The sequence below is a fragment of the Castor canadensis genome, chromosome 11, assembly GCF_047511655.1.
Source record: "Castor canadensis chromosome 11, mCasCan1.hap1v2, whole genome shotgun sequence".
NCBI lineage: Eukaryota > Metazoa > Chordata > Mammalia > Rodentia > Castoridae > Castor > Castor canadensis.
In genome coordinates, this window is record NC_133396.1 from 58,873,714 (window position 1) to 58,988,077 (window position 114,364).

General features: G+C 46.6%; 1 protein-coding gene across 7 annotated transcripts; it reads left to right on the top strand.

Annotated features, from left to right (window-relative positions):
• The first annotated feature begins 21,006 nt into the window (after positions 1–21,006).
• On the top strand, positions 21,007–100,125 carry Pik3r5 (phosphoinositide-3-kinase regulatory subunit 5). 7 transcript variants are annotated; one of them, XM_074046868.1, is made up of 20 exons: positions 21,008–21,165; positions 41,477–41,528; positions 66,211–66,326; positions 67,954–68,054; positions 68,984–69,052; positions 69,821–69,959; positions 80,256–80,325; positions 80,970–81,144; positions 81,668–81,821; positions 82,634–82,777; positions 83,005–83,725; positions 83,830–83,986; positions 84,085–84,210; positions 84,692–84,820; positions 84,948–85,041; positions 85,278–85,354; positions 85,586–85,679; positions 85,756–85,838; positions 86,476–86,588; positions 86,731–90,317. In XM_074046868.1, the coding sequence occupies exons 3-20, from the start codon at positions 66,224–66,226 to the stop codon at positions 86,870–86,872; spliced, it is 2,691 nt and encodes an 896-aa protein (XP_073902969.1). In that variant the 5' UTR covers positions 21,008–21,165; positions 41,477–41,528; positions 66,211–66,223; the 3' UTR covers positions 86,873–90,317. The 7 variants fall into 7 exon arrangements, with proteins under 7 accessions (XP_073902972.1, XP_020041753.2, XP_073902971.1 ...); XM_074046871.1 differs by lacking the exons at positions 41,477–41,528; positions 86,731–90,317 and adding an exon at positions 91,381–100,125 and having other exon boundaries at positions 21,007–21,165; XM_020186164.2 differs by lacking the exon at positions 41,477–41,528 and having other exon boundaries at positions 21,007–21,165.
• Positions 100,126–114,364: the final 14,239 nt, after the last annotated feature.

Consider the following 114,364-nt stretch of genomic DNA (forward strand, 5'->3'; position numbering starts at 1 on the left):
ATAAAGGATAAGCAGCAGGAGGCTCTGATCACAGTGCTCAGAGACTCCCCTGGGGCGAAGTCCAAACCTGAGTACATGCTTTCAATGTGTACAGACAGGCCATTTTAGGAGGGAGTGCCCCTGGAGAAAGCTACCTCTGGGACCCTGCCCCATTTGTCGGGGAAAACATTGGAAGGCACACAGTCCCCAGTTCTCAGGGGAATCGAGGTCAGAGCCTCCCACCCAATGACAGGTACCAGGGCCTCCCATACAGGCTTCTGTAACCACTGTAAAAGCAGAAGAGCCCCAAATTAAGCACAAGATCAGCCCCCTTATCAATACTGGAGCCAGCATCCCACCTAGGTAAGGGATTTTTCTAGGTGACTAATGGAGGCTTGTATCCTCTCTATATCCTCGTCTATGGCCGCACGCAGCGAGGACATCCCTTTATGTTGAGTAGCCAGGGAGGCTATGCCACTTCCTGCCCCAGCCACCCCTAGGCTAAGTAGGGTAGCAATGGTTAATGCAGAAATAGGCTCTCTCTTCTTTCTCTCACCTGTTCCTGTACTCCAGTATGAATATAGGCTCTCCTCAGAATGATAGATGATGCGGGGCAGCACAGCCACTAGGACACAGAATTCTTTAGAGCCATTAAACACATTAGTTGATAGGCAAGGGGTGAGCCTGGACTGTGAGCATATCCACCATCCATTGCCTTTTGGAATTACCCACTTAATACCATCGCCCCAGGTGGGGTTGTTATCTACAACAGCACATAGGTCCTGTTTTCCCACCGGCACCTTCCCTAAGCAGGTTCCTTGGCTGCTCGCTTGTTGTATGGTCAGACCTCTCTTAATGGTCTCCCCAGGAACATTGAGTGGAGTTTTCACTAGTTGAGATATCGTAGGTGACATTTAGCCCTATTGCCTCATAGAATGGGGGCCTCACATCATAGCACAGCCATCAGGAGGTAGTCATATTAGGGTTGGTGTGGTTCAATGTTAGGAATGCAGCATTTACCAAATTCCAGAGGGGGTCTGTGAACCCGGTCATGAGACTGGGCTTCACCAAGGGAGGGCCAGTGCCTAATGGTACTGGAGTTTTAATACTAGCCTTTGTGTGAGGCCTGGTAGGGACTGGGGTTGTGCAAGGTCGGAGAGGTAGCTCTACATAGGGCAGCTTGAGTACTCTGTTGGGGCCTACCATTTTGGACGGTGGCCCCATGGGCTCAACTTTTAATCTGATTACTACAGTTGAGCCAGAATGTCCACCATATTTATAAAACACAAGTCCCCACACCTTGCCTTGTATCCACCCGGGGGTGTCCTCTTTGCCACTGTCAGTGAAGGTGACCTTGATTCTATCTGTATCTGTGGGCCAATTCATGGGTGGGTGACGGAATTCTGCACCCCCAGGGTACCCCATTTACAAAGGCAAATTTGACTAGGTCCGGTTTTGATATCCCCCACTTCCATTCACCATCGTTGGATGTGACACATGTCTATGACTTACAGAAGGAGTATTGTAACCCCCCACAGTCCTTGTTCTTTTTGTGGCCGGGCCAAGCATAAAAACCATAACGTCAGGCTGACTCCGGGGCAGTAGACTTGCAGGCAGGATTGATGTCTCTGAAGCAGAATTGAAGCTCCAGCCACCAAGTTCCTATGGGGGCAGTGTGAGTAGTCTTGTTAAGGGTGGTATGAGTCTCCCCATCGGTGAGTATCTAGGTTTGCTTATAGGGCTGGTGAGGGTTGGTTTCTGCGAGGCTCCTGCTCTGGGCGTTGAGCAAGATGAGAGCAACCAGCCAACCCATCCATGGCTGCTCCTGAAGACTCTGCATGTTCCCAGGGTCGCAAAAGCTTCAGCTTCAATGGGTTATCTGGGTGCCGCCGCACAGTCCACTCTCTAGCCTCTTTCTGTTCCTGCTGATTGGCTTGACGCATGTGGGAGTGATGGACCCAAGGCCCGATGCTGTCAACCTTAAGAGCAGTGGGGGTAACCAGAATGACCAGGTAAGGGCCTTTCCATCTTTCTTCCAGAGTGCGGGCTCTGTGCCTCTTTACCCATACCCAATCCCCTGGGACGATGCCATGTTCTGGGTTCAATGTGTCCTTTGTCTCATACAAGGCGTGCACTATGGGCCAGATTTCACGGTGGACCTCCTGTAGGGCTTTTAAGCTGGCCAAGTAATTTGGGGCAGTACTGGGGTCTTGGTCCAGTAGGGTTCAGACAACAATGGGGGGCGGAGCCTTTATAGAATTTCAAAAGGTGTCAATCCATGTACATATGGTGAATTTCAAACCTGGAAGATGGCATAGGGTAGGAGGGCCACCCAGTCTCCGCCAGTCCCGATGGCTAATTTAGATAAGGTCTCCTTCAGGGTCCAATTCATTCTTTCTACCTGCCCTGAGCTCTGGGGGTTATATTCACAATGCAGTTTCCAATTAGTCCCCACTGCCTGGGCCAGCCCTTGTAGGACATTACTGATGAAAGCCGGACCGTCATCAGAGCCTAGAGTTTCGGGGATGCCATATCTGGGTATGATTTCCTCCAGCAAAACCTTAGCTACAACTTGAGCAGTCTCTCGTTTTGTAGGAAAGGCTTCCACCCAGCCTGAGAAGGTGTCTATCAGAACCAACAAATACTTATACCCATACCTTCCCAGCTTCACTTCTGTAAAATCCACTTCCCAGCTCCGTCCCGGTGCCCTCCCCCGTACCCGTGTACCTGTATGTAGGAGTCCCCTTTTGCTGGGTTTCATAGCCTGGCACCCAACACATTGGTGCACAATCTTTTGAATCTGGGCTGTTTGATGCAGGAACCAGAGGCGGGCCGACTCGAGGAGGGTGAGTAGTTTCTTCTTGCCTAAATGGTTGGCTCGATGTGAATTGGAGAGGAGAAACAGTCCTAACTTTTCAGGAAGGATCAGCCGCCCTTCGATATCACGATACCAGCCTTGCTGATTGGGCTCTGGGTATCGGTGATCTTGGATCCACTGTTTGTTTTCCAGGGTGTTCTCGGGTCGCGGTGGCAAGCGTGGAAGCTCGGGCACGGGTAAGGTCAGCACTAGGGTCGTGGAGGCCAAAGCAGCATTTCGGGCAGCTTTGTCCGCATGCCAGTTCCCCGTAGCTTCCGGAGTCTGGGCAGATTGGTGACCAGGAACATGTACTACCGCAACAGCTTGGGGCTTCTGCACCACAGTCAGTAGTCTCTGGATCTCTGGGAGGTTACGTAGCTCCTTTCCTTCCGCTGTAATGAAACCCCTTTCCCAGTAGATGGCACCATGTACATGGACGGTGCCGAAAGCATAACAGCTGTCGGTATAAACAGTCACTCGTTTTCCCTCAGCCCGCTCGAGTGCCTCTGCCAGCACAATCAGTTCAGCCTTCTGGGCTGAGGTTCCCGGGGGCAGCGGGGCACTCCAAATTATGTTCCCACCTTGGCCCACCACCGCTGTGCCCGCCTTACACACCCCATCCGAAACAAAGCTACTCCCATCTGTATACCATACCAGCTCACTGTTGGGTAGGGCTGAGTCCTGGAGATTGGGGCGCACTTGGGTGATTTCAGCTATAATCTCCTGACAGTCATGTAGAGGGGCTTCCAGGTCCGGATTTGGCAGCAAGGTGGCCGGATTTAGAGAAACTGGTTCGGAGAAGAGTATTCGGGGAGCATCCAGCAAGAGCCCTTGGTAATGAGTCAGTCGGACATTGGTCATCCATCTACCTGGAGGGTGCTTTAGGACCCCCTCTACTGCATGGGGCATTACCACCTTCAGATGTTGCCCAAAAGTGAGCTTATCTATGTCCTTTACCATTAGGGCAACTGCTGCTATGATCCGCAGGCATGGGGGCCAGCCCGCTGCAACTGGGTCTAACCTTTTGGATAGATAAGCAACTGGCTGCTTCCAGGGCCCTAGGTGCTGCATTAGTACCCCTTTTGCTATCCCCCTTCTTTCGTCTACAAAGAGGGTGAAGGGCTTTAGAGGGTCTGGCAGCGCCAGGCCAGGGCTCTCAGGAGGGCGGTCTTGAGCTCCTCAAAGGCCTTTTGTTGATCTGGCCCCCAGGCCCAAGGGGCCTTGTCCTTAGTTGCCTCGTATAAGGGTTTTGCCAGTTCAGCATACCCCAATATCCACAGCCAGCAGTAGCCCGCCATCCCCAGGAACTCACAGACTTCTCGAGCTGAGGTGTGGATGGGGAGTCTGAGAATAGTTTCTTTCATAGCATTCGTTAACCATCTGGTTCCCTCTTTTAGTTCATACCCCAGGTAGGTGACTGTTTGTCTACAAATTTGAGCCTTCTTTGCACTGGCCTGATAGCCTAACTTCCCCAGCTCCTGGAGGAGGTCTCCAGTGGCTTGCCAGCACTCAGCTGCAGATGCAGCTGCCAGAAGCAAGTCATCTACATACTGCAAAAGTGTGATGGAACTGTGGCTCCAGCGATATGAGTCCAGATCCTGATTAAGAGCCTCATTGAACAGAGTAGGGGAGTTTTTGAAACCTTGTGGAAGTCTAGTCCATGTTAGCTGTCCAGGGGTTCCCATATTTTCATCATGCCATTTGAAGGAAAAAATGTGTTGACTATTGGGTGCCAGGGCTATGCTAAAAAAAAGCATCTTTCAAGTCCAAAGTGGTATACTAAACATGGGAGGGGACAAATGGCTCAGCAAGGTATAGGGGTTGGGGACTGTGGGGTGGATGTCCTCGACCCTCTTGTTTACTTCCCTTAAATCTTGGACTGGCCTGTAGTCTTTTCCCCTGGGTTTCTTAACGGGGAGAAGTGGAGTGTTCCAAGCAGAACGGCAGGGCCATAATATTCCAGCCTCCAGGAGACGGTTAATGTGAGGGGCAATCCCCCTCCATGCCTCGGAAGACATGGGATACTGACAGACTTGGATGGGCTGAGCCAAAGCCTTGATCTCTACTATTACCGGGGCTCGATGTTCCGCCAGCCCCACACCTGCTATTTCTGCCCAAGCCTGGGGGTGGGTTTGAATCCAATAAGCCATTTCAGGGGACCACTCAATAGGTTTCGGGGGAGGGTCCCGCAAGGAGAACAAGCAATGTTCATCCTCGAGAGACATGGTCAAGACTTGGAGGGGCTGTCCTTGTCCATCTGTCACTTTGATACCATCCGGCTCAAAGTGAATGTGAGCCCCCACCTTAGTTAGCAGATCGCGTCCCAAAAGGGGGGCAGGGCACTCAGGAATGAACAGAAAGGAATGGTTCACCTAATGTCGGCCCAAATCCACCTGATGTTTGCTAGTCCATTGATATGCCTTGGATCCAGTGGCTGCCTGCACGAGGCTAATTTTCTGGGACAGTGGCTCAGTAGGTTTATTAAGGACTGAATATTGGGCCCCTGTGTCCACCATGCATCTCACGGGCTTCCCCTCCAAGACTCGGGTTACCCAAGACTCGGGGAAGGGGTCCGAGTCCCGTGCCCTCTAGTCACTGTCCATTCTGGCTAACAGGACCCGGGCATCATTATTGGGCCTGCTATTTGGTCCCGGGCGACCCTGGAGTTTGGGACATTCCTTCTTCCAGTGTCCATATTCCTTACAATAGGCACATTGTCTCTGGTCTAGCCTGGGTCGATCTCTTCAGGGACGTGTGGGGCCGGTCCATCCAGAACTCGGTCTGGCCAGACCCTGGACTCCTGCTAGCAATATCTTAGCCATCTCTTTTTGCTGTTTCTTGTTTTCCTTACTCTGGTGATCCCTGTCCTCCTTCCGAATCCTTTCTTGTAGTTCCCGATTCTCCTTCCTGATTCTATCCTCTTGTTCTTCTGGGGTTTCTCTAGTGTTAAAAACCCTTTCAGCTGCTTTCATCAGATCCTGGGTAGTCATCTCCCCAAGCCTTTCCTGCTTATATAGTTTCTTCCTAATATCAGGGGCAGCCTGATTTATGAAGGACATTATCACGGCTGACTGATTCACCTCAGCTAGTGGGTCTAGGGGGGTATACTGTCTGTATGCACTGTAAAGATGCTCAAGGAACATGGCCAGGCTTTCATTTTCCCCCTGCATTATTGCCTTTACCTTAGCCAAATTGGTAGGGCGGCAGGCTGCCGCCCGGAGGCCTGCCATAAGAGTCTGGCAATAGATCCGGAGATGCTCCCTACCTTCTGCTGCCCCATAGTCCCAGTTGGGTCTGTTTAAAGGAAAATGATCATCAATCAGGTTTGGCAGGGTGGTCGGTCGCCCATTGTCACCAGGGACATTCTTTCTGGCTTCAGTGAGAATCCGCTCCCATTCCTCGGTGGTGAATAGAGTCTCAAGGAGCTGCTGACAGTCATCCCATGTGGGTCTGTGAGTATGCAAAATAGACTCAAACAGATCAGTCAGGCCTCTAGGGTCCTCAGAAAAAGGAGGATTCTGGGCTTTCCAGTTGTACAGGTCACTACTTGAAAAAGGCCAATACTGATAGGTGCATCCCCCATCAGGAGCAGCACCACCCAGGGCCCGCACCGGGAGGATGGGGGGCCCGGTGGAAGTGGAGGAGGGCTCCTCCTCTGAATTGACTTCTTCTCACTGCCTACGGGGCCTGAGTCCCCTCGCCGGTCCGGAGACCAGGGCAGGGGGTGCATACAGGGAGGCTGATGAGTGGGGAGACTCAGGGGGGCCAGCTGCCTCTGGCTGGAGTGGTGCAGCAGTGGCATATGATGGGGGATTTACTTCACAATCTAAGTCTATCAAGGATGGATGGAGAGTTGGGGCTTCCTGCAGAATAGGCTTCTTAGGGGAATTAACAGGAGTGGGGGTGTTCCCCAACACGGCCAGTATTGTGGGCCGCTCTGTAGGTGCCCCATGGATAAATGGCCGCAGCCAGGAAGGGGGGTCTTCTACTAAAGTCTGCCACATAAGGACGTAGGGATATTGATCAGGGTGGCCATGAAGACCGGGTCTATTAATGACATCTCGGGCCTTCTTAATCATGTCCAAGGAGAAGGTACCTTGAGGAGGCCAGCCTACATTAAAGGTTGGCCATTCCGCTGAGCAAAGGGTGTCAAACTTACCTTTCTTAATTTTCACACCATAATTGTGTCCCTTAGCACGGATTTCTGAAAAATGACTCAGAAGAAGGGTCTTAGGAGTTACCTGAGCCTGTCCCATGATGATCAGGAGAGATGGACAGAGGAGACAGCAAAGAACAAGAGAGACAATTCCAGCAGACAAACAAATTCACACGGGACTCTCTAACATACACAAGTACCGGCCAGTCAACCAGACTACTCTCACAGGCGTAATTCCATTCACACCAGATTCAGGATCCTTACCCAAAGACCACCCAAAAGGTGTCCACTGAGGATGCCGGTGCGGTTCCTGACCATCGGGGATGTCTCCCACGACTTCCAATAGTGAAGCCTCCAGGGCTGTAACCCTTTCCTTCCACTCAATGAGAATTCTCAACCAAATTCAGATGGGGACTCTAAGTCCCTCCAAACGGAGTTGGCCAATCCTCCTTCCGAGGTCTTTCTCAACTAAACCTCATTATTGGAGGCCATTTGTTCCTCTCAGGGAGGGGCTGAGATCTCGCTGGGGCCTCCAGATGTTGGGGTCTGAAGTTGACCACCCCTCAGAGGAACAAAAGACACTCACAATAATGTAAGCCACAAAGCAAGGTTTATTTCCAGCCAGCTGGGGTCCAGGTATCCGCCCAACACAGCGGGTTTCAATGAGGACCCCGAATACAAAGTTCAGGCTGCTTTTATATTTTTTTAGACATTAGTCATGGTCACACAGCAATTTTTATGGTCCCTGGGGTCACATATTTCTGATATCACCTACATCCTGGTGGTGGGGCAAGATTACTTGAAGATTGTTTATCAGGAATTTGGTAAACACCAGGTGTCTTAACTCATTGACTCACATACCGTTCTAGCAAGATTAACCAGAAACAGTCCTTGTTCCCAGAAACCATGCCACCTCCCTTAGTTCCAGTAAGTGGTGGCTTGGGTCATGTTAGCCATGGCCGGTTTCAGGCTGAGTGGGCTGCAAGCCTCAAAGGTACCCTAACACAGCCCTTGCTGGAATCAGCTATGGGGTAATTGCCAATCATGTAACTGCAAAAAACCTAACCAAAGTGGTAGAGGACACCTCAGACCAGGTAGGCCTTGCCATTAAGGACATGCAAAGGTCTTTGTCGTCCCTTGCCTGTATGGTAATGGACCACCGCCTGGCCCTAGATTTTCTTTTGGCCAAGCAAGGGAGAGTAGGTGCCATTGCCAATACCTCCTGTTGCACATATATAAACACTTCAGGCATTGTAGAGGAACGTGCAGATTACATTCTCCAACAGGCTAAATGGCTCCGGGAGCAATCTCTTGAAACTCAGGTTTCTACTCAGGTATGGGAACAAATAAAATCCTGACTCCCCTCCAGGACTTGGTTCCTACACTTTCTGGGGCCTATAGTTGCCCTTATTCTCTTGCTTGTATTTGGGCCTTGCTTTTTAAACTTACTTGTCAAGTTTTGTTTCTTCTAGCCTAGAATCCATCAAACTACAAATGCCTCTGGTGGAGATGAAAACGACAACCCCTCTCGTGGTCAGTCCTGATGCTGCGGGCCCCTTCATTGTCCCCTGTCAGCAGGAAGCAGTTACTGAATAGACCTCCTTGTCCCTATCCCTAACAGCAGTTAGGGCTACCATTGTGAGGGGGGAATGAAGGACTGAAGGACCGACTACGGGAAGTCCCAAAAGGTGATAAGTGGTCAAGGAGACACTTCTCCTCCCTAGGAAATGCCTGTTTGCATCTGAAAGGCATCTCCTGCCATCAGGCAATGCAAGTAGGCTATAAACCCCACTCCCCAACCTGACCCAAGGAATCACCAGTTTCCAGGTCCCCCTGCATTCTCCAATATTCAGTCTTTATCTTCTCTTTTCTCCAACTAAATTCTCTACAAATAAAATCTTTCCGACCTCTGCTGTTAGAGTCTGTCTGTGCTTTCATTCTCAGAGCAGGCTCAAGAACCCTGAGCATCTGAAATTCCTGCGCGTGTCATCCGTGCATCATCTGTAATCACATCTCTAGAAAGTGTAGAAAAAATAAAAGAGGCCAAGAGGTCTATATGCTTCAAGAGAAACAGGGCAAGCATATTTCTTGGTGAATGTGAAGAATATTCCTGTAGGTTTAATATACAGATGCATGCTAAAAGAATCAGATGTAAGACACCACCAGAAAAGAATTCACAGGAGGAATATGGAAAAGCTGTACTAGGCAAGAAAATTTTACTGATGGGAAACAGGGTGTGAAGGACTGAAATTTCAATAAGACTTATTTCAGGAGACATTAGCATATAAGAAATGTCATAATGACCATGGGTTTGACTTGTCTGGACTATAGGGACATTTGAGTTTGTGATCTCTGCTCCACATACTCCTCAGTTATTTCTGTGGGCCCCCAGGGAAGTCTCACAGCCGTGACTGTGCTGGGGTCAGTCTCCCTGGGGACCTCAGGGTGCAAGGCTTTGCTATTTCAAAGCAATGCCTTGTCTCCTCTGCATTTATAAAGGACCAGAGTGGGCACGTTCCTCTCATCACTCAAGACCATTGCTCGGTGGTGCTGCCCAGCTCTGTGACCAGGACAGAAACAGATCTTTTTGATTTTCCTTGATGCTCTTTCCCCACAAGGTTGAGGTGCCAACCTGCGAGGCTCACCTGGGACACAGGTCATAGGTTGTACCACAATCAGAGACAACACCTGGGAACTAGATTGGGAGGGATGGAGATGCAGATTGGCCCCTCTACCCCACTCTATCACCCTCCCCCACCCCACTAAAGTCCATCTAAATATTAAAATGGTGATGATGCACAGATGACACGTGCAGGAATTTCAGATGCTCAGGGTTCTTGAGCCTGCTCTGAGAATGAAAGCACAGACAGACTCTAACAGCAGAGGTCAGAAAGATTTTATTTGTAGAGAATTTAGTTGGAGAAAAGAGAAGAGAAAGACTGTATATTGGAGAATGTAGGGGGACCCAGAAACTGGTGATCCCATGGGCCAGGTTGGGGAGTGGGGTTTTATAGCCTATTTGCATTGCCTGATGGCAGGAGATGCCTTTCAGATGCAAACAGGCATTTCCTAGGGAGGAGAAGTGTCTCCTTGACCACTTATCACCTTTTGGGACCTCCCACAGTTGGTCCTTCAGTCCTTCATTCCCCCCTCTCAATGGTAGCCCTAACTGCTGTTAGGGATAGGGACAAGGAGGTCTATTCAGTAACTGCTTTCTGCTGACAGGGGGCGATGAAGGAGCCCCGCAGCATCAGGGCTGACCACAAGAGGGGTTGTCAAGGGGACCACGGTAGTAGGTCGTTTTCATCTCCACCAGAGGCATTTGTAGTTAATGGATTCTAGGTGAGAAGAAACAAACTTGACAAGTTTAAAATGCAAGGCCCAAACCCAAGCAAGAGGATAAGGGCAACATAGGCCCAAGAAAGGGTAGGAACCAAGTCCTGGAGGAGAGTCAGGATTTTATTTGGTCCCATACCTGAGTAGAAACCTGAGTTTCAAGAGATTGCTCCCGGAGCCATTTAGCCTGTTGGAAAATGTAGTCTGCACGTTCCTCTACAATGCCTGAAGTGTTTATATATGTGCAACAGGAGGTATTGGCAATGGCACATACCCCCCCTTGCTTGGCCAAAAGAAAATCTAGGGCCAGGCGGTGGTCCGTTACCATACAGGCAAGGGATGACAAAGACCTTTGCATGTCCTTAATGGCAAGGCCTACCTGGTCTGAGGTGTCCTCTACCACTTTGGTTAGGTTTTTTGCAGTTACATGATTGGCAATTACCCCATAGCTGATTCCAGCAGGGGCTGCAACTAATGCTATTATCTCTAAAACTATTAAAGTAACTTCCCTTTTATCCCTATGGGAAGCTGTTCCTGTTGTAGTTAGCATTTCTCCTTTCTTCCAAATGGCTGGATGAGCATGCAGGATCAGGAAGGAAGGCATACTTAGATCTGTATAGATGTTGAGTCTGTTCTTTTGAATCTTAGGGCTTCTGTTAGGGCCACTAATTCTGCCAATTGAGCACTTGTATTAGGAGGAAGAGGACCTGATGTGAGGGTGCCAAATTCTGTCACAACTGTAAAGCCTGCATGTCTAACACCATTCTTGACAAAGGAACTGTCATCAGTGTATAATTTTAGATCTGGGTTTTTTAAGGGCCGATCAGTTAAGTCAGGTCGGGCAGCATAATTTTCCATAAGTACCTCCTCACATGACTGCTCAGGATTTCCCTCTGCCTCTGGTAAAAGGGATGCAGGATTTAGGCTCTGACAGGTCCTTAAAGTTATTTCTGACCCTCCCAGAAGCTGGGCCTGATATTTAAGTAGACAGCTATCAGATAGCCAAAGTTCTCCTTTTGACATTAAAATTCCCCCTAGGTCGTGTGGGGTATAAACCGTTAGGGGGTGGTTTAGGATAAGTTTTTGAGCTTTAAGCACTAGAAGGCTTACTGTGGCTATTGCTCTGAGGCATCCTGGCCATCCCTTGGCTACCTGATCTAACCCTTTGCTGTAGTAGCCTACTGGCTGTGTAGTGATGCCCTGGAGCTGAGTTACCATGTCCAAGGCCAGTCCTCCCTTTTCATAGACATATAATTGAAACTTGTCTTGTATTGGGAGACCCAGGGCAGGATCTGTCATAAGGGCCTTCTTTAACCTGTGGAATGCATTTTCTGACTTGTCATCCCACTCAATAAAGGGCTGGATATCCTTCTGTGCTTCCTTAAGGATTTGATATAAAGGCCTGGCTAGATCTGCATATCCCAGGATCCAGTATCCTGTGACAGTACAGTATCCTGTGACACCCAAAAAGGCGCTCAATTGCTTTAGAGTTTTAGGAAGAGCAAACGTCAGGATTGGATGGATTCTGTCTTCTCCTAGAGACCTCATTTCTTTCTCCAGGACAAGACCTAAATATGTAACCCTAGACTGACACAATCAGGCTTTTTCTTTAGAGATCTTATAACCTCTATCTGCTAAGAAGTTTAGTAAGGACTCAGTGGCTCATGAAATGACAGGCTCATTTGGTCCACAGAGCAGGAGGTCATCTACATATTGTAGCAGAGTAGCTTGTGGGTATTGCCATTCTGCCAAGTCTTGGGTTAGAACTAACCCAAAGAGGTGGGGGCTGTCTCTGAATCCCTAGGGGAGGACAGTCCAAGTGACCTGTCCAGACTTTCTTGTGGGGTCCTCAAAGGCAAGGATAGGTTGACTTTTAGGGTGTAAGGGAATGCAAAAGAAGGCATCTTTTAAATCCAGGACAGAGTAGTAAGTAGTACCCGGAGGTATTTGGGCTAAAAGCGTATAGGGATTTGGAACTACAGGGTGGAGAGGCACTACTGCTTTGTTGATCAGGCGGAGATCCTGGACTAGCCTCCTCCATTTGTTATGTCCCTTCCTGACACCAAGAATAGGAGTATTATATGGGCTGGAGCATTCTATTAGCAGTCCCTGTCTCTTTAAGTCTTTGATTATGGGAATTAGCCCCTCCCTAACTTTTGGCTTTAAAGGATATTGTTTTTGATGGGGAAACCAGGTGGGGTCCTTGAGATGAATTAGGACTGGGGCAGCTGTTCATGGCTGTCCCACAGTGTGTCCATCCAAACACACAATGGGGTCTACTTGTCTTCTATTAGGGGCAAGCAAAAGTACTCTCCTGGGGGTAAAGGTAGCTGTACCCCCAATTTGGATAGAAGGTCTCACCCTAGCAGAGGAATAGGGGTTTCTGGGACAATTAAAAAGGAGTGACAGAAATGGAAATCTCCCCAGGAGTAGGCTAAAGGCTGAGTGAAATAATATTCTAGAGGCTGGCCTGATATGCCTCGAACAGTAATTTTTTTAGAGGACCTGGGTGCAGGAGAGAAAGAAATAGCTGAGATGCTGGCTCCAGTATCGATAAGGGGGCTGACCTAGTGCTTAATTTGGGGCTCTTCTGCTTTTACAGTGGTTACAGAAGCCTGTATGGGAGGCCCTGGTACCTGTCATTGGGTGGGAGGCTCTGACCTCGATTCCCCTGAGAACTGGGGACTGTGTGCCTTCCAATGTTTTCCCCGACAAATGGGGCAGGGTCCCAGAGGCAGCTTTCTCTGGGGGCACTCCCTCCTAAAATGGCCTGTCTGTCCACATTGAAAGCGTGTCCTTGGGTTTGGACTTTGTCCAGGAGTAGCCTCTCTGAATGCTGTGATCAGAGCCTCCTGCTGCTTATCCTTTATCTTTTCCCTTTCCAGGTCCTTCCTTTCTTTTTCTAAGTCCCTGTTATACTATACAGACATGGCTACATGGACCAATTAATTGGTCCAGATCTCTGCTCCCTTCAGCCATCAATTTCTGAAGCTTTTTACGGATATCTGGTGTTGACTGTGTTAGGAATTTATCTTTTAGGACGATTTCCTCTTCCTGTGTCTCTGGTATAATGTTGGTATGCTTTTGTAAAGCATCCTTAAGTCTCTGTAGGAAAGCTACTGGAGTTTCTAAGGGTCCTTGCTGTACAGCTGTGACTTGGAGTAATTAAGAGATTTTACCTTGTCTCTCCTTAAGCCTTCAAGAATGCAGTGGCTGTAATGGTTCCGACTCCATTTATCCTTGTCATTTTCAGGGTCCCTCTTAGGGTCATACCTAGGCACTGCCTGATCTCCTGTTGGAATTGGGAATTGAGGCTCCCTACTAGGTATCCAGTGTCTTTGTCTTTCTTCTCCCTCCCCCTCCTCCTCCTGTGAGGGCCCAGTCTGAGACAGGCCTGTAGGGCCGCTTTTATCTAAGTAATAATTGTCTCCAGCTGTGACTGCCTGCTCTAGAACCCGCTGTTTCTCCAGAGAAGTGAGGGTCTGCAATAGCAATAGCATTACATCTTTCCAGCTCAGCTCAAAGCTCTGGCTGACTTCTCTAAATGCCTGGATGTACTGATCTGGATTTTCTGTGTAATTTCCTAAATCCTTTTTTATTTAGATGGGTTTTTTTGCTCAAGGGAGTTTGGGGGCTTTTTGCAAAGGGTTACCATGGTCTGGGTATCTAGCCTGCGTTTTTTAGCCTTTCTGGGTGGTCTCTTAGGAAAAAGAACAATTGAACGTACGAAACTTCGGTCCACTTTTCCTCCATTTTACAGAACACATCTAATTGAAGAGTGGTATTATAATTAATGCTCCCTCCTTCTGGCCATCTTTCCTCATCTCCCAGAGAATACTGTGGCCAAGCCTGGGTGCAGTAAAACTTGAGTTGCTTTTGCTGAAGACTTTCTGGATCAAGATCTTTTCAATGTTTTAATAAGCAGGCAAGCGGGGATCCTTCCTGGATCCTTGAGGCTTGATTTCCCATCTAAAAAGGGAAACAAGGGAAAATTGGTCACCTTAACAGAGGTTTCTCCTTTTATCTAAGCGTCCCCAGATAAGGAGAAACTCTAGTGGGAGAGGGCGTCCTGCTCTCCCTTGCTCCTTCCACTGCCTCTTGTGGGTAGAGTCGGGAGGATTTACAGATAGATATCTCAGTTGCACCCACCCCCCTGGGATGATCTTTGACCAATCTCTCATCTATTTTGACTTGCCTGTTTGCCCTGTGACCCAAGTAGACCTAGTTCTCCTCTATCAGCTGAATGCTTGTAATTAAAAAGTAACTCTATCAAAGTAACCAAGAGTTCTTGCATGGCCAGAAGGAGGACCCCTTTAGAGTCATGGATGGGGACTCTTGATGAAGTAGACTTTTGTTCCCCCTATATATCCTGTGAGGCATATATGCTTTCTATGAAAGGAGAGAGAGAGAGAGAGCATCTGGAGGCTTTTGCTCTGGTAAGGGGCAAAAAGGGAGACCTGAGGTTTTGGCCTTTTAACTGTTTTTTTTTCTTTTCCTGAGGGCAGGCTGTGGAACCTGTTTAACCAGTTAATCTGATGCTTGACAAAGACAGTTAAGCCTAAATTGGAGACTAGCACTTTTTGATGCCTGTAGGGGTTTTTCCCAAACTCCCTGAAGAAAGAAGCTCACTGCTATTTACAGCAAAGGCGGGGAGGGGGACACTCATCCTGAACTGCCTGGGAAAGGGGAAGGAGAGGCTGAGGGTTGAGGAAAAAGAGAGTTTCCAGGCTCAACGCATGAGGGATTATTGATCATCCCTGCTGTCCAGGCCAATCCTGCCCAAAGGCAGTACTGGAGCACTGGAAGCAAGAGGTGACTTCCACTCTTGGGCCACAGAAACCATGAAGAAAGCATGAGAGATCTGATTGTCTGTTTTCCGCGGACATGGCTGGAGAGCTCCAAGACTTAGCTGCCTTTGGGGCCTCAGGGCGGGTCAGGAAGTTGAGTCTCCAGCCTTTGGGTGACACCGAGGAGTGTCCCAGCCAGAACACCTTTTGTGGCTTGAAGACAAACTTTTCTTTCCACTGGCTGTTTTCGGACCTCCCCTTAAGCTGGTCAGATCTTGAAAGAGAGTGTTAGCATTTAAGGAGAGGAAAAAAGAAAAAGCCTTGGTGCACTGAAGTCAAGTTCCACCCACATAGCATTGGCAGTGCAGTACAAACCCCTGCCCAGCCTCTGAGTTTCCTCACATTGCCTGCCATACAGCTGTAGTGGGCTCAGACCTTTTCCTCAGTTTCCCAAGGAAGAACCCCTCCTTAACAAGACAGAGAGAGAGGGAGAAAAGGTCGACCTGAGAGTTCCACTGTAGCTAGGCTGTGGTGGGGGGGTCTCTCCTGGAAAACAGATTCCACCGGAGTGCCGGACGCTCACGGTCACATTCTTAGGCAGTCTTTCCCAGTTTGGCACAACCTATACCGACCTCAGGTGAAGGCTGGTCCCTTCGTGGTCACCAAATATGATGCATGGATGACACACACAGGAATTTCAGGTGCTCAGGGTTCTTGAGCCTGCTCTGAGAATGAAAGCACAGACAGACTCTAACAGCAGAGGTTGGAAAGATTTTATTTGTAGAGAATTTAGTTGGAGAAAAGAAAAGAGAAAGACGGCAAATTGGAGAATGTAGGGGGACCCAGAAACCAGTGATCCCTATCCCGTGGGCCAGGTTGGGGAGTGGGGTTTTATAGCCTATTTGCATTGCCTGATGGCAGGATATGCCTTTCAGATGCAAACAGGCACCTGCTAGGGAGAAGTGTCTCCTTGACCACTTATCACCTTTTGGGACCTCCCGCAGTCCGTCCTTCAGTCCTTCAGTGACCCATGGGTCATACCCTCATGTTGACATTCTGGAGCTTCCAGTGGAGGTCACTCTTCATCTCACCCCCACAGCCCTCCTCATGAGCCCGACTTCCAGCCAGATCAAGGCACCCAGCAGTTGCACTTGAGAAGTGGACTACATCTGCATCTCTTTAGCTTATCCTGGATGCTGACATTCCTTGCACAAGCTCTACTTTGTCACAGCATCTAACTACCATAATTAAAGGCTGGATACAACTTGCACCTATTTTATTTCAGATTTAAATCTATATCACAGAGAAGAATTCACCTGCAGGTTTTAAGTTTTTATATCAGGTTAAACCACAACAAGATTTTCAAAAGTTCGTAAAAAAGAGTTGTAACTTTTAATTTTTGCTTTTTTAAAGTTTATAATTTGAAATAATTTGGAGTTTACAAAAAATATTGCAGCCGGGCACAAGTGTCTCACAACTATAAACCTAGCTACTTAGGAGGCTGAGATTAGGAGGATTGCAGTTTGAGGCCAGCCCAGGCAAATAGTTTCCAAGATCCTCATCTCCAAAATAAACAGAGTAAAATGGACTGGAGCTGTGGTTCACATGGTACAGCGCCTGTTTTGCAAGTGTGAAGCCCTAAGTTGAAACTCTGAGTTGCAAACATAGTTTCCATTAATCATTTACCCAGCTTCCCCAAATATTAGCATCATCTGTAATATAGTGTGACTGCTGAAATTAGGTGGATATGATACTATGAACTAATCTACAGATGTAATCAAAATTTTGCCCATGGGCCCACTAAATGTCCTTATTCTGATCCAGGACTCAATGCAAAATCTCTCATTACACTTAAGCGTTGTGTTACATGTACGACAGTCCTTCAATCTTTGTGTCCCGACCATGACATTGTTGAAGACTCTGTAGAATGACCATCAGTTCAGGTTATGATGCACGGATGACACGCAGGAATTTCAGATGCTCAGGGTTCTTGAGCCTGCTCTGAGAATGAAAGCACAGGCAGACTCCAACAGCAGAGGTCCGAAAGATTTTATTTGCAGAGAATTTAGTTGGAGAAAAGAGAAGAGAAAGACTGCATGTTGGAGAATGCAGGGGGACCCGGAAACCGGTGATCCCCTTGGCCAGGGTGGGGAGTGGGTTTTATAGCCTAGTTTGCATTGCCTGAGGGTGGAGATGCCTTTCAAATGCAAACAGGCATTTCTTAGGGAGGAGAAGTGTCTCCTTGACCACTTATCGCCCTTTTGCGACTTCCCGCAGTCTGTCCTTCAGTCCTTCAGTTAACTGGTTTCTCTCAGGATTAGGTTGGGAAGCGACATTTTTGACAGGGACAGCACAGAACTGATGCTCCTTTCTCAGTGCCTGAGGTGAGTGATGCCCCGCCTCCTATGATGACGTTAACTTTTTCGCTTGACTGAAGCTGTCAGCTGCTTTCTCTGCTGCAAAGCTCATATTCCCTTTGTGATGAGGTGTCTTATGGGGAACAACTTGCCTAAGCAAATATCTCATTTATCTTAGTCTGTCTGGCTGCAATAGCAAAACTACATAAACTGAGTGGCGTATCAACAAGAAACATTTACTTCTCACGATTCCGGAGACTGGGAAGTCCAAGATCAAAACAGATTCAGTGTCTGGTGGTAGAGCCTTGTCCTCATATGGTGAGGGGTAACTGAGTTCCCTTGGGCCTCTTTTATATGATGGAGTCCTCATGGCTGAATCACATCTGCAAATGTCTCATCTCTTAATACCATCACCTTAACGGTTAGGTTTCAACATAGGAATCTTTGGAGGTGGACACAAAAATTGGGACCATAGCACCATTGACCATCATACTTAGCTCACTACATCTAGCATCTTTTTTTTTTAAGCCAATTTTTCATTGTCACTAGGACAGTGAAGACTTTGAGTAGAAAATGCAATTCTTTCTTCAGTTTGAGAAAGTTCCTTTTGCCACATGTTTTATCCCCTCCCCTCTTTGTGGAATTCCTATGCTACATATTCTAGCCATCACAACTCATCTTGTCTCTCATGGTTTTCATCCTTCATCTTTTCTCCTGAGTTCTAGGATAAATGATCAGGTTTGTGTCTTGACTCACACATTAAGCTCTCTTCACTTACCAGTCTTCTGTTTACTATTTCCCCAGCTTCAAATTTAGCAAGCCAAAGTGTTTCCTAATGTCTGCTCATAATTTCTTAATAATTTAATCTGTTACATGTATATATGCAATATCCTTCCAACTATAATTGAAAACATGAGTGAGAAATATATTTTTTGGTGGTACTGGGGTTTGAACTCAGGGTCTCACACTTGCTAGGCAGGTGTTCTATCACTTGAGTCACTCCACCAGTCCTCTTATTGATTGGGTGTTTTTCTAGATAGGGTCTCACAGACTATTTGCTGAGGCTGGCTTTGAACCACAATCCTCCTGAGTAGCTAAGATTACAGATATGAGCCACCAGCAGCCGGCATGAGTGAGAAATACTTTAAAAGTTGTTTTGTGGAAATGCAGTTTAAAAAGATACTAATTTTCTCCGATCATGTTCTTTCAAATCTTTCTGTTTTTTTATCTTCAGTTTCTCTGTCTGCCCATCTTTATCAGGAGGGAGTTTATATTTATCCAGGAATATCACCAGTTGAGGTGGTTTTTCCCGGCCATTCAATACACAGTAAATAATCCGTCAGGGAAACAAGCGGAGAGAGGCAGTGTAAGCAGAGGGGCTCGAGTGAGGAAGGCATGTAGATGTGACTGCCTAGTTTTCCCCAACTTTTATGCACTGCAATATAATTTACAAAGAGCAGAATGTACAACTTTTAAGTGCACATCTGCTATAGTCTGAATGTGGTTTGTCCCTCCAGAGTTCACCTGTTGGAAGCTTGGTCCCCAGTATGGTACATAGTAAGAGGTGGTGGGACCTTTAAGAGGCAGAGCCTAGTGGAAGAAACTGGGTCATAAGGTGTCTTTGGATTGATTACATAGGTACAGATGTGAAGTAGGTCCTTGAATTACAGATTTAGAGCTCAAGACAGACATCTGGGCTACAGATTTGAGAGGGATCAGTGTGAAGGGAATGGATGAAATTCCCCAGGGAGAAGAGAGGCAGCCATATAAAACCTCACTCATTCCAATGTTTAAGGCATGATGAGGAAAATGAAGTCAGACAAAGAAACCAGAAATCATGTTCAGGGGTAGACAAAACTCAGAAGCCAAGGGCGGGGGATGTTTTCTTGGAAAGGTGACACAAAATGCTGCAGTGAGGTAAGCAAGTGAGGACGTTTGGATTAGGCATTTGGGGTTTTCCTGGTGACCTCCTTTCAGAGCAGAGGAATAAAAGTCAGATGAGGAAGTGTAGACAGGGTAAACTCCTCTTTGAAAGCAACAAAACAGCTTTACAAAGTATCCACAAATCAGGTGCCTAACGAGTGACAGAGCACCCTTCAGCGTCTGTCCAGCTGTTTGGGAAGAGTTTCTGATGGTTGTTATTCTTGCCAGTAGATCCCAGGGTTCTTGAGACGTGCTTGGTGCACAGCCCTGCAAAGATGGGGAGACACAGGTGGAGCTCAGTGTTGGAGGGGGAATGACCTGGGTCACAGCAGTTGGTGGAAGAGTGGCCAATTGGCTTCGTGGGATGCTCAGCTTCCCAAGAGTCAGCTCTAGTGAGTAACTGTTTCAGCTTTCTTCCACCTTCAGTTTTAGGAAGATGGAACACAGGGAAGAAGTCACACCTGCATGACTTCTCTATCAGTTTCTTTACCTTTAAGAGTGCTGTCCTTTGCAGCACTCTTTTCTATCTGGCACACACTGTCACTGTCGCCTACTCCACTGGTGATTCCAGAGTAGTTCTACCCCTTCCTCCCTCCCTACCCTGCCTACCTCTGGGCTGTTTCTACCTTCCCTCCTACGCTTCCTCAAAAGCTCAGCATTTATTTTTTTTGTGGACAAAATAAGAAACAGAAGACTGGGTACCTTGCCCCTTCTTATCAACTTGTGTGGCCTTTGTGATGCCCTTCCACAGTCCCCAGCTGGGTTCTCTATTTGGAAAGGGGTGGTGTGTGGGGGTAGAGATGGTGATGAGGAGTAGAAGCACCTGGTGGGCACCCAGCGCATCTCTAACTACAGGCTGGAACCAGTCCTGTGTGATTGCCCAAGGGTACTTTCTGTTTCTGCCATGTGAGGAAGTTCCTTTTTCTTGGCATTCAGGGAGTCAGAAGAGTATTGGTGTTCACGTCTCTAAAAACCTCAGGTAGGACTGTGGCTTTTGACCAACAATAACGTAGGAACTTGTGGCTGGTTTTGGAGGCCTATCCCCTGCTCCGTGGAAGGTCAGCTGAAGTGACAGCCGACCTTAGCGATGTGGAGCGCAGGTGGGAAGACAGGCCAGAGGCTGGAGCAGCAGTGCTGAAAGTTCGGTTGGCTCCTTATGCTGGGCGATCGGGGGGTCAAAAAGCCCATCGGCACTGCGGGAGGGCAGGCATTTAAAAGGTTAAGAGCACCCAAAGAAAATAGAAGTAGTAGGAGGAAGTGGGGCGCTGGGTCGCAGTGAGAGAAGGAAGCAGTACATCGGAGCTTCCTCTTTCTCCTCCTTCCCCGAAGCCCCCACCTCAAGCCTCCCCTCGCCCCGCCCATCCCTCCCGCACGGCCCCGAACGCGCGTCGTCTCCTCCCCCTCCTCCCGGGCTAACCATCGCCTTACTCCCGGGGGCCGCGGTGCTCAGTGCTGATGTCCCTCCAGCCCTCGCCGCACATGGCTAGAGCTGGTCCTCACTAGGGCTGGCGGCCCCGGACCACGCCCGCACCTGGCTGACGCAGCCCGGCCACCAGGTGGCGGGAGAAGCCGGCCAGACGGCTAGCCCCGCCCCTCCCCGGCCCCGCCCCTCCCCGAATAAGCCCCGCCCCTAGCCCTCCGGAGTAGCGGAGGCTGGGCAGATGCCGCGACTCGCTGCCGGGCTCCAGCCACGGTGTGGCGGCCCGGTGGTCACCCGAGCTGCAAGGAGTCGCCGCTGGAGAGGGGCTCGGCGCCCGGCGGGGACTGCAGGTGTGTGGCTGGGCTGGTGCCAAGGGCACGCGTCGGAGCTCACGGCACAGCCCGAGCAGCTTGGGGACCCGTGGTTGGGGGCAGTGGGTTCTGAGAGCCACAGCTGCAGCAAATTGGCTGGACTGCCTGCCGTCTTCAAGTTCTAAGGTCCACCGCGGGGCACCCGGTCCGCAACCCCGCGTTGAGGATGATCCTAGAGACAGAAGAGGCATCCCGTCACGGTCCAGCATAACCTAGGAGCTAGTGTTGGGCGCCTCTGTGCGGCCGGGTGTGTCCGCAGCCTCCTGCCAAGGTCACAGGCCGCCGTGTGTCCTGGGGTCAAGGAGCCTGCTCCAGTCCGGCTGGGAACTGTCTGGATAGCGTTAGCATCAGGGGTCCTTTGCCATCAGGACCTAGGCATCGTGGAAGTGCGCGCCTAAGGTGCCCTATGTCGAGCTTCATGCTGCCCCTGCTGGTTACTACGAACCAAAAACAAGCGGCTGCTTTTCTAGAGAATTGCACGCTTTGCGCCGTCAGAGGATCGATGTTTACACACTGGTGACCCCGCGTGACTGTGTGCGTGTGCGTGTACAGATGTCTGCACGTGTGCGCGTGGTTGGGCGGGCGCGCTGGCCCAAATACGCGAGAAGTTCAGGACAGTAGGAGGAAAGAGATTGTTCAGAGGGAAAAGGAAGCCGAGATGAAAGCAGCAGGATGTGGTATAAAGTGAGTTAAGCCTCCTGCAGAGAAGAGGAGTGGGTTTAGGCAAAATTGAGGACTAAAAGTAGGCCAAGGGTGCCTCGAAGGTCTTTTCTGGATCGCCTTTCTCTTCCTCCCTCCCATGCGCTGCTTGGTCTTCTTATCCAAGCTTTCCTTTCTCCTGCTCCAGGGACCACCTGGTAAGCTTCCTAGAGCTGAGCTGTTCTGGAGGGTTTGTAGTAGCACAGATTCTCTGGGCCCCAGCCCTACAGCACAGCTTTCCAAGATAACATCTACTATCTGTATTTTTCCAAATTTTAACAAGCGACCCTTAAGTGATGATGCTGGAGCCATTGCTTGGGAACTGTGTGTGATGTGGAAAAGAGACCTAAGTTCCAACTAGGCCAAGCTGAGTGGCCTTCAGCATCCTACTACCCCCTCACAGCCTCCGACTCCTTATCAGTAAAATGGGCTCTGTTACCAAACCACAGGTCTGTTTGGAAAATGACAGCAGACAGGTGATGGGAATGGCCCCAGCAATGTTTGTAGAGCAAGAGTAGACATGAGAACTTCTTTGCTTCCTCAGCCTGGGCTTGGAGGTATGGGTCTGTATCTACAAGCCTAAAGAAGACAACTTGAATAACCAAGCTCTCTTTCTGTTTCACTATACCCTTCCCTGTCTTTTGAGTTATAATGAGGCAGCATTGAAGGGGCAGGAAGGCCTGGGGTCTTTGCATCCAGGGCCTCCTTGGGATTTTAAGGACCCCTCTCTCCCCATCTCCAACTTAGATGGGTATGATCCATTATCCCCATCCCCCTCCCCAAGCTGCAGTGAACATAAACCACCTCTGCCTCCCTCCTGCCCATTCCTGCTTCTGTGTACTGCTTTTTGTTTCTGTGGAGAATAGTGGGGGGAGGGTCTCACTAGTGGTGCTGGGCCTCAAGCACATACATGTGAGGCCCACTGTAGTTTGAGGAGGAAAGGCTGGAGGCAGTGGAGGAGACTGGCTACTGGAGGCTGCTCTGCCATGCTGGTCAGTCTTTGCTCAGGGACTTATTGCTGGCTGAGACATTGAGAAGAGCCTTTGGGCCTGGGCAGCAGAGGGTTTGGAAGCCCCAGTTGGGGTTCAGCTGAGTGATCAAGCTGGCTGACTTGATCTTCACTCAGAGGCTCACCCAAGGGACTGAGCTGGACGGACCCTCGTGACTCAAACCTTTTTGACTTCAGCTGGGGTGCTGAAATTCTGAATCAATTTATAAAGAGAGGAAACTTCTAGAGTGATGTGATAGAGTGATCATCAGCAGGTCAAGGGAGAGTTATTTGATTTCCCTCATCCCCCGTGGGGCTGGAATCAAACCCAGGACTCTGCATGTGAGAGCAAGCACTTTACACTGAGCTTTTATATCCCTACCACACACATTATAGGTATATAACTCAGTGGCAGAGCACTGATTTGTTTACTTATTTTTTTTTTTTTGGCAAGACTGTGGTTTGAGCTCAGGGCTAGATAAGCACTCTACAACTTGAGCAAACCTAAGCCCTTTTTGCTTTAAGTATTTTTCCAGTAGGTCTCACATCATGCCTGGGCCAGTCTGAATCAAGATCCTGCTATTTATGCTTCCTGCAGAGCAGGAATGAAGGACTTGCACCACCATGCCTAGCTTTTTATTGGCTGAGATGTGGTCTCTTTTGCCTGGGCTGGCCTCACTGTGATCCTCCTGACCTCCACCTGCTGATTAGCTAGGATTACAGGCATGAGCCACCACGCCTGGTTCATTTTTTATTTTTTTGAGCCTCTTACATAGATGAAAGAGACAGAGGAAAGACTCCACCTGGCTTCTTCCCAAAGGGAAGACCTACACTCCTCTAGGAAATATATATTACATATTAGGATACCTGCTCAATTTGAACATGTGCATGTTTTCACATTTTAGCGCATTATAATGTGCAGTGACATTTCTTCCCTAGTGGCACACAAAATAACTGTGCATCTCGCAAGTGATAGGATTTTAGAGTTTGCTCAATACTGTGTGTGTTTAACAGGTTTGGGGGATCCCTTAGAGGTACACATTAATCTTTGCAGTAGCCCTACCTCCTAAACATCCAAATTTTCACTGCATCTAGTTTCAAAGGACATCTCTGTAAAAGGCATTGCTTGCCTTTATGGTGCTTGCACATTGGGTCTGATTTAATAATTTCTTGAGAATTTTATCAGATAGTTCTAACCAGCCATTCTCTTTTGTACCCTGGGTCTGCTCAGGACATGTTTTCTGCCCTTTCTCTTTACTCTTTCTTTGTACCTTTTTCCCTTTGGCTAAAAGTTCATGGCAAGAACTTCATGTCCTTCAATCTTCACAGCCCCACCGTGAGATACCTGCAGCCATTGCCCCCATTTTACAGATGAGAAAACTGAGAGCTGAGATCATTCATCCAGAAACTGACAGAGTTAGGCTGACTCTGGAATGAGCTTGTGGCCAGGGATGAGCAAGTTTGAGTGGTAGCCTGTGGGTGTGAAGGGCATGACTTGTACTTCTGGGGCATTGTTTGCTTCTAGGTTAAGCAAGGCATGGCTGTAACAAGGTATGGGGGTGGGGATGGTAAATTGGGGAAAAGTAGGTGACCTTCATGACACAAAACAGATATTGGGTCCTTCATGCATCTCCTACGCCCACCAGTTGAGTGCCAGACTGGGCAGTAGAGCATAGCCTCAGTGGGCCTCCTGCCCCAGCTGCTCTCTTGCTCTGTGGTGATGGTAGACAGCAAATGTGAGTGAGCTGAAAGCCCTGCAGAGCAGCCCTCAGCCTACATGGAGGGCCGTGCCCATCAGCTTGAGTACCCTGGCTTCCTGCTTCCTCTTGGGAAGCTTGGGCCCACTTTTGTTTCTTTGCCTGCCTGCACTGTTGCTTCTTTCCAGGTGGCTCTGCCCCTTCCCTCCTGCCTGACCAGCTGCAGAGAACTACTTGCATGCCCAGCTCATGCTTTACCTTCTGAAGTCTTCCCAACCCCGCTTCCATCCCCTAGCACTAAGCTTCTGTCCTTCCATGGCCTTCTGTGGCCTCCCATCCTAGCACTGAGGTCTTGGCAAGCTGTGACCTGCTCACCAGAGCTACCTGATGCTCAGTATGGCACTAAGCTGTCACTGTGAGTCTCCCCGGGATCTCACAGGCAAGAAGTCCATCCACACACACCTTTGGCGGGAGCTGCTGGATACAGGATGGTGTGGTAGCAGTGGGTGAGGTCACCGGGGAGTGGTGTGCTTTTCGTTTTCATGTCCTCCAGAGTCTTCTTGCTGTTGTTGACCTAGGCAAATGAGCTTGTGTGGGTTTCTCCTGGGGGGCAGGGTGGGGTGTGACAGCTAAAGGTGGCTTCCAGGTTCTGCCTCCCATGAAGCCAGGGACCCTCCTTTTACCTGGCTCCTCTGTCCTAGCCATGCATCTTTGGCTTTGCCCACGTACCTTTCTGGGTGTCAGTTTCCTCATCTAAGTAATGGAAGTGTGGCACTCGTCGCTGCCTGCAGCCCTGCTTCTCCTCCCACATTCAACTCGTGTGCACTTTAGTATGGAGCACCTCCTGTACAGACAGGCCAGGCTCCAATGGAAAGGCAGATATTGTTCCTGCCCTCAGGGGGATGAAGGTTAGTGGTCAAGTCACTCGACAAAGGAATCATTTCATTATAATCATGAAAGTTACAGGATGCCGTGAGGTTGTGCAAAAGGAATCTTATACAGTCTGGGGCTAAGGAAAAGCTTCCCTGAAGAATCATATTTGAATCAAGACTTAAGAGATATGCCATAAAGGAAAATAATACCCATAACTGTAATGGCTAACTTCTAGCAGTACTTGCTTGAGGCTCTGCAGGTGCATTCTTTTGCGCACTCTTTTCAACAATTCTGGGGGGAGGGTGGGTGTGAGCTTCCTCTCCTATGAGAATTAGATAACACAGCTACTTGCAGTTACCTAGTTCCATGACTGGTGTGGGTCAGGGACTCATTCCCATGTCCCTTCCCCTCCTATACCAAGGGCTGTCTGATGGACAGTAAGGTCCTAAATACCATCATGGGGGCTTCCTGTCCTTTTTACTGTTCATCACCAGAGAGCACATGATCCTCAGGATCGCAGCACAGAGAGTCTCCATCCACTCCATTGCTGGCCACACCTTCATCCTGCCCCTCTTGGGAGCCACTCTTCTCGCTGGGCTGAGAAACCAGCTGTTGATTTCTTATATCATCTAGGAAGGCACCTGGTCAGCCGTCTTCTCCATCCATAGCTATCCTTCCAGAACCATGAAGTCTGTGCAGATGTGTTGCTAGGTGCTTGGTCTGAGTGTTTGTTCCTGTGTGGCTCAGCGGTTTGGGTTTTTGTCAGGCAAATCTTCATACAACCACTTCCACCCAACCTGGCCGAGGTGGCCAACCTCCTCCTTGGGTTTTTGCATGAGTTAGATTGCATCTACACCTACAGATCTTCCAGAAGACTCTTGAACTCTCTCTAGATAGTGGGCCTTTTGAAAAACTGATAGAAGTGATAGGTCAATAAGCATACATCTCTCTCTCTCTCTCTCTCTCTCTCTCTCTCTCTGTTTTGCATAAAATTCCAAGGCTTTCTCAGACCTCTGCACTCCACCAAGGAACCCAGCTTCATAAGCCATGTTCTAGGCAGGATTTTTTTTTCTACTGATTTCTTTGTCTAACACCCAGTGCAGGTCCACAGGAGAGACAGCTGTTGTCAGAGCAAGCTGGTGTGATGATGGATAGTGAAAACCATGTAATAACATTCCCCAGTGAGTCACTGGCGAGAATTCAAGGTGGTATGCTAGAGTCACACACCAAACCACCACTGCTTATAGTTTCTGGATTTCTTATCAAGTTTTTAATTCAACCCATATCCATGATGATGGATGAGCAGAGCCCTTGCCCTTCTGCTCTGAGCCACAACCAGGGAGCTGGGTTTATGGCTAGGACTGAGAGAGAAAATGTTGACTGTGGCTATTTGCATGAATGGAAACCATACAGAGATCAGAGAGGCAGCTGCTGCTGTTTCTTTGCCAACATGTGGACAGCCTTTGGTGTTCCTGGAGACTGGCGTGACTTGAGACTTTGTTTCTCTGATATGGTTGCGGTTCGTTAGAACTAAAGGACTGGGTGTGAAGGAAATTTTCTTCAATTCCTCATAAATGAGGAACTTTAAAAGCATGAATGGATGTTAAGCTTGTCAAATACACTTTTAAACATCTACTCAGAAATGCCGTATTGATCACCTTATGATGAATTTATGTCACACATCGTATCATTAACTTCCTCATCTTGCACCTTCCTTGAATTTCCAGCATGGACTCAGTTCGGTTAAGATGTTTTATTCTTTTAATGCAGTGTTACAGTTGATTTGCTGGGATCCATGTAGAAATTTCCACCACTTAAAATAAAGAAAAAAGATTTATTTGGCTCCCAGTTTTTGAGGTTTCCTGTGGTTTGTTGGCCTCGTTACTTTTGGCCTGTGGTGAGGGAGCACATTATGGTGGAAGCATTTGGAAGAGCAAAACTGCTCACCTCATGGCTGGGAAGTAAAGGAATGAGAGGAGGGTTCTGGGATTCCACAGTCCCCTATTTGGACACACCCTCAATAACCTGAAGACCTCCCATCAGACCCCACCTCTTAAGGGTTCCGTTAACTCCCAATATTATTAAATATCCCCCAAAGGTGCCTTTAACATATGCACCTTTGGGGGATATTTAAGATCCAAATGATCACAATTCATAAGTGAGTTTGGCTCCGTTTTCGTTTTCTGTGCTGCCCTGGCTTGTTTTCAATATGCTGATATTGCAAAATGATTTCAGATGTCGTTCACCTTCTGCACCCAGGAAAGCATACAAAATGGCACTTTCTGTCCCTTAAGAGTTGAGAGAATGGCACTAGTGTTTTGGTCCCACTCCTCAAGCTCTCTTCTCTTCTCTCTTTGTTCTTCTGGACACATGCCTTTAAACTGTAGTGCTCTCTAGCTGATATCTAAGAGTTATCTTTGATTCTTGGCCCAGAAGTCAGCCACTGAATTCCTGAGTCCTTACTTAAAACCCTTCAGCTAGAGCTAATGGGGTGGCTCAAGTGGTAGAGCACCTGCCTAGCAAGCACAAAGCCCTAAGTTCAAACCTCAGTACCACCAAAAAGTAAATAAATAAAAAGAAAATCCTTCATCTACGGGAAGGCCCGTTTCCATGGAGCTGGACAGGTCCATCTGAGTGCAGCTCAACCCTAGTGTCACCCTCAGTGATGATGTGGATCATACCTTTATACCCAGAGGAAGGTGACCAAGGGGGTGATTTCATGAGATGTAATGATTCTTTAAGAGGAGGAGACAGAGAGAAGCCACACCTGTCTTCAGATGTTTGAAGAGCAGTGTCCTTTGGAAAAGGTGAAGGTCATTCTCCAGGATGGAAAAGGATCAATGAGGGAAAATGAAAGGAAAAAGACCTCAGCTTGATACAAGGCAAAGCTTAGAGGAATTCAAAACAGATTGCCTTGTGACATCTAGTTCTCCATTGGTAGAAGTATGCAGGGCAAACATGTGTCCGATGTTGTGGAAACACAGCTGTGAGAACAGGGCTCACAGTGACCGGCTGGGTAAAAATTGATTGTTCTGAAAACTTAATTTCAATGTAAGAAGTTCAGTGGCTTTGAATTAACAAATTGTAAAGCCGAGTTGCTTTACAACTCCCTTCAAAATGCTCCCTTCAAAATGGAGCAAGCCTGCTGTATAGCATGCTCCCTGGAGCAGGAACATTTTGGCTGCTAGAAACCCATGGGCATCTGTGGTGAGGGACCCTGGACTTCTCCACTGGATGCTTGGATGCTTTCCCACATCCTAGGCTGGGAGCATGGGTTTTTCTCAGGGTCTCTTCTTCTGGGCTCCTTCTGATACCTTGTGAAGTAAACTAATTGAGCCCTACTTAGAGTCACCTTCCTCTGTGGGTAACCCAGATCAGTGCTCATGGCCAAGCCACCTAATCTCCAGTTTGAGCTGGGAATGAATGACCTGTTGTGTGGGGGGTTTTCAGCCAGTGTTTCATAAGCCTTTGGATTTCGCATTCACTCCTGTACTGACATATTGGAAGTTTCATTTTGAGAAAACCAGAAGCTCTGAGCTCTCCTTAGCCCCTTATTGTGGTTGAGAAAAAAGCAGGGGGCTGTGGTGTGACATTCAGGCTGCAGGATGGAAATAGGAGACGTGGTCTCTAATCCTGATTCCCTTATTACCTCCTCATCTCTCTGGACACCAGGATTCTGACCTGGAAGTGTCAAAAGCCTGCTCTTTGTGAGTGGCCTGATAGGAGTGATACAGAGAGGGGACCTGCTCCTACCCTCTTGCCCCTCTTATGGCAGGACTCCCCCTGCTTCAGACCACAGGGAGGCAGTCCCTCCCTTCATCCCATGCTGCTGGATTGGATGGTTCCCTCTAAGGTCACTGATGACTTTGTGCTGGCAAGTTCTACCGGCCTCTTCCCAACCTGCATCTTTCTTGGAAGTTTCTATGACATATGATGCCCACCACTCTCATGTGGGGCTTTTTTCTTACCACTCACAGCTGCTGGCTTCTCTCCCTCACCCAGCCTTTGTCTCCCACTGCTTGTTTTCACTTGATGCCGTTTCCACCCAATCATGCAACTGGAGCCTCCATGGACTTCCCCATTTCCGTTTGCTGCAGCCTGAAGGCTTGGTGTCGACTCCAGGTCCACTCTGCACCCTCCTTTTTCTCCACACTCTGGCCAGTTGCAATAGCGCCCATATTCTTAGGTTTCTCACTTCCTCATTGCTCCCTCTGGCACCCAATTCAGCTTTCTTCCTGCGCCTCCTGCCACAGGCTCTTCCTTGCTCCACCAAGAGTCTTCTTAGGAAAATTCTCTCACTATATAGCATCCTGCTGCACAGGGAAAGTTGAGCCCTTGGTCTTCTGTTCAGGGTTCAAAGCCATGTCCCACTCTGTTCATGAATCCTCCTCAGCTACTCGACTGACAGCCTGACTCATTTCCCCCAATGCCTAACAAGTGTTCTTGCCTCTCACTCCTCCCAATCTCACCCACCCCTCAGTGCCAGGGCCAGCACTTGACTGGGATCCTCCAGTGTTTGCTGAGTGAGTAATGGCCTGGTGGAGCAGCCAGCACAGGGACAGCCTGGGCCTCAGCCTGGGATAGCTGATGATTGGCAGGCTGTGCTGCCCCCCATCTGAAATCCCTGTGGGGTTCACCACCATCCCTTCAGGGGCTGCCCTCCTGTGGGCATCTGAAGGGGCTTCAGACACCTGTGTTATTGCCTTCCAATGACAGGACGAGGCAGATGTCCTCCTGGGGCTGCTTCAGACCATAAGAGGAGCAATGCTCTGAGTCTGAGAGCGGGGAAAGCCCTGGAACCTCCCCAGGCAGGCCACTCCCAGTCTGTTGACAGCTTGTGCAGAACAGACTGGGGAAGTGTCTGCTGCAAGACAGTGCTCAACAGGCAAGCAGTTTCCTGTCCCGCCTGCGTGTCAGGCTGTGGGGCAATCAGGAGCATGTTGGGGGGTGGGGAGGGACCGTGAAGCAAAGACATGAGGGGGGTGCTCTGGGGATTCTTCAGACATCCCTGGAGCACCAAAGAACATCTGTAGAACACAAATGCTAAACTTGAGCAAAAAAAAAAAAAAAACCTCAAAAGAGTATTACTAATAATTATGATTATTTTGCACAATGCCCTTTATAGAAAGCTTGCAAAAACACAAGACCTTTTTCACAGATGTGGCCCCATAGTCTAATGGGGAATGTGTCCAAAAAAAAATAGACTTCCTTCTTTCACGCCAAGCAGGGCCATGGGTCAAAGTAAACAAGGCAAAATTCTCTTTATCCTTTTCCTTTTCCTGTTCTTTCCTTCCTTTCTTCCTTCCTTCCTTCCTTCTTTCCTCCTTTTTTCCCTCCCTCCCTCCTTTTCTTTGTTCCTTCTTTCCTCCCTTTCCCCCTTCTTTCATTCTGTTGAAAATGTTCTGCTATAGAGAGTAAGGAGGGCTTTCTAGGGGAGGAGTGAGCAGTGGAAGGAGCTCCTCGGGAGACTGAATCATTCTATTCTGATTTGGAGCTCACCCCTCTCTGTGCACATCTGACACCGAGGGGAAGAAACCAACATTGGCTTCCCTGCTTCCTCAAAGGGTGTGGCTACTCTGGGGCATGTACCCATCAGCCTGGAGCCATGGCTGTGTCACCCACAAAAGCATGAGCTTGTGTCCACATCCTCTGTTGTCTCTGATCCCAGTACATATGTCTGAAAGATCTTGGAAGGTGTCCCAGGCTCTCTTAACCTATGGGACAGGAGTATTCTCCATGGATACAAGAGTGGGTAATTGAAAGATAAGGTCCACCCACACTGCTCACTTCTGAAGATCCGGGGCTGATTTCTAGGGTTCATCTTTTCTCTGAACCCACTAAACAAGGGATAGAGTGTGTGAGCTGCCCACCCCACAAGGCTGGGGTGTGACAGCAACACACTGGGCTGTGGGTCATGATGTGAAAATTTGCTATGAAGTGTAAAGGAAGAAAAAAACAGTGGTGGGATATGGTCCTTTAAAGCACTTGGTAATAAAAATTGACTTTGCCACCAAACATGGTGCCTATGGTCCTAATACTCAGGGAGACTAAGCCAGGAGGATCGTGAGTTGGAGGCCAGCTTGGGCTACTTAGCGAGACCCTGTCTCAACAACTAAACAAATAAATGAACAAAGAGTCTTCCTACTTGAGAAAAACAGAGGTTGCCCTGAGGGGCTGGTGAAGGAGGGAGATGAGAGGTGGAGTTGAGCCTGCAGGTGTCAAGAAAACAGTTCTGAACTTATTACACTAAGGAACTCAGGTTCTAGGCATGTGAGATATTTGGGATGGGGTCAAGAGGTTGTTCTAGAAGGTTCCTGAGTCATCAGAATGAGGTGGGGGGGGGAACTTGGGGAGCTAACAGTAGCAAGCCCTGAAGATGGGACAATATGTTGACATTGGTATGCTAGAAATGAAAGGGGGGCCATCAATTTTCCACTTGTCTCATCCAGCCCCTGGCCCAGGCCACCATGTATCATGACATGCCTAGGGTACTCTGTAGTATGGCCGAAATTTCCCTCTGCAATGACTGAGGCTGGTAGAGTTTCATCAGAGGCCCAAGCTCAACTCTTCTGGCTTCCCAGCAGGGCAGCTCTCTAGGAAACGTTGAAGGGCTTGGGTTGGGGTGTGAGCCTCATGTGACAATAGCCACGACTCCACATTGAGTCCAGAGCTCAGTCCCCTTGGAGACTCCCACTTCCCTCCTCCCCTCACCCATCCAGTGGGAAGTTACCTGCTCAGAAGATGAGGATGGGAACACTACTTTCACTAAAGCCTTCAGCGTTGTTTAAGGAGGGCAAGTTTTATAATGGCCATAACTCTTACAGTAGCTTCTTATTGGCCAGTAAGAGATTAACTCCAATTCGTTTACTAAAGCAGTAATTCACCTTTAGCTTTAGTAGCTGGTAGGTCTGTGTGATGCCAAGAGTGCCTGGCCTTTGAATAACAGAGCCCTTGCTGCTGCTCCCTCTAGAGGAGGACACACAGAGGCAAGCAATCCATGGGGAAAATTTGTGCTGCCTCTCTGAAAGATGCCTTCAGCTTTGATGAGGAATCTCTTCCAAGGGAATTTGGGGTATACCATGGTCTGTCCTTAAAGTCAGACATAAAATACTTTACAAATCTACCAGGTATATCTAAATGACTCTGTAACAAATAAAAACATAATCTCACTAGATAACTCAGCATTGATGGAAATATTAGTTAGTATATTGGTTTGTCTGGTGAGAGACAGATATTCATGGCTTAAACAAGAGAGGGGTTTATTCATCTCTTATATTACTGTCTAAGGATAAGCGACCGGCCTTTCCACGACAGCCTCACAGGTCAAGAGCTGAGGTTCCTCCTATTTTGTTGGTCTGCCTTCTTCGACATGTAGTTTCCATCTCACAGTCCATGATGGACCAAGTTTTGCACTTGCTGTCACTAGTACTCCAGTTAGCTAGAGGAAGAAAAGAAGAGAGGCATGCCTCTTCCCTTTAAAAGCATGATTTGGAAATTACACTAACCAATATACATTCACATTCTAGTGACCACACTCTCTCACACAAGAGAGTCAGGGAAATGCAATTCAAAATTTCTAAAAGCTATTACTATAGGAGAAAGGAGAATGGATGGCTGGGCATGGAGGCTTATGCCTGTCCTCCCAGCTATTTGGGAGGCAGAGACTGGGAGCATCGTGATCTGAGGCCAGTCCAGGCAAAAAGTTTGTGAGAGTCCATGTCAACCAATAAATTGGGCATGGTAGCACATGCCTATCCTCCCAGCTGTGCGGGAGGTGTAAATAGGAAGATCGTGGTCCAGGCTGACCCAGGCAAAAACACAGGCCCATCTGAAAAATAACTAAAGCAAAAACAGGCCTGGGGGCCTGGCTCCAGTGGCAGAGTACCTGCCTGACAAGTGCACAGCCATAAATTCAAACCTCTGTATGCCAAAAAAAAAGGAAAGGAAAGAGGGAAAGTGGATATAGGATAATTAAGAGTCTCATCCACATTTGACAGCTACTATTTGAGATCTTTCTGAGTTTTTGCTCTCACGTAAATATTCTTTATCCTTTCTGCTGTGGAGCAAGTGTATCTAAATACCATGTTCTACCAAAAGGTGAAATCAATGATGGACGAATGGATAAACAAAAAGAGTATATCCATACAATAGAATATTCTTCAGCCTTAAAAAGGAATGAAGTACTGACATGTGAGTGAGCCTTGAAGACATTGCACTCAGTGAAATAAGCCACACAGTCGGTCGCTGCCTGAGTCCGTGTATGCAAGGTAGCCACAGTATCGAACTCACAGGAATGGAAAATAGCTCAGGGATTACCAGGGGCTGGGGGAGGGGAGTTTGTGTTTATAGGGTAGAGTTTGAGTTTGAGTTTGGGAAGATGAAAACTCCGTGGCTGGATGGAGGGGATGCTCCAATCACAACAGTGTGAGTGTGCTTAACACCACTGAACTGCATATTAAAAAATGGTTAAAATAGTATATATATATATATATATATATATATATATATATATATACATACATACATATATATGTTTAGATAATGTACATATTATGTATGTATATATAATTATATATATGCATAGTATATATATATAATTGTTTACAGTACTGGGGTTTGAATTCAGGGCCTCATGCTTGCTAGTCAGGCACTTTACCATTTGAGCTACTCCACAAGCCCTAAAATGGTAAATTTTATATTGTGTACATGTTAACACAATTTTTAATGACATCATATAAGGGTCCAACAGCAGAGTTCTCCGCATTTTAGCAGCGATGTCCCTGTGGATAAAACTACTCAGTGCCTTCTGGGTGAGCTATTAAGCCAGTGATGAAGCCAGCTCTCTGTGGTGCCATTCAGGTTACATTCAGTTTTAACCTTGTCATGAGAATATAGTAAGACTCGTTAAAATTCAGACATGCTATTTTTGTGGCATTTTCTTTTTTTTTTTTTAATTAGGATATATTCGTTTTACAGGGGGGATTCATTGTGACAATTCCAAATAGGCTTATATTATATATTGGTTAGATCTTTTGTGACAGTTTCTTTTATTACCTGTTTAGTTTTGAGCCTGTGGGTCCCTTGTAGCCAGGGGCAGTCCCTGGATGCGTTCCTCAGTGCTCACAATCTGCTTATAAATGATGTGTGGAGAACACTGCAGGGCTGGTGGCCTCGGAGGTGCAGTTTACAGATTCTGCTCTTGGCTGGTTCTCTGTTCTCCACATGGGGACAGGCTTTTCCAATCCGTCTGTGTCTCTCTCTGTCTCTGTCTTTCTCTTACACATCTTCAATTTTCTCCAATTTTACAGAGTATTGGTACCAGTTCCCTTTCACAACCCCAGTTTTCTTTATGACTCTGAGACACATTTGTCCTCATCTATAATCTAGAGCTCATTTAAGCAGCAGGAGTTAGGCTTGTGGCTCAGTAGTAGAGTGCTTGCCTAGCATGTGCAAGGTTCGATCACCAGCATAGGAGATAATAGAAAAGAGCAGCAAGACTGTATTTGACTTCAGACCCTCTCCCCCAATCTGCCTCTTACCCAACAGCTGGTGGGATCATCTAAATCCCCAAGGCAAGGTGTCACTCTTTGGCGTGTTCATCACACAGTCCCTGAGTAAGCCATCACACAGTTACCTTGGCATATGAGGCCATTCATGGTTGGTAGACCACCTGAGTCAGTACAGCTTCATTCCCCAGCATGCCCCTTGTCACACGTTATTTTCCAGTAGGGCTGAGTGGCTAGTGATTCCCTGAAGGAACCATGCTATCTCATGCCTCTTCCTTTCTGTCCGTTTTCCACCATCATGCTTGGATCTCACCCAGGGCGGCTCTTCCTTCCTCAAGACTTTCTAGGAGTCACCCTCTGGAGAATCTTGGCCAGGCAACACTGTCCTTTCCTCCAAGTTCCCATTGCACCTGTCTATAGTAACCTTACTGAGATGCATAACCTGTTGGGTCTTTCTAGCTTGAAGACTGTTTTGGAGCAGCTGTTGTGCACTTTGGGATAAATACCTCTGAGGGGAATTACTGAGGCATGGGACCAGGCAGGGTGGTCTCCAGCAGGCCTGCTGAACAGTTTTCCATGTGGAAAGTGGTCCTACGCCTATGTTCCCATCAGCAGTTGAGTGTTCTCAAGGTTTCACATCCTCACAAACACTTTATGTTTTCCATCTTCTTCATGTTAGCCATTCTAGTTGGGTGTGTAATGATAGCACATTGTGGTTTTAATTTGCATTTTCTTTGTGACTAATGAAATCAAACACCTCTTCATATGTTTCGTGGCCATTTGGACACCCTCTTTTTGCAAAGTGTCTGTTTGAGTTTTTTGCCCGTGTTTCTCTAGGGTTATGCTTTGTACTGTTGTTGCTGCTCCTATGAACAATGTTGTGTGATAATTACTCCGGCCTGTCTCCCCTCTGACCATGAACTCCATGGGATTTCTGGACCCCACAGTGCCTAGTAAAGTCCCTCAAAGTCATAGACCCTCAATATATATCTTCCGTTAACTGAATAGACCATACTTTGAGCAGGGAAACCCTTCTCCTTGAGGGAAATGAAGGCAGACCAGTGTGGGGCCCTGCTTTCTCACAGGCATCCATGACTGTTCCAGGCTCACCCCTCCTGGCTGGCTATGAAAATCACTTTTTTGGCCCTTTTTGATGTCTTTAGAGCTTCCCCGAGCCCCACTTTGTCACAGTTCCATGCTTACTTTTTTGTGTTCATTCTTATTTGGGGGCCTCACTTCCATCTCTATGTAGGCCAAAGAAGTCACTTTGGCCTCTTTACATTCCTTGCTTCCCTCCCCTGTGTCACTCTGTGACTGCACCGTCAGTTTTAATTTTCAGTTTTCTTTCCCAATAAAGCCATCCACTCTGATTCCCAACCTCTTGAAAATCTGCTTCCTCAAAATCTGTGACTCGTGCCTGACTATGTCTACTGTTTCCTTACACCATGTCCCCAGATTGTGACGTGGAGTGGCCATTTTCTCCCCATTTTCCTCTCACTTCTGTTTTATAACCTTTGTGTTGTTATTGGTGAGAATTTAAGAGAGAAGAGTAGTTTTCTGTGAGCCTTCCAAGAGATGAGAGGATCAGGGGGCAAGGATTAGTGTAAGGGCCTGGTTTTAACCTAGTGAGCCTCCCAGCTGCTGCTATCCAGCTGAAGCCCCCCGCTGTCCTAGACCTTGGGTCTAGGTCAACTTTATAAACCATGTGAGTAAAGCAGCACCCAGACCTCAGTTCCTATGTGCTTCTCTCTTCTTTTGCCTTCCTTCCAACTTCCTTTCATTCACTCATTCACTCAGCACAAGTGCCAGGCACTCTTCTGAGCCCTCGTGGAGCTTACATTCTAAAGGGGCTATAAGTGAGAGACAGAGAGCAAGCACAATACAAAAGTAAAATGTGTAGCGTGTCAGTTGTGGAAAAAAATGAGGCAGGTTGTGTCACATGTGGGACTTGCCAGGAGTCCTAATTAAGAATGTAACATAAAGACTGGAAAGTGGAGAGTGAGCCAAGCAGACATCTAGGAAAAGAACTCTCCAGGCAGAGGAAGAGCAAGTGCAAAGGTCCTGAGACAGGAGTGTCTGGTGTGCTGCTGTGATCGTTCTAGTCTTCGGAATGAAGCAACTTCCATTCCAGCATCAGCGAAGCTCAGTACTTAAAATGAAGGACAATGAATTACTTACCTTTGAATCTGTAAAGAAATCCAGAAAAGTTTTTTTGTGTTCATATTCACCAGAAAAGAAGGGATTTTATCAGGTTACACAACTTCAAAGGGCCCTTCCACCTCTGAATTGTTCTTATTATCTTAGATGCTTGCTAGCTTTCTTTTCAGATTTTCCTTCTGGACTTTTCTGGACACACATGGTCCAATGTCTTGTGGTTGTGTGGCTTGACCTCTGTCAGGGTGTGGAGCCTAGACCAGATGTGTACGTTCCAGACACTAATGATATAAAATGAATTACCCCAAAATGTAGTAGTAAAAGATGTGGACCATTTTATTACGTTCTGGGTTCTGTGGGTCAGGAATTCGGGCCAGCCATGATGGCTTGTGTAGTACAGTGATGCCTGGGACCTCAGCTAGGAAGACGCAAACAGCTGGGGACCAGAACTGCAAACTCGTGTGCCTGCAGCAGCCTCACCATGTGTCTTGGGCTTCCTCACATCATGGTGCTCTCCAGGAAGATAGATTTCTTACACCATGGCTCAAAACTCCAAGAACAAAGGAGACAGTCACTTCAGTGCTGGTCATGACCCAGCCTTGGAAGCCACATTTTGTCCCTTCTACTGTGATCCATGGGTTGACGCAGTCATCAACCCACCTAAGTTTAGGAGGAGGGGAAAGGCTGGGATGTAAAAAGGTGTGGGATGGGCCGTGCTGTCGTGGCCACCTGTGGGAGTTCCAGTCTTATGATGTATGTGCCTTCTATTTCCCTAGGGAAGATGTCTCACTTTATATTGTCACTGGGCTTCTGTGGGTCCTCAGATGTCCGGGTTGCACCTGGCAGGATCAGCTCCCACTGTGAGATGGTTGCAGAGGTGTCTCTTGCTCTCTCACTCTGCCACGGAGCCTCCTGGATGAAGGAAGAGGGAGGGGCAGTGGAGGAGTTGGGTGGAGGGAACACAGCTCTGGTACCAGAGTCTTATCCCCTGAGGGTGTGGCGTAGAAGACCTGTAGGTTTGTTAGAGCAGAAGCCCACAGAGCTGCACCCAGTGCTAGGTCCACGGCAGACCTCGTGGGTGGGTGGAGAGCAGGGCCTGCGTGGGAGTTACTGTGTGTTCCTGCCCTTCTCTCAAAGTGAAGGAGGCTGAGCCAGCCTTGGCAGTGAGGATGGCTTCAGGGCCCACAGGGCTACTCCACAGCATGGGTGCTGACACCCCAGCCCCACACATTACTTGTGTGCCTGTGGTGATGCTGGTGTGTACAGAGCTACTCCACTGCCAGTCGTTTGAAGGAGAGCATGTGTAATCATGACAGTGCAGAGAGTTTGATAATGACAACAAATGACGACGCCTCTGGTTTATATATCAGCTATACTTTTTATGGTTGTTTTGTAGTGCACTCCTTCTACTTATAAGTTTACCATAAGGCAGTACACCACATCATACCAACAGCAGCCTCCTACATAAAATCTCCTGTTTATGTACACTCTGGGATGTCCACACAAGGACCAAATTGCCTAATGACACATTTTGCAGACTCTATCCCTCTTGTTAAGTAACACATGACTGCATTTAGGAAGGATATGTCACCATGTCTGTAACCCGCATCTTACTAAAGTGTGTATGTGTGTGTGTGTGTCTGCCATGAGAAACAGGTTTGCCCAGCTGGGAAAAAAGATGAAGGGAATAAAGCTTCAAAGTGTCCTCCCTCCCTTCCTCCCTTCCTCCCTTCCTTCCTTCCTTCCTTCCTGACAGGGCCCCCAGCCTGCCTCTGGCCCTGCCTCTGTAGGGTACATGCTGGGCTTGTCCACAGCCTAAATGAGTGAGGTCACCAGCCCAGCAGTCTGACAGGGTCTATCTTCTCAGGCCTGGGGCATCCAGGTGACCAAGGAGATGACACGGAGGTTGTGTCTGTGGGTAGAGTGAGAGGAGGCATGGGTGGGGTTGAAGGGCCCTCTGGGGCCAGTGGTGTCTTTCTGGCTGGGGTCAGGCAGGCAGATGGGGGCAGGGTGTGGCTTCCTGTGGAGCCCATGAGATGAGAAGGGCTGGAGGTCCTGGGCTTACTGGGTGAATCTTCAGCCCCAGCCCAAGCCTGCTGGGGGAGACCCTCTACTGGAAATCCTCAAAGCAGTAAACATGCCTGGGGAGGTTCCCACACATAACCCCTCCCAGAGGGTTGTCTAGGCATGGGGGAGGGTCCTTCTGTCTCCCTTGTCTTAACTGCCAACACATCAGTACCTGTGTTGATGCAAATGCAGCAGGACGGATGGAGGCCATGGGTGGACTGGCTGGCCGATAGGAACAGGTTGCTATCTCTGGGCCCCAGGCACTGGAAATGGAGCATCAGGAGGTTCCCTGGGGGCCCCTGGCCTTGCTCCTTTCGGGATCCTCGAGCTGCAGGGCCTCAGGCTGCCGAGCCTTGGGCTGCCCTGCCACATCCTGTCCCCCACGGGCTGCTCTCGAAGCACAGGCCAGATGTGCAAATTCTGTGGCTGTGCCCTGGGTGAGTGAGGCACAGCTTGCTTTTCTTGGAAATCATCAGTGATTTGTTAGAAAAACAGGAAACATTGGGGCTGCTGGTGTGCATCTTGACATTTTGTTTTTGTTTTTGAGCTCCTTCATCTGTCTTCTGCACAGGTCTTTTGGAAGCTTCTTTTGCTCAGCCCAGTCTTGCCAGCCTCCAGCCATTCCCTACGTCTCCAGACAGTGCAGCCTCTTTTCCCTCTCCCTCTTGGCCTCTACTGCCTTCTCCCCGAGCCCCAGGCACTGCTGTGGGGAGGGCCATTGGATGTAGCCATGGAAACACGATGATGGACATGGGTTGGGCACGTTTGGAGCCTGGTTGGTGTCCCTGCATCTGTCTCCCGCCTCTGCCCCAGCCCCACCCCGTAACCATGCTTGGCCTGGAGGCAAAGTAGCCTCTGCTCACAGGAACCCGCTGCAGCCATGGCAGCTTGAGTGGCTCCCATCATCCTGACATGCCCCCACCCAATGTGTCATGGCCATGGGGAGAAGCCCTGCATTCCTTCTGGGTCAGATGGGAGCTGGAGAAGCCCTGAGATATCACTTTGCCCTTGGGGACATGAGGCTGAGAGAAGAAGGAGACTCTCCAAGGACCCCAAGTTGGATGCCTTGAATAAAGACAAGGAACTGGAAGAACAGGCCATCTAGGTCCAAACACTGGTCCTATCCAAAACAACTTCCTCCTGGCTGTGTCTCAGAAATACAGCAGGTAGGAGTTGGGAACAGTGGTCATTTTATGTGTTGGATCTTCAGAAAAGTGCCAGACTGTATGTGCCGCTGGTTCCTGAACCCACCTGTAGAGTTTCTCTGGGTCTCACTGTGTCAGGGCTGAACCCTGGGGATGGTGGTGATTGGCTTTTTGTTGTAGGTCCCCACCCCTAACAGGCCATTATGGAGAGTTCCATCTCTCACTCTATGACTGACGAAACCAAGGTCCAGAGAGGTTATGTGGCTTCACCCATTGTTCCCCACTCCCCAAGCAGGGCGCAGGTGGTGAGACAGGCAGTGGTCCCGAGCAGAAGAGGTTGTGCCACAGCCCAGCTGCTTGTCTTGTGGCCCCTCCCTGCTGAACTCTGCCCTGGCTTCCCATCCATTGGTGGGGCTTGGCACCACACCTTCACCTGGGCTCCCTCTGCCAGAGGAGCCAGGCTTAGGAACTGCCCTTCTGAAGTCATACAAGAAGTCTGATATGAGAGATTAGAAACTCCCTGCACCACTCTGTGGCTGTTGTTTTGAAAAGTAATTAACTGTCCAGAAAGACAGGAGGTATGAGACTATGCCGAGGCTGGGACTGGCAGGAGAACTGGGAGAGCTCCTCAGAGAGAAGCAAATTGAGGAACTCTGGGCTAGGGAAGGAGAGTAGCAGGAAGGGTGACTGCTTCTCCCAGCAGGACACAGTGAGCATCAACAGGTGACAACAGGTCCCAAGAGAGGGAGGGTCCTCCCTGTCTTCCAGCTCACATTCCCATTCCTTGATGTTGTATGGTCTTAGGGAAGCAAATTCTCACCCAGGGCCATGAACTTGGTTGGAGACCATGTGACATCATTATTTTCACTCACTGCTAACTGAAGTTTAGCGTTTCCTTCCATTATGAATGTAGGCAACGAGCCACAGTCATATCAGTAGCACCCGTGACTTTGTCACCAACAGAAATCCAGATGTGTTTGTGTCATTTCACAGATACCTCAATATGCTTTTTAATACTTCAAAGTGATTGTAGTAATTGGACTCATTGCTGAATTTTGATATTTACTGTGTTAAACAGAAGGACATATATAACCACTTTGTAAGTCTGATTATTTAATAGTTTTAACAATTATACTTGTTTTCTTTTTTCTTTTTTGGCAGTACTGGGGATTAAACTCAGAGTTTTGTGTTTGCTACGCGAACTCTCTACCACGTGAGTCATGGCCCCCATTTGCTTTTGCTTCACTTTTCAGATAGGGTCTGTGCTTCTGCACAGACTAGTCTCAGACTGCGATTCTCCTGCCTTCTCCTCTGGAATAGCCGGGATTATCAGAGTGTACCACCAGAAGGGGTCTGGTAATTGTATTTCAATGTGAGTCATTTCCTTGTAATCTTACATAATTTATTTCATGCATTTAAACCATTATGTATTATTCTGAAAAGGAATCTGTAGACTTCTCCAGATTGCCTTAGAGCAGGGCAAAATGATCAGGAATGCCTACCATTGGAGCAGGGAGGTTAAGAGTTCTAGGTGTTACCTAACAGCTGAGAGGCATCGGTGTTAGGCAGACCTGAGTTAGCATCTTTGCTCTCACTAACTACAGGTGCCGAGAAAATGACCCTATCCCTCAGAGCCTCAGCTCCTCGTGTGTAGAGTGGAGATGAAGAATGCCCACCTTGAAGGACGGGTCCATGTACCTGCCTAGTCATCACCTGGCAGGCAGAGTGGTCCCTAGTGGCTGGGAGCTGGTGTCTGTGGCAGCAGTTTATTTAAACCCCTGAGATTCAAGCAGGAGTCTTTTCTAATACAGGGGAAACTCCAGACTAGTTTCATGTCTTGCAGTCCTTCATGTAGAAGGGTAAACTTGAGTCATACCTGGATAATATTTCTCATCTTTTTCTTTTGCTCTGAGCTGGAAGCAAGTATCTCCCCAGGTATGAATTTTACTCCATTAATTCAATTATTTAAGAAATGTTGGGCTGAGGAGTTGTGTGACTCAAGTGGTTAAGTGCCTGCCTAACAAGTGTAAGGTCCTGAGTTCAAACCCCAGTACTGCAAAAGAAAAGAAAAGAAAAGAAATGCTTGGCACATCCACACAATGGAATATTGCCAATCATAGAAAGGAGTAAGTACTGTTCCATGCAACAAGAATATGTTAAGTGAAAAAAGCCGGGTGCAAAGGACCACCTATTATAGGATTCGTTTTGTATGAAATGTCCAGAATAAGCCATAATGACAGATTCATGGTTGCCAGAGGACAGGGGATACGGAGCATGGTTGACTGCTAATAGGTCCAGGGCTTCTTGTTGGAGTGATGGAGATGGTCTGGGATCAGATAGTGGCGATGGTGACATAATATACTGAGTACACTAAAAACCACGGTAGTGTACACCTTAACGTTGAGTTTTATGTTATATGAATTATATCAAAATAAAAAAGTAGATATCCACACCAATCCCATGGACAGTGAAAAGATAATAAAAGGAATATTTTGAACATCTCTGTGCTCACAAATTAAATGACTTAGGTGAAATGGACTAATTCCTTACTTCTACTGAAACTCACGCAAGGAGAAAGACAGCATGTGAGTAGGCCTCTGTCTACTGAATAAACAAAGGCATGCTTGGTGTACCTCAGGCGCGACCTGTCTGGACCAGCCAAGTCCTCAGCAATGATTCATCACGCACACAGCTGGAAACACCTTGGCCAGGTCTCCTCCAGGTGCCATAGTGCAAGGCTGATAGTGCCAACTCAAAGCCAGTGGGGCATCATCACAATCTGAGTGCTGTGCTTGGTCTTTTTTTTTTTCTTTTCTTTCCTTGGTGGTACTAATATTTGAACTCAGGTCTTCATGCTTGGTAGGCAGGCACTCTACCACTTAAGCCATGCCTCTAGTCCTTTTTGCCCTGGTTATTTTGGAGATAGGGTCTCACTTTTGCCCAAGCCACCCTCCTATTATACATTTTACACAGTATCTGGGATGAGTTCTCCCAAACTTTGTTGCTTGGGCTAGCCTGAAACCACAATCCTCCCTATCTCAGTCTCCTGTGTAGCTTGGGACAAACATGCCACCATGCCCAGCTATTGGCTTAGATAGGGTCTCACAAACTTTTTGCCTGGGCTGACCTCAAATCTTGATCCTCCCAATCTCAGCCTCCTCCCAAGTAGCTAGGATTACAGGTATGAGCCACCAGTATCCAGCTCTGTGCTCAGGGAACCATGTCACCATGGTACAGCAGGCAGCAAACCATGTATTCACCATGGTGAGGGTCACATTTCACCATCTGGTTGGCTAGTTCAAAACAAGCACTGGTGACCTCTGCTACAGTAAGCAGGCTTTCTCAGCAGAGATGACAGGGGCATATGTGGCCAGAGGGAAGTGGATGTGGGGAAAGGCACCAGGTCTGCCTAGAATTCTATCAGATCAACAGTCAGAGCTCTGTGAAACCTGAGGGAACTGGTGACAGAAGACATGTAGTTAGTAAGGCAGCTGAGGATAAGAGGCTCAATATTGAGGTTTCTAGACAGATGTCTCGATGGCCTCATTGTCTACCATGAAGCTTCAATCAGAGTGTTCCAGGGTGGTGCAGTTGCTGAGGATTGAGCTGTGGGGCTCGGTGACAGCTGTGGAAACCTGAGGACTGAGCAAATGGAGAATTGCAGTTTGGATTTCTTGCTGTAATCAGCAGAGACATTCCATCCTCAGGGAGCTGAGCCCAGAGCCGGTCCCCACCAGAGCTGCGGAAAATCCCAAGGCCCTGAAGACCTGTATACTGATCAGCCAAGACAAAGCCAGTGGTCTCCTTGCCAGTGACATAGAACCCACAGCCATAGCTGTTGGAGTCTCTCCCTTGCCTGGGTTGAGCTGCTGGGGCAGAAGTGTTGCGGGAATCTCAAGCTGAGATACGGGACACTGAGGCAAATTAGCAGGAAGCAACATTTATTGTGCCGGCACACACCCAGCGGACTTGTGTCCAAAGGCTGAGCCCCAAGAACAAAGGGGCCTCACCTTATATACCCTTACAAGCAGGTTACAGAAGCAAAAAGCAAAGCTCAACCCACATATGTTTGCATGTGACTTCATTGGCTATTTCATTTCCCCAGTGCTTTGTGACCTTCATGTTTCAATTCTTTAAGTTTTATCTCTCTGCAATGCCATCCCCTCCCCCTGCCTCATTATCAGAACACAGCCTGTTTCTCTTCTGGTCCTCCTCCCTGCTACAGAAGAGCTGGCTATAGGTGCCCGTGTGAACTTCACCCATGACCATGAGTTCCAGGTCTACAGATGCTGCCCTGGGCACATGCTTGCCAGTGCCACCTCACTGAGAAAGGTGCTGAAGGATTCATCTCCTCCCCGAGTCTTCTTGTCACTTGGCATCTGGTCATTGAGCTGGACGCTATGTTCCAAGTCACCAAGCTCCCAGCAGGCACTGCCAGTCATCTGGAGATGAACTCCTACATGATGGTTGTGAGTTAGGAGGCGAAGGTGACAGTAGCAGACTCAGGGTCCTGGTTACCATCAGCAGCTAGCTAAGAGTCAAGGCAAGTAGTACACTTGGCCATTTTCAGATACGACACCAAAAGCAAGATCAAGGAAAGAAAAGTCCGCTAAGTAGGGCATGATGGAAATTTAAAGGTTCCGGACTGGGGTAGGGCTCAGTAGTAGAGTCCTTACCTTGCCTACATGTGCAAGGCCCTGTGTCCAATCCCCAGCTCTATAAGAAAACAAAACCAAAATAAAATTTTAAATTCTACGCTTATGAAAGAGTAAAGTAAGAGAAGGAAATATCGGCACAGAGGAGGAAAAGATATTTGCACAACACATACATTGCAAAGATATTGTATTCAAAATGTACAAAGAACCCTTTTTTTTTTTTTGTGGGACTAGGGTTTGAACTCAGGGCTTCACACTTGCAAAGCAGCCACTCTACTGCTTGAGCCATATCACCAGTCCATTTTGCTCTGGTTATTTTGGAGATGGGGTCTCATGAACTATTTTCCCAGGCTGACCTCAAACCTCAGTCCTCCTGATCTCAGCCTCACAAGTAGCTAAGATTACAGGTGTGAGCCACCAATGCCCAGGCAGGGAACTCTTAAAACTATTAATAGCAAAATGACCAACCCAATTAAAATGCAGGCAAAAGATATAAATAACCAACTCACCAAAGAAGATATAAAAATTAAAATAAGAACTTTTTTTGGTAGTACTAGGGTTTGAACCCAGAGCCTTGCATTTGCTAGGCCACCAGATCCAAACCCCCAGACCTTATGCTTTTGTGTGTGTGTGTGTGGTGTTGGGGTTTGAACTCAGGGTCTAACCTTGAGCCACTCCACCAGTCCTTTTTTGTAATGGTTTTGTCAAGATAGGATCTTGCAAACTCTTTGCCCTAGCTGGGTTCAAACTGTGATCCTCCTGATTGCTGCCTCCTGAGTAGCTAGGATTACAGGCATGAGCCACCAGCGACTGGCTGCTTTGGTTATTTTTGAGGTAGGGGCTCACATTTATGCCGGGCTGGCCTGAACTATGATCCTCCTATTTACTACTTCCTGTGTAGCTGGCACAACAGGTACACACCACCACACCTAGCTTTTTATTGGTTGAGGTGGCATCCCTCAAATTTTTTTTTCCCAGTTTGACTTTGAATTGCAATCCTCCCAATATCTGCCTCCAGAGTAGCTTGGATTACAGGCATGTACCACTGCACCTGTCTGAAAAGAAGCACATTTAAAGATGCTCAACATAATAATCCATAGAAAATTGCAAATTAAGATACCTATTAAAATGGTAGGAAAACACTAGCAAGGGTCAGGACAACAGAAACTCATTCGTTGCTAGTGGGAATGCAAAATGGCAAACCTTGTAAAACAGTTTGATGATTTCTTAAAGAACTAAACATACTCTTACCATACGATCCCACAATTATGTTCCTGGGTATTTGCACAAATGAATTGAAACTTACACGTAAGAGTTTTATTCATAATTTCCCCCAAAAGAGAAGCAAGCAAAGTGTCTTTCAATAGATGAATAGATAAACAGATGGCCACATTCCTACAATGGAATGTTATTCAGCGATAAAAAATAGATACCAGACATGGGGGAAATTTAAATGCATTTTGCTAATGAAAAGCCAGTCTGAAAAGGCTACTTACTGTGTAATTCCAACTATGTAACGTTCTGGAAAAGGCAAAAGTATAGAGGCAGGAAAGTCCAGTGACTAAGCGAGGCTGGAGGGAAGCGATGAACAGAGCGCAGGGGACTTTCAGAGCAGTGACAATGTTCTGTGTGAGACTGTACTGGTGTATGGTCACGTTCCATAGCCCTGTAGTCTGACTGCAAACTGTGGAGCTTAGTTGATACAAATGTATGGCCATCAGTCCACCAGTTGTTGCAAGGTGGCACATTCATGGAAGTTATTAATAATAGAGGAAACCGTGGGCGGTGGGGGAGGAGAGGGAGTCTATGTACTTTCTGTTCAATATTTCTATAAATCTAACAATTCATTTAAGAAATAAGGTCATAAAAAGAAATAAGCATTTATCATCTTACATTGACTGAACCCTACCTAGGGGTCACATCCTGTCAGGAACCTACCACAACCCTTCCTCAAGTGGCTGCCTTCTTAGCAAGGGGATGGGGTGAGGGAAAACAACAGGTAAGAAAGCAAATTTCTTCACATCCTGGCTCAGGAGCAGCTCCCAGGAAGCTGGGGCTCTGACCCGAATCTCTTCTTTGGCCTTGGGCAGAGGAAACTGGTCTCCCAGGCAACGGGCCCACACTGTGGGTGGCCAAAAAACAACTTGATCATCACCTCTGCAGACTGACTCACAGGGTGTTACATGGATGTGATTTCCCCCAGTGGCCAAGGAATACCCCCTTGCTTATGTGATCATAGCATCATGGGCTCCCGTGTGGGTGGGCTTTGGTTACACGATTGTGTAACTGTCCAGAAGGATCTGTCAGGCCCCAAGCTGGGCGCTGGGGTTGGAGTCACGAGTGTGGTAGACCGGCCACTGTCCTCAGCGCTGAAAGCCCAGTGCAGGAAGCAGGCAGTGACAATGCAGACACTGGAGAAGCAGAGAGGCTGTGGCAGCTGGGAGGCGAGGTGGAGCCAGTCCAGCCTGGGGTCAGAAGACCTTCCTTGAGGAGGTGACCTGTAAATAAGATGGTAGAATGTGTATTGGGTTCCAGATCAGAAGCAGGGAAAGGTGGAGAAATATTGCAGGTAGAGGAGCTGAGGTGAAGCCATGACACTGTAGAGGTCTGGAGTCCTAGACCTCTCAGGACTTGTAAACTGTGTTAGGACTTGGTCCCAGACAATGGAAAACCACAGGAAAAGGTTAAGGGGGCTGGGAGGCGTCACTCCTTATCCAGGGGGTACTGGTTTCCCATCCCCCTGTAGATAGCTCAAGTCCCTTCTATAAATTAAATGGTGTGGTATTGCACCTAGTCTACACACTTACCACTGACTTAACTCTCTAGATTACTGGGAATACCTAATTCAGTGTGAGTGCTATACAAGTAGTTGTTTAGGGAATAATGACACAGAAAAGGTCTGTACATGTTTGATGCAGATGCAATTTCTTTCTGAATATATTTTGTCCACCATTGGTTAAATCCTGTGAATACAGAGTCCACAGGTACAGAGGGCTGAGTATAATAAAATATGCTTTTCTCAAAGATGACCCAACATAGAACAGTGTGTCTGCTATGATCCCATTTGTGTAAAAAAAAAAAAACACGTGTACAAGTACATATGTCAATGTACACATGCGCTAAAAAGGATTAGAAGAATAACAGACCAAACCAGGAGGGGGATCGTGAGTGTGTTTGAAAAGGGAAAGGGATGTAAGAACAACTTTCAAGATCTATTCTGCACACTTACTATGTTGCCAAGAGAAACTTCAGAAAATATTTTTTTATTCAGGTCTGATTTACATTCTGTGAAACATAAAATTTTATTGTACAGTTTGATGAATTAAGAAAAACATATACTCTGATATACACCCTTTGAAAAAAGCAGCCTCAAAGTCAATGCCAACACTGCAGTAAAATCCCCCTGAGTATTTCAGTATTCACCGACGTGTGTGGTATCAGTAAATCATGACCTGCTTTAAGTTCATTATCTCTGTGCCTTATCCGAGCTCCCTCTGTGGGACCCCTGCAAACAGCTTCCTTGGTTTAAGGACTCACTCGAGCTAAAAACCTGTATGGAGCCCCTGTGAGTAAGCTGCTTCCCACCCAGTCCCCAAGTCTGTACCAGGGAATGAAGGGCTGCTATTGAAGACAGAGTCAACACTGAGATGATTTTAACAAAACATGCAATTAAAAGATCTCATTTTTTTTTCTGGGATCATTTCAAAGTTTTCCTGTATGATTAACTACACAGGCGAGGTCCTCCTGCTTGCTCAGTTAAGTAAGGACCCTGAATCTCCTGATTTTGGGGAAACTGTCTTTTTTTTTTTTTTTTGGTACTGGGGACTGAACCGAGAACCTTCTATATGCTAGGCAGGGGCTCCACCACTGAGCCACATTCCCAGCTTTTTTTTAAATTTATTTAAAGACAACATCTTGCTAAATTTCCCAAGCTGGCCTTAGACTCCCTAGGGCTGGGATTATAGGGGTGAACCACTATGCCTGGTAAAACTGTTCTGTTCAAACTTTAATTATATGGCACCTGACTCCAGCAACTCCATTCCACTTTGGTCAGTCAAAATGATGGACTCCCATAAAACTGCTTGGTAAACCCCAGCCCTTCTTTCCTTATAGCATGAAGAAGCCCTAACTGTAACTTGTTCAGTTCTTTTCTACTTCTCCTTTTATGAATGTATATCTGTACAAAGAGGCTCCGTTGTCGTTCCATACATGCAAATAGTGTTCTTTGATCACATTCACCCCTTCTATTACTCTCTTACTGCTTCTTCCCCTCTTTTTTCTTTTCTTTTTTTTTTAACACAACATGACAATGTTTAATGTACTTGAGTTTAAATGCTAAAAATTTAATCTGATTTCTTTTGATAGGACTGGGGTTTGACACTCACAGCTTTACAAGCCCTCTACCACTTGCACCACATCTCCAGTCCATTTTGCTTTGGTTATTTTGGAGATGGGGATCTCACAAGGTATTTTCTTGTGCTGGCCTCAAACTGTGATCCCCGCCCCCCATCTCAGCCTCCCAAGAAGCTTGGATTACAGGCATGAGCCACTGGCACCCATATAACATCTGATGTTTTTTCCTATGTAGTCCAGGCTGACCTCTAATTCTCCTCCTACCCCAGTCTCCCAAATACAGAGACTACGGGCATGTGTCACTACACTCAGCTAACTTGTTCAATTCTAACCAACCTACTTTCTGTGAATCCCAATGTGTGTTTTAAAAATTTGTACTTTTTCCCTAAAACAATAAAAATTTATACACTGATATAACTCATACTCCTATCAAGAAACAGAATATTTCTAACATTACAGTAATTTCCTCATGCCTGATCCTGGTTGGTTCTTTCTGTGCCTTCCAAAAGTGATCCCCATTTGGATTTGTGTCTCCACACATTAGTTTTGTCTATTCCAAAACCTCCTGTACGTAGAGCCACAGAGAGTCTGTCTTTTTGTGTCTGCTTCATTCACACACCTTGGTTTTGGCTTTCATCTGTGCGGTTACATGCCTTAGTAGTCTGTTCTTTACATTCCTTGTATTGCTCAGTGATCATCCACTGTGTGACCAAACAGATATTTATATGATTCTCTACTCATGGGTCAGGTTGGTTCCAGTGTGAGTCAATTTATTAATAAAACTGCTGTGAACGCTATTGAAGTCTTTTTGCCAGGATATGATTTCATTTATTTGAATCAAGAGAATAGAATTATGGGGTCCAAAGTGGAGGTAATTGTTTAATTTTTTTAGACTGCCAAACTAATTTTCAACACTGTCCGTTTCACAATTCCATAATAATAGTTCCATTTCCTTTTCAACTTGGTATTGTTGATCTTTTTAATTTTACATATTCCTGGGTTGGATTGTCTCATTGTGGTTTAAAATCTGCATTTCCCGATGATTGTGATGAAGAGAATATTTAAATGAGTTTATTGGCCACTTTTATATCTTTTGGGAAGTATCTGTTCTATTCTGAGATAGAAATCGCTTCTCAGATGCATGTAATATGTATGTATTTATAGTTAATATATTCTTCTAGTTCATGGGTTTTTTTTTTCATTTTCTTTATGGTTTCCTTCAAAGAAGAGAAGTTTAAAACGTTGATGAAATCTAACACTTATTTTTTCTCTCATGTTTCATCCTTTGCCTGTGTAGATCGTGAAGGTATTTTCTTGTGTTTCTTCTAGAAGCTCTGTACTTTTAGCTTTTTAATCTAGATCTATAGTCCATCAAATTGATATTTCATGTGACACGTGAGTTGAGGACAGTTCCCTTCCTTCTCTATGGATATCCAGTTGTTCAGGACCAGTTGATAAAAGACCTTCCTCTTTGGATGGCTTTGGGGACTTTGTTGAAAATCACTGAGCCACGTGAGTGGTGACCTATTTACAAACCCTGGGGATGAGACAAGGATCTGTTACTTTGTCTTTATATTGTCGATATCCTGATGACTGTGGCTTTAAAGCCAACCTTGAAGTCAAATAGCACGACTCCTCCAACTTTGTCTTTCTCTTCTTAAAACTGTTAGCTCTTCTAAGTCTTTGGCATTTCCATATGTATTTTAGGATCAGCTTGTCTGTTTCCTTCCTTTTTTTAAGTGTTCTGTGATACTGTTTCAATTGCATTGAATCTGTAGCTCAATTTAGAAGAAGTTGACATAATACCAATAGTGGGTTTCTGACCCATGAACATGGTACATTTGTTCCCTTACTCTTTATCTTAGCAATGTTTTCTAGCTTTAAATGTAGAAGTGTCATACATTTTGTTAACTTTATCCCTACGAATTTCATTTTTTGGATGCTATAGTTAATGGTATTTAAGTTTTTTTCATTTTCTAACATGTCATTATTAATATATAGACATATAATTGATTTTTTTATATTTACTTTGTATCCTGTAACCTTGATCAATTAACTTGTGGTGGTTTTTAACAGACTCCTCAGGACTCTATGTGTATACAGTCATGGCATCTGACCTTGTCATACTTCCTCCCTTCTGCTGTGTATGTTTTTAGCATTGCCTGTGGCAATAGTTATGACCACCAGCTGAATGTTAAATAGAAGTTTGAGAGCAGACATTCTTGCTTTGTTTCCAGCAGCAGGTGAAAAGCATTCCATTTTCACCACTAAAGTGTGATGTTAACTGTAGATTTTGTTCATAGATGACCTTTATTATTCTAGAGAAGCTTCCTTCTATTCCTAGATTTTTTATAAGCAAGTGTTGAATTCTTTCTGAGACACCAGTTCCATATATGTTAGATCTTTTGATTGTGTCTAGAAGTCACCAAGGCTCTATTCATACTTTAAGATCTTTTTAATTTTTTGTACTTTAGTTTGGGTGATTTCTACTGCTTTATATTTAAGTTCACCAATCTTCTTTTTGCAGTGTCTCCTGTTTGGTCAGTCCATCCAGTGAATTTTCCTTTTCAGAGACTGTTTCTCTGTCCTGGATTTCCATTTGCTCCTTTTCTAAGTTTCCAATGCTCTACTGATAGTTCTCCAATAACTTGTTCTGCCCATTTGTCCTTGAAATATTTTAACATATTTGTAGTACATGTTTTTAACATTTCTGTCTTCTAATTCCAACACATCTTCCATCTTTCTGTTTATTTCCATTAAATTATTTCACTAGTACTGACTTATACTTTTCTCTATCCTCATCTATCAAGTCATTTCTAAATTGTTTTGAGTGTGCCATTTTGTTGACAGTCTAAATTTTATTGTTTTTCCTCAAAGAATGTTGAATTTCATTCTTGCAAGCAGTTAATATATAGATGGAAGACATGATCCTTTCAAATATTCTTTTTTGGGGGGGATGTTGGTACTAGGGTTTGAATTCAGGTCTTGTGCTTGCTAGATACGCACTCTACCACCTGAGCCCCACATCATTGGCCCTTTTTTAGTTATTTTTGGGAGAGAGTCTCATGTTTTTTGCCCTGCCTGGTCTGGACTATGATCCTCCTATTTATACTTCTTACAGTAGCTAGCATAACAGGCAGGCGCCACCACCTTCAGCTTATTGGTTGAGATGAGGTCTCATGAACTTTTTGTCTGGGCTGGCCTCAAACTGCAATCCTTCCAGTCTGTGCCTTTGAATAGCTGGGATCACAGGCATGGGCCACCCCTCACAGTCTCTCTCAAATATTTCTTAAGCTTATTTAGGATGTATGTAGCTTTGCCGTTACTTAAAAGCCTGAGCTGCCTCTCTAGGGTGTCAGTTAACCCCCAGGGTATTCAGTGACATCTTTCTACTTTGGCTGATTGGAAATCCAATGGCTTCCAACACTGTGTGATCTCTGGAGTCTCCATGAGTTCAAGGCTTCCTGGAAGCTGTTTCTGCAGGCTTTACAAAGTCTTGTCTCCTACATGCAGTTTAGAACTCAAAGCCTAGCAAGATCCCGCCGCAGAATCCTAGAGCTCTTCTTTACATTTCTGTCTTTCCAGTTTCCTGACCCCCAAAATTCCAGCCATCTCAGGAGCTCCAAGCTCAACTTTTTGTCTCCTCATCTCAAAAATACCTCTATATTCTGCCAGGTTTCTGTCTCTGTGATCCATCCTCTGGGAGTGCCTTCTAGCAGAAAGCCAGGGAGATCAGGAGGCTCACTCACCGTGTGTATTTCCCTTCTCTCAGAATATTGGAAGTGATTGTTCTTGATGGCTTTACTGCTCATCTTTTAACATTTTAAAGCTTATTGGAGGGCTGTGGCAGTGGTTCAATTGGTAGAGCACCTGCCTAGCAAGTGCAAGGCCCCAAGTTCAAACTCCAGTACTGCAAAGAAAAAAAATAGTTTATCCATTCAAGGTTTTACATTTTTGTTTTGTTTTTTTTGTTTGTGGTGCTGAGGATGGAACCTAGGGCATGTGCATGCCAGGTGACCTCTCTACTATTAAGCCAATATCCCCTGCCCTAATTTTTGTTTTTTAATGAATTTCTTATTTTTAAATAATTATAGATTTGTATGTAGTTATAAGAAATAATAGCAGTTATGTACCCCATATCCAGATTATTCCAATAGTAACATCTTACAAAATTATAGTATAGTATCACAGAGAAGATCTTGACCTTGACATTGGTGCAGTCAAAAAACACAGAATCTTTATCACCAGGAGAATCCCCATATTGCCTTTTTATAGCCACACCTACCTGCCTCCTATCCCCACCATCTCCTTAATCCCTGAAAACAAACAATATGTTCTCTATTTCTATAATTTCATCATTTCAAAAATACCATACAAATTGTGTGATACAGTATGTAAACTTCTGGTATTGACCTTTCTTGTTCAGCCTAATTTTCCAGTGGTTCATCAAGGCTGTTATGTGTCAATTGTTCCTTTTTATTGCCAGCTAATATTCCCTGGTATAGCTATACCAGTTTGTTGAATCACCTACCCATGGAGAGATACCTGGGTTGGTTCTAGCTGTGGCTATTATGAATAAGGCTGCTGCAGACATTCACGTGCATAAGTTTTTATTTCTCTGAGCTAAATGCCCAGGAGTGTAATTGCTGGGCACATAATGTCTTAATCACACATTTAGGCTAAAAATATCTCTCTCAGAACAATATTATCTGTGTTCCACAGATTTTGATACACTGTTTATTCATTTTTGTTCTTTCAATGAATTTTTGGATTTTCCTCAGATGTCTTCAATGACCCATGGGCAATTTAGAAGTGTGTTTGGTTTCCAAGTACTTGGGAACTCCTCTGTCTTTCTGTTATGGATCTGATTTGATTCCATTGTGGTCATGGAAGTCCCGCTGTATGATTTCAGTTACTTCATGGTAATGGAAATTGAGGTTGAGGTTGGTTTTAAGTCCCAGGACATGGTCAGTCTCAGACTGTGTTCCAGGGGTGTGTGAAAAGGTGTGTCCTGCTCTTGCAGGGGGGAGTGGTTTGTAACTATTGAGAGGAATGTTGAAGTCTCCACGTATAATCATTAACTTGTCTATTTGTCCTTTCCGTCCTCTCAGTTTGGGCTTCACATATTTTGCATCTTTGGTGGGAGCACGTCTAGGGTTGATCTGTCTTTTGGGTGAACCAATCCTTTATCATTGATGACATCTCTGTTTCTGGGAATTTTTTTTGCTTTGAAGTCTACTGTATGTGATATTAATATAGAATTCTTGCTTCTTTGGGTTAATGTTTGCATCATATGTATTTTCCCATCCTTTCACTTTCAACTTGCCTGTATCATTTATATTTGAAGTGGGCTTTTTGTGAGCAAATGTTTGGTAATTCACTATGATCTCTATCATTTAATTAATGGATTCAGTCCATTTAAATGCAGGATAATTATTGATAAGACAGGGCTTAAGTCTGCTATTTTATTATTGGTTTTCTGGGCTGTTTTTGTGTTTGTCGTTTCTGTCTTCTTTTTCCTGTCTTGTGTATTATTTGAACTTTTTTAGAATTCATTTTGATTTTTATCTGTGATGTCTTTATTTCTCTTCGTACATTTTTCTGAGGGGCATGATATTGTGTATGCATAACTTTGGCCTATTGATGCCATCAGTTCTAGTGAAGGCTAGAAAGCTTGCCCTCCTTTCTTCCCTCTTCCTCCCTTATTTGTATGTAATTGTCTTCACTCTGCATGTTTTAGAACAACATCGTATCTAACAACAGCGGTATCATTTTTATTCAATCATCAAACATAATTTAGAGAGCACAAGAGGAGAAGAAAAGTCTATTGCATTCATTGAGTTTTTGCCTACCTTATTCTTTCTTCCTGAGGTAATAATACTTTTTTCTATTACCATCTTGTTTCTGTCTAGAGATTTTCCTTACCAAGCTTTTAGGGCAGGTACCCTGGTGGCACATTCTTTCCATTTTCCTTCATCTAAAAACGCTTCGATTTCTCTTTCATTCCTGAAGGATATTTTTGCTGAATATGGGATTGTGGGTTAATAGTTCTTTTCTTTTAGCATATAAGAAATATTGTTTTAGTCCTTTTAGCCTTGGTGATTTCTGATGAAGAAAATCACTGGCGTTCCCATTATTTTTCCTCTAAGGTGAAGTGTTGTTTCTCTCACCACTTTCATAGCTTTTTCTTTGCTTTAGTTTTCCTAAGTTCTAAAAAGATGTCTTTGTGTGTATTTTTTGCTTTGCTTTCATTGTGGTTCCCACAGCTTTTGGCTCTGTAGATTTTCCAAGTTTTCTGCTCTAATTTCTGTGAGTACTTTTTCAGCCTTCCCTCTGTTTCCTTTCCTGCTAGGACCCGGATGACGTGAGTTTTAGACTGTTTGTTTCAGTTGTTCAGGTTCCTGAGGCTCTGTTCCTTTCTCTTCAGTTTATTTTATTTTTGTTGTTCACATTGGGTCACATAATTATCCAATACTCAAGAGCATTGATTTCCCTTTCCGTCCCCCTACATTCTGCTGCTGAGTCCATCCATTGAATTTTTTATTTCAGTTATTTATTCTCAGTTGTAGAATTTTCATTTAGTACTTACTCTTATCTCCTGTTTCTTTGCTAAGACTTTATTCTTTCATTTGTGCTCAGAGAGTTTATAATTGCTCATGAAAGCATTTTTTACTGATGACTGCTTTAAAATATCTGATGTCTGATGTCTCTGAGCATTGGTGCCTATGGACTCTCTTTTTTCATTTAGTTTGAGATCTTCTTTGTTGATGTGACAGGTAATTGTTGATGGAACTTCCACATTTTGGGAATTTTGAGAGGTATAAACTCCTCTTAAGCCTTAGTTTCATAGGATTTTTCTAAGGCTTCTCTGGCAGGGAAGTGTTGGGAATTGCCTCGTTACTTCCAGATGGAGGTGGAGGTCCCAGTTCCATACTCAACCTATACCAACTTGGGAAGAGATCCCCAATGCTACTGGGTCAAGTGGGAGCTCCAGCTTCCCCTTTGGCCTCTTTGATACTTCTCTGGCTGAGAGGGGAGGCAGGAAAGCATCATTACTACTCCAGTGTCACCATGGTGGTGAGTTCTGGGGTGACCTCATTGCTTCTGGGCAGTAGTGAAAACCCTGACTTTCCACTAGACTTCCCCTAACACCACTCATTGGAGGATGGGGGCTACTTATTACCTGGTGAGGGGTGGAACAAGTCCAGGTCCGAGTGTCCAGTGGCACTGTGGGTGGGAGGGGGCTCATTACTACCAACAGAGCTGAAGACCTGGCTCCCTGCTTGGCTTTCATAAATAGTACCCATGGCAGGGGTCTGGGAGCCTCATAACAGGCTGGCCAGAGTAAAAGTTCAGGTCTGCCTTGGTCTTCACTGCTGGAAGTGACACCAGGTTTTCTCTGTGGAGCTGGATGGAATAGAGGAGCTGTCTGTCTAGCTAAGCTGCCTCTTCCCTTACCCTTTGGCTAGAGACTAGAGTCAGCTTTTCCCATCCATATCCATTGGTTTTTCCAGGTTGCTAGCTCTTCTGCTCCAAGGTTAGAATCTATGAGGCAAATAGAGAGCCCAGGGAACTCGCCACTCTACCATGCTGTCATTCCTGTTGCCCAGGCCCCTGCTGGTCTACCTGCTACCCATCAGTCTCTTGTGTTAGCTTTATGCCTAGTGCTAGCATGTGTAGCTGTACTTCACAGGACCAGTAGGAAGGTGCATCCACTCCACTTCCCAGAGCCATTTTCTAGTTTTTATACCTGTAGCATCTGTTCCTTGTGTGATAAAAACAAAGTCTAAAGTATGAATTGTCATAAAAATATTTGCAGGGAAAGCAGAAGTTCTGTCTAATTTTGCCTCTTGGGGAGAATTGCTATAACACTTTGCTGTAGATACAGAATTTAAAACAAGATAAGGGAATTATCTTAGGGCTCTTTTTGTGCTCATGCTGGATTGTCCCCCATGAAACACTCTTGATCTCAGTTTCTTTGACATCAGGCTGTCCTCCTACTCCCTGATTCGTCTCTTCTCAGCATCCTTGTGACATCATGTGCCACTTCTGAACACAGCACGTCCTAGACTGAGTCCCTGCGCTCCTCACTCCCCTTTTCCAGGATTCATGGCTTCATTGACCACTATTTTCTATGGACCCGCAAATGTAGAGCTGTAGTCCAGACCTCTCCACTGGGGATGTAGTTTGGACAAAGCAGAACTCTTGTTTTCTGCTCCCAAACTGTCCTCTTCCCAGACTTCTCCATCTCAACAAATGTGACCCATCAGTCTTTAAGAACATACCTCCAATAAATGTGCACACCCATTTGAGGCCTAACTTTAATCAACCTACTTGTAGAGAGATTCTGACCTGACCTGAAGCCTGGATTTCCTGAATTCATTTCCATCTGATTGAGACATAATGTCAGCACTGATTCTGGCCTGTTGGTGTGAGTTTTCAATTTGGATTCTGCATATGTGCACCTATCTAGGAGGACCCAGGTAGACCTGGGCTCTAATTCTCCTTGTGCAACTTACCAGTTGTGTGTCCTTGGGCTGAAGGGGTTTGGCCACCAGGAGCTTCACATCCTCATCTGTGTGTTCAGTGAGTTCTCAGGATAAGTGAGATCATACATTTTAAGCCCCGAGGACAGTGTCTGGCCCAGAGCTGACGCTGTGTGCAGGTGGGTGTCCTCCTTCCCCTCTCATTCTTAGCACGTTCTCCTTGCCCTTCATGCAGCTTTGGTCTTCTCAGTCATTCCTGTGCCCTTTGGTAAGTAGAGAAGGGCTTGAGCAAAGTTGGTCCTGACTCTGCTCCCTTAGCTGGCCTCCTGTCTTGCACAGTCCACTTCACCCCCACCCTCCCCACACCCCCACACCATCACCACCTACCTGTTCACATTTCCTCTCTCTCCTGGCCCTGGGGCCCATCTGCTGCCCACCATCCACTGCTGCTGCTATAATAGACTCATTTGGTAGGTAAGTGTCCCTATCTTAACACGTAAGCTAGGACAGAGGAAGTGAGAAGTGCTCGCTCATGGAGAATGGATGACTAACAGAGTTAATTCAGATGAGTTTTGTGCCAGACATTTTCCCTGGAAGTCTCAAATTATAACACACAGGTGAAACAGCATGCTCAGCCCTGTGTGTATCTAGAAAAGGATAGACATTATTTCCTATGAATAGTGTGTAGGAAGAACGTGGGCTTTGGGAGCCAGGTCATCTTTCTTTCCAGATAAGGCCATAGGAACTGTGACCACAGAAACTTAGCCAAAAGAATGGCTTATCCTCCCTGAGCTGCAGGAATTGTGGATAACCATGATTATGTCAGGGTGATTACGATCCTTTAACTGTATCAGCCAGTGAAAATGCCCAGCCTGGTACCTGACATAGAATTCAGCAGTAGCCACCTCCCTCCTTCCTTCCTTCCTGCCTTCCTTCCTTCCTTCTTTCCTTCCTGCCTTCTTTCCTTCCTTCCTTCCTTCCTTCCTCCTTTCCTCTGTTCCTCCCTCCCTTCCTTCCTCCCTTCCTTCTTTCCTGTTCTCTAAGCTAAAACTCATGACGAATTGACATTCCTATGTAATATCACAAATATGTCAATTAATTCATATCTTTGCTCTTAAAAATTGTGGTAAACTATACATGTCATAAAACTTGCCCCGTTGACCATTTTAGTGTTCTGTTCAGTAGTCCCAGGTCCATTCACATGGTCATGCAGCCAACCTCCAGAACTCTTTGTCTCACAAAATTAAAAATCTGTGCCCATTAAACAATTCCCCTTCCACACTCCCTCGCCCCTGGCAACTACCACTCTAGATTCTGTTTCTATCAATTTGTTTGCTCTATATTCTTCATGTAAGTGGAATCTATCTGTGATTGGCTTATTACACTTAGCATAATTTGCTCAAGGTACATTCATGTACCATGTGTCAGAATTTTCTTCCTTTTAAAGGCCAAATAATATTCCATTGTATGAATGTACCATGTTTTGTTTATCCATTGATGGACACTTGCGTTACTCCTACCTTTTGGCTGTTGTAAACCATGCTATTGTGAACATGGATATTGAGTATTGAGTCACTGATTTTGATTCTTTTGGATATATGCCAGAAGCAGATCTGCAGGATCGTGTACTAATTCTACTTCTGATCTTTTGAGGGACGGCTGTATTGTCTTCCATAGCCGCTATACCATTTCACATTCCCACCAACAGTGCCCAAGTTCCAATTCCTCCACATCTTCACTAACACTTTGGGTCTTGTTTTTAATAATAGCTATTCCATCGGAGCATATTACATATGCATATATGAAGATGACATAATGACACCCACCAAATACTGCTTGAAAGGAGGGGTTAAGAGAATGTAATAGAGGGAGTGAACTTGTTCAAAATACACTGTATGCATCTATATAATTTTCGCAATAAGCCTTGCTCGTAATATTAATGAATCTTAATTTTAAAACTAATAACACTAATGATCTCAGTGGGTGTGACATTGTAGTTTTGATTTGCATTTTCCTAATGATTAGTAATGACAAATGCTTCTCATATGTTTACTGGTCATTGTATTATCTTTGAAGAAATATCTATTCAAGTCCTTTACCTATTTTGAAATCGAGTTTGCTGATGTTGTTTACTTGTTGGAATTCTTTATATATTCTGGATATTAGCCCTTTATCAGACAAGTGATATGCAAATCTTTTCTTCTGTTCCCATTCCCTAGGTTTTCTGTCCACTCTGTTTGTTGTAACCATGATGCACAGTTTCAAATTCTGCTATCCAGTTTGTCTATTTTTTATTTTGGTTGCATGTGCTTTTTGGTATCATCTCAAAACCATTGACAAATCCAGTGTGATACATCTTTCCCCTGTCTAAGAATTTTATAGTTTTCCTTCTTTACATTTAAACTTTTCATTCTTTTTGAATCTTTTTTTTTTTTTTTGGCAGTACTGAGGTTTGAACTCAAGGCCTCATGTTTGCTAGGTGGGCACTCTACCACTTGAGCCACTCCACGAGCCCCTTTTTTGTGTTGGGTATATATTTTGAAATATGGTCTCACTTATTTTTGCCCAGACTGGCTAACAACCTTGATCCTCCTTGATCTCTGTCTCCCGAGGAGCTAGGATTACAGGCTTGAGCCACTGTCACCTGGCTTTGAAGCAGTTCTTTAAAATATAAACCTAACTATCTAATGAAAGGGTATGCATTTCCATTTACTTTTGCCTTTTCTTTCTCTTAAAAGTTTTCTTCATAAAAATATTGCATATTTTTGACTCACACCTGTAAACCTAGATACTTGGGAGATTAGTAATAAAATTGGGATTGGGAGGATTGGGAGGATCGCAGTTCCAGGTCAGTCTAGGCAGAAAAGTTTGCAAGACCCATCTCAACAGAAAAACATGGGCCTGGTGGCACACACCTGTCATCCCAGCTACATCAGGAAGTGTAGAATAGGAGAATTGTGGTCCAGGTTGGCCTAGGCAAAAAGTGAGATCCTATCTCAAAAAATAACCAGAGCAAAAAGAGCTGGAGGTATAGCTCAAGCAGTACAGTGCCTGCCTAGCAAGCATAAACCCCAAGGCAGCTCAGCTGAGGGGCCCCTTGACCAAATAGAAGACAATTACCTTGCGAGTCCAACTGTGCATCAGAATAACTGGGGGGTCTTTTACTTCCTGGCCCAATCTCAACAGCATCTGGAGGTGGTTGGCACAATATGTGTGTGTGTGTGTGTGTGTGTGTGTGTGTGTGTGTGTGTGTGTTACGAGAGCATCATGGTGCTCAATAGACCACAGTTACTGGTGCTTAGTATGTGCACTGTATTGTGTGTTCACAATGCATATCGTAAACGTCTGTGTACTCAGTGTGCTTAACCTTGAGCTCGCACAGACCCCAAGCACACACCTGGCATTCCCTGTCCTTTTAGGTGGCACTAACAGGGTGATGGACCCAAACACACCAGGACACACAGTCCTGGCTGATGCCAACCACTTCAGTCCTGAGTCACTCCTGATCTCCTCATCCTACCATCTTCCAAGACACAGCTGTCCCTTCTCTGCTCCCTTTTCTTGTGGCTATTTAAGGCAGAACTTCCTTTGTGATCCTACTCAAACAATTTTTATTTCCAACCCAGAAAAGACACAGCAGAAACTAAAGAGAATGGTTACTGCAGGCAGTGGGAGTGAGGAGGCGTGACATTTTTCTGAGGACACTGAGACATAGAGCTTTGACTCTACATTCTGTTTGTCTTTAGCCAGTCAAAATTCTATATACTAAGGTTACTTAGGTTAGTTCTTTCAGACCTTGTCCCTTCAATGTGGCTATGTTCATCATTTATAATTTGCCATTAAGTTAATTTGTTGTTTGTACCCCACTTTTGCTCTCCTTCCACCTGTTGGACCAGGACTTCCAAAGAGACCTGGAGAATTCCAGACCAGCAGGAAAGCAATATGGGGTGCTAGCCAGAATGTGGAGACTCATGCCTTCCTCCCTGTGAGATGTGGGCCCACTAAATTCTGCCTTTTAGCACTGTTTGGAAAGCCCCCCAAGAAAACAAACCCTCTTCCCTGTCCTCCCAGGTGGCAGCCACAGAAATCTGGACACAGGCAGACCTCACCCCTCTGACTAGCCCTGGGCCTTGGTGCAGATGAGTCTTGGACAGCATGGGGTATGCTGACATGTGAAGGGGTGGAGAAGCAGAGCTGACTTCCTAGTGGATCCAACAGACCCATCCTCAATTCCAAGTCTGTGTACCCCGTTCATGGTCCCCAGTAAAGACTGAGTCCTCGGTGCTGGCTCAGAAGAGGAACTTAGAGTAGGAGCTGGCCAGTTGTTGGATATTTCAACACTACCCTGAGGGGTGGGGGGCATTCCCAGCAGCTGCTGGAATTTCACAATGGGGACTCCGCTTAACAAGGGGTGGGGGAGGGGGCAGGGTTGGGTTTAGGATGCTGGAGAGACCAGGCCTTGTTTGCCAAACTTCTGAAAAAAAAGCAACATCCTGGAGAGAAGAGGGTCACAATGCCTTCCCCTGTCACACTTTCTCCAAAGCCAGCAGAGTTCTGTGGGCAAGTCACACAAAATGTGACTCAACAGATCATCAGACGGAAATGAGCATGCTAGGCCCAGCATGGAGCGACCAAGCTCTCCCTGACCGCCAGGCAGCTCATCTGAGGGGCCCCTTAACCAGACCCTCTCTCCCGCCTCCCTCTCGCTCCCCAGGCCCAGGTCGTGGGCAAGTCCTGACTTTTAAGAAGAGCTTGGGCTGAGCTCTAGGATGCCAGAGAGGCCCACACAGCAAGAACTGCCCAGGCCCTTCAGGGTGTCCAGCTCTTCCATGAAGGCATTGATTGTCCTCATTGAATGGGGGACACTGAGGCCAGGAGGCAGAAGTCAGAGGCCAACTGTCATTGGAAGGGTGCTGGGCAGACACTAGGGTCTGATGCCCTTAAGGACTAGGATGCGACAGGGGTGGTATTGGCTGAGAGTGTTTGTCTGTGTCATGTTTGCATCACGACAGTGTAGGGTACATAGGTGACTCATGCCTACTTCCAGGCAAGACAGACTTGTCTGTCACCTTGGGTCAGGCAGAGGGGTGACTTAAAACCCAGTTCCCATGGTTTAGCCTATGCTCCAAAACAGAGACACCTGGACCCTATACAGTGCACTGCTGCTGGGAGTCCCTGCCTGGGTCACAGAGTGTCCTCGTTCTGGATGAGGCAAGGATGCGCTGAGCAGCTGAGAAAATCAGACATAGTTAGGGCTAGGGTAAGGTTTAGGGTATGAACCCCAGCAACTGGGAGTCCAAACCTCCCCAAGCAAAATCGTGGTACTGGAGTCTTCACTTGTTAGGGTGGGAACACAAGTTGTTTTCATTTTCCCTCTACTAACTGCATCTGACTGCCGAGGACCAACGTACTGTAGTTGTTAGGAACCCAGACACCCTGAGATTGTATTCTGGCTTTGCCACCTCCTGTCTATGTGACATCCAACTCCTCTGTGCCACCACTTACTTGCCCATTCCTTCCTCCCGCCACACCTGGGTCTCACAGAGATAGGGTCAGCCTTCAGCTGCTTACTGTTGGTTTTCCCCACCTTGCTGATGGCCTGCTAGCATGAAGTAGTAACAAAACTGCTCAAACACAGCCTTGTTCCTTGCATATGGCCCCCACCAGGACAGGGAGCACATGACTTTGACTTGTTCCCCTGCAAGCTACCCCTTCTCTGAATTACACTGTTGCTCCCAAGCACCTGGTGCCCACGGCCAGTTTGCTGGTCAAGTAGGTAGTAAACTGAGAATATCATGGCACCGTCCTCACTTGGCAGGCCACCGAGTCTATACAAAAAATTCTCTTAAAGCCCTTCCACCCTGGCTTTGGGGAGACAGAGGGGGCACCTTCCAGAATGATCAGCAATCCCTTTTCTTCCCAATCTTACAATGACAGATGGCACGGTCTTGTGCAACATCTGGACTGTTATCCCTCCAAGCCCAGGGTGGTTGCAGGGCCATTCTGTGGCTCTGTGGCTCTTGTAATTTTATGTAGGGCATTTGGCACTTTTGTCCTTGGAGTTGGGCCCTAGCCACAATCTGGGGAGAGGGAAAAGGTCCTACTTGCTCCTCTGTCTGTTTACACAATTCCCTGCAGCTCTTCCCGCCCCCGAATGCCTTGAACTAACCCTTACCCCTCTGGTTCTCAGCTTCTCCTTCTGTAAAATGAAGGACTGGCCAGAGACACATTGGATCTCCCTCCAAGAACTTGGCTGGGTCTAACTAGGGAGAAAGAAGCTGCGAGGACAAAGGATGGGTTGGTGACATGGAGTCCGGCTGGTTATGTTCGAGGGTCATTCATGTGAAGTGCCTGGTGGTCTGGCTCCTTCAGTAAGAACTGTCAGCTCAGGGCAGATAGGACCAAAATCAACAGGGTCTTGGCCTTAGGCTGCCCCTATGAGCAGAAAGACGAGGCCTCATCTCAGGCTTTCTTCCCCATGGACACTTACTCATGCCAGGTACCTGCACAAATAGTGAAGGGTTGAAAATGGGAAATCAACTCTGTCTGGCTGAGGATAGTGGACTCTCTACCGAGTCCAAAGGTTTATGTGACAGTTGCTGTGAAAGGGCCTAAGAATGCCCCAAGGCCCCGAATCACCAGCAAAAGGTTTTCTGGAACTGGAGGAGTGGGGCCTGGGTCAGGGTGGGTCTGAGGCTAACCCAGTCTAGCCTCAAGAGTCTGGGTCTTTGGCAAGCCCACCTCTGCATCAGACCTTGGCACATGTGCTCTGCTCTTTCCGGAATACTCACTTTCCTCCAGGCTTCCTCAACCAGCTTAAAGTCCCTTCTTCAGAGACCCCCCCAAGCAACCTGGACTGGGCTGCCCATCTGTCTTCTTCCAGCACCATCCTGTTGTCACATGGGTCACCTTCTGGGATTCCCTTTGTCTGTTTAGCTGTCAAGGTCAATGTCTCCCACCCTGAAGCATGCCCATTCTATCCACTGCTGGTGCATGGTAGGTGGTCAGGAAATCAATGACCGGGTGGATGCATGGTTTCACTCTCAGTGCACCTTCTGCATCACAGTGCACAACCCCCTTGGTCATCAATGAAGGGAGCGGGACAGCTCACAAGAGCTTGTTTTTCATAGGGTGTGTGGCCCTCCCAGACTGGAGAAATGGGAGAATTTGCCTATGTGGAGACTCTGTGATCCGAATGCTCCTTTCACCCAACTGGGTTAGGAGTTCAGATCTCTTTACATGTCATTTGCATGGCTCATCTCTGAGCTCTGAGCTTCCTCTTCTGATTTCCTGGTCTGTCCCCAGATCCACAGAGGTGGCCTGCCACTTCCTCAGCTTCCCTGATGACCTGGTGCAACTGCTGAGTGACAGTGTCTGCCTGGAAGGAGTGATTGCAGTGAAATCCCCGAGCACAGGAGCAAGTGTGGCAGAGATGGCAGCATGACAGTGGTCATGTACCCACTGAGACATTTAATCCCCCAATAGTCCTGGGAGGTCAACACCATTGTCACCCCCACTTTTCAGATAAGCAAACCGAGGTTCAGAAAAGTTGATGAATTTGCCCCAAATCTCATGGCTAGCAAATAGCAGGTTCAGACTTGAGTTCCGGTGTGTTGTGCCCAACTTCCTGTCGTGGCTTCCAGAGGACTCGGGGAAGGCTGGCCCTGCTGGAGACTCTCAATTCCCCACCCAGAGCTAAAGTTCTGAAATCCCCTGGTGAGTGGCTTCCAGCTGAGCCACCCAGCCCCTGGTCTGTCCTCAGGCCTCCGAGAAAAAGGATCAGGCGAGGGCTTTTGGTGACTGTGACATCAGGAGCCTCCAGAAAAAGGAAAGAAAAATGAAAAAAGAAGTTAGGATGCAGAAAGGACATGGGCACCCAAGCAAAAAGTGTGGCAGGAGAGGGGTGGAGGCACATGTGAGGACACCCCCTGCCCTGGCACCTCGGCCTTGGGGTGCTCAGCACACGGAGAGAGATGCAGCCCCATCAGTGGAGACCTGGGGGACACACGTCTGGAAATTTAGAAAAAAAACCCGTGTGCTTTTGATCTTCCCCTGGAGGTCCCCTGCCCAGCTGCTTGGGTCTGACCATTCTCTGGGCATTCCCTGGGCACTTGGTGACACTTCCCACTACCTGGTAGAACAGACAGGTCATGTCTTCCTCTCCTCTCTCATCTCTGACCACTTTCTTCCTCCGCCTCCATGATGTTCTGCCACAGGAGTGCTCTGTCCTGCCATCCAGATGTGCCTTCCAGAAGCTCTTCCGCCCTGGAAGCAGCTGGAAGCCCCTTTGTGTGGCCCCCACAGCACCTGAGCTGTAGAGGGCTGGGTCAGGTGTTCCCTTATCCCGGTGCTTCCTGGGAAAGGAGCTTGAGAGACTAACCACTGTCTGTCCCCTATATAGGCAATGACTCAGGATGCAGCCAGGGTCCACGACATGCACGGAGGACCGCATCCAGCATGCTTTGGAGCGCTGCTTGCATGGACTCAGCCTTGGCCTCCGCTCCACTTCCCGGTCAGGTAGGTCTGGGGAAGCTGGGAGGCAGTCAAGGGCCCAAGGAAGCCTCAGGAGCCATGGTAGGCCAGGAATGAAGTTGATGGATTCTGATTCAAACCCTGAGTATGTGACTGATCAAGTCCCTAGACCTCACCTGGGCAGGTGCCCTGATGTACTATACGAGTCCTTGGTATGTGGCTCTCTGCTTCTCCTTCGTCTTCCTTGTCCTCCGCAGGCACGTGTTAGAAGCATAGCTCCCCCAAAAAGGCATCAAGCCTGCTTAGAAACACAACTGTTGTTTTCTAAAGAGGAGCCAGGAACTGACAGGCAGATCTCTAGTGGACTTGTTTCTAGTTCCTTCCACAGCCCCACCCTTCTCCTCCCTGAGGACTAAGGGAGAACTTCCACAGACTTGCTAGGAGCAGGAGGCATCTGGGCTCCATGTTCTCAGGACTCAGAGTGTCTGCAGGCTGGACAGTTGCATCCCTGAAGGCGACTGCTGGCAGATTTTTTTACCTCCCATCTCTCATTTGCTTCCCTCACTCTCCTGCACAATAGACACCACTGCTTCTAGAACACATCTGCTTCCTTCCTCCCTGGAGACCTCGCTACCTGGAGCTCTCCCCCCATAACTACATATAGCTGACTCCTTCCTCTGCAGGGCTCAGTTCAAATGTCACCTCCACAGGAAGTGTTCTCTACCTGTGGAATTAGACAGAACTCCATTAAAAAATGTGCAACCTGTGCAAGCCATCTATGCTGTCAGGACCCCATTTGCCTTGTCTCTAAAATGGGAAGAATAATTAGAGGAACCATCTTTCTGATGAGAGGGTGGGAGCCTTGACATAACGTGTGCAAAGGCCCAGTGCCATTTTGGTACAGAGTAGGTGATCAGTAAGTACAAGTTTTCCTTCTTACCTCCTACTCAGGTTTTGGTGGAGCCCAAGCTTATAAAGTTGGGATGCGGACATCATTGGGTAAAAAAAAAATATGGAGATATCTGACTTTTGCATTTTTAAAAAAACCTTTGGCCACATGAACACGGCTGGGCCTCTGGGGCTTTGGAAAGAGCCCATGCATGTGAGGGGGCTTGGGACACGAGGTCACGAAATTCACCGTCAGTCTGCCTCCACCTCTACTGTTCTCACTCCCCACCCCCAATGCACACCCTCCCCCATCTGTGGCCACCCTTTAATTTTAGGGGTTTACCCTTGCTGACTTCAGGGAAACAGAGAAAACAAACTAAGAAAGTCTGGGGAAGTTACCCTGCTCATTGTATCTTTTCAACTGTAAATTAATTTAGCTTCCCCTTCCAGGCTCCACCAAGCAGTCCTGGGAAGTCCCATGACTGTCGTGATGTTGCAGACTTGCTCTCGGGTCTCAGACCTCTGAGGGAACCCCAGCCTGTGTCTCTGATCCCCACCCCCCCACAACCCCCTGCCCAGACAAGGTGACAAAACAGGTCATTTTAACTAAATGGGGCATGACAGGGTTGAGTGTTGCTCCAACAATTTCTCTAAGACTCTCTTACTTTGGAAAGGAATGTTCCAGCGTAGTCCCCCCCCCCACCCCGACTCTCCCTTCTCTATATCCCTGCCTAAGTATGGCCAGAGACCTGGGCTGACCACTGGCCTCTCTCACTTCATCCAGCTGGTCTGTGTCTGAACTGCTGGAGCCTGCAGGAGCTGGTCAGCAGAGACCCGGGCCACTTCCTCATTCTCCTGGAGCAGATCCTGCAGAAGACCCGCCAGGTGAGGCTAGCCAGGCAGTGGAGGGCCCAGCCGGTACCAGCCTTGTAGAGTGGAGAAGTAGGTCAGCTCTGGGGCACAAGGACCACCACAGGGGCTTGGTAAAGGCACTGGGAACCCATGAATTTTTTGTATCAATGGAGCTTGTGTATTGAAGGTTTCTAGAAAGGGGTGTGCTATTTTTAGTGTGAACATGTAGCAGGGGCACCAGTGGCCTGAAGTCAAGCCACTTCTTAAGATGGACATTGCTTGTAAGTCAAGGGATTGGAGGGGGTGGGGGAGAAAAGGAGGGAGGGAGCTTTGCTAAATTCCTTTCCTCAAAAAGATCCATGACAACACCGAGGAAGAGAAACTTGATCAGGAAAGTAAACCGAGGCCTCTTCCAACAGTTCAATCCATGGGCTTTTATGAGACAGAAGTGCATTTAATGCAGGACTGTGAGTCCTATTACAGGATTCTGGCTCTTGTATAAAGAATTTGCTTTTAAGTTTTGTTCTGTTATTTGACTCCATGACTGAGTTGGAAGACATGGTTTTCTCTCCGTTGGCCCCCAGAAGAAGAAAGTCTTGGTTTATCAAGGCATGTAGGGTCACAGTTCTGACATCACCACTTACCTGGTGCTGTTATATACTGATTACAAGAAAACCAACTCAAGAGTTAATGGCCCTTTGGAATGCTTCACTTAGAAATCCAAATATAAAGGACCAACTGCCATGCAGCAAGAGAGAAGGGTTTTGTAGAAGGGATCAAACAGAAGTTGTGGCAGACACAATATCTCTTCATGGTAAAGAGAAGGAAAAGTCTAGATTGGAGGCTGCCGAGGCTCTGCAGTACAGAAGAAGTGGTAGGGTTTCTCTGTGCCTCTAACCCCAATGAGATCCAGAATGGGCTGAGGGACCTTTAGTATTTTGACCTCCCTATCCTCTTCACAGGTCCAAGAGAAGGGCACTTATGACCTCCTTGCCCCGCTGGCTCTCCTCTTCTATTCCACTGTCCTCTGTGTAAGTCTATGTGGTCTAGCACGGGAGAGGGAGAAAAGGGAAGAACAGCCTCCACTGGGGACACTGCTCTTATAATAAATAAACAGAGAGAGAAACTGTCAAGTGATGACACTTGAGATGGGTTTCAACCCTCTGGTGCCTTCAGAGCCACCGTCTTGAGAGTCCTTCAGTAACTCCATGTGGCCACCATTGTGCCTGGTGTCTCTGGTTCCTCCTGGCTTCCATGAGGAACTGTGATAGCATGTTCATAAGCCATGAGAAATTTTAGCTCCACCTCATTTTCTACCCCAGTGATCACTTTTGCCCAGTGTTATCACCTCCTGTATTCAGCAGACTGGTGACATAGAATGACTCCACATACGTTTACTCAATCTACCCAAAGAATAAACATTTGCCTCTAGTGAAAATGTTTAAATAAAGCACTGATTATCAATTCCCCAAAGTGAGTGGCAGCAATGGCACCATCTAGAATGACTTCTGAGGTGACAGCTTTTCAGAGAGTCTCTCTCAACTGTTGGAAAACTGTGGTCTATTGGGTAAAAACAAGGTCCTTAACTGTGGGGATATCCTGGGCACCATCTTATCCATCTGTAATTCACTTCCTGTGAGTTAACTATAGTGCCTTCTGCCCTTGTCCTGACACAATGCTCCCAAGAAATGCATGTCCTTTATGGAATATTCCAGAAAGGAAGCAGAGACTGTCCTGGACTATCAGTGAGCTCTTTCTCATCTAGACCTCTCTTCTTGCTGCCCCCTCTCCATTCCTAGACTCCACACTTCCCACCAGACTCAGATCTCCTTCTGAAGGCAGCCAGCACCTACCACTGCTTCCTGACATGGCCTGTTCCTTACTGCAGCATCTGCCAGGAACTGCTCACCTTCATCGATGCAGAACTCAAGGCTCCAGGTTAGTGCTGAGGAGGCCAGTGCAAGGGAGAGCTCATGTGGTCAGGATGATCCTTGCTCTTCTGATACGGTTTTTTTGATCTGACCCTCCTTACCTTGATTCATCTCTACCCATGCCCTGCATCACAGCCTTAGAGTCTCTTCTTCATGGTGCATGCAGCATCATATGTCTGAGCTTGCAAAGCTAAAGCAGTAAACATGGGAGGTAACACAGGAGGAATCACTGGAGAAAGCTGGAGCACACATTCAGGGCAAGGATGCCCACCACTTGGCCTACACCTCTGCTCCGCTTAGCCAAGGTGTCTCTAAGGTTGTGCAGGTCAGCCAGAGAAGCCATGGAATACTGATAAGAGGTCCTTTCTTATTATTCTGTTGTCCCATGAGCAAAGAGGCTATTGAATCAGTGGGTTGACTCAGTTCTGGCCAGGGAAGGTGGTTGAGGCTAGGAATGGACAGGTTGATGACCAACCACCATGATAAGGGTAGACAAGGATTTAGTACTTCCAAGTTTTCATACATGGGATCTGAAAAGTAGACATTCTTGAGAAATTGCAAATTCTGTGATATATGGGAATGAAGCCTAAGAAAACTATGAAAGCACAAGAGAAAACACAGTCAAGTATGATTTACTGAAAGGTAGCCCCATATAAGAGTAAGTCATGTTACTATTCCAAGGAACAGAGTCATAGAACATCTCAATAACACTTGGCAAACTTCCACACCTATTCCTGATATTCAAAACCCCTCAGTATGGAAACTATTACCACAGAAGTATTTTAAATATGGCAAAAGCCCAAAGTGTAATACTGGAGGCATTTTCCATTAAACTCAATTCTCATTCTGTCTTTGCTTAGGCATTTGCCTATGCAAAAGACAAAAATGAAGACTGTTTCCTCTACTGGAAAAGATAACATTTTAATCATTTAGATCTCAAACAAATGCTTACCTGTCAAGTCTAAGAGAGTCACAGGAGTGAACAACTGTCAGAACTAGAAAACAGGTAGCTTGAGAGCCTTCCACATACCAGAACCCAGGAAGAAGACGTAGCAGAGAAAAAAACCAATGGATAGTAGCAACTAAAAGTATAAAAGAAATGTTAAAATCCACACAAGGAAAACAAACTTTACTGAAGGACAATTAATGGAAGAGACATTATTGGTGAATTGAATCAATATTGTAGTAACATCTCGTTATGAAAGTAAATGTAACCACAATCCAAACACCAGCAAGTTTCCTAAAACTTAAAAAACAACTAAAGTTTGTTTGAAAGAGTAAATGCTCTACAATAACTCTTGTTTATTTACTATGTATTTATTTATAGGTTTGAGGTTTTTGGTTTTTTGGTTTTGGTTTTGGTTTTGGGTTTTTTTCGAGACTAGTCTTGAACTTGTGGTCTTCCTGCCTTAGCCTCCTGAGTGCAGGGTTTACAGGAATGTGCCATCATGCCTGGCTTTTTATATCTTCTTAAAGAAGAGTATGAATGAGATAGTTCCCTTATTCAGTCTTTAAAGGCACCATAGGGCTGTGGTTATTAAGATGGCATGTATTATTGGCATAAGAATAGGTAGATTAATGGAACAAAATATATCTAGAAACAGATTACATATATAAAACTTTATCATTCACCAAGTGGCATCCTTAAATCAGTGATGGAATATGCAGTCATTTAACAAATGGTATAGGATATTTGGCAGGTCATTAAAATGTTGAGTTAGAATTCTATTTTTCACAAATGGAGATCCATCTCAACCATAAAAGAGCTTGTAGGTGAAAGGTGTAAGTGTGGAAAACAAGATCTTAAAAGCAGTAGAAAGAAACTAGGTTATGAGCTAGACTGGAGAAGACTTGTCAAACACATCCCCAAGACAAAAGTGATAAAGAGTTCAAAGCATAGTACTTAAGGCTTGTACTTGGCAACCCCATAAGTAAAATGACATGACAAAGTAAAAAAATAGTATTTGAGGCAAAAATTAATATATCAAACCCATAAATACTATTTATGAGTCAGTTTGAAACATGGCAAACACACCAGTGGAAATATAAATAAGGACCTGATTCAAGTCTTTCAAAGAAGAACCGTGAATGGCTGAGCAATGCCACCCAAAATATTCACCCTCACTAGTTACAAATATAAAATGAAGGAGTAAGACACTTTTCCCTATCAAATGGGCAAAGATTTTTTTCTAAAAGATGGTGAGGGGCTGGGTTGGCTAAGACATCAGCAACAGGACCCTTTCCCCACATTCCTAGAAGTCGATTCTGCTGAATAACTATGGATGTGCAAAGATTTAGCTACAGGATGTTCATCGATGCCTTCTTCCTAATCGTCAGCCAATGTCAAAAACCTAACTATTGAACATGGTTCGGTATACTGTGGCAAAGTCATTTGGTAGAATGCTATTCACTTATTAAAAATGATATTGTAGCTGGATACAGTCACTCAAGCCTATAATCCTAGCTATTTGGGAGGAAAAGGTTGGGAGGATTGAGGTTTGAAGTCAGCCCTGACAAAAAGTTCACAAGACTTCATGTCCAACAATAAAAGCTCCGTGTGGTGTGGTGTCACATGAGCCTGTCATCCCGGCTACATGGGAGGACTGAGGAAATGCCTCAAGCGGTAGAACACCTGCCTAGCAAGCTCAAAGTCCTTAGTTCAAACCCTAGCATTACCAGAAAAAAAAAAAAAACAAAAACAGCTACATGGGAAACATAAATAGGAGGATCACAGTCCAGGCCAGCCCAAACATAAACATGAAACTCTATTCAAAAAATAACCAAAGCAAAAAGGACTGGAGGCATTGCTGAAGTGGTAGAGCACTTGCCTAGCAAGCACAAGGCCCTGAGTTCAAACCCCAGTATTTAAAAAAAAGAAAAGAAAAAAAGATATTGTAAAAACAGTTTCTTAGATCAAAAGGCGTTGACTAACTCATTGAGTAAAAAAAAAAGGCAGCCCCAAAGTTGTACCCTGATTTTGTTTTTCCATTAAAATATATTCCTGCTTCAGGACCATTTTAGTATTGGTAGCATTTAATTGCTATCATACACATTAAACACACAGGATAGAAGTTTCAAATCTTATTCTCCAACTCACAAAGCTTAGGTCTGAGGTTCTGTTTATAAATACCTTTGGAAGGCACCATCACCTCCTTCCTCAATCAATCAGCTGATCTGTCTGTTCCCCAACCAGCCATCTGCTGTCTACCAACCAATCAGCTGTCTGCTGTTACAAAAGAGCTGAGCAGATAAGGGATTGGCCAACCCCAAAGTCCACCTATAAAATAATTCTCTTCTCATGCGTTGAAAGAGTTAAGAGATCCAGGATGCCCTGACGAAGAAGACTTAGAAAGGAGCTCTGGCACCTTATAATAGGCAGTCTGCCAACCTAACTTCCCAAGGCACCCTAAATGAACAAAGCAGTTTAATGTCAATCTCTTTCATTCTTTTCTCCCATTGCCCCTCCCTTTTCCCCTCAACAGCTTCTTGCTGTTGACTAGAATTCTTTTTCTAGGAAGCAAACTTTTCTTTCCTTCTATAATTTCAAGAGAAAGAATTCAAAACACAAATGGCTTGGCAGGGCCCTCAGTGTGTACCAAAGATCTAAAGGACTCCTTATTTTGAAGTGGGTAAGAAAGATGATAGGTAGAGGAGGGGTGTCACCTGTGGGAAGACCACTTCCCAATTTCAAGTAGAACCAGATGGCTCACCTCAGATGAATGCACGCTAGGCCTTGAGGTATTTTTGTGGGTGCCTAGGAAGGAGCTCGGTTCTGGGTAGATGTGGAATGGAGGGGCAGGTGGTGGTAAGGCCCAACCCTGTGATGATGAGGAGCTAAGACTGGGTGACAAGAGTCAGGCAGAGTAGCCACTGGAGATGGAAATGGAATGAGGGTCCTCAGAGCCTCACTCATTGCTGAGGCCTTCTTGACATTGCCCCTGGACCATGCAAGGCTTCCTATACCCCGATGACCAGGGAGAGGGCAGATGCCTGGAGAGGGAAATTCCCGCCATGCTGCCCATGCTAGAAACTTCTCCTCTTAGAGGGAAAGCAGAACTGAAATAGGAAACCATTAGCACTCTCTCATGTCAAAGAATCATTTTCAAACAGTTTTAAAATGCACACAAATACTCTTGAAATTGTAGAAGGAAAGAAAAGTTTTGCCTCCTAGAAAAGGAATTCTAGTCAACAGAACCTGTACTGGAGAGAGATTCTACTCATGGCTGAAGGAACAGCCAGGTAGTAGAGCTGGCTTCAAGAAACTTACCTCAGTTTCTCATATAAACTAGAATAAGATGGCAGAATTAGATACAAAAGTAATTGCTATCAGACAGGGGAATAAAACCTTTTTTTTTTTTTTGGTAGTATTGGGAGGTTGAATTCAGGGCCTTGCAGTTGAAAAGCATACACTCTATGGCTTGAGCCACATCTACAGTTAATTTTTGCTCTGGTTATTTTGGAGATGAGGGTCTCACAAACTATTTGCCTGGGCTGGCCCTGAACCATGATCCTCTTGATCTCAGCCTCCTTAAATAACTAGGATTACAGGTGTGAGCCACCAGTGCCTGAGTGTGTTGGTTATTTTTGAGATAAAGTCTTAACTTTATGCCCAGGTTGGCATGAACCTCAATCCTCCTATTTATACTTGGGCTGGCTAAAACCAGAACTTTTGGGGTTATCTTTTCTACTAAACAAACAAACAAAAAAAAAATCACTTGCCTTATCTCATTTCCACAAGTTAACCTCTACTTTCATGGAAGCTGAGCCTTAATCCATAGCAAGCAGGAAGTTAAATAAAATTACCTCTCCCACATGCCCCTGCAGTAGGCTTGTTAGAAAATGCTTTGGTGTGATTTTGATGGTGCTTATTCCTGAGTCCCTGGCCCCCTAGTAATCCCAGCTGAGGGAGGCAGCAGGAGGAGGTAGGAGATGGCGGGAATGGAAGCCAGTGAACTCAGGCCCTGGAGGAGAGCCAGATGACCACCTGTGCTTGGTACCAGGCCATTGTAGTTTCAAGTCCTGAATCTGAGTCTGCAGCTCGCTAGCTCTGGAGCCCTTAGCAAGACATTTAACTTATGCATGCCTCAGTTTCCTCATCTGTAAATGGCAGCACGATGATGGCTTCCTCTCAGAGCACTCTGTGTGGATGGATGCTGCCTACATTGATTTCACATCACGAAGACAGTGGGCATTGGGGTGTTAGCTTAGGAGACAGGTCCTGGCAGGGTCATAAGGAAAAGGCAACAAGGACGTGAGGAGCTGGGCCCTTCACCCATGGAGTTTCAAGGATCCGGCTGCCATGGAGATTGTGGCTGGGTGACAGAGGAAGTGGGCTGGTTATCAGGGCTGGGGCCTCCCCCTTCTTCCTGACTCCCCCCACATTGGGGTCACCTCCTGCCTGCACTCTAGGGGTGGCAGGAAATCTCACATCATTGCTGGGTCCTGCCCCCCACAGCCCTCGTGGGCTCAGACACATGTTTGTTGAGTATTTATTCTGTGCTACATGGCAATGCAGACCATAATACTTGCATCTCACCCAGACCACAGCCCTGGAGGATGGGAGGGACAAGCAATACTATTCCTATTTCATACAGAAGAAAACTCAGACAAGTTCAATGTCCCTTGTCAAAGCTAGTCTAGTATGAAAGAAGGAACCTGGACCTCAGTTCCAAAGACCTGTGCTGTGTCACTTACTAGCTGATGACCTTGGACAAGTTGCTCTTGTCAAAAGCAGGGCTTTGGGTGATGATGATGACATTATAGACATTTGAATGTTATACTTTTTGTCTCTGATGATAGAGTGAGAGGTTTAAACCCTTGACATTGATAGTGAAGGGAGCAGATTTAGGGACAAGGGCAAAGAACAGGCTTTCCATAAATCACAGGATATGGTCAGGACTAAGCTGACTAACAGAAAGCCCAAAATAACAGTGACTTACACTTACAGGTTTATTTTTTTCTCTTACACACACACACACACACACACACACACACACACACACACACACACATGCTCTAGAAGAAGACAGTCCAGCATTGGCACCGTGAGCACACAAAACCACTAGATTGGCCTCTCTCATTTTCTGCTCCACCATCCTTAGCTGGGGGCATTGTCCTCACAGGCACTTCCTAGTCTAAGATGACTGCTGGAGCTCTGGCCATTAAGCTCACATTCCACTTAACAGAAAGGAAAAGGCGATGGGGGAATTGTAAAAGGGGCCCACCCAACACCTTCTTTATAGGAGGCTGATAAATGTGACTTTTATCAACTAAGCTCAGTGCCTCATTAAGAAGAAAGAGGGATGACTACTGGGGCAGATGCCTAGAAGTTCCTGGACTTTCCACCATATATGGCTTACTTACAAGAGTGACATAAAACTCAGATTGGTCACATTAGGGCCTCTCCCCAGTGTTGGCTTAGCCACCTGAGCCATTCTGCACCTTCCTGCTAGGGCCTGTTGAGGCTCCATGGCCTCAAGTCCCCACTTCCTGTAGCTCTTCTAGAATCCAGGACCCTAAAGATGGGGAGCAGGAAGGTGCTGCCCAGGGGGCTCTGGCTGGGAGAAAAGTGTAAGAGTAACCCTGTTGCTGGGACCTCACTCCTGGGTTGGCTTGGCTAGGTCGCTCAAATTGTTGTTAACTATAAGATCCTGGAGAACTAACATGGTCTCCTTTGGGGACTGCCATAGAGTTAGGCTGGGCCCTGCTTCACATTAGCGCTGTGACTCCATGGGATCTTTCTGTTTTCCCCTTAAGAGGAAATGGTGTCAAAGTGTTGTTGCTGCTTGCTTCACCTCTGCCCAGGTATCTCCCCGCATCCTCGGTGTGGCTGTGTCTGCAAGTGCTTCACTAACTCAATACCAATCCTTGGTTGATGGCAGCAGGGGTGGTTTTCCTGTGTCCTTTGTCTTCACTGTTAGTTGCTCTCTGCAGAGTGGCCATGTATTTGGAGGCCTAGATGGGCAAATATAGCTCAACTGTGAAGGGTCTTGAATGCCTGGGCCAAGAGTTTGAACTTCACTGTGACTGCATACTGCCCATCCCACCCTCCCCGCCTGTGTCTGTTCTTTGCCCATCTGGGGTGGCTCCTCTTCGTCTACTTGCTAGGACCTGACACAGGAACAACACAGGTGAGGTTGTTTGTTGTGTTCAGCTCTTGCAGTCTTGGTCTAAGAAGTAATCTCAGAAAGTTGGTTCCATCTGCTAAGGTGACAAGTGTGTTTGTGTCAGCTTTCCATCACTGTGACAAATATCTGAAATGATTAACTTATAAAGAGAAAAGCATTGTTTGAGGTCACAGTTTAGGAAGTTCCAGTTCATAATTCAGTGGCCTCCATTGCTTTGAGCCCATGATGAGGCAACACATCATTGTGGAAAAATCTGCTCACCTCATCACAAGAAAGCAAGAGAGAGGAAGAGAAAGGGGATGAGGTTCCACAATCCTCTTTGATGGCACGCTCCCAGTGACCTGAAGACCTCCAAGGTCCTAACTCTCAAAGGTTCTCCCACCTCCCAAGAGCAGCGCCCTGAGCCTTTGGGGACCATTTAAGATCCAAACTGTAGCACACAGGAAGAGTGCAATGTGAAATCAAAGGAAGGGAGGCCTCTGCTGACCCAAGCTCCACCTGCGTCTCCAGTGGAGAACAGGAGGGTGGACCTGAGGACTTGATCTTGGGACTGATACTGCCCCAAGCAGTTGTGGCTTTGCTGGTGTCACCAAGTACTATAACGAAAACCGAGGTCCATCCGGCTCGAGGGATGTTAGGAGACATTTTTAACCTCACAACATATACCAGTAGTTAGGGAGTTCCTGATCCAATTTCCAAACCCGGCTTGGAGTCAGTTTGCGCCAAAGTATACAAGACCAAAGCCCCTTTCACACTGCAGTGCTTTTTTACTTCTTTTTTGGTGTACCTGGTTTTGGACTCAAGGCTTTGTGCTTGCCAGACAGGCTCTCTACCACTTGAGCCACACCCCTAGGCTATTTTGCTTCAGCTATTTCTTTTAATAGGGCCTTACATTTATGCTCAGGTTGGCCTGAACCCCAGTCCCACTTCCTGCATGCCACAATGCACAATATTGGTTGAGATGGGTTCTCATGAACTTTTTGCCCAAGCTGGCCTCAAACTGGCCACTGTGACAAAATATCTGTGAAAAATATTCCCAGCTCAGGCCCCAGTCCACCAATCCATTCCTTCCTAATTCTTCACCCCATAATAAGCAGTGAGGTCCATTACCAAAAGAGACCAAGAGAGTTGGCTTGGTAGAGTAGAGTTGGAGGACTTTATCTGATGAATTGTATGCTCCATTTGGGAACAGTTAGTGTCTTGTATAGTCAGACTGGCCAATAGCCCTAAAAACAGCTTGGAATTAGGGTATGCCAGGAGGCCCAGGGGTCCTCCTAAATGCCCCCCAATAGTGCAATGAAATAAAACAACCAGATGGAGTCCACGTGGCAAGAGAAAACATTCTCAGCTCTAACTACTACAGTCTCAAAAAATGTCCTAAGATGCACAGGTGCGGAGTGTGAGATGCTAGGGAACGCATCTCACCATGGAGACTACAGAAGGGCAAGTTACAGGGAGAATGTCCTCAACAGCGTCCCACACTCCAAAGGCAGAAGTTTCAGAAGAAGACGAGAGGGTTGAGTGGTTGAGTAGGGGACAGGAAGACACTGATGAGCTGCAGAAGGGCAGTTTCAGGAGGCAGCAAGGTAGGAAGCTGATAGCTGGTGCTTCAGAGGCACCCTCGTGCGGAGGAAGAGGGACTTCATGATCCACTGCACCCAGAGTGGGACCAGCTGCATGTCCTAGGTCAGCAGGGGCAGAGCGGGATGAAGATGAGAGGTCAGTGGGGTGTGGATTACCCTTTAAATATATTAAATAGGGCTAGAGATGCAGCTCAGTGGTGCAAAGCTTGCTCAGCCCTGCGTTCACAAAGAAAAAAATAATAAAAGAAAAGCGAATTAAGGTTGAAAGATTTGCTTGCCTGTGCACTGTGGTCAGGGAGGCTGCAGTGGGGCACCCACTGATCTCCACTGTGTATTATTATGGGAGTGGAGGGGAACGGACACGCAGGACACGCTTTTTCTGCAATGTATGTGAGTGACCACCAGGTGGCGTCCCACGTCCTGAGGGTAACAACCACTGCATCTGGGACTTTCACACTTTCTAACAGTGTGACAATGATATTGTCTGAGGACGATATCATTGTTAAAGAAAAATCACAGCCTTTGTGCTTATTATACCTGTCTCAATCCCCAGTCTTGGCTTCCCTTATCAGAGGGGTGTCCCTCAGCTCTCCAACTCAGTCCCAGACCTGTGTGGCCTGGTCCTAACAGGGACTTCCCCATGACAATTTCCATTCTCTGACCTCACTGACACCCTGACCCTGCCTCTGCTCACCCTGGTCAGTAGGAGGTAGAAGGCTTTATCTTCTCCTCATGGTGGCCCTACAACTGAAAACCAGCGATGAAGGGGCCACTTGCTAATTGCAGTCACACTACAGAAAACAACAACCAGAAAACATTTGGTTTGTTTCTTCTTAGCATATTTGAAGTCAGAGAGGGAGAGGTGAGAGGCTGGAGGGGAGGGGACACAGGCTGGGAGGGGGACAGACACTTCAAAGAAAGCCAACACCTAGGCAGGTCCACAGCCCGCCAGCAGGTGTGGGTGGCCAGGCAGAGACAGGAGGTTGGAAGGTTGCTGCCTCGCTGCACTGAGGCTAAGTGGAGGGGTGGACAGGTGTCCCCTACACACCCCACGACAGGAAGATGCCTGGCCTCAGAGAGTGGTGCTAGAGGCCCAGGAACGACTTGGCAGCAGGAGACTTGACAGCGTCCTGGGTGTTTCTTCCTGCCATGCTCCCTCCCAGACTCTACAACGGGAAACCAGGCAGGGGGACTTATAGCGGCCTCGGGGACCATCTCTCTATACCACCCCTCACAGGGAGGAACGGAGGCCAAGAGGTACAGTGACCTGCCCAGGGTCACATGGCAGAGCTTGGCTATCATCCCCAATCTGGGGACAAGGCCTGGACAGGAGGGGAGTGGGCAGGCCATAGGAGGGGTCCATCTGGTTGAGGAACTGCAGAGAATTTGGGGTCGCAAAGGGTGGGGGTGTTACTGTGAAGAACAACTCACATGGAAGCTCCAGCTCCTGGGGGTCCAGATAACAGCTGTCTTCGGAGGTTTTCTGAGCCTCACCTGGAGCTTCTGGCCGGATTACCAGATGCCTGGCAAGGATGGGACTGCTGAAGGAAGAAGTAGGCCACAAACACTCTTTTCTTTCTTGTTGGCCCACAGGAATCTCCTACCAGCGGCTAGTGAGGGCGGAGCAGGGTCTACCCACCAGGACTCACCGTAGTTCCACCGTGTGAGTGATGTGGGGGAGGGAGACACAGGGCAGGGACCTCCCACCCTTCACTGGCCCAACACCCCAGCACCCAGCACTCCCATCACTGCATCCCTCTCACCCCAGCCACCAACATCAGGCTTCAAGGAGGCCAAGACGCTTCAGAATGGCTGGTGGCATTTTGTGCACAAGTTTGTTTTTCTAGACTGAGGGTCCTTCTTCAGATTCTGGAAGGGGTCTGCATCCATCAGGCCAGTGCTGGGCACACTGGCCTCTACTTTTCTGATGAAGAAACTGGAGGTCACAGAGGCCAATAACTTCCACAAGGTCACACAGCTACCCAGTGTCCAAGTCAGGATTTGAACCTCAGTCTTAGTCAAAAGCCCCTGATCTTTCTGCAGTGTCTACTGTTACTGAAAGAGTGTTTTCCAAACTCTTTTGACTAAGACTTAGCAAAAAAAGCACACTTTTTATGACAGCCTGGCGCAGAGAGAGAAAGAGAGAGAGCTGAAACAAGTTTCATTTCCTGATACCCTACCATGCAGGATGAGCTCCTCAGAGGCCTGGGCCTCCACGGAGCTAAGCCACACAGGCACAAAGGGTGCAGCTGCACCTTGGCCTGCTGCCCAGCCCCAGGCACCATAACCGGTCCTCTGTGTCCCCAGCACTGTGCTGTTGCTGAACCCAGTGGAGGTGCAGGCCGAGTTTCTCGCTGTGGCTGACAAGCTGAGCACACCAGGGCACTCGCCTCACAGTGCTTACACCACCCTGCTCCTGCATGCCTTCCAGGCCACCTTCGGGGCCCACTGTGACCTTCCCAGCCTGCACCACAGGCTGCAGGTATGACCCAGGGGGTGAGTCACCCCCCCTATAAAGGCACAGCCCCCCTTCTGCATCTGGGCTGCTGTGTCCAGTTCACGTGCCTCCCTCACCTGACTGACACACTGGGCAGAGCAGGACCTCGGCCCGCAGCAAGCGGTGCCCTGGCACTAAGTTAGGCGCTGCAAAGAAGGCACATGTGTGGGAATGGGAATGAACTTTGGCGGGAAGGTCTGGCCTCTAGACCCGGGTTGATGACCAGTTAGCCGGGCAGCCCTTCCCTGTCTGGGGTACGTTGAGGATCTTTTCACACACTGCAGCACTCTGCCTCTTGCCCTTTCTCTCCTGACCATTTTCTGAGGGTAGAGGTGAGGTGGGGGGAGGAGGGGAGGCACACAGCTCCCTGGCCAGCCATAGAGAAGTGGATGATGAGGCCAGGGAGCAGATTGGTCACTGCTGCCCTTGGTCAGACCCTGGGAGCTGGAAAAGACAAGCATCCAGGCCATGGGACTGGAACAAACCTTGTGTCTTCCTGGGCTTTCAGTCCAAGACTCTGGCAGAGCTCGAGGACATCTTCACGGAGACCGCAGAAGCCCAGGAGCTGGCATCTGGCATTGGGGATGCAGCTGAGGCCCGGCAATGGCTCAGGACCAAGCTGCAGGCTGTGGGAGAAAAAGCCGGCTTCGCTGGGATTATAGGTGAGGCTCTGGAGCAGTGGGGTTCTACCTGGTCTCCCCATCCCCCGTTCTGGCCTCAGGGATGTGCAGCCCAGTGGGCCTGGTGCCTCTGCTCCTAGTTGTAAGAAGAGGAAAACACAGGGCTCATTGAGGGCACAGGGCTTGGTTGTTTTGTCAAAACTAAACATATCGCTTATCACTTCTGCACATATCCCTTTGGGTCTACCTGTGTCACATGGCCACATCTTGTCCTCAAGAAGCCTGGAAAATGTCCTCTCAGCAGCAGTTCCCCAATCAGAATAAGGGAGCAATTCCTTTTATGATATTCTTCATAAAAAACCTTTTAAGGGGCCTGGCAAGGTAGCTCATCCTTGTAATCCCAGCTACTCAGGAACCGGTTATCAGGAGGATCCCTTCAAGGCCAGCCTGGGCAAAAAGTTAGTGAGATCACCATTTCAATCAGTAAGCTGGGTGTGGTGGTGTGTGCCTGGCATCTCAGTTACACACAAGAGGTTGTAAGTAGGAGGATCACAGTCTAGGGTTGACCCCATGGAACTTTGCAAGACCCTATCTGAAAAATAACTAAAAAGCAAAAAAGGGCTATGGGCGAGGCTCAAGTGGTAGAATGCCTTCTTATTAAGTGCAAGACCCTGAGTTCAAACTCCAGTACTACCAAAGGTGGTTCTATACTTTTCTCATTTGCCCATTTGGACATCGTAAAATGAGGCTCAGAGGCTGTGATTTAGCCACACCCACACAGCTAGTAAAAGTGTGCTTCAAAAAAAGCTCGTCTCTCTCTCTCTCTCTCTCTCACTGGGCCTTGGCCCATCCAGCAGAGTGGCCTCCTGCCAGTCCTTTCCCAGCTCCTTTCTCCTGCTACCCTGCTCTTACAGACACTGCAAAACCCGGGAAGCTCCACACCATTCCCATCCCTGTCGCCAGGTGCTACACCTACAGCTGGAACCAGGACAGCTTTGGTAAGAAGTGACCTGGGCCCTGGGGACATCCTGCCCGCACACACTGCAGAGTTCTCTTTCCGGTGCTGGGTCCTGTACCACCTCTCACTGCACCATGCTGTAGGCGCAGCAAGCTGTAGGAGGGGGGCCCCAAATCCTCTCCTGCCCCACCTCAAGTCCACTGGGGCCTGCCACCCTCTCCAGGGACTCAAGACCACAGACCCAATCAGTGCCCTTGATCCCTGTAGACATCCTCCAGGAAATCCTACTCAAGGAACAAGAGCTACTGCATCCAGGGATCCTGGGGGATGGTGAAGAGGAGGAAGAGGAGGACGAGGAGGACGAGGAGGACGACTTGGAAACTGATGGACACTGTGCTGAGAGGGACTCACTGCTTTCCACAAGCTCTTTGGTATCTGGAGACTCCACCCTGTCGCTTGCCTCCTCCCAGGCCTCAGGGCCAGCACTGTCCCGCCAGCTGCTGACCTCTTTCGTCTCACGCCTCTCGGATGGCATGGACAGTGGCTACGTGGAGGATAGTGAGGAGAGCTCCTCTGAGTGGCCAAAAAGGAATGGCAGCCAGGAACGTCGGGGCCACCGCAGACCAGGGCAGAAGTTCAACAGGATCTATAAACTTTTCAAGAGTACCAGCCAGCTGGTAATGCGCAAGGAGTCTCGGGGCCAGGAGGGCAACTCGGACACAACCCTGCCACTGAGGCGGGCAGGGAGCCTCTGCAGCCCCCTGGACTATTCGGCACAACTTCCCTCTCGGGCCCAGCGCTCACACTCCCTGCCCCAGCCCAGCAGCACCCAGCTGCCCGGTTGGCTTCTGACCCCTGCCTCACGCCATCAGCGCCGCCGTCCTTTCCTGAGTGGGGATGAAGACCCCAAGGCTTCCACACTACGGGTGGTGGTCTTTGGTTCTGATCGGATCTCAGGGAAGGTGGCTCGGGCATACAGCAACCTCCGGTAAGAGCTGTAAAGGGCCCTGTCACTCTGACTCGGGCAGCAGGCTGGGCAGGCCCAGGGTCCCTGAGAGACCAAGGGTTCGATTCTCACCATCTTCTCTCCAGGAGACTGGAGAACAATCGCCCTCTGCTCACAAGGTTCTTCAAGCTTCAGTTCTTTTACGTGCCTGTGAAGCGAAGCCATGGGACCAGTGCCAGCCCATCCCCTCCGAGGCAGCCATCTCCCCTCCCCACAGACTCTCCAAGGCACCCCTGCCCTGCAGTATGTCTCCAGTCCTGGGCCAGGTGGGGTGGGAAAGTAGAAGCTAGAATGGATAAGTCTCCTGGGTAGCTGGGAATGACTCTTGTCCCCTGTCCCAGGAGCTGGGCAAGGTGCTGTGGGAGGACAGTACCAATGACATCTCCCACTACCTCGGCATGCTTGACCCCTGGTACGAGCGCAACGTGTTGGGTCTCATGCATTTGCCCCCTGAAGTCCTGTGCCAGGTAAGTGGTTCCTGGAGTCAAAGTCAGAGACTACTGGCTGCTATCACTCAGCTTCACTTAGAAGGCTCTGTCTGGGTTTGGGGGATCCTGCTAGAGGCCTCCCTGAAGGACCTGGTCCTGAGAAGCAGGACTGAGCCTAAACCCACTGGGGACAGAGCTGAGGTCCCTGCCGAGACAGGACAGGATTCTCAGAAGGGTCCAGAGGACTTTAGATTTTAGTTCTTTTCCTCCTGGCTTGTCCAGCTTGACCATGTGGCTCCCTGGATCTCCAGTGTCACCTGAAGGGGGGATATGAAGACTGCACTGGGATCCCCACCCACAACCCTCTCTCCAGGTTTTCTCTCACCTTCTCTCTCTTCCTGGTTCTGTTGCCTCCAAACCTCTTCTCTCTGCCTCTGTGTGTGTCTTGCCTCCCTTCCTCTCACGGCCTTTGGCTCTCTGTCCTCCTATCTCTCTGGCTTGGCTCCCTTATGGACCACAGCAATCCCTAAAGGCTGAATCCCGGCCCCTGGAAGGCTCCCCGGTCCAGCTGCCCATCCTGGCTGACATGCTACTCTACTACTGCCGCTTTGCCGCCCGGCCAGTGCTATTACAAGTCTATCAGACAGAGGTAAGGCCCACCTCGCCCACTGCTCCTTCTCCCAAGCCTTGGTCAGCACTGGTGTCCCCCGTAACCATGCCCCACCCAGCCGGTGAGAAGAGGTCTACACTGATACACGTGCTCCTTCCCTTTCTAGCTGACCTTTGTCGATGGGGAGAAGACGACTGAGATCTTCATTCACTCCCTGGAGCTGGGTCACTCTGCTGCCACACGAGCTATCAAGGCTTCTGGTGAGAAGGGTGGGGAGGTGGAGCCAGAAGAAGGCGGAGCCAAGGAGGGAGGGATCCAGGGAGGCGGGGCCCTAAGGAGGTAGGTGGTGCTCTGCGGAAGAGGGTACACCTGGAGAAAGGGCCCTGGGGAGCCCAGGGGAAGCTCCAGAGATGCACGACCCTGGGAAGGCAGGACTAAGGGTCTGTGGGTGTAAGCTAAGCAACAGGGCGTAAAGAGCGGGGTCTGTGTGGTACAGGTCCTGGCAGCAAGCGGCTGGGCATTGATGGTGACAGTGAGGCCGTCCCTCTAACACTACAGATTATTTACAGCAAGGTAAGACAGGTGCAAGGCCCCTTTCCCTCCCAGCTCTGCTCCTGGGCCCTCCTCCACAGAGCTTGGGTCCAGACCCAACTGTGTTTCTGGGCCTCACAGGCTCCCCAGGGTGCTGAGAGAAAGTGACCAGGGTGGGAATGGATATCTCTTCCCCTTTGGCATTCAGAGTCTCCCAAGGCAGCAGGAACCAGGGTCTCTAGGCTGAGAGGGTCTGGCTGTGCTACATTCTAGGGGTCCATCAGTGGACGAAGCCGCTGGTGCAGCCTGGAGAAAGTTTGTACCTCTGTCAACCTCAACAAGGCCTGCCAGAAGCAGGAGGAGCTAGGTGAGTGTGGAAGGGATTGGGAAGAGCATGGCAGGGAAGGGTTCTGGGCCTGGCCTGAACCACCCTTGACTTCCAGACTCTAGCACGGAGGCCCTGACGCTAACCTTGACAGAAGTGGTGAAAAGGCAAAACCCCAAATCCAAGAAGGGCTTTAACCAGGTAAGGGCTTCCCTCTCCTTCCAGGCACACCCTCAGGAGACTTGCTGAAGTGTGTGTGCACAAGTGCGTAGTGTTAGTGTGTGTGTGCATTTATCCCTGCACGTGTATTTGTATGTGTACAGATATTTGTAAACATGTGATGTGTGTGTGTTTGTGTGTACTGTGGCGGCGGGGGGGGGATGTTTGCAGCAGGGCTCGTGTCTGGGAAAGGAGAGGCATATGAGGGGTGTAGTCTGGGGTGCACACAGGTGTAGGGCTTGGTGGATGTCAGAGTGAGAAGGGTGTCCTGTGGACAATGTGTGCTTGGAAAGTTTGTGTGGTGGCCACTAGGAGAGCTCTGAGTCTGAGGCAAAGTGGATCCCATGTCAGGGAACTCCAGGGCTCTCCCAGTTGGGATGTGTGGGCAGTGTAGCCTCCTCAAAGGCTCGGGAAAGGGCAGAGGCCAGAGAGGAGGCAGGATCTGATGGTGGCCTCAGAACCCCTCCCCTAACCTGGCCTTTGGCCCTGGGAAGCTGCCAGCCAAACTTCTGTCCCTCACTCCCCCAGACCTAATGGGCAATTCTGGGAGAAGGAAGCACTAAGGGCTGTTAGGATTGTGTAGCCAGGTCTCCAGGGTCTGACACAGCCTACCTTGCAGATTAGCACATCACAGATCAAAGTGGACAAGGTACAGATCATTGGCTCCAATGGCTGTCCCTTTGCGGTATGTCTGGACCAGGATGAGAGAAAGATCCTCCAGAGTGTGGTCAGGTAGGAAAGGGGCCCAGACCTGCTTTAGAAAAGGGTGGGGTGGGGGTTACAAAGTGGATCATTTCTATTCTCCCACCCAAGGCCTGGAAGGAGCCGGAGACATGGTTGGGAGGCCTGTCCTTACCCTTGCCCTGCCTCACAGGTGTGAGGTGTCACCCTGCTACAAGCCAGAGAAGAGTGGACTACCTCCCCAGAGACTTCTGGACCCACCAGCCCAGGCTGTGCCTGACCTCTGCTCCCTGCTCTGCCTGCCCATTATGACTTTCAGCGGAGCTCTGCCCTAGCATGGTCCTGGCGCCAGACTGGACAGGAAGTGCTTTGCAGCTTCCTCTGGACCCCTCTCTGGGACAGTCTCTCTGTGGAGAACTGAGCAGCCCTGTGGAGGGTCAGTTTCCCGTCTTTGGGCCCTCCAGCAGGCTCAGGGCATAGTGGTGGGTTTTTCTGGGGCCTCCAGGGTCTAGGGAGGAAACAGATATTAGGGAGACAGGAGTCTGAACACTTGGCCTCTCGGGTTCTTCACAGCAGAAGAAGCTGTAACTGGGGAGTTGACCTGCAAAGCAAGGTTTGACGCTCTGGTGCTCTTGCTGTGGGTTAGGCTTCCTATTGGCTGGGTGCAGGTGCCCACACACATACTTTCTCCTCTCAAGTTCCCTGGTCCTCTGAAAAACAGCACTAATATTTGACCTGCTGTTGCCAGAAACTGTTACATATTCTCTCTTGAGCTTCTTTCTGGGTCTGAGGTGCTGGGGGAAACAGGACAGACTTGCGTGCAATAGCAGCTCAGTTACCTTCTAGCTAAATGACCAGAGAAAGTTCATGAACTTTTTTGAGCCTCCATTTCCTCAGCACTAAAACTGGAGGGAATAAGCCTTCCTTAAAGGGTTGAAAAGAGCACTTTGCTCAGCACCTGATGCTCGGGAAAGATTGGGACCTTGCTCTCTCAATGCTGATTCCCTGTCTTTGGCCACAGGGACACTCTCACTGCCTCTGGAATGCTCCTCATTTACTTCTTCCCAGTCCACAATAGGGACTGAACCCAGACTGAGGGGGTAAAGAGCCATCAATTGTACCTTCCAAAGGACTTGCCTTTGTCAAGGTCAAGGGAGGGCTGCTTGAGTGTCCACCTTCACCTCGTTCTCTTTCAGGCTTGTCCCAGTGTACCCCACTCCCACCTCCCTCTGTGCACCATTGTGTGTAGAATCTTCCACCGCCTAAGTTTACTGGCACCATTCCAGCACCTGGGCAAGACCCCAGAGGGTTAGACGAGGGAGGGACTGGCCTCACAAGCTTAGTGCTATAGGACTTATGTGTAGGAAATAGCACATGATAGAACATGAGTACCTAAAATTTAAGCCCAGCAGGTTGGCTTGGTTTGAGGAGCTGACACAAATATGGCCAGGGTGACAGGTTGAAGGGCTAGACAAGACTTGGACTGATACAGGTGGAAAAAAATAACTGTGGAAGCATAGCATTATGTCCTGCACAGAGTCCCCTCCTGTCCTCCTCCTGGTTCCTCCTGCTCCGTGACTCATGACTTGAGAGAAGTCAAAAGAACCTCTGTGTCACCATTTCCCCTGTGGGTATTGTGGGAAGGGTGTCTGGAAGAACAGATGGCCATGTAGCTTTAACACTTTTTTTTTTTTTTGCGGTATCAGGGTAGAATTGATGCATGTAATTTAATGTTATTGTCAAATAAACTTCACTTGTCTTGTATTTCATGCCCTACACTTGTTTTGCTGCACAGCAGTTGACCACTATTTGAACAGTTAATACATCATTTCATACATAACAGAACAAAGACTCTGGAGAGTTGTTTTGTTTCTCTTTTTGCAATTTTTTACTCTATAGAAAATATATTTATGGTAAAAATTTTCCCTGATACTGTTCTAGACAATTAAACAGTTGGGATTCCCCATACCACTCCACTTGAAAAATATAAGCCAATATATATCAGAACCCCAAGCCACAGGGCAAGGTGGGCCTGAGCCTATTGTCAGTGATGGGTGGTACAGAAAACCCTGGACTGAGAGGAAGGGAAGGGACTCAATAGTGGGCCTCCAAACCCCAGATTGACATTAGCCTTGGGTTACTCGGAGGGAAAGAAGAGGAGGTGCCGGGATAGTGGGCACCTGTGACTGGGGAGGGGTAGTAAGCACCAGGATCCCAGAGCTGCTGGTTGGGATGGAGGGAGGAGGAACTGTGGGGTGCTGCACCCTACATCAGCCAGCTCTTTTCAACAATGAAGCATACCTAAGACTCTCTGGATTAAAATTGAGCATTCAGCCTTGTCCTTGCAGCTACGGGGTGTCTAGAGCTCCCCAATCTAGGGTGGGCTTAGGAGGATTGGTTCCAGGCTGCAGGTTGGGTCTAGAGCTTCCCTGTGGGTTTCCCAGTCACCTTGGCCTGGCGTGCTGGAACAAGACAAAATGCCTACAAGGGCTGAGTCTGGGATTTGAGCAGTATCTCTTCTATCAATACTCAACTGGGAAAAATCTGTGAAGCACATCAACCCACAGGGCACAGAAAAATCCCACAAGAAGGGTACTTCACCTCCGATGCTCTTTCCAGGGCCCTGTAACATTAGTCAAATCCTGAGAAAAATAGCAGACATCCTGAGACGTTCTACAGGATGATCTGGCCAGTAGGAAAAGACTAAAGAACTCACAAACCCAAGGAGAGTGGGTAAACCTGAAAACCAAATACAATATGGAAACTAGGATTGCATCTTGAAACAGAAAGAAGTCATTCATTAATGAGAAAAATGGTGAAATACCAATAAAGTATGCAGTTTAAGTTTTTTAACACACATACACACTCCTCCTTACCAAATTCCTAAAGAAGAATGTAATAAAATTTTAAGACAGAGAGAAATAAAGTACTAACAATCTAAGAATTCTTTTCTCAACAGAAACAATGGAAGACAGAAGCCAATGAAATGACATCTCTAAAGTACTGAAAAATACAACTGTGAACTTGGAATCCTACACTCAGAATTGTCTTTAAGTTTCTTTGCCAATTATATACTGCTCACAAGAGACACCCTTTAAATATAAGATCACAGAAAGGTTGAAAGCAAAAACATGCAGAGGATAACACCAGCCAGACCTGACCCAAAAATCTGGCACTGTTGCACTGATAGTAAACAATGATTTAATACAAAAGATGGACAACAACATTTCATAAACATAAGGAATCAATCCAACAAAAAGGATACTGGAATTATATGTACCCAATAACATACTTTTGAACTATATAAAGAAAATTATCATATTAAAAGTCTCTACAGATATAGTGAAGGACTTCTCTCAAAAGCTGAAGAATAAATAGATACTAAAATATGAATACATATGCAGAAGATCTGGATAACACAATTTAATTTTCTTGTTTCATTGAAATAGAATACTGTTCCGCCCAGAAGCTGGGGGGAGGGAGGAGGTGGCCCAAATAATGTATACAAATGTAAGAAAGTGTTAAAATGATAAAAATTTTAAAAAGAAATAGAATACTGTGCCCAACAACAGAATTTTATATGCAAAACGAGAGAGAGAGAAAAGAAGAAGAAGAAGAAGAAGCAGCGAAGGAAGAAGAAGAAAAGGAGGAGGAGAAGAAGGAAGAAGAAGAGAAGGAAGGAAGGAAAGAAGTACAAAAGCAGAAATCACTGAATTAGAAAACCAATATACTAATTCATAAAAACTCCTGGCAAATACTGATAGAGATAGAGACAGATGGGCGGGGGGGGGGGAAGAGGAGAGAGAGACCATTACTAACATAAACAAGAACATCTCTACAGATCTAACAGCATTAAAAAGATAAGAATTTTACAAACAAATTTGGCAATTTGGGTAAAATGGAGAAAGTGATCAAAATACAGTTTTCTAATCTGACAGAAGAAATGGAAATCGAGCAATTCTTCTCTTCTCTTCTCTATAAATATTGTCCCCCTCAGCCTTTGTTCAGGTTTTTCTCTTTGTGTTTGAGTTACTGTAGTTAGAATATGAAGTGGTTTTTTGAGACAATGTCTTGCTGTATTGCTCAGGCTTGCCTTGAACTCCTGGGCTCAAGGGATTCTCCTGTCTCAGTGAAGGAATCCTTAGTCATTATTTTTAAATATTTCTTCTGTTTCTTTCTCTATTCTCCTAGTATTCTCATGCTTTTTATATTCTACAGTTCTTGGATATTCTGTCCGGTCTTTTTAATTCTTTTTTTTCTCTTTGTATTTCAGTTTGGGAGGTTTCTATATGCCTTTCTTTAGCAACACAGATTCATTATTTGGTTAGGTACAATCAATTAGCCCATCAAAGTGATAAGGAAACCCAGAGAAAGATCAAAGCCGGGGAAAGGATCAAAAATGAGTAAAGCCCTTCCCCCTAGCCGGGGCCCTTGCATCCAGCTATCTCACTAGGAACTGGGGACGGCCTTCATCCACAGGTGCACTGACATAACATATTGTAACCTTGAAGAGCTAACTGCCATGTCTGCTTCTGCACTCTCTGCTTGCTTGCTGCTGCTTTTCTTGGTATAAAAACTTCAACCACTCTGAGCTTGGGGCCAGTGCCATTTTTGGAGAGATCCAGGGTGCTGGCCCGTTAGCATAATAAATCTTCCTTTCCTCCAACCACCTGGGTTTGAGTCTTATTCTTGCTGGTCAGTCACATTTCTGCAACATTTTGGAGGCCCCAACAAGATCAGACCCATTAGGCAATGGGTCCCCACTCCCTGACCCTGTAGCCTGCAGAGGTTGCTGGAACTGGGAAGTGCGCACCCTCGATGTGATTCCAGGGTCTCCTTCCAGACAACTGAAAGAGGCTGTGGAGCCAAGGACCAGGCCCTCGGACTGGTGGAATGAAACGGAGCCTGCACCAGACGTCTGGACCAGGTAGGAGCCCCGTGGTAGTCAGTGTAAGTAGCAGGTACGGACTGATCTTCCACAGACCAACTGAGCCCTGATGTGATTCCAGGGTGATGCATCCAGGGGGCCTCTTCCTCTGGGACCGATGTGATTCTGGTCAACTAGGTTTAGGGACCAATGTGATTCCAGTCAACTGGGTTTAGAGCAAGCCAGGATTTTAGGGGAAATAAATAGAGACTGATTGTTTTAAACCCTGAGTGAATGGTGTGTGACTGTGCAGCTTGACTCACTTGCATTTCAAGCTGCAATCTGTGGCCCCATGGCTGGGCACCCTTAAGGTCCCCTGAAGGCTGTGGAGTCTGAGTGGGCTCGTCCTGCAATTTCACAGTGATTGACATGATCTGTGGTGGGATTGGGCTAGCGCCTGATCATAAGTCACCCTGTTGGGCTGATCCCACTATGGATAAGTCACACCTGACCTCATTGTTTGGGGTTGCAACCAGGCGAGCATCTGTGTGGCCTCACTGAGAGGCATCCCCCTCCTTTGTCTGTCTTGCAACATCAGCAATTATCAGGCACATATAAAATGGGCATCCTGAAAGAGGACTGAGGCTCGGCACTAACTGAGCTGTTACAAAAATTAACATATAAAAAATGGGCTTACAGTGATGTATAAGATCTGGTCTGACTTAAAAGAAAAGAAATGTTACAGAAGGGTTATAAATGTAGAGAGAGGGAAATGAAAAAATAAAAACAAAATTGGGATAAAGTCTTCAAAAAAACTGTTCCAAAAGGTAGATGCAGTAAGCTTGGCATGTTATTGAGACAGTCATGAGATGCTTATGCTTCTCTTGCTGATGGCTAGTCAGATTATGCATCCATCTAACGGTGTGCTCACAGTGTGTGTGCATATGTAAACATCTTCAAAATGGCTCTTAAAATGCTGCTATAAGGTTAATATGATACTCAAGGTAACAAAAAAAGAAGGTATTTATTTTAAAGATCTCTGCTATAAACTGCTTGGGCTTTTTACACATGAATATGTGAACATCTTGAGAACAGTTCTTATTATAGAGTCAATGTAAAATTATTACTCTGTTCTGCTGCTACTTTTTAAGAAAACAGGTTTTCAGACATATTTCAATCAGGTCTCACTAGGATGCAGACATTCAGGGGTTAAAACTCCAGCTCAAACCAAAGGAAAAAAGAAAAGTGGGGCCACAGCCTGCAGCAGGAATATTGAAATTTGGGTAATTAAAGAAATGACCTTCACATGTTTCATTCTGCCATAAATACAATCTGGAATTAAATTCTCTTTTATAATACAGGGGTCTGTTAACAAATGGGCTCCATTGGGTCAAAACGCCTGACGGTGCTCCAGACTATGCTTGCTAACTTTAGGAAAGGTTTTTCAGGTGACTATGGGGTTAAAATGAAACCAGCCAAGCTTCCGAGATTCTGTGAATTGGAAAGGCCCGCCTTTAACGCAGGATGGCCAGCAGAGGGCACCCTAGACATGGCTATTATCACCTGCATCAGAAACGTAATCGGGGATCCAGGTCATCCTGACCAGTTCCCCTACATACACATATGACAGACATTGACAGCTCATCCTCCTTGACTTAAAAAATGCTTTAAAGACAGTTACAAGATTGTGATGTCAAGGTCAACAAATACTGAGACTCTTAAAAAAAAAAAAGGCTCCTCCCCCAGTGCTCCAGACGCTCCTCAACATGGAAAAATGGAGAAGCAATGCCCAAGCAGCCCTGTGTTGGTTTGAGGCTCATGCCCCTCCCCCACAACAGGACGCATGATGTATGGCCTATGCCCAGACGGCTTTTCCAGAAGCTAAACCTGCATGGGACCCAAATGAAACAGAAAGCCAAGACAACTTACATAGATATAAAGGGGCTCTGATGACAGGTCTAACAAAAAAATAGAGACTACATTCAATAGAGACTGCCTTAAAGGGGCCAGAGATATCCTTTAAGGTTCTGGGAGTGTGGGCTGAAGACAGTCCTCCAGAGCTGGCCATCAGCATTCCTCCAGTGGCAATAGAGATAAACCCAGGAGTCACTCCAATAAGAGTGACACAATACCCAATCCTGATGAGGATGCAAAAAGAAATATCTCATCACCTCAAGAGACTTTAAACTATGGAATCTTAAGACCTTGCCAATCTGCTTGGAACACCCCCTTGCTGCCAGTTCAGAAGCCGGGTACCAATGATTACCACCCAGTGCAGGATCTCCGGGCAATCAAGCAGCAGTGACTCTGCACCCAGTGGTTCCTAATCCATACACCTTACTGGCCCTGATAGCAGCAGAGGCAACCTGCTTCTCGTGCTTGGACTTAAAAGATGCATTCTTCTGTGTCCAGTTGGCACCTGTGAGCCAACCATCTTTTCTTTCCAGTGAGAGGACCACCAGTCAGAGGGACAACAACAGTTAACCTGGACCTGTCTCCCACAGGGTTTCAAGAACTCCCCAAGCATCTTTGGAACTGCTCTGGCATCAGATTTATGAGCAGACTCAGCAGAGGAAGCTGGCTGCACACCTTACAATATGTGGATGACCTCCTCCTTGCAGCAGCTAACCACCAAGACTGTCTTAAAGGGACAGAGCTCTTACTCCATCTCTTATGGGGAGCTGGTTACAAGGTATCTTGAAAGAAGGCCCAGATCTGTCAAGACCAGGTCAATATTTGGGTTTCACCTCTCCCAAGGCCAGCAGTACCTTGGCACACACACAAAAAAAGCTCTCTGTTCAATCCTGACTCCAACTTCCAAAAGACAAATCCGTGACCAAATTTAGATAAAGGAGTGAAATCTTCAGCCTCTCCAGCCTCAGTAGAGAGGGCCCTTTCGGTGATCCTAACCACTCCCACAGCAATCAAGGTGACAGAGATCACCCCATGGATCCATCACACCTGAGTAAAGAAGGCAACTCCTGAGTAAAAAAGTCAACTGGACTCCAGCGATCTGCTCAAACTGACCCTGAGGAGGGTCCTTCAGCCTTGCCCTAGTCACAAACCGGAAGCTGACTAGTCTACGAGTGGCAGAGGCTTAAGGAGTCAAATGGACAGACAGTTAATGAACTGTTGTTTCTCATTGGCAATATTCTGTAGTAATGTTTGAATTCTGCCATCCCTTGCCTATCTCTCTTTTGGTATCATAACCTTGTTTTGGTCAGCAGCAATAACAGTAACTGCCCCAGCAGGACAGAGCCTAAATCAAGAGGCTTGTTCTGACAATCTTTCTCTCCTACTAACAGGATGTGATATTGTTGTTGGTTGTTTCTACCCTGGGTTCCCTTTTCAAATGCTAATGCCTTGTGCCAATTTTCCAAAGTAACCGGGGTGATATGCATTGGCCAGAAGAGGAGAGGGAACCCTTCCACTCCTGTGAGGAGGTTTTAGACGAGGTCTTCTCTTCCCGGCCCAACCTAGTGGACACCGCCATTCCTAACGCTGACCTGGAGCTCTTCACTGATGGAAGCCGGAGCCTACAAGAAGGAGGATACTGGACAGCGTATGCAGTGACCACCGTCACACAAGTTGTGGAACATGGGTGGCTGCCAGACCATTGGTCAGCTCAACGGGCAGAATTATACATCTTTACCCAGGCCCTCACCATAGCAGACGGGAAGAGAGCCAATATCTACACTGAGTCACCTTATGCCTTTGCCACCTTACATATCCATGGGGCCATTTACAAAGAGAGAGGCCTACTGACATCTGGAGGTAAAGAAATCAAAAACAGCCAGCAAATCTTACAACAGTTAGAGGCAGTCTGGAAGCCCTGAGCCATTGCAGTCATCCACTGTCCAGCCCATACCAACTGACCAGACAAGATCAGCCAGGAAAATGGACTGGCAGACAGGACAGCAAAAAAAGCAGCCCTCTTAAAAGAAGTCCAAAAAGAAGATGCTACTTCAGCCAAAGTATGCTTCACCCTCATTGTCCTCCAGGGCCGGCCAGAGTACAGCCCACAAGAAAAAGAACAGGCTCATCAACCCAGAGAGAAGGATCCTAATACCAGAAAGGGCAGCCACAGGCCTGCTAAGGCTGACACACAGTATCACCCATTTGGACAAAACCTCCCTACAGGGACTGTTACAAAAACATCTGGTCATTCCCTGATTGGCGACTCTAACTCAGTTGGCCAACAAGACTTGCCTGAGCTGTGCCCAACACAACTCAGGACAGGGGCCAAGCCCCCGCTACTCATCTAGAAGAGGAGAGTCTACCCATCCCAACTCCTGAAAATGGACTTCACTGAGATCCAGCCAAGCAAAACTTATCAGTACCTTCTGGTGGTGGTCTGCACTTTTACAGGCTGGAAGCATACCCCACCTGCACAGAAAAGCCTGCAGAGGTATCAAGAGCACTAGCCAAGAAAATCATTCCCGGTTTGGGCTGCCTAGCAACATCGGGTCAGACAATGGGCCTGCTTTTGTCAGTCAGGTGGTCAAAGGAATATCTCGTGCAGTTGGCCTGACCTGGGACTTACATACTCAGTATCATCCCCAGTCATCAGGCCAAGTAGAAAGGATGAACAGAACTATTAAAACAGCTTTGGCAAAACAATGTCAAGAAACAGGGCTGCCTAGCCAGATGTATTGCCCTTGGCCCTGTTCAAGATCAGATGCACGCCCAGGAAATGCGGCCTCTCCCCCATTGAAGTCTTATATGGACAGTCACCACCACTGATACCTGGGAAGGCTGGAGACCCTCAAGAATATGGACAGATCAGCCTCCACAGGTTCCTAAGAGGCTTAGTACACACCTCTAGGGAGATTGCTTGACACCTAGGGCATCCAGAGCTGGCCTCCATGACCCTCGAGCCTCTACACCCGTGGAGCCTGGGAGACTGGGTTTGGGTCAAAACCCCAGTTAGAGGGAGTCTAGACCCTCGATGGGAGGGACCCCATTCTAACCACCCCTTCAGTCCATAAGGTTGTAGGACTAAAGCCATGGATCCATCACACACACACCAAGCCAGCAGAGGATCCAGACCAGAATGGAGGTCTCAAGCCAACCCGGACCAGCCATTAAAACTGACCTTGACCCGAGGAAGCTCTGATGAGGCATCAGAAAGACCTGCTGATCCTACAGACAACTGTGATCATAATGACTGACTCACAAGTGAGGCCTCTAGGCCCTACTGGGATCTTCCATAAGCTAGTATGGGAGGTCAGACTCTCAGAAGGAGGGCAATATTAATTAACTGCACTATTTGTTCTTTGTCAGGCCCTTGTGTTGTCTCCTTTAGGTACTGCCTAGGCTCGGAAGTCAGAGCAATAGCTCACTTATGGCCCACCACCCTGGTCTGTTCTGGCCAATTCAAAGATCACTTATCCAATGTGTATGGCCGAATACCATGGACCTGGAATGACTGGGGGGGCCCTCATGGTCCTTTTTACAATACTGGTCATGTGTTGATTTTGTCTCCTCGGGGGCTTGGGAGGGGGCCCCACCAAAGGCCAGGTGTCAGTATCCAGTAATTATCCTCAAGCAATTACAACGAAAAGGAGGGAGCCAGGGAACAAGACGAAGGAAAAGGAGACCTTTTCCAGTTAACAATAAATGAACTCCAACGGTGGAGAGTTAGGGTCTTTGGACTGGGATGGTTCTTCAAACATAATTGGGAAAGTCGGGCAGTCTTAAAGACCCTTAGACTTGAGATTAAAGCAGCAAATCACTCTCTCCCAGTCAGTAAAGCCAACTCTCTGGTACAGGGGCAGATCCTCCCTCCCACCTTGGATGGAACTAATCGACCCCCATTATACCCTGACACTCCTCTCCTGGAGATGATGGCCCTAGCAAACAGCAGCCATCAACTAATACAGTAAGCAGACCCTAAACTAACTAAAGACTGTCGGATTTGTCTGAGGGCCAGCCAAGTGTCGTATGCCGGGGTGGGCCTGGCTAACATATCAAAAATACATAAGCTAGGCCTAGAGAACTCTACTCAGCATGACAATACCTGCCTCACAGGTCCGGCTTTCCAAATAATTGGAGACACTAAATGCTTTGGCAAAGAAAAAAGCTGCACTAATTTGATAAAATGAGCCAAGGCACCCAACAGAACTTACTTTGCCTGCCAGAGCAGGATCCATACTTGTTATCCAGGGGGGGAAATTGCTTTAGTTTTCCTAGTCCCAGACCTAGACATACTTCCCAGGACTGAAGTTGCTCAGTACCTAAACAAGCAGATTGAAGGTCAGACCTGCTTCCAGCGGGATCCCATCCTTCTCCCAGTACTTCTAGGAGTCACCCTGACAGGAGCAATGGCTACAGGGGCTACTGCCATTGGTCTCCAACAAGTCCAGCATAGCCACCTATCTAAACAAATCCATGAGGATTTAGGGTTAGTACAACAGAGAATTATCACCCTGCAAAATCAATTAGACTCACTAGAAGCACGGTCTTGCAGAACTACTGGGGCCTAGACCTCATTACTATAGGAAAAGGGGGAATTTGTGCATTTCTAAGAGAAGAATGTTGCTTCTATGCAAACCAGTCAAGGACAGTGAGAAAAAATGCTTGCCAGTTACTAAAAAAGAATCAAGGCAAAAAAACAGGAAACATTTTAGAGTACAGGGTGGAGGAGCTGGGCCCCATGGGTAGCCCCCCTGGCAGGCCCATTCACTGTGTTACTCTTACTACTGCTCCTAGGGCCTTGTGTGATAAACCTCCTCACCAGGTTCATTCACAACTGGATAGACACTGTTAAATTACAGTTAGTGAGGCAGTACCAAAGATTGCCCCAGATGACTTCCCTGAGACAGTCATAAGGGATTATGATGGATAAGAGGAGAGAAAGATAAAAGCTGGGGAAAGGATCAAAAATGAGTAAAGCCCCTGCATCCAGCTATCTCACTAGAAAGTTCAGATGGCCTTCGTCCACAGCTGTGCTGACATGATATATTGTAACCTTGAAAAGCTAACTGCCAAGTCTGCTTCTTTACTCCCTGCTGGCTTGCTGCTACTTTCCCCTAGATGTAAAAACCCCAACCACCCTGAGCTCGGGGCCAGTGCCATTTTTGGAGATATCCAGGTGCTGGCCAGCTAGCATAATAAATCTTCCTTTCCTCCAACCACCTGGGTTTGAGTCTTATTCTCGCTGGTAAATCACATTTCTGCAACAAAAGGCATTCTTCATTTTGGTTACTATGTTGTTTATTTCTTTAATTCCTAGCAATTCTTTCTTAGAGTTTCCATCTCTGAGATAGTTTCTTGGAGTTTACATTATTGCATGTGTTTTTGCATGTTCTCCATTTCTTCTGTTAAAGCCCTTAGCATTTTAATTTAGTTGTTTCAAGTGACCAGTCTGATAATTCCAAGATCCCTACCATTTCTGACTCTGGTTCTGTTGTTTATTTTGTCTCTTCACACTGTCTTTTTGTTATGCTTGTTTGTTTTTGTCTTTGAGTATGACTTGTAATTTTTTGTCAAAAGCCAACCTGGTGTGCTGGTTAAAAGGAACTGAAAAAAAATAGGCCTTTGTGTCTAGGAGATACATTGTGTATCTGTTTGCTGCAACTGTGGGTGCCAGAGGCTAAAATTTCTCCTGGTATCCTTTGTTCTGTTGCTCCTGCTGTAGGAGAGCCCTATTTATGTGCTAGTAATGCAGATGTGACAAGGTCTCAGTGTTTTAGAGAGCCTGTGCCCCTCATGGGTGCTTTTCAGTGTCCATTCCTTGGGTGGCACAGGATGGCTAGGGAAGGTGGTGGTGGATATTGCCCTTCTCTCAGGAAGCCTGGAGTGACTGGTCAGCTAGGCTCGGACAACCAGTTTCTCTACCAGGCAGGACTTATGAACAGGACTAGAATACTCTGGACACATTTCAAAATGGCTACTTTGCCCTCCCTGGGCTGAAAGAGTGTGGGAATTTTTCTCTGATTGTCACTGTCAGAATCTGGTAGGGCTCCTAGAAGAAATACTCATAAACCTGTGGGTTCCCTGTTGAGTGGGTTCCCAGGAGTTTGAAGCACTCAAACTATTCCTACTCAGCCCCAGCAATCCTTCAGTTCACTTCAAGCTGTCTTGCCCTGGCACCAGCTGCTCTGGAGGATTCTATTCCAGGCCTTCTGCCCCAATACCTTGTGATTCTCCATATTCATCTATTTTCAAGCAAGTTTGTCCCATGACCTCAGTTTTCTGTTGAACTTCACAAGTCACTGATTTTCAGTTTGGTCAACCTTTTCTCGATATTAAGATGGGAATATTAACTATCAAACTCCTTACATGCTGGACTAGAAACCAGAAGTTATTTTTAATTTAAAAGACAAAGAAAGAGATTCCAAGATGGCAGCTAGAGGGAGGAAGCAGAAAGCATGCCTCCTAAAGTAAAATCTTGGAGAGATGCTGGAGATACGCCTTACAGGAAAAACCACAGAGAAGAGGCAAAACTGTGACACCTCCACACCCCCAGCCTGCTCATAGCATCTCCACTTCATTTTAAATGGAAAAACCAGGAGGGCTCCTGCACCACTACCAGATGGTGGTGCCCAGATGGCTCAGGAAGACGCAGACCACAAGGTGAGCTAAGCGGCATGTGGTAAAACCCACAGACAACCCTGGGCCAGAGCAGCATAGCCCCCTGGACAGACCAACCCCCACCCAGGGAAAAAAGGAAAAAAAACTGAATAATAAGCAATAACAACAAAAAAGACATATAGCAAAGAGGGCAGAGCACCCCGAGTGCTGAAGGGGGAGAGGGGAAATCCCTCACAACAAGCCGGCTGGAGAAGGCAGGAGCGGCGGCACACACCCAGCAGCCAGGAGTGGGAAAGCTTGTAAAAGTTGTGGTGGGAGGAAAACTCCACAGGAGAGGGGGGAAGACTTCCCACGTGAACTGTAAATAAACACACAGGCCTGAGAAAGCAGGTGCAGTGTCACCTCCCCCAGTGTCCTTAGAAAGGGAAAAGCTTGTAGCAGTGGCTCGCACACAGAACTCTGAGTAAACAAAGCTTGCAGCACCAGGTGAGTGTTAAGCTCACTCCTGAGAGCTGCATAAATAAAGCCTCCAGCAACAGCAGGCTGAAAGCAGCAAGCAGGTGAGCCACAGCCTCAGATAGCCATTCACAGAACTGTCTCCAGACGCTTTTTTTTCCTCCCTACCTTTGATGAGAAAACAACTGAACTACACCTGAATGCTGAAAAACTTACTAAAACTATTGCATTTGAACTTGGGACACTTTGTGGTGGTTTTTTTTTTGTCTTGTTTTGTTTTGTTTTTAGTTTTTTTCCCCTTTCATGAGACAATGACAGAACTACTTCTGAGACACCATCTCCAGGATTGAGGGCTGAGGAACAAACACCAAAATAATTAACACTGAAACTTTATTGCATTTGAACTTAGATTTTTTTTTCATTTGTTTATTTTTTTATTTTCAGTCCTCTCTCTGGCTCTCTATACCTGTTCAGCTTACTGTTGATTAGTACACTATCTCTCCCTGATTATATCTTTGAAACTTTTGTTTGTTTGTTTGTTTTGGTTTTCTCTACTCGTTTATTTGTTTTTCCCTCTTTCTTTAACTTCTTGCTTTCCATATCCTTTCACCCTTCCATTCTAAATATCACCATTGTTATTATTACAAGCTGGAAAATACTTAATTGCACACAGTACAGGGACAATCACAACACCAAGGGCAATGACAGGAAGACAGAAAAAACAGGGAAACCAGTTTCCCTACAGCAAAAAATTAGTACAGGAACCAGAGGAAAATGAAGAAAACAGATACTTAGATCCAGACTCCAACAAAATGGAGAAAAACTATGCCAAAGGACCCAATGAAGGCCACAAGAACAATCTAAAAGAAGAAATACAACAGGTAATCAATGAGAATTTTATAGAGATGATACTGGATATGGTCAACCAAAATGTACAGCAGACACTCAAGAAATTCCCAGGCAAGAAAAATAGAGAATTTGAAAAAGCAAAAGAAGAAATAAAGGAAACCATAGAAGCACTGTACAAACACCAAAGTGAAACAGAGAACATGATTAATAAAGAGATAAATGAACTCAGGACAAACAGACAACATTAAAGAGGAAACAACTCAGGATATGGAAAACCTCAGAAAAAAGAACGAAACAATTTCAAAACAAAATGGAAGGCCAATCCAGCAGAATATCCAGCAGAATAGAACAAACAGAAGAAAGAATCTCAGAACTTGAAGATGAAATGGTAATTAAAGGAAAAATCAAAGAACTATTAGTTAAACAACTCAAGACCTGTGAAAAAAAAATGCAGGAACTCACCGACTCCATCAAAAGACCACACCTGAGAATCATGGGCATTGAAGGAGAAGAGGTGCAAGCAAAGAGAATGTGTAATATATTCAACAAAATAATAACAGAAAATTTCCCAAATCTAGAGAAATCTATTCCCATACAGAGGCAAGAGGCCTCCAGAACACCAAACAAACCAGATCAAAATACAACTACCCCATGGCATATCATCATTAAAACAACAAGTACAGAAACTAGGGAAAGAATATTGAAGGCTGTAAGAGAGAAAAAACAAATAACATACAAAGGTAAACCCATCAAAATCACAGCAGACTTCTCAACAGAAACATTAAAAGCAAGAAGAGCTTGAATGAAACTAACTTCAATCCCAGGATACTCTACCCAGCAAAACTATCATTCAAAATAGATGGAGCAATAAAAATCTTCCATGATAAGCAGAAAGTAAAACAATATGTGAACACAAAGCCACCACTACAAAAGATTCTTCAAGGGATTCTGCACACAGAAAGTGAAACCCAACTTAACCATGAAAGGGCAGGAAGCACCAAACTACAGGAAAAGAAAGTAGAGAGTAACCTCCACTTAGGTACACACAATCAAACCTTCAAACAACTAAGACAACTAAATGACAGGAATCACCACATACCTATCAGTACTAACACTTAATGTTAATGGACTTAATCCCCCATCAAAATGCATGGTTTGACAAAATTGATTAAAAAGGAAGATCCAAGAATTTGTTGCTTACAGGAGACCCATCTCACTGACAGAAATAAGCATAGGCTTAGGATGAAAGGCTGGAAGAAGATTTACCAAGCCAATGGCCCCCCAAAACAGGCAGGAGTAGCAATACTTATCTCTGACAAAGTAGACATCAAATCTACATTGATCAAACAATATAAAGAAGGACATTCCACACTAATAAAAGGGGAAATAGACAAAAAGGAAATAACAATTATCAACCTATATGCACCCAATGTCAATGCACCCAATTTCATCAAACATCCCTGAAGGACCTAAAAGCATATATTAACTCCAACACAGTGGTTGTGGGAGACTTAAACACCTCATTATCATCAATAGATAGGTCATCCAAACAAAAAATCAATAAAGAAATCCAAGGTCTAAAATATCAATAGATCAAATGGACCTAGTTGATGTATATACAATATACATTCTTCTATACAATATACATTCTATACAATATACATTCTTCTCAGCAGCCCATGGAACCTTCTCCAAAATAGATCATATCCCAGGGCACAAAGCAAGCCTCAGCAAACATAAGAAATTAGAAATTATGCCATGCATTCTCTCTGATCACAATGCAATAAAACTGGAACTCAACAACAAAAGTAAAGATAAAAAACATGCAAACAGCTGGAAACTAAATAACTCATTGCTTAATGAACAATGGGTCATTGATGAAATAAAAGAGGAAATTAAAAAGTACCTGGAAGTCAATAAAAATGAAAACAAACCTACCAGAACCTATGGAACACAGCAAAGGCAGTCCTGAGAGGAAAGTTAATAGCCATAAGTGCATATATTAAAAAGACTGAAAGATCACAAATCAATGACCTAATGAAACATCTCAAATTCCTAGAAAAACAAGAACAAGCAAATCCCAAAACAAATAGAAGGGGAGAAATAATACAAATAAGAGCTGAAATTGATGAAATAGAAACCAAAAAAACCATACAAAGAATTAATGAAACAAAAAGTTGGTTCTTTGAAAAAATAAACAAGATCGACAGACCCCTGGCAAACCTGACTAAAATGAGGAGAGAAAAAACCCAAATTAGTAGAATAAGAAATGCAAAAGGGGAGATAACAACAAACACCATGGAAGTCCAGGAAATCATCAGAGACTAATTCGAGAACCTATATTAAAAAAAATTGAAAATCTTAAAGAAATGGACAGATTTCTAGATACATATGATCATCCAAAACTGAACCAAGAGGATATTAATCACCTGAATAGATCTATAACACAAAATGAAATTGAAGCAGCAATCAAGAGTCTCCCCAAAAAGAAAAGTCCAGGACCTGATGGATTCTCTGCTGAATTCTATCAGACCTTTAAAGAAGAACTGACACCAACCCTCCTTAAACTGTTCCACAAACTAGAAAGGGAAGGAAAACTGCCTAATACATTTTATGAAGCCAGTATTACACTTATCCCAAAACCAGACAAAGACACCTCCAAAAAGGAGAGCTATAGGCCAATCTCCTTAATGAACATTGATGCAAAAATCCTCAATAAAATAATGGCAAACCGAATTCAACAACACATCAAAAAGATCATTCACCACAACCAGGTAGGCTTTATCCCAGGAATGCAGGGGTGATTCAACATACGAAAATCAATAAACATAATAAACCACATTAACAGAAGCAAAGATAAAAACCACTTGATCATCTCAATAGATGCAGAAAAAGCCTTTGATAAGATCCAACACCATTTCATGATAAAAGCTCTAAGAAAACTAGGAATAGAAGGAAAGTACCTCAACATTATAAAAGCTATACATGACAAACCCACAGCCAGCATTATACTTAATGGAGAAAAACTGAAACCATTCCCTCTAAAATCAGGAATGAGACAAGGATGCCCACTATCTCCACTCCTATTCAACATAGTACTGGAATTCCTAGCCAGAGCAATTAGGCAAGAAGAAGGAATAAAAGGAATACAAATAGGTAAAGAAACTCAAAATGTCCCTCTTTGCAGATGACATGATCCTATACTTTAAATACCCAAAAAACTCTACTCAAAAGCTCCTAGACACCATCAATAGCTATAGCAAGGTAGCAGGATATAAAATCAATATAGAAATATCATTAGCATTTCTATGCACTAATAATTAACAAACTGAGAAAGAATATATGAAAACAATTCCATTTACAATAGCCTCAAAAAAAATCAAATACCTAGGTGTAAACTTAACAAAGTATGTGAGCGACCTCTACAAGGAAAACTATACACTTCTGAAGAAAGAGATTGAGGAAGACTATAGAAAGTGGAGCGATTTCCCATGCTCATGGATTGGTAGAATCAACATAGTAAAAATGTCTATACTCCCAAAAGTAATCTACATGTTTAATGCAATTCCCATCAAAATTCCAATGACATTCATTAAAGAGATTGAAAAATCTACCCTTAAATTTATATGGAAACACAAGAAGCCACAAATAGCCAAGGCAATACTCAGTCAAGAACAATGCTGGAGGTATCACGATACCTGACTTCAAACTATATTACAAAGCAATAACAATAAAAACAGCATGGTACTGGCACAAAAACAGACATGAAGACCAGTGGAACAGAATAGAGGACCCAGATATGAAGCCACACAACTATAACCAACTTGTCTTTGACAAAGGTGCTAAAAAATATATGATGAAGAAAAGATAGCCTCTTCAACAAAAACTGCTGGGAAAACTGGTTAGCAGTCTGCAAAAAACTGAAACTAGATCCATGTATATCACCCTATACCAAGATTAACTCAAAATGGATCAAGGATCTTAATATCAGACCCCAAACTCTAAAGTTGATACAGGAAAGAGTAGGAACTAGTCTGGAATTAATAGGTATAGGCAAGAACTTTCTCAATGGAACCCCAGCAGCAGAGCAACTAAGAGATAGCATGGATAAATGGGACTTCATAAAACTAAAAAGCTTCTGCTCAACAAAAGAAATGGTCTCTAAACTGAAGAGAACACCCAGAGTGGGAGAAAATATTTGCCAGCTACACATCAGACAAAGGACTGATAACCAGAATATATAGGGAACTTAAAAAACTAAATTCTCCCAAAATTAATGGAGCAATAAAGAAATGGGCAAGTGAACTAAACAGAACTTTCTCAAAAGAAGAAATTCAAATGGCAAAAAAACACATGAAAAAACGCTCACCATCTCTAGCAATAAAGGAAATGCAAATTAAAACCACACTAAGATTCCACCTCACCCCTGTTAGAATAGCCATCATTAGCAACACCACCAACAACAGGTGTTGGCGAGGATGCAGGGAAAAAGGAACCCTCTTACCCTGCTGGTGAGAATGTAAACTAGTACAACCACTCTGGAAAAAAATTTGGAGGCTCCTTAAAAATCTAAACATAGATTTACCATATGATCCAGGATTACCACTCTTGGGGATATACCCAAAAGAATGTGGCACAGGTTACTCCAGAGGCACCTGCACACCCATGTTTATTGCAGTACTATTTACAATAGCCAAGTTATGGAAACAGCCAAGATGCCCCACTACTGACGAATGGATCAAGAAAATGTGGTATCTATACACAATGGAATTTTATGCAGCCATGAAGAACGAAATGTTATCATTCGCTGGTAAATGGATGGAATTGGAGAACATCATTCTGAATGAGGTTAGCCTGGCCCAAAAGACCAAAAATCGTATGTTCTCCCTCATATGTGGACATTAGATCAAGGGCAAACACAACAATGGGATTGGACTTTGAGCACATGATAAAAGTGAGAGCACACAAGGGAGGGGTGAGGATAGGTAAGACACCTAAAAGATTAGCTAGCATTTGTTGCCCTTAACGCAGAGAAACTAAAGCAGATACCTTAAAAGCAACTGAGGCCAATAGGAAAAGGGGACCAGGAACTAGAGAAAAGGTGAGATCAAAAAGAATTAACCTAGAAGGTAACACACACGCACAGGAAATTAATGTGAGTCAACTCCCTGTATAGCTATCCTTATCTCAACTAGCAAAAACCCTTGTTCCTTCCTATTGTTGCTTATACTCTGTCTTCAGCAAAATTAGAGATAAGGGCAAAATAGTTTTTGCCGGGTATTGAGGGGGTGGGGGGAAGAGGGAGGGGGTGGGGTGGATTGTAAGGGAGGGAGTAGGGGCAGGGGGGAAAAATGACCCAAGCCTTGTATGCACATATGAATAATAAAACAATTTTAAAAATTAAAAAAAAAAAGAATGCTTTGTGAAAGACCAATGCCTGGACCTCAGCTCGAGCTTACTGAAAAAGAATCTCTGGAAAATGGAGTCTGGATGCCCCCATATTTTTAAAGTTCCCAGATAATTTTGATGGATGATGAAGAAACAGACCACTACCTTTGCTATTATCGCCACAGGACGAAGATTCCTTAAGCCAAACGTCAGCAAGGCTGTGAATGAGTACCTGTAGGTTAGATGCACACCCTGGATGAATCACCATGATCTATGGGCTGATCCATGAAGTTTTGCAGTATTGGTCACTGGGTCTTGAGGAAAGGGGCCAGATGGCAGGGAGCCTAGGACTAGAATCCCAGTTGGTCCCAGTTGGGCCCTGTTATTGTCGGGTTAAGGGAAAGCATCATAGCATCATTTTCTCCAAGCTAGACTTGCCTCCACACAGCTACTTTACCACGGGCTGAGGAAGAACTGCCAATAAACTTGAAGACTCCCCTCACACTACTTACAGTGGAGTTATTCCTCCCCTAGGGCCACAACCTTCTCGTCTTGCCATCCCTGGCAGGGGCATTATCTTGGTTTTGGGAGATGGAGTAGGCTCCCTTTGCCAGTTGCTGTTTCCTAGAAGGCTGGGTGGGCTTCAGTAAGGAGACCAAAATCAAGTCGTGCACTTGATTTTGAAGTCTCAGGGTTGGAGCTGTGAAATGGGTGTTCTGCCCCTATCCTCCCTTCTCCCTGCTTCCATGATCCTCTCCTCCACCTGCTGCATGTGGACTTACAGTGCCTCTGCTCCCTTGGCCAGCAGAGATGATCTTTGAGACAAGTCCTCTGCTGGCAGGAGCACTGCTAATCCCTATGTGACCCTGGCCATCTCACCATATCACCGAGCCTGGTTTCCTCACCTGTGACAGGGACCCAGGAATTGTGGGGTTTATGAGAAGAAGCTATGTGAAAGGAACCTGCCTGGCTCTACCTGTCTCCTTGAGCAGAAATCTAAATGGCTTTGGCTGACTGAGCACACGACCTTGAAACTTTCCTGAAGAGGACCCACACACACACCAAAACAATGGCTGACCCTTGTTTGTTCTCCTCAGGCAGCAAGGTCCTTCCTGTGGGGGCTTAAAGTCCTGGTCCATCACCCACCATCCTCAGATCTCCTCCTGAGGTCCAAGTCACACCACCTCAGGGCAAAGGGTTCTCTCTCCACAACCCCTGGGCAGGGAAGCCCACAGCCTCTTCTGTCTTGCTCAAAGCATAGGCAGCAGAGAAGTTTCCAGTACTGGGAGCTTGACACACACATCACCCCATCCCCCGATACCTGTCTCATGGTATCAGACTCCTGTCTTTCATTGTCACACACGCCTCACTCCAGCACTGGAAGGCACACAGCTTCCCTGGGAAAGGGGCTTCCAGTTAGTTTCCTTGGGAAAGAATCTACTCACTCCTTCCCCCACATTTCTGAATCCCTCTCTTCCCCCAACCCTACCAGTAAATCAGGGTATGGGAAGCTGGCTATCTGAGGAAAGGTGTCCTCCACCTCCCTGTGGGACAAAGCAGACCCTGCCCTTGGGGGCGCCAGTTTATTTCTCTCTTCCACATGCAGACACCTGTGTGTGTTACTGAGACTCTGAGCGTGGGGTCCTGGGCAAGGCAGGAGCAGCTGCAGGTGTGCCCCTCTGAGAGTTCTTAGAAACTAGAGCTGGACAGCTCAGCATCTTAGTCATGGTAACCTGAATCGGGCCTTGCATCCTGAACATCCAGTCAGAGAAACACTTCCCAGCACTCACTATGCACTGGTCACATCCTGGGCTTTCTATACTCACGTTAGCTTACTTGTGCCTCCCGACCATCCCATGAGGTGGGTTCTATTCACCCATTCTACAGATGGGGAAACTGAGACAGAGGGAAGTCAAGAAACTTGCCTTAGATCACAGAAACAGAAAAAAAAAAAAGGAGAAGCCAGAATTCAAGTTCAGACAGTCAACTCTTGGAGTCTCCATTATCCACTGAGCATGAGGCCAGTGGATAACTCCTCACATGAGTAGTGGGCAAACTGGGACCCAAAAAAAGCAGAGTTCACACAGATGCCTGAGAAGGATGGCATCATTCTGATGGAATTGAGACGTTCTGACAGTTTCATAAGGGAAGTGATACTCTGTGCACCCTCAGGAATGGGGGCAGAGAGGGGGAAGGCAGGAGAAGGGGCAAAGCTTCCTCAAGGAGTGGTTGGCAGGACTCCAGGCAAGTTTATGTGGCCTACTACAAGGGATGGCAGTCAGGAAGGAAGCCTGAGGGTAGCTTCAGGCCCAAGAGCTGGCCTGACCTGATTCAGACCTGAAGGAGGGAAGGAAGGAAGGCAAAGCAGCCCCCACTCCTTCAAGGAAAGAGGCCTCTTATCACCAAAGACCAGAGGCTTCTCTAGGCAAAAATGGAGTCTTGAATTTGTAAAACCAGAACAAGGATCCTTTGGGGGACTGAGTAGCTGAGGACCACTTGCAAACACAGTCCAACCCCTCAGGAAACTGAGGTCCAGACAGGAGTGCCACAGAGCTAGAGGCATACAAGGAGAGCCCAGCCTGGTGGTTTGTCTGTCTTTTAAGGATTGTGTCTCTTATGTGTGTGTGTGTGTGCCCACACATGTATGCAAGAACATACATATATGGAGGGAAGGTCATTTACATAGGTAAAAGGGGTCAAACCAAGTTTTCCCACTGGTTGACCCCAGCTTTCTGGGTCTGTCCCTCTTCCTGGCATGAATTCTTTGCCAAAAGGAAAGAGTGAGCATGTATTTTATGTAGATCCAGAGGCCCTTGCAAGTCAGGCACCCATGAGTGTTTCTTGCCTGCTATCCTAGCTTTAGGAAGCTGAGATGATGAGGATTACGGCTCCAGGACAGCCCTGGCGAAAAAAAAAAAAAAAGTATGTGTGAGACTCCATGTCAAGGGAATAAAGCTAGGCATGGTGATGCATGCCTGTCGTCCCAGCAACAGCAGGAAGCGTAAAATAAGAGGACCACGGTCCAGACCGGCCTGGAAGAAAAGTAAGACCCTATCACCAAAATAACCAGAGCAAAGAGGACTGGAGATGTCGCTCAAGTGGTAGAGTGCCTGCCTCACAAGTGCAAAACCCTGAGTTCAAATTCCAGTACTGCCCACCCCCCCCCCCCACCAAAAAAGAGGCCCTGACACCTTCACCATGTCCTGGGAAGCTCATAGCCCAGTTTTAGTTGGAGACCAGGGCTAGGGACAGGGAAGGAGTGTCCATTTGGTCTCCTGCTTAAGGGTACCTTGAAGACAGGAAAGATGAGGCCAGATCCCCTCCTCTGCAGCAACCCCATATCCTCTCTGCAACCCTCCCTGCATCCCCAAGGCTTCCCTAGGGGATGAGGATACCAGTAGTTCAGAAGTTGTGAGGAAGGGTCACAAGGTTTCCCTCACCAACCTGAATGACTGCTTTGGAAGAGGAAGTGAACTGATTTTTTCTGGTCCTTCTCGTTCTGAACCACATAGATGTGTCACTGCTAGCCCAATATACATATATATATATATATATATATATATATATATATATATATATATATACACATGTGTATTGAAGGATAGAATATCCTTATATACTAATATAAAATGAATAACCTCCAAGAAAACAAAGCAATTCAAAGAACAGTTTGTGCCATACAAGCTAGTGTGTAAATCTTCTCGAGCTCACTGGTGGTTATCCTTGGATGAGGAAGGGAAAGAAATTGGGAAGGGCTCTCTTGTTCTCTTTCTCTCTCTCTTTCTCTCTCTCTCATTTTTCTTGGTACTGGGTTTGAACTCAGAGTCTTGCACTTGCAAGGCAGGCACTCTACCACTTGAGCCAAATCCCAATCCTTTTTGCTCTGGCTATTTTTGAGATAGGGTCTCACTTTTTGCCTGCGACCACAATCCTCCAACTTATGCTTTTTGCAGTAGCTAAAATGACAGGCATGTGCCACCACACCCAGTTTTTCCTGTTGAAATGGGATCCCTGGAACTTTTTACCCAGACCAAGTTGGAACTGCAGTCCTTCCAATCTCAGCCTCCTGTGTAGCTGGGGTGACAGTATGTACCACCACACCCAGCTATTGGTTGAGATGGGGTCATACAAACATTTTTTTGACTGGACCGGCCTCAAACTGTGATCCAACAATCTCAGTCTCCCAAATAGCTAGGATTACAGGCATGAGCCACCAGTATTCAGCTCTCCTTTCAACTCTATATACTCCTATAACGTTTGGGTGGTTTTACCATAATCATAAATTTGTGAGTTATTTGAGTAATTTTTTAAACATTAAAACTTAAAAAAGAATACTGATGGTGTTTTAAACTCCCTCTCTCACCCACCATCAAGAAATAAGACTGGCTAAAGGGTGAGTGGTTGGATATAAGCATAAGCCTGCATCCTTTATTGCCCCAAGTAGTCCTAATTCTGCATGAACACACCCTGCAGAACTACTGGAGTGCTGGAAGTAGCATGGAAAATTTCCACCGTGTGTGCTGTTCCTCCCTTTCCATATCCACTGCAGACAGCACTAGTCGCTAACAGATTCTCAGGTGATGTTGGTGCTGCTGATTCAGGGATCACGCTGTAGGAACCATGGGCTTAGAGAGTATGACCTTGTCCCACCTGCCTGGTTTTGCTGGGTGGTAGGTGTGAACACCAGAAGCAGAGATGTCCATCAGGCAGGTCCCAGCCATGCCATTGTCTTGTCCTTCCTGGAGTGAGGTTGAGATTTGGGACTCATGTTGACAGTAAGTACATTGGGCCATTCCCAGTTTCAATCCCAGCTCCACCAGGGATGAGAACATTTCAACTCTACTTTATTCAGCTCCAAAATTGTACCTATTGTTTAAAAGAAATGAAATGTGTTTATAAGGCAGCTGTTTTCTGGTTTGTCTCACCATTTTCTAAGAATGGGTCCTACCAACCACAGGGCCACCTGGGTTAATGAGTTTGGGTATCAAAACAGGAGAGTAAGGACAGAATGGGGTTGAAGTTTTCTGAATGGACTCCAAAGACGAGTTGGATATGCCCATGAAAAAAAATCAAGGAAAGAGGAACCAGCAGCTAGTGAGTTGTGGTCCCTTGGTGGGGAGAGAGAGGCCATGCAAAGGCACAGCACTGAGGGAGATGCCTGGACACCAACTATACTTATGAAAGAATTTTGGATCATTTGCTAAGAGATGTGTGAGGTACACTTCCTTTGTCTTCTCCATGTAATTTTCAGTAAAATTGATGTGGGTTCTTAGCATTTTCTGAGTGGCCTCCTTAGAAAATCAGATAGCGAATTCTGCTTCTGATGTTGCCTGACTCCAGAGACAGCTCCCATGGAAGGTGGAGTTGGAGGACAGGGGGCAGGTGACCCTGGGTTTCACTTGTTCAGAGCAAATAATTCTTTCCTGACTCCAATACCCTGTTCCTCCAGAGCTCACCAATGCCAGTACTTGGCCTTTCCCTGTGTCATTGTTCACAGTTGTGAGAGAATTAATTTTCATTGAATGCTCTTAGCTGCTTGGACATGGGTAGGAAAATGGCTCAGAGATATTTTTCTGTCTAGAAGGGACTGGAAGTTTTCTTCTGGAAAAAGGACTGAGGATGGGACAGAAGTAATTGATCCTCTGCAGAAAAGACTACTGTACAGCCCCAAGGTGAGTTAGCAAACAGACTAAGGGCAGTGTCTGAGGAGGCAAGAAGTCTCCAGGCTGGTCAAAGGGTCCATGTCTCCCTGCCTTGGTGACGGTCAGGGCCATGCACCAAAGCAGGCATGGGGCTGTTCTTTCCTATCTCCACCTACTTCTCACTGTGTTCTTTCTTCCCAGCTGGCTGGCTATTAAGATGTGTGACCTCAAAAGGGAAGAAGCCTTGGGTCCTTTTTGCAAGGGAAGACTCTGGGGCTGTCTACAGTTACCCGGCTCCATGGAGACCACACCCAAAGCTATTGCAGGGAACCCACTGATAAGAAAAGCAAGGCAGCCACAAGAAGCTGACATCAGCTTGTGATTTCCGATTCAGTTAGGCCAAGCTGATAAGCAGAAGGGCTGCCCAGGTGCTGTTGAGCCTCAAGACTGCACAGCTGAGTTCTGGGTCCTCTATCGGGTCTGGGGTTCATTCATTCTATTCCTTCATTCCCTATTTCCTCATTCCCTCATTCATTCATTTTTTCATTCATTTATTCACTCATTTGTCCATTGGCTCTATTGCATGAGCTGAACATGCTCAACATTCCCTTATCCTGTGACAGATAGAATAATGAAAAAAAGACCAGGCCTGACACCTGCCCCCCCAGAACTTATGGGGGGAGGTGGAGGGACGAGGCTGGCTATGACCTGGGAGCTCCAAAACAAAGATGCAGAATGGAATGTCACATGAAAGGACAGAAAAACAAGAGCTATGAGAGGGAAGCAGGGTAAATGATTTGCATTATTGGACTGTTTTTTGTTTTTTTCTTTCCCCCAAATGGCCTCCTGTGTAAAATGAGGGATCAGAATGGAACCCATCCAAAAGCCCTGCAGAAAAAGATCAGTGACTTCATAGCTCCAAAACATGTTTGGTTTCAAGTGACAGAAACCCAACCCAGACTTAATTAAAAAAAAAAAAAGATAGGGAATTTATTGACTCATATAGTTGAATAGTCCAAGAGTGAACGGCATAGCTGAAACCAGGTGCTCAAGTCATGCTGTTAGCAATCTATCTCTCTCTGGAACCATTTTAAACTTCATAGAACATAGAGTGTGACTTTTTAAAAGTCTATAAATGTGTTGGAGACTACCCCAAATAATATTTGGCTTCAAAACATGAAAAAAGAGATAGAAGCGGATCAAATGTATTACCTTAGAGTCAATCAGCTTCCCCCCAGCTCCATAATTGTCCTTCCCTAGCACTGATCTTGACACCATAGCCATCTTGACACTCTCTTCTCCCTCAGCTGTCCTTCTTTGACTTGTTTCTTTCTCTTCCCTCTGGATGAGGGATGGCAAAGGGTGAGGCCAGAAGAGGGGTTGGAAAGAGAATCTCACAGGCTGATTGTTAAGAAATTGCAGTGCTTCTGGGAAGGGCAAGAGTGAGTGTGGGTCTGGAGTGAATAAGCACTTAAGATTAAGAAAAGAGCAGTGGGATTCCAAGATGGCGGCTAGAGGGAGGAAGCAGAAAGCAAGCCTCCTATAGTGAAATCTTGGAGAGACGCCGGAGACACACTTTGCAGGCATAATCACCGAGAAAAGGCATAACTTTGAACCCTCCACACCTCCAGCCGGCGCAGAGAATCTCCACTTCACGTTAAAATGGAGAAACCAGGAGGGCCCCCAGGCCACCAGTCGCCGGCTCCCAGACAGCTTGGGAAGACGTGGACCAGGTGAGCTTCGCGGTACCTCGGTTCTCCCACAGACAAGCCTGGGCCAGAGCAGCATAGCCCCCTGGACAGACTGACCTCCACCCGGGAAAAAAAAGAGAAACTGAGTAATAAGCAATAAGAACAAATAAGACACGCTGGAAAGAGGGTGGGGCGCAATGAGCGCTGAAGATTGGGGGAAGGGAAGCCTTCCCGGAACTGTAAATAAACAAGCCGGGCGGGCAGGAGAGCTTCTGGCGGGAGCGGGGGGCACGCACCCAGCAACCAGGAGCGGAAAAGCTTGTGAGAGTGGCAGAGGGAGGAAAACTCCACAGGAGAGGAGGGAAGACCCACTTCCCACGTGAGCTGTAAACAAACATG

What these genes read in the sequence shown, in the direction of transcription:
- Pik3r5 (XM_020186164.2), top strand. Translation starts at nt 66,224, where the DNA reads ATGCAGCCAGGGTCCACGACATGCACGGAGGACCGCATCCAGCATGCT. An exon ending in CGGCTTCGCTGGGATTATAG is followed by an intron (nt 81,822 to 82,633) that starts GTGAGGCTCTGG and finishes TGGCCCATCCAG; the next exon opens with CAGAGTGGCCTCCTGCCAGT. An exon ending in CGGGCATACAGCAACCTCCG is followed by an intron (nt 83,726 to 83,829) that starts GTAAGAGCTGTA and finishes TCTTCTCTCCAG; the next exon opens with GAGACTGGAGAACAATCGCC.